General features: G+C 30.9%; 7 protein-coding genes and 9 non-coding genes across 20 annotated transcripts; 13 read left to right on the forward strand and 3 right to left on the reverse strand.

Annotated features, from left to right (window-relative positions):
• Window positions 1–1537: 1537 nt before the first annotated feature.
• Window positions 1538–6527, reverse strand: LOC130891364 (elongation factor Ts, mitochondrial). The gene is made up of 6 exons (XM_057796021.1): window positions 6405–6527; window positions 6001–6091; window positions 5631–5944; window positions 5425–5578; window positions 1900–2013; window positions 1538–1846 (listed from the first exon to the last, which is right to left on the reverse strand). Exons 1-6 carry the CDS (start codon window positions 6405–6407, stop codon window positions 1599–1601), a joined length of 924 nt encoding a protein of 307 aa, XP_057652004.1. The 5' UTR covers window positions 6408–6527; the 3' UTR covers window positions 1538–1598.
• LOC130891363 (dynein axonemal heavy chain 7) lies at window positions 6297–46962 on the forward strand. The gene is given in 61 exon segments (XM_057796020.1): window positions 6297–6390; window positions 6740–6973; window positions 7030–7253; window positions 7418–7719; window positions 7777–8080; window positions 9436–9624; window positions 9674–9880; window positions 10314–10477; window positions 11818–12039; window positions 12093–12299; window positions 12368–12662; window positions 12716–12958; window positions 13069–13238; window positions 14681–14834; window positions 14896–15559; window positions 16138–16253; window positions 16322–16463; window positions 18233–18369; window positions 18428–18530; window positions 18583–18721; window positions 18772–18926; window positions 19058–19203; window positions 19263–19511; window positions 20851–21011; window positions 21145–21316; window positions 21372–21554; window positions 22066–22419; window positions 22487–22684; window positions 23469–23589; window positions 23721–23896; window positions 23952–24103; window positions 26314–26461; window positions 27314–27523; window positions 27587–27759; window positions 27812–28041; window positions 29140–29465; window positions 29522–29751; window positions 30127–30535; window positions 30741–30966; window positions 31969–32174; window positions 32230–32365; window positions 32782–33010; window positions 34219–34372; window positions 34449–34582; window positions 34783–34974; window positions 35028–35254; window positions 36627–36805; window positions 37323–37435; window positions 37437–37475; window positions 38415–38599; window positions 38661–38807; window positions 39308–39459; window positions 39723–39874; window positions 39931–40150; window positions 41512–41668; window positions 41724–41890; window positions 44412–44646; window positions 44702–44853; window positions 46168–46305; window positions 46518–46661; window positions 46710–46962. Coding segments are annotated over 60 exon segments (11898 nt in total). The 5' UTR covers window positions 6297–6390; window positions 6740–6741; the 3' UTR covers window positions 46917–46962.
• A 10005-nt stretch (window positions 46963–56967) lies between these two features.
• Window positions 56968–67837, forward strand: LOC130891327 (uncharacterized). Its single transcript, XM_057795972.1, has 7 exons — window positions 56968–57159; window positions 57284–57523; window positions 59112–59374; window positions 64687–64856; window positions 64913–65166; window positions 65220–65904; window positions 67036–67837. The coding sequence occupies exons 2-7, from the start codon at window positions 57305–57307 to the stop codon at window positions 67137–67139; spliced, it is 1695 nt and encodes a 564-aa protein (XP_057651955.1). The 5' UTR covers window positions 56968–57159; window positions 57284–57304; the 3' UTR covers window positions 67140–67837.
• A 617-nt stretch (window positions 67838–68454) lies between these two features.
• Window positions 68455–76680, forward strand: LOC130891867 (uncharacterized). Its single transcript, XM_057796921.1, has 7 exons — window positions 68455–68990; window positions 69671–69902; window positions 70349–70611; window positions 72347–72516; window positions 72572–72831; window positions 75213–75504; window positions 75557–76680. Exons 2-7 carry the CDS (start codon window positions 69687–69689, stop codon window positions 76402–76404), a joined length of 2049 nt encoding a protein of 682 aa, XP_057652904.1. The 5' UTR covers window positions 68455–68990; window positions 69671–69686; the 3' UTR covers window positions 76405–76680.
• Window positions 76681–79804: 3124 nt separating this feature from the next.
• On the forward strand, window positions 79805–79876 carry Trnae-uuc (transfer RNA glutamic acid (anticodon UUC)). The gene has a single exon. It is a non-coding gene; the product is annotated as a tRNA-Glu (tRNA).
• Window positions 79877–84586: 4710 nt separating this feature from the next.
• On the reverse strand, window positions 84587–84707 carry LOC130892114 (U5 spliceosomal RNA). Its single transcript, XR_009058993.1, has one exon. It is a non-coding gene; the product is annotated as a U5 spliceosomal RNA (small nuclear RNA).
• A 1610-nt stretch (window positions 84708–86317) lies between these two features.
• On the forward strand, window positions 86318–86437 carry LOC130892113 (U5 spliceosomal RNA). The gene has a single exon (XR_009058992.1). It is a non-coding gene; the product is annotated as a U5 spliceosomal RNA (small nuclear RNA).
• Window positions 86438–86942: 505 nt separating this feature from the next.
• On the forward strand, window positions 86943–87014 carry Trnad-guc (transfer RNA aspartic acid (anticodon GUC)). Its single transcript has one exon. It is a non-coding gene; the product is annotated as a tRNA-Asp (tRNA).
• A 647-nt stretch (window positions 87015–87661) lies between these two features.
• Window positions 87662–87783, forward strand: LOC130892115 (U5 spliceosomal RNA). Its single transcript, XR_009058994.1, has one exon. It is a non-coding gene; the product is annotated as a U5 spliceosomal RNA (small nuclear RNA).
• A 2824-nt stretch (window positions 87784–90607) lies between these two features.
• Window positions 90608–90679, forward strand: Trnae-uuc (transfer RNA glutamic acid (anticodon UUC)). The gene has a single exon. It is a non-coding gene; the product is annotated as a tRNA-Glu (tRNA).
• A 1782-nt stretch (window positions 90680–92461) lies between these two features.
• On the forward strand, window positions 92462–92578 carry Trnal-caa (transfer RNA leucine (anticodon CAA)). Its single transcript has 2 exons — window positions 92462–92499; window positions 92534–92578. It is a non-coding gene; the product is annotated as a tRNA-Leu (tRNA).
• Window positions 92579–93896: 1318 nt separating this feature from the next.
• On the forward strand, window positions 93897–97579 carry LOC130891213 (class E basic helix-loop-helix protein 22). Of its 3 annotated transcripts, none has more exons than XM_057795817.1 (6): window positions 93897–94060; window positions 94678–94931; window positions 94991–95223; window positions 95278–95421; window positions 95479–95614; window positions 97111–97579. In XM_057795817.1, exons 2-6 carry the CDS (start codon window positions 94800–94802, stop codon window positions 97267–97269), a joined length of 804 nt encoding a protein of 267 aa, XP_057651800.1. In that variant the 5' UTR covers window positions 93897–94060; window positions 94678–94799; the 3' UTR covers window positions 97270–97579. The 3 variants fall into 3 exon arrangements, with proteins under 3 accessions (XP_057651800.1, XP_057651802.1, XP_057651801.1); XM_057795819.1 differs by having other exon boundaries at window positions 97121–97579; XM_057795818.1 differs by having other exon boundaries at window positions 94831–94931.
• A 1660-nt stretch (window positions 97580–99239) lies between these two features.
• On the forward strand, window positions 99240–114396 carry LOC130891581 (cysteine/serine-rich nuclear protein 1). 2 transcript variants are annotated; one of them, XM_057796410.1, is made up of 4 exons: window positions 99240–99392; window positions 110134–111312; window positions 112360–112656; window positions 113771–114396. In XM_057796410.1, exons 2-4 carry the CDS (start codon window positions 110183–110185, stop codon window positions 114297–114299), a joined length of 1956 nt encoding a protein of 651 aa, XP_057652393.1. In that variant the 5' UTR covers window positions 99240–99392; window positions 110134–110182; the 3' UTR covers window positions 114300–114396. The 2 variants fall into 2 exon arrangements, with proteins under 2 accessions (XP_057652393.1, XP_057652392.1); XM_057796409.1 differs by lacking the exon at window positions 99240–99392 and adding an exon at window positions 106996–107358.
• LOC130892111 (small nucleolar RNA U3) lies at window positions 103630–103846 on the reverse strand. The gene has a single exon (XR_009058990.1). It is a non-coding gene; the product is annotated as a small nucleolar RNA U3 (small nucleolar RNA).
• Window positions 105113–105275, forward strand: LOC130892119 (U1 spliceosomal RNA). The gene has a single exon (XR_009058998.1). It is a non-coding gene; the product is annotated as a U1 spliceosomal RNA (small nuclear RNA).
• An 818-nt stretch (window positions 114397–115214) lies between the features above and the next one.
• On the forward strand, window positions 115215–117558 carry LOC130891617 (dTTP/UTP pyrophosphatase). 2 transcript variants are annotated; one of them, XM_057796457.1, is made up of 5 exons: window positions 115241–115318; window positions 115380–115449; window positions 115506–115744; window positions 115799–115951; window positions 116103–117558. In XM_057796457.1, exons 2-5 carry the CDS (start codon window positions 115393–115395, stop codon window positions 116239–116241), a joined length of 588 nt encoding a protein of 195 aa, XP_057652440.1. In that variant the 5' UTR covers window positions 115241–115318; window positions 115380–115392; the 3' UTR covers window positions 116242–117558. The 2 variants fall into 2 exon arrangements, with proteins under 2 accessions (XP_057652438.1, XP_057652440.1); XM_057796455.1 differs by having other exon boundaries at window positions 115215–115449.
• The last annotated feature ends 6641 nt before the right edge of the window (window positions 117559–124199 follow it).

The raw sequence follows: 124199 nt of genomic DNA on the forward strand, positions 1-124199 counted from the left end.
CATCCTACCTCCCGACTTCATGAAAGAAGTCATTGTACTACTGGCTTTTCCCAAACCTAGCAAAGACTAACTCTTCCCAAAAAATTATCGTCCGAACAGCCTAAGTCTCAGCGAAATTTTTGAAACTATAATACATCGATATTTAGTTTCATTTTGAATTTGAATGTATGTATTATAAGCTAGTAATTCTATCTTTTCGTCATAAAAACTAGAAAGTGTTAATGGACAAAGAAAATCTGTTACAAAAAATATTCAATTTTATCTAAAATTTCATGTTAAAAATATTACTCACTTGTGGTAATACTTAAAAGTATTTATGGATAGAAAAAATCTGACACAAAGAATATTCAACATTATGTAAAAGTTCATGAGTGAGGGCCGCAGGTAAGAAACCCAGGTTGTATAATTTGAATAAAACAAATTCACATACCTTTCACCTTCTGTTCTCCTGATACTACTTTTACGGAGATTTTGACAAATACCTATGGATGATAAAACCGGACATATTATGAACCCTGCATGTTATATCGCAATTTTACGATTCCACATTGACAGATTATAAACTATCGAGAAATAATACGTAAAATTGTAAGTGGTTTGTTGCAGTTCACAATTTTTCGTCAGTTTATAATATCGCGAGATTGATTATAAACTAACGATGTTTACAATCATACGGTGACATATATAAAATAAGCTTTTTTTATGTTAATTTCACACTTCCTCAAGCAACAGGTTTTTTGAAGTAAAAATGGAAATAATTAGGTGTAAAAAGTAACAAATAACTTCACAAAGCAAATAAAGTTCCACCCAGAAGCTTACAGCAAAATCATTTGATTACTCCACGGAGGACATTTTTAAATCGACATCCGCTCATTTTGACAGTTTGTTAAAATTGATTTCTTCAATTTTTTATACCTTTTATATATGTTCATGTTTCTAGATCGTCTTGATTTTACGTCTCTTTTGTTATAAAAATAGTTTTTTTTTAAAGACAAAAATTTTGGCGTACTTTATTTATCGATTTTATTTCCGTTTATCGGTCACGTGATTCGTTTAGCAAATGATATTTCCGATCAGGATTATATACAGGTGTAATTAAAATTGACTTTACTTGAAGTATCGATTTTATTTCCGTTTATCGGTCACGTGATTCGATATGCAAATATTTCCGATCAGGATTGTATAGAGGTGTGATTAAAATTGACTTTACTTGACGTATCGATTTTATTTATTTATCGTTCACGTGATTGGTTTAACCAATGATATTTCAACCCAGAATTGTATTCAGATGATTTGTTTATCTGTCACGTGATTCGTTTAGCACGATTGACGTTTCTATACGTCAATGTTTTGTTTTATTTTCGTTTGAGTCACGTGATTGGTTTAACTAATATTTCGACGCGGAAAACTGTTTTACGTTACGTAATTATAGTTTATCGTTTTTTAAAGGAATTTTTTTATCGTTTTTGTGAATTTTATATTTTCGTTTTGAACAAACCTGTATATACACCGTACTGAAAATATGATAAATAAAACACAAATTTCAATATATTTTAATGAAAAAACAACAAAATAGAGTGAACTATATAAAAAATCATTTATTGACAAGTTTCAACGTATTCCAATGGTTGATCACCAACGGCTTTAGCGCTCTCTCCACATTCGAAACGTTTAAAATCAACAATTTCTATATTATGTAAATTGAGAACATCGTTAACTGTTAGAGTATCATCTAGAAGATATTCTTGATGAATAAGACACGTTTCATCTTCTTTATTAACGTTAGGTTTGTCGGTTATACAACCCAACTTTGTAGGACGCATACCGACGATATGTTGACAGATTCCTGTAATAAAAAAATTCTCCGTATAACCCAAAAACGTACCAAACTACCCTCACCTCTAGCAACTTCGATAGTAGTTTCATTTTTTTCCAACACTTTATAAGCTAATAAACCACCCAACCTCCCTAGTTGAATATTATCGATAGTTGTACCGGAAGGATGTGCATAACCTAAAAATAGTGATTAGACACTGAAATATCAATATTAAGTTCTACAAAACGTTTCATAACTGTCTATAAACGAACGAAAAGGCACTTATAAAAGAAGAATAATCTCAAATTTTGGTAAGACATTAAAATGTCTAAAATGGGGCCGTGCATAAAATACGTTCGCACTTAAGGAGGGGGGGGGGCTCTTGCTGAGAATGACAAAGTGTGGCAAGGGGGGACGGGGGGTATATGACAATGTGACGTTCGCTGTTCATTAAAATATTTTCAATAAGTATTTTTTTTTGACTGTTTTTATTTTTAAATTTTCATCATGACAAAAAGTCATTTATTTTCTATTTTATAGTAAATATATCGACTTTCAAACGTATCCAGTTTTATTACTATAAATTGTAACTTAATATATTTATTTTTGTTTATTTTTCAACATAAGCGCTGGCTCTGTGGCGCGGGTTTAGCCTTTTGACTTGGCTCTAGCGGCATTGCGATCGGTCACAATCGGTTTCTTTGTTTTACCGATACTTAAAAAAGTAACGTTTCCACGAACTCTGCGCTCTCACCGTAGTAACAAATGAAAATACTGTTTCTCATGGTTTTATTATTATATAATTTCTTCATTCGTCATTTAATACTTTTTATTACGTGAACTACTTCACCAAAATTTATAACTCTTGAATTCAATAGTCGAAATATTTATATATATATATATATATATATATATATATATATATATATATATATATATATATATATATATATATATATATGTATATATATTAGAAGAAAATGACATCGGTAAGAGGTGAACTTTATCAAAAATTATTTAACACTTATAAAAAGTGTTATCCGGATATAAAATCAATGATCGTTCAAGAAAATGTTAACAAGATTTGGAATGATCTGAAACAAGAATACAAAAGTGATGGCAAGCAATTTGAAGTGAATATTCAAAATATCATTGAATCTTTAAATCAAAAGATAACTTACAACAAAGCAAGAAATTTAACGTTTTTCACAAGTCTTACGGTAAGTCAAAAACTTTATTTTACCTAGTTTATATATTTACTGTTATCGGGGTTATATCAATATTATTCACGGTATATATTATTTCATTATCCTGAATAATTTCTATATATGTAGATTTATAGTGTAAACTGGCCTGTATAAGCCTCTATTTTATTGAATCAATTTTTTGTTTTTTTAGCCACAAAATACTCAAAGATGGGCCTCAAGCGTCAACGAGTAAAGATCTTCCATCACAAAAAACAGTCTCTACTGAAAATATTTTGTCTTGTCAAGAACAAATGTGCAGTTTAAAAACAGCTACACCTGCCCAAGATGAGAGCAAAAAAAATTTCAGTTATGGAATCAAGTTTAAATTCATTACTTTTGCAAAGAGATTCTGGTTTGTCTACAGCTGGACTTGATGAAGAAATAAAAAAACTAAGACAAAATAGAAACTGAAAAAAAATCTCTCAAGCGTAAACATTTAGCTCAACAAAGATCATCGAAATCCCGTGCAATAAAAAAGGAAGCTTTAGGATGTTTGTCTTGAGCATCCGGATGTAGCAGAAAAATTAAAAATAAGAAGCAATCTAGGTCGGCCGAGCTTAGAAGAGGATCAACCAGCTTTATTGCAAACGATCATGAAAATTGCCATCACTGAGTAGAAGTGCTACGTACTTACAACTTTTATCACGAAATTCAATTTCTCGTGAAGGAAATAGACATGTCTCTACGGTTCCAGTGAAATTAATTCGTGCTCAAAATGACTTGAAGAAAAAACATATTGACACCGAGTTTGCCACAGCTTCAATTAGGTATTTAGAGAGTCTTGCTTCTTTTCTTGGACCTAATGAAATATTTTTTTTCTCAGGATGATAAAGCTCGAGTTCCGATCGGACTTACAGCAGCTTCAAAACAAGCACCATTATTGATGCATATGCAATATGGGGTTTCTCTTCCAGACCATGACTGGGTAGTGGATGCTGGACATAAATTGATACCATCTATATACGCGGGTATTGTTATTGAACCGAATGGTTTTGGAAATCTTTCAAAAGTAAATTATTCAGGACCAACATTTATAGCTATTCGAAGTGGCAAACATTCAGTTCGAGAGCCAAGACACATGCTGATGATTTCAAAAAAATTTTTGAACTGGTGTCATTTAAAAGTTTGGCCTACAACAACATTGGATCGCCAAAACCTGTAGTGATTATTTCTGCTGATGGGGGCCCTGACGAAAATCCTCACTATGAAAAAGTAATTTAATTTAGATGCTTTATTTGTTGTTACAAATGCACCAGGCAGGAGTGCTTACAATCCTGTGGAAAGGAGAAAAAAGCTTTGAATATGCAGGGACAACTTCAGCTAGTGTTTGGAAGTCATTAAAAGCCGATGGTTATGATGTAGATGCAGAGAATATTGCACCAAAAGAAGATGATAGTGATGATGCACAAATATTAATATATATTGGTACTGTAAACATGTTCGTGAATCACAATACTTATTACAAATTTTGAAATGCTCAGACAAAGACTGCTGTGACCAAACTAGAAGTAGTTTGAGAAATTTACTTCCAAACGGATTTTTGCCACCTCCAATTAAATTACAACAAACTCTAAACGGATTAAAGGTATCGCAAGTGAATTCTGAAGATGGTAAATATCTTAATTTATTTGCTCATCTTGCAGTGAAACTTCAGCCTGAAGATTTTCCTTACGATTGGTTTTGTCCGTCAATTCACGATAAATTAGCAAGTAGAACATGCAAAGAATGTAGTCTATATCACACATCTAACGAAAACGAAAAAGAAAAGATGAAGTAGTTCGACGCATACAACCAACTCGCATCGCAGCTCAACGAGCTCAAGAACTATTATGCGCATTAGGAGATGAAAAAGATGGCATGGAAAATGCAGCATGTATAGATGATGATGAAGTGGAGGGTAGTTTTGAAATAAATGAAGAAGATGCTGCAATACTGATTATAGATATTTCGGCGCATTTACAGAATCCTTGGACTTCTAATTAATAAAAATATTATTTATTTATTTGTTATGAAAAAGCTTTATTATATTTTATTATAAAAACTAAATAAATATTTAAATTTTCAAAATTTATGTACTATCTATTGAATTTTACCATCTAAAGGGGGGTGGGTTAGTTTTTGTGACGATATTTATAAGGGGGGTGGGTTAGTTTTTGTGACGATATTTATAAGGTGGGGTCACAGAAAGCGTGACAATGGGAGGAGGGGGTAAGGAAAAACGGATTTTACCGTGACGTATTTTATGAACGGCCCCATTATAAGTTCTGCAAAAACATTCCATAGCTACCGATAGATGAACGAAAAGTCACTGGAAAAAGAAGAATAACCTCAAAATTGTAATAAGACATTAAAATACATTACCTGTCAAATAAACGCCATTACCGACTTTAAGACACATTGCTCTTTTCAAAATGGCGTTTTCTCCTACGGTACCAATCATTAGAGCCAGTCGATCAGCTAAAATTTTACCATCAGGTGTTTTTAACTGTTTTAACTGTTCGCTATCCAGAAATATCTATAAAATCAGTAGTAAAAACAAAAACGTAATCGAATATTGATGAAATTACTTTGGTATTAAGTTGATTCGGTGATTTTTGATGATTCTTAATGTAATTTAAACAACTGATAGTTGTTTCTTGCACCATATCGTGAAATTCTTTATTTCTAGATACGAAATCAGTTTCGCAGTTAACTTCTACGAGTACTCCCGAATTATCATCAACGGCGACTCCTACGAGTCCTTGAGTTGCTTGTCGGCCTTCTAGTTTAGTCGCTTTTGACCAACCTAGAGCCTGAGCTTGTTGTTTTAACCATACTTCGGCATCTGTTATATTATTGTTATGCATTTCTAAAGCTTTTTTACAATTTGCAAAAGTATAACCTAAATAAGAATAAATAAATATAATTAAACAATTTGTATCAATTATTATATTATACCTGTCTTTTTACGAAGGGTGGCTAACAAAGATTTTTCTGCTGCGAAATTGTGTTTGGTAAGGTAGAGATATCTCACGCTTTTAAAGAAAATCTGAAGGGTTAAATAGAAAGCGTAAATTAACGTTATGCCGATATTTATATAAACAAAAAACGTAGTCGTAATTTTGGATCTATTAACATCTAATCTAGATTTAATATTGAATATATTACCAAAATTTGTCGATAAACTCATGTCAGCCTAGTAGAATTATTGATTTTTAACGTAAAGATGTTCGTTTCCATGGAAAAATAAATATTTAGGGGTTACTTGTAATAGAAGTATGGAATTTAGCAAGAATTAAATATCATTTTTAAATAGAAAATGAACGATTAAAACATTCGTATAAACAGGTATGAAAGCTTACCATTTCGTTTTATTCTAATTGTGTTTCTAATTTTTCATATAAATCTCTTAAAGCCGGTATTTATTAAATAGACCTAAATTTTTACGTTAACTTAATATATGACATAATCAATTGACGTTTGACAAGTTTCACATAATGTCATATGATTTCATATGATTTTAAATCAATAGTTTATTTTCATTCCTAATAAATTATTAAGAAAATATATATTATTTATTTATACGATAATCGTATGATTAATAACAGTCGAAATTTAATGTATATAACTAATAATACAATGGTGTATAAGGAGTTGCAGGTCTCGTAGGAGTCATATGAAAAATTAATTTTTTTAGAAATGGGATCTAGAGACGTAGAAAGGGATCGTTTAATAAAAAAAATTACAGAAAAAAGAGCGAAATTAGAAGCTCGAGGTGATCTTAATATCAAAGTACCAAGATTAACCCTACCTTCCGATTTTAATATACACGACAGATCTTTATTTTCCTTACCACCTGAATTATTAAAACCTATTTTGGCTTCAGCGTATCCCAAATATAGGAAACAATTAACTTTAGACAAAAAGAGAGGTAAACAATGGCGTACATTAAATAAATTATTTATAACGTAAAATTATCGTTTTTAGCTGCTGAACAACAATCAACTTTAACATCTTATACTTTATTGAGAAAACAACGAGAAGAATACAGAAATCGATTAGTTAAATTGATTGTTGGCACAGAAGAAGATACAACTAGCGATGATATACCTAACGCGCAAGATAGAGAAATGCTTCGTTATTATTATTACGTAAAACACGGGGTTGATACTGTACATGTAGCACCCCTTGACGAACAAGTACTACTTAGAGTAAGTTGGCTTTAAATGTCAGAAAATGTGAGAAAATGATTACGAAATATTACATTCAAAGGTTATTGACATTATAGTTGATGTTTGACAGCGTTGCCAGATTTTCAAATACAACTTGATAAATAAAAATACAATTGGTTTTAATGATTAGTTTTTTCAATTAGGTGTTATCTTTGGTACCAAAAAAACTGAGAAAATGGGAAAAAACATTAGCGGCGTGTATTCAAGACGTGAAAGACGATTTTATGATGGCCGTTAAAAAGGCTATAGTAGATTTCGTTTTGCAAGATCCCGTTTTTGTGAAAGCCGTTGGAGACGATCTGTCACCGGTAAGAAGGGAATTGAAAGATATCGGAAATAACTTCCGGCCGGCATTCAATGCCGCCAAAATAAAAATTAAAAAGAATTTACATTGTATAAATCCTTGTTTGGCAGCTGTTTTGGATTTATGGGAAAAGGAATTTAAGTGAGCTCGAAATATTTTAATCAAAATTAAGTAATTTCATTCTTATCACGTTTTCAGAGATTTGCGTTTACTCGATATCGAAGCTTTCAAACATCATCAGGGAGCTTTCGAATTAAACGAATTCAAATTTACCACTAACAAACAGATCGAAACTTGTAAAGATAATTTGATGTCTAAATATTATTACGCGGTTACAGAAATATTCTTACAAGGTAATAAAAAAAACAGACTACCTGATCCTGGTAAAAAGAAGAAGATGGAATCTTTTTATAACGCCGTTGCTAGCATTATGACTTACCAATTGCAAGCTTTATGTTTCAATTCACTGGCTGATTACGTCAAATATATACTAGACGTCAAGGTCAGTTTTATACATATTGTTACAACCTCGTCCACGACACGGAACGCGAAGCAAGTCCTGTTCGGTTAAAATGGAAATCTAAAATTTGGCGAATAAGTCGTTTTTCGGCGTCTTTGAAATGTAATAATATAAACAAATTTCCGCTGTTTATAAAAAAAAACATATCAAAGCCATTTTTTTTGGAATCACGGAAAATTCATCATTGCTCGCTATATAGACTAGAAAGTTGATTCGGTTTTGGAATAATCGGTTTTAATATGAGCTCAGCAGCTTTTTAATGAACTTTATTTTTTATTTGAAACATTTTTTTCTAAAATTAATATTTTCGAAGATATTTGACACTTTGTTAAGATTAGGTGACGTTAGTTAATTTGATATCTACCGATATATTTTGGGTTATAACTTATAAAAATATAGGTTTACGTGAAAAATGACTAATATAAACAAACTTCCGTTGTTTATAAAAAAATATCAAATACGCTAAATTTGATACTTCTGCTATAACAGCTTCACGGTTTATGTCTTGGACGAGTTTGTAACATTAATAAAGTTAATTAATAATATCGACGTCGTAGTTAAATATGTTTTCAAGGTCTCGAACGTCGTTTGACTGTCTTTATAGCAGTGAAATGCTCTTGCTTTTTCTGTGAATCGAATTAGTGACTCCAAACTTTCAATGGTACGTGTAAAGTCGAAAGAAACTTCAAACTTGACTTTTACTGGTTGATTACGGTCATTTTGTTATGGAATCACGAAAAATTCATCATCGCTCCCTATATGGACTAGAAAGTTGATTCGGTTTTGAAATAATCGGGTTTAGTATGAGTTAAGCAGCTTGAAGTCGTTTAAACACGTCTTCTAGGCAAATGCGACCGATTTCGCTTGATTTTTTCTCTCACATCATAGTCGCCGTTGATAGTTTTTCCTTTTGCAAGATGGTCGATGGAAATTATCCCATAAAAATCGACGCCATAACCTTGCCTGCAAATGGAACGTTATTTGTCTTCTTTGGATCCAATTCTCTCTTTTTAGTTTTTTGATACCGACAAAAATTGTTGGACTCATTGAAACATCATCCAAAACTGGATAGAAAATATCTTCAAGGCGCTGTTTTCCGTTCCATTTTTGCACAGTTTTCTCATGGACCAATCTCATCGAGGTCCAAATCTATTTCAACTTTTATATTGGCCGGGATAAGACTATTGAAACTTGAAATATGGATTGTGGTTTTTTCAAGCAGCTACCGCCATCTCTAGGTCAGGATGGGTTTCCACTGGTAGCTATTTTGTTAAAAATGTCTTCCTTGATATCTATTCGACTTTGAGACGAGTTTTAAACGTCGATATCTGTTTCAGTACCTCAATAAAGGTTTCCAAATTAAATTACAACAAAGAGGTAACACCTTGGTATTCGAACCGTCTTTTAAAAGCTTCAGAGAAGCTCTGGTATATCTTATAGATATTATGATAGAAGCAGTTCGAGATATACCAAGATTAGAAACCAAACTCTATCTAGATTGGATCGAGGGGGAAAATTATTTAAAGGTTAGTTCAATCCATGTTTATTTTTTGAATTATATTTGGCGTTTTTCAGCCGATATTTCCCGAAGAATTGGCCATGGAGTATAAAACTCAAATTCGAAATATGTTGGAAGAGCAAAGGATCGGACCCGAATTGAGAATACAAGATTTCGACGAGTTTTTGCCGCTAATTAACGGCAAAGACGAATCGTATGTTAATAGTTTTTTATCTCGAGAACATAACTTTGAGGAATTGGCTAACGAAATTTTAAAATATAAGGTAAATAAATTTTTTTATGAATGGTGGAGCTTCACATCATTTTAGTGTCAATATTAGCTTGATATGCTGACTAACGCAGCCACCTGGTGCACGCAGACGGCTCCAGAAGAAAATCTGGTGATGGTTATAAGATTGGCTACAAGATCCAGCTGGTTTGGGTGCCCGTTGACAAAGACAACGACGAAGCTATTGCATCTCTTAATGATCTCTGCTTGCTGGGGCACGGAGGAGGTTGAAACTGCAGACCACGTCCCCCATCATTTATTTTTTCAAATTCTAGGCCCTACTTTGGAGCTCCTCAGTTTACTGTATAGATAAATCCTTGTATATCGAGCGGTTTCGATCTTTGTAGGTCTCATCAGTATAATATAGACGATTTTGGATGTAAAATATATTTAATTGATTCTTTTCAAATATTTTAATACGTTTTTAGGATATAGCTGATCGGATACCTTTGGCAAACGAACATTATGTTCGTATTGAATTGTACGATATGAATCGAAATGATTTGATTAAAGCTTTGGAAACGGCGGCCGAGAATTTCAAAGATATTTTGTTACAGAAATGTATTAAAAATTTGCAGGTTTTATGTAAAAGGTGAGATGATATCAATTTTATCGTCGTGCGAAATGGAAGTTTGCCAAAATTTGTTAAAAGAAAATTTTTTGTAAACGATGCACGCTGTTAAGTTCATCTATTTGGTCTTCTACAATGAAACGGCCTTTTTCGTATCGTTTTTTGACTTCTTCTTCTTGCTTATAGAAGAATGTTTTGTCACCAGTATTTTTACTGAGTAACTCAGAAAATATTGATATTAGAGAAAAAATTTTTGAACAAAAAATGGAGCTCATAAAAAATCTATGAAAGAGTTTTTATACTTTTTTTACACGAACCTGTTTTTTGGCTGTTATAATCAAAAATATATCGTCAATATCAAATTGATTATCATTTTCGTGGAGAGCGAAATATTTTTGGGCCATAACGGCCAAAAGAATAGGTTAATATGGAAATAGTAATTAACTTTTTTGTAGAACTTTATTAGCTTAATTTTTCATAAAAAAACTTTTTTCTCGAAAATTAATAATTTCGAAGATATTTGACATCGTATTTAGATTAGGTAAGGTTAGTTAATTCGACTTGAGTCATAACAGCCACAAAAATAGGTTTACGTGAAAAATGTATATAACTTTTTTCATAGAGTTTTTAAAATGAACTTCATTTTTTATTGAAAACTTTTTTTCTCTGAAATTGATATTTCCGAAGATATTTGACACTTTGTTTAGATTAGCTGTTAGTTAGTTAATTCCACATCTACGGATATATTTTGGGTTATAACTTACAAAAAAATAGGTTTACGTGAAAAATGTATATAACCTCTATTATAGAATTTTTGATGAACTTCATTTTTTGTTCAACACTTTTTTCTCTAAAATTGATAATTTCGAAGATATTTGACACTTTATTTAGATTAGGTGAAGTTAGTAAATTCGATATCTACCGATATATTTAGGGTCATAATTTACAAAAAAATAGATTTGCATGAAAAATGTATTTAACCTCTTTTATATAATTTTCAATGAGTTTAATTTGTTGTTTGAAACTTTTTTCTCTAAAATTGATAAGTTCGAAGATATTCGATACTTTGTTTAGACTAGATAAACTTGGTTAATTTGACTTTCATCAATATATTTTTGGTCATAACTTACAAAAAAATTGGTTTACGTAAAAAATGTCTATAACCCCTTTTATAGAGTTTTTAAAGAGCTTCATTTTTTATTTGTAACTTTTTTCTCTAAAATTATCATATTCTTATAAATTTGAAGTGGACTACAAGACAAATAAAGTTTTTTGACGGTAAAATATTTTTCGTAACTACACCTTTTAAATATTTCAATAATTTATCAAATTTTCTAATCCGTTAATGTTTTTTTATGAAGTATCAGCGAAGAATATCAAACTATATGTGATAAATCATTGGCAGTACCTGGGGATACCCACGAACTAATAGCAACTATCAATTATGTGAGAGATGCCGAAGCAATCACAATGTTGGAACTAGAGGATAAATTAAGGGATGTAATGACGTATATTTTATTTTTGACCGACCACATTATTTTCACTCCCGTCGAAATGAAACTCAACAACAACGCATTTCAATGGTGAGAATTAATATGCAAAAAAGTTGTTTTTTTTTTCTTAATATTTTTTATAGGTATTTATACATGCCTAAAGTTCTTGAGGAGCATCGTCAAATGGTGGATCAAAAAATGGAGGAATTCCAAGTGTTGCTGGCCCAAAAGATAGAGAAATTCAAAGAGGAATTAGAAATGTATGCGAAAATGGTGGACGAACTTGAAAACAACGGTAACATCGACGAATTACCGAAGTACCACAGAAAAGCTACAAAACTCGACGAAAGGTAAACTAAATAAATACGTTTAAATTCAATTCAATTAAATTCAATTCAATTCATTTTGATTATTTTAGATTAATACTCGCAATGGCTAAAATCGATAGTTTTAACGAAGAAGAAGCGGCTTTCGGTTTCGAATTATCTCAATATCCATTAAGGAAACAAGTCCACGATAAATTAGCTCCGTACAAAAAATTATACGACAATTCCGTGGAGTTTTTACAAAAATACGAAATGTGGATGAAATCTCGAGTGGGAAGTTACGATCCCGAAATAATCGAAAGCGATGTCGGTACTTACTATCGAAACGTTTATAAATTGGAAAAATTGTTTTCCGATCGACCGGCCACTCAAGAATTAGCCACGACGGTAAATACGCCACACAAATTGGCTTTTTTTTTGGAAAAATTCGTTTTTTTTAGGTTAGGGAACAAATAGAAGAATTCAAAGAGCACATGCCGATAATACAAACGTTGGGAAATCCGGGAATGAAGGAACGTCATTGGGAAAAGGTTTCCGAAATCGTAGGATTCCCCATCACGGTCGATGAAAATTTAACGTTGGAAAAAATAATCGATTACGGTCTGGACGATTATTTCGAGAAATTCGAAGCGATTTCGGAGGCGGCTACCAAGGAAAACAATTTAGAAAAGAATTTATCCAAGGTAAAATTACGAAATCGTACTTTATACGGGGGTTAATACTAAACAAATATGTCCTAAGCGCGTTTTTGTTCATATTGATATTTCCACGTATCGATTTTATGAAATTACAGATGTTGGGAGAATGGCAGGACGTAGAATTCAGCGTTTTGGTTTACAAAGATACAGGAACTTATATTATTTCCGCTGTCGACGATATACAAGTTTTATTAGATGATCATATAGTCAAAACGCAAACAATGAAAAATTCGCCTTATATCAAACCATTCGAAAAGGAAACTCTGTAAGTATCAACAAATCGATCGTTAATTTCATAGTTTTATAAACGTTAATGGTAGAAAGTTTGCGTTATAACCAACAAAGGCGTTGATCTGATCTGTTATCTCTGGACCCGCGAGACGTCGATCAGAGGTTAGTTAATTCGACTTCTACCGATATATTTAGGGTCATAGTAGCCAAAAAATAGGTTTACGTGAAAGTTGTATATAACTTCTTTTCAAGAAAGTTTGATGAACTTCATTTTTTGTTTGAAACTTTTTTCTCTATAATCAATATTTTCGAAGATATTTGACACTTTGTTAAGATTAGGTGAAGTTAGTTAATTCGATATCTACAGTTATATTTAGGATCATAAATTACAAAAAAATAGGTTTTTGTGAAAAATGTCTATGGCCTTTTTTATAGAATTTTCAATGAATTTCATTTTTTGCTGGAAAATTTTTTGTCTAAAATTGATATTTTCGAAGATATTTGACACTTTTTTTTTGATTAGGTGAGGTTAGTTAATTAGACTTCTATCGATATATTTTCGGCCATAGCAGCTAAAAAATTGGTTTACGTGGAAATTGTTCATAACTTTTTTTTTATAGAATTTCTAATGAACTTCAATTTTTGTTCTAAATATTTTTCTGTAAAATCAATATATTCGAAGATATTTGATACTTTGTTTAGATTAGGTGAAGTTAGTTGATTTGCTCCTACCGATATATTTTGAGTCTTAGCAGCCAAAAAATAGGTTTTCGTGAAAAATGTCTATAGCATTTTTTATAGAATTTTTATTGAACTTTTTCTTTGAAACATTTTTCTCTAAAATTTCAACCGATGGTTCTTTGGTTAACATTGCTCGATAACCTCCCTGATTATTTTTATCGAAAACGCAGTTCTGGAAGAAAAAGCTGCGCTCCCTAGAGAGTTGATCGATTCATAGTGACCACATCACTTAGTAATCGCTCCTAATTGGTGTTCAAGTCCAACAAAACCTCAAAGAAACGCGAGTTGTAGCTGTAAGGACATTCAGAAGAAAACCTTGAAGAAAAAACGTCCAGCCTCAAATTAGATCCAGTCCATTGAGTGATTGAATGCGCGAGTTTGATGATGGAGTCTGAGTCTACGGAAGACCTGGAGGAATTTTCGTGCTCCACAAAAGGAAACGTGTCTTTTGGAGGAGGGACATTCCAATTGAAGCAAAAAACCCAATTGGTTTTTATTAAAACTGACGATGCAGCTAAGGATTTAACAAAATTTTGATTCTTTAAGCTTTTTATACTTTCTTAATCTAATATTTGATGGAAAGGGATTTATACGAGCTTCCAGAAGGGTTTTTTCTACTGAAGATACATTAAAAACCAAATGGAGTTGCGTGGAAAATTGTGATGAATCAATAAAGCTGAAAGTGTTTACCAAACTAAACTGTGTATAACCAAACGATTCTATATTGTGTTTCAGAGCATGGGAAGCTAAATTACAGTTGCTACAAGAAATTCTAGACGAATGGTTAAAGGTACAATCTACTTGGATGTACTTAGAACCAATTTTTTCATCTCCGGATATCCAACAACAAATGCCAGAAGAAGGTAGACGTTTCAGCGCCGTCGATAAGGTAATTACACCTTTATAATTTGCGTTTTCATTTTTATTAGCTGTTTTAATATATATCGTAGATTTGGAGAGATTTGATGAAAACTGTATACGCGGATCCGAAAGTACTTTCCGTAGCGGAAATAGACAAAATGTCGGAACGTTTAAAAAAATGCAACAGTCTCCTTGATCTAATCCAAAAAGGTTTGAACGATTATTTGGAAAAGAAAAGATTGTTCTTCCCGAGATTCTTCTTCTTATCCAACGACGAGTTATTGGAAATTTTATCGGAAACCAAAGATCCTACTAGAGTCCAACCGCATCTCAAAAAATGCTTCGAAGGTATAGCCAAACTCACGTTTACCGAAGAATTGGACGTTACGCATATGAAATCTAGCGAAGGCGAGGTCGTACCTCTGGTAGACGTCATACAAACCGCTCTGGCTAGAGGACAAGTCGAAAAATGGCTGGTGGAATTGGAAACCGATATGAAGAAATCCGTACACAATATGGTTAGAGCTTCGATCGAAGATTACCCTTTAAGACCTCGAGAACAGTGGGTGTTGAAATGGCCGGGACAATGTATACAGAGCGTTGGTTGTACTTTTTGGACTACCGAAGTTACCGTAGCCATCGGGGGCGGTTTATCCGATCTCAAATCCTATTTGGATAAATGTAATAATCAGATAGCGAAAATTGTGGATTTAGTCAGGGGTAAATTGAACGCCCAAAACAGGATAACTTTGGGTAAGTTTGCACCTCAAACTAATCACAAAATCTTCTTTTCCTCTCATCTAATATCCACCCCACGGCTGTGCCTGTCTGCCCTACGACGATTTGTAATACCATCACTTTGATATCTCTTATCTAATCCAGTATGTGCCAATGATCTCTTCAGCGTTTTGTGCTGTGTTTGTTTAACGTACGACAATTTGTAATAACATCATTTTAAAATCTACTATAACAGATTTCATTTGAATCTCTTTCTTTTCTTAGTTTCTGTCTTTTATCAAACGCTTCTTTCCTCATATTTGAGCAATTTATTGAGGACCCCACGATGGGTCCTCGTTGATGGTATTTTCGACTTTTGTATCGATCTTAAGTCTAAACGAAAGTTTGCTCGGTCTAAAGTCTGATCTAATCCAGTCAGTGAGTCGACGTTTTCCTAGGAGTCGCTTCCATAAATTTCCATGCTTCTTTATTATTTATCATATTGTATCTAAATTTACACGTGTAGGACTTCGTCAAGTCTATCCCTGAACCCCAGGAGGTGTTAAATATCGGAAACTTTTATTATTTTATTCCGAACCTTATTTATATTCCAGGAGCTTTGGTTGTATTGGACGTCCATGCCAGGGATGTATTATCTGGATTGATAACTGAAGGGGTGAAAAATACGCATGATTTCAAATGGTTATGTCATTTGAGGTACTATTGGGAGGTAAATCGATTTATTGAACGTTTCGATTCGAACTAATCGATTTGAATCAAGATTAATTATCGTTTCAGGAAGGGCAAATGATCACGTCAATGATTAATAGTACTTTGAAGTACGGTTATGAATATTTGGGTAATACCCCGAGGCTTGTCGTCACTCCTCTCACCGATAGATGTTATAGGACTTTGTTTGGAGCCCTACATCTTCATTTAGGTATTTGAAATCAAATTTTTCATCGTTTCAGTAGTAAATTAATCGAAATTTGTGAAATATCAAGTTAAACTCAAGCTCAATAATTGTAGCTTAAAATTTAGAATTCATCGTACCCTCCGTATCAAGATCTACGTGGTTGCAAGTTGCGCAAATTGTTTTTAAGGGGTGAAAACCACCCTGTTATCGAAAAATATTAATTAAATAGTTTTTTCTACTTTTTTTCAATTCAAATGCTTTTCGTTTATGCAGCATAAATATTTTAGCATATTGTATAATAGAAAATTTATATATTTTGAAATGTCAACCCTTAAAAATCGTTATAAACTTCCCTTTTAATGAAAATAATATAAGAAAGTTTTTTAACGATTTAAAATGTTGCAATTTTATTTTTACCGTGAAAAATTCGTAGAATTTTAATAAAATTTATTGTTTTTTATTATTCAACCCTTAAAAACTACCCCTTTACAGAGAATAAAATGAAAATAAATCTAATAACTGCCAGCTTTTAGATTTTGCATTCTTTTTGTTAGTCTTGTGTCTACTTAAAGTAATTTTTAATTGTTTATACCCTGTCAAACCTTAAGAACCACCCCTTTGATAAAAAATGTTTTGATTTTGAATTTTTTCGGTATACAAGTGTATTTACCAAACACGAAGTGATTTTTCATTTTCTACACCCTGACACCCCTTTACCAAGATTATAAGTATATCATTTCTTGGTACTCTCAAATTTACTTACAGGCAAGTTAGAATGGATAGAAAAAATCCGTACAACAAAATTTGAAACTTTTTCATAACCTATAATCACACAAAAATTTTTTTATTTTTTATGTAACTCCATTAATTTTGAAACTATCACATCATACAAAAAACCATTTCAAAGGTAATTTTCAGGGCTACAAGTTTATGTATGTTAGAAGGGAGATTTTCCACATTTTATTAATAAAGGGTCAAAGGGCTGTGGATAAGCAATCCTCGTCTATAGTGACAGATTAATTTGGTCATAACTCATAAATGAGGAAAATTTTTTTAAAATCTAAAAAAAGTATTATTTAATGCTCATTTTTTTCAAAATTGTGCATTTCTAATGAGCTAAATTCTCAGATGTCATGAATAACATGAAAATAAAGTATTTTGTACAAGGAATAAGTTTAATTTTGATTTTTATTGAAATGTCGTTAGTTTTAGTGCATTTTTTTTAACTTTAACTATTTTACATCATATCACAGAAATTTTAGTCGAAACGACTCTTATTAGTAATCATTAGAAAGGTCTTTTTAAGCTCTTTAAAAAGTATCCTACGAGTTTTTGTTGAAAAATTCACCATTTTCCCGTTATTTGAGGTTAAATGGTCAATTACGTAAAACAAAAGCTATTCAAATACCTATAACTTTCTTTAGGTACATCATTAAGTCCTTAAAATATAATTTAATTTATTTGTTTTTTATAAGCTTCATTTTTGTTAATTACACTTTTTCGATAAAACGCATAATTACCGAGTTATTCGTAAAAAACTATTAAAAAATACGGTTTTTTTGACGAAAAATCGTATTTTTCAATTGAGAATAACTCGAAAACTATTGATGATATTTCGATTTCTGGGGATACTTTATGTGACATCCCCCCAGGGGTCAAAATTTCAAATAAATCGGTACTACATTAAAGAATTCGAAAGGAAAATAATTGAAAGCCTGTTTTAGAAATTTTTAGGTTTGAAATTTTAAAAAATAAAAAAATAAATTATACTAAAATACTGTTTATACTGTTAGGTGGAGCTCCTGAAGGTCCTGCAGGTACCGGGAAAACGGAAACCACGAAAGATTTAGCAAAAGCAGTAGCTAAACAATGTGTGGTATTCAATTGCTCGGATGGATTGGATTACATCGCTTTGGGGAAATTTTTCAAGGTTTCCATCACGTTTAGACGATTTTTCAGTATCGATTTTCATCTTTTTTCATTTTCAGGGTTTAGCATCTTGCGGCGCTTGGTCGTGTTTCGACGAATTCAATCGTATAGATCTGGAAGTACTTTCGGTTGTAGCACAACAAATTTTGACGATCCAGAGAGGTGAAAAAATTCAATTATGCATAAAAAAATGCTAAAAAATTTTTTTTACAAGGTATCAATTCCGGTAACGAGAAACTTTTATTCGAAGGTACCGAATTGAATTTAGATCCGACGTGCGCGGTTTTCATAACGATGAATCCTGGTTATGCCGGTAGATCCGAATTACCAGATAATTTGAAAGCTCTGTTTAGGTAATTTAAAATAATACCGATTTTATCTATGATAATATTGCTTTTTTCAGATCTGTAGCTATGATGGTACCCGATTATGCGCTTATATCTGAAATCGAATTGTACGCGTCCGGATTTTTGACAGCCAAACCGCTTTCCGTCAAAATTGTCGCAACTTATAGGTTATGTTCCGAACAATTATCCTCCCAACATCACTACGATTACGGTGAACCAAAATTCCATTCAATTTTTATTTGGTCCTTCGAGTCGGGTTCATATATCCGGCTCGAAGGACCAGACGATTTTGTTCTTATGGTGTAAAATTGTTATTTCATAATTTTTTTCCCCTATATTCAGGAATGAGAGCTGTTAAATCAGTTCTGAGAGCTGCGGGCGCTTTAAAATTGAGGTACCCCAAAGAAAAAGAAGATATTTTAGTACTGAGGTCTATAATAGATATCAATTTGGCCAAATTTTTAGAACAAGACGTTCCTTTATTCGAGGTTAGTACGAGTTTTATCAAATTGTATCATTGAAATTAAAATTGAAACATCGTTTTCAGGGCATAACTTCAGATTTATTTCCGGGGGTAGTACTACCCGAACCAGATTACGTTATTTTGAATAAAGCCGTTAGAGATACGTGTAAAATCAAAAATATACAATGCACGCAGTTTTTTTTACAAAAAGTTCAACAGCTTTACGAAATGATCATCGTCAGACACGGTTTGATGATAGTCGGTTTACCTTTTGCTGGAAAAACCACTTCTTATAGAATATTAGCCGACGCTCTTGGATTGGTCGAGGAACGCGTAAGTATTAAAATTATTTTCGCGAGAATGTACTCGTCTCGTTTCGATCTCGTCTCGGTTAACGATCTATTATGTCTCTGATGAACGCAGCGTTTATAGCTGAACTATCAATCTCACTTTTTATAGAAATTCCAAATTATCGGTTGGTTGCAGCTATCAGAAATCTTCGTTTTCTATTACAAACACTCCCAAATGTAGCGCTCTGAAGATCCACTTCGAGAAAATGTGGATAGAGGTCTCGACTTCTGCAAGCAGCGTCTTTAAGTGTCTATTGAAGCACGATTTACATTTTCCTGGTAAAACGATCTCTTGAATCGAAGATCTCGTAAGAAATAAGCTTTTATTTCCGAAATTATACTCGTCTCGATCTCGTCTCGATTTCGAATCGATCTCGTGTCGATCTCGTCTCGATCTCGTCTCGATCTCGTCTCGATCTCGTCTCGATCTCGTCTCGATCTCGTCTCGATCTCGTCTCGATCTCGTCTCGATCTCGTCTCGATCTCGTCTCGATCTCGTCTCGATCTCGTCTCGATCTCTTCTCGATCTCGTCTCGATCCCGTCTCGATCCCGTCTCGATCCCGTCTCGATCTCGTCTTGATCTCGTCTCGATCTCGTCTCGATCTCGTCTCGATCCCGTCTCGATCTCGTCTCGATCCCGTCTCGATCCCGTCTCGATCTCGTCTTGATCTCGTCTCGATCTCGTCTCCATCTCGTACGGTGAAACAAGAGAGTTACATTTTTCAGGATAAGACACAAAAGGTATAAAACTGATAGATTTTTATAAAAATATTTTCATCTAAATCTAATAGGAGATATACGAGGTGTATTAGAAATATGATAAGGTGTTATTTTGTATGTTTCTTCTTAGAACTTTTTTCTTCATAAATCTTTTTGATTTCGATAGTCAATCAAATCGATATCGACTTTTTTTTAGTGTTCATCTAAACATTAATGATTTTTTTAAGTAGACAGCTATATCGTCCAATTTGGTTGAAAAATTTTCCTTTATTCCAAAACGATACTTCAATAACGTTTAGTCGTCAAAAAGTCATTAATGCGTTTGGTCAGCTGGAGATTCTTCTTCAGAAAAGTTATTCCGACGATGCAAGGTCCGGAATAAATATTGGATGTAACTCAATATTACCAAGTTCTTCAATTTCATTCAAAGTAATTTTCGTCGTCGTCAAATCGATCAAACCATTTTTTTTGTATATATCCCATCGACTTTACTGAAATATTTAAACTACCTACAAAATTTTTAAATTTTCAAAAGTTGTATATAAATGATTTTTTCATGAAACCACTCAAGTACCTTATTTTTTTGAAATTTTCCCCCTAGGGTGGTATGGATGAACACAGAGCCATATATACCGTCATGAACCCCAAGAGTATTACTATGGGTCAGTTATACGGTCAATTTGATCCTGTATCTCACGAATGGTCGGACGGCGTTTTAGCTGTTAGTTTTAGACAGTTCGCTATGTCTACAACAGATGATAGGTAAATACGTGAGTTTTAGTTGTGGGATTGTGACAAAATTAAATAACAAAGTGTACTAATACTAACATATCAAAGTTAGTATACTTTGTCATTAAATTTAGCCACAATCCCACAAAGAGAATCAAACTTTTAGAAAATGGTTGATTTTCGACGGTCCCGTGGACGCCGTTTGGATAGAAAACATGAATACCGTATTGGACGATAATAAAAAATTATGTTTAATGTCCGGAGAAATTATTCAACTAGCGAACACGACGAATTTGATTTTTGAACCTATGGATTTGGACGTAGCTTCCCCGGCGACGGTTAACACCTTATATATTGTTTAAGGTCCTTGCGGTATACCTTATTTGGTTTTAGGTATCACGTTGCGGAATGATATACATGGAACCGATGACTTTGGGATGGGAACCGTTGTTGACGTCTTGGTTAAACACCCTACCACCGTTATTGAATAACGATTTTTATAAAACTATGATTTTCAATTTATTCATAAGATTTTCAAAACCGCTCGTTTGGTTGGTGAAAAAAGGCGGTCTCAAGGTAATTTTTGTACTCATATCTATCTTGGGTCAACAAGGGCAGAAGACATAAATGCAGTAGATCAAATTGGAGCTGGTTCTCAAAGAAAACCTTTCAAAGACATTACTTGGTAATTGTAAACGCAACAAGTTTGTTTTATCTACCGTTATTGTACAATATATCTCGTTGTTGTTGTGGCAGCCTAGATTCTAATCAAATATATCAATAATCCGAGGGGGTTAAATCTGGTTAATAGAGTGTTTCTTAGCCAAAAGCAAACCAAAAGGTAATGCCACTTAGTAAATATGAAACTGCAACCACCGTTGGAGGACTAGGTGCAACGAAGGTTCATTTTTACTGGATTTTTTAGCTCATATCTCACAAAATACTTTTATGATCATAATTTAGTTTCATTAAATTGTTATTTCCATTATACGAAGATTAATTTACGAAAAAGTATATGTTAAATGAATTGTTCGGATGAATAATTAATATTAGTATCGTTTGTTGGAGAGAAATGATTTTTTTTCAGGAAATAGCGCCTTGTCAAGAGCATAATCTGTTAAAGGCGACCATGAACTATTTCGATACGTTCATGGACGACTTTTACGACGAAAAATATAAAGATCAAGTTTCCGATTTGGACGTTCGAGCTCAAATAGAAGGATCGTTTTTTTTTTCTTGTATATGGGGCCTCGGCGGTACTCTCGATATACAGAGTAGACCGAAATTTAATTATCTATTCAGGGCGTTGTTGGAAAAGGATTTTAATCAAGCCGTCAAAGAGGCTATCAACTACCCTTTCGAAATCAACAAACCGGATAAACCTTATATTTTCATGTTGCCCGCCGGGGAGACGTGCTTCGATTACAAATTCATCAAAGAGGTGAGTGAGTGTTGATTTACCGTGCAGTTTTTTAAAAAAACCGAATTTATTTTTCCTTGTCGTCAAGGGTAAAGGTAAATGGAAAATGTGGTCGGACGATTTGATGTCAGCTCCTCCAATACCTCGAGATATTCCCGTTAATCAAATTATAGTAACGACTGTGGAAACTATTAGAAATATGGCGTTAATGCAACTTTTAGTTCAACATAACAAACCCATGATGGTTATAGGACCCACGGGGACAGGAAAATCAGTATACGTCACGGTGAGTTAAAAATTAAATAGGGTCTATCCCATTGGATTCTTCCATTTGATCCTGGATGCTTTTAATCTGATTTTGGTGTGCGCGCACAACTTTTGGTAGCCGAAAAATCCTAGATCCTAGATCCTAGAGCCTTGATCCTAGTAGCCTTCATGAAGCCTTGTGATATCGGTAATCCTTTTCCGCCTTGGATATAATCCGATTTAAGACTGAAGCTTCTTAATTCCCATGAAGGAGTTCACGTAGTTTAAAGTTTAGGTTAACAATACTCTTCGTTTTTGTTCAATTCAGGATTTAAAACAGGTGTGTCATGGATGTTGATTACCTGGGTTAAGTTATCTACGTTCAATTCGGAATCTGGAACGAAACATATTCCATCTTGCAATCCTGATCTACTACCCAGTGATTTTTGAGATGAAGATCGAGATGTGGAAGGTTCAAAACGCTGTGGGGATCAACTTGAGCTTATCGTAGACGTTTACAACAGTTTTTATCATTTGGTTTACAGTATCTAAAGTTTATGTACCAAAGAAATGGATCTAAAGCTAGAAAATTGAATGAATGTGAAGGGAATCGTTTATTTGCATGGTTTTTGTGACAAATCTCGCCCAAAACTGTCGGTTTCTCTTTAGTTGGAAGAAGATACATCAAAGGACAGTTTCAGTTAGGGATTGTTGAATTAAAAAAGAAATATCATTTATTTGGCACTCTTTAAATATTAATTGTTATAATCATTTTGAATTGGCATTTAGAACCAGATCCGTTCAAACTTCATTGTATTTTGTAGGATTTCCTTTTGAAAAGAAACAGTAAAACTTATATACCTTTGTTCATAAATTTTTCTGCTCAAACGACTGCTAATCAAACGCAAAATATAGTAATGGCGAAATTAGATAAAAGACGAAAAGGTAAATAACAATTTAGTTTCTACTTCGAAACTTTAAAGGCCTATAACTCAGAATCGAGGGGTCGTATTAGAAAATTTTTTTCACATCACCGGATTATTATGTTGTAATCTCGATCTTGAATCGATTTTTAGGGGTTTTCGGTCCTCCGGTATTAAAGAAATGCGTCATCTTTGTTGATGATGTTAATATGCCAACTAAAGAGGTCTACGGCGCTCAACCGCCAATTGAATTGTTGAGGCAATGGTTCGACCACGAAATGTGGTATGACCTTAAGGATATAATCCCTATGAAGTTAATTGATATACAGGTAACGATTCTTTTTCCAAATTTACCTCGGAAAAACAAAATTTTTGTTATTTTAGTTTATGTGCGCCATGTGTCCGCCGGGCGGTGGGGGAAATACCATAACCCCACGATTTTCTCGACATTTTGTTCATTTGTGTATCGACGAGTTTCAGGATTCCGTTTTGGTGAATATTTTCAGCAGGATAATGCTTTGGCACCTCGATACCAGGTGAGGAAACTAAAAATTAGTTTAAAATACTAAAATTACGTGGTTTTTCCAAGATTATGAATTTTTCGTTGCCGCGTATCGAATGGCGTAGAAATACATCGTTTTTTTACGTGTTGCACACTATATTTTTCTATGGATGCGTTTTTATGTCGTAGAAACCAAAGCAAATTCACTTTGAATTGCATGATAAATAATATTTAGAACCTTGTTGGAACTTGGGTTATCATAAAAATTTTGAAAAATAATTTTGAACGTATAGAATTGTTACGAAAAGCGAAATATTCTAGTATCCTTCATAAACGCCTTTTTTTCGTATAAAATAATCGCAGATTTTCCATAAAAGATCATTTTGATAAAAAATTCATCTAAATAAAAAATTGCGTATTTCGTATAGGAATATATAAAAAAATCTTTCCTTTTCTTGCTTATTCATATTTAAAAAGCATCCTCTTCAGGCTTGGGAACGGGAAAAAGTCGATGAGAATCAAATATGGTAATACGGTGGATTCAATTCATCCAAATTTGTTTTAATTGATTTGTAACTAAGTGCGTTGTTTTGACGGATATAATACCATGTACATAGAAAAATTTTGGACGTTTTCTACTCTTGAGAGTGTCATCTACAAGCACATCACCATTTCGCATCGATTAATCTTAGCAAAACACTTTTCAACCGTTGATTTTTCTTGGGTTTTCAGTTCGAGAATTGCTTCTTCATTTGAACTAAATTTCTTACGGGCGAACATTTTTTTAAAATCAGCGAATAGCCAGTTAGTCACTGAGGGCTAGATCTGGATTATACGGTGGATGATGAAGCAATTCGTTCAATTTAACAATCGTTGCGATCGATTTGTTAATCGAATACTGAAGATGATTTAACGCACTAAATTGTTTGTCAAATAACAAAAGTAGCTTCATTTAAATGGCTGTAACTTTTGTTTAACTAATCGAAATATCATGAAATTTGACACATAGTCTATCGCCTACTACATAAATGTCAAATGGATTTGACAGAAGCAACGCCATCTGTGTGTCAGTCCCACGATTTATTGAGTGATGCATATTAAGAATTGTATCGAAATCGAAATTATTTGATATTTTTCACCCCATGGTAAATATACGTCTCTGTTTTTCGTTGTAGACTACAACTCATGGATTTTCATTAAAATTCCGAGCGTCCTTGACGATATGTCAAAACACGAAGTTTATTTCGACATTATTACGTTTTTACTAAAAGTTATTTTTCATCTTATTAAGGTCAAACGAAGCGAGCGTCGATTTAATTCCATAGAAAAAAAACTTTTTCGCAGGATAGGACCAGATAAAATAATTTTTTTTTTCAAGTTTTACGTCTGTATCCGATGATTGATACCTTTTCGTTAGCTTTTAATATACGTCTTGTATATTAGAAAAAGTCAATTTAGTAATTCTGGAGGAATCTATAGTCAATATTGAGCAAAAATTGATTATCCAAAAAAATTTGGCTCTACTTTTAATAATTCCGTTGTAATTAAAGAAAAGTTCATAATGTTTAAATCGAATCACAAAATTAAGCATTTCCCAACCTTTTTATGATAAAAATCGTTAAGATCCTCTTCATTGCTGCAAAATATTTGACGAACAAGTCTGGTAACAGAAAATAACCTGAGGGAGCTAAATCTGGCGAATAGGTTGTATGAGGTATCAATTCAAACTTTGATTCATCAATTTTGGCAAATGCTTTAACGGATGTGGAACCTGCTGATGAAACAATACTTTTTTATTAGTCAAAAACGTTGCAATTATCCCGCGCGCTTTCTAAAAACCCGAAGCTATGCAGATGGGACTATCTTCGACTCGTTTAGAGCAGCTTTTCCCTTTCCAATTCATTGTTTTGATTCCTATTTTGTTTTTTGCGTGAAGTTTCATCCATGGTTATGAAACTGCTTTATTTCCGTGTGAAACACTCGATGGAAACATCTTCACAAAGGTGGTTGTGCTCCATTGTGAGCAAATGCTTCCTCGACGAGTCCAAATTTTCGGTTAATATGCACTTTTTGAAACGCCTACTATGTTTGCAAGCTCGCGATTTTCAATCGACGATCGTCCGGTGTATTTTCCTCAGTATTTCTAGAGTCGTGACTTTATTTGGTCGACCGCTCCGATGATGATCTAGGGAGTTGGTAGGACCTCGTTGAAACCCAATATTTTACTGTTTCATTTCGTTCCAGAGGATTTTCCAAAGATTTCGATCCGTGCATAGAACAGATAGTTTATGCAACTTTGGAGGTTTACAAGCAGGCCCGTTTGAATTTGCTTCCGACTCCAGCTAAATCCCACTACCTATTCAATTTGAGAGACTTCTCAAGGGTAATACAGGTGAGGAGATTTTTTTTTACAAAACTTTATAATTGTAATTTCATCTTTAAGTTTTTATTATAAAAAGTGTGCCAGAGAAATCAATCTACCAGCATTGTTTGACAGGAATTATTTTATGTCATTTAATGACCTGGCGTTATTATTCCTAGCTGCATGAACCAGTTTCTTCATGAACTCCTGTCATAGTTTCCTGGTGCGTCACTGCTGGTAGCAGCTGTCATTTAATGACTTGGAGTTGACGCAATCAGTTAACGCTGAAGGATTTATCGATGACTTCTTAGGCATTTTTCGCTAACAGCGATGCTAGAAAATGTGAAAAATTAAAAATATGGAGATCGAAACCACGGAGAAACCACGTCGATAGATGGAAACCAACTTCGAAGAGATCTCCCGGCAGAATCGAGACGTTTCTTCATGTCACAGTTTCCTGGTGAGTCATGACTGCTGGTAGAGGCTGTTTGAACGATAGATTGTTCAAGCAAAGTTGAATTCTGGTCAATTTTATCTGGAAGTACTAAACTAGACATATAGATATCAATTCTCGTTGTACTACTTGAACGTTTTCTCTAAGACGCCTATGGAAAGCTCCAGGATTCATCTGCTTGTGGACACTCTTAGGATCATACGGCGTCGAACGTCTTCTCAAAATCTATGAAGACCAATACTAATCATAGCTTGTATGCACTAAGTTTATAAACGTAGTGATGATAATGGTTGGGGAATCATTTATCTTAACGTGGACAGCTTCTACAAATGGAAAATACTTTATTTCATACTTATTTCGAACCTTATATTGAGTATGTAGATTGTGTTGGAAAAAAAATCTGCTACAGGACGAAATATGATTTACAGGGTGTTTTACTTTCCGTTCCCGAAGCCATGGAAGATCTCATGGCTATAAAAAGGTTATGGGTGCACGAAGTACTAAGAGTTTATTATGATAGACTCGTTGATGATGCCGATAGAACTTGGATAGTACAAGAATTAAGAGTGGTGTGTAAACAACAACTGGAAGAAGACATGGACGAACTTTTCGCTAGATTGAAGAGACCGAATTATCCGGTTAGAAGATGATGATGAAATAAAATTAATTGTTGTTGATATATTTATTTTTTTTGATGATAGATTGATGAAATGGATTTACGGAGATTATTGTACTGCGATTTCGCTAATCCAAAAGCAGATCAAAGACATTACATCGAAGTACTAGATTTGGAACAACTTACCGCCATAGTCGAAGGTTATTTAGCTGAATTCAATAATATGTCGAAGAAACCCATGAATTTGGTATTATTCAGGTGAAATTTGAGTTTATGCTTCGATTTTGATTATAAAGTAAGTTGGTTTTAGGTTTGCGATTGAACATTTATCGAAAATATGTAGGATATTGAAATCACCGAGGAGTCACGGGTTGTGCGTCGGTGTAGGAGGATCGGGAAGACAATCGTTGACGAGATTGGCTGCACATATTGCGGAATACGATCTGTTCCAAGTGGAAATTACCAGACAATACGGAATTAACGAATGGAGGGAAGATGTCAAAGCTATATTGAGAAAAGCCAGCGCGTCAGATTTACATGGTCAGTATTTTTTTTTTATTAAATTATCTCGAGCAGTGACTTCAGTACATCGCTTTCTTTGCTTCATCTATCTACCAGAAGAATTCTACAGAGAAGATCCCCGGGAGAACATACCTAAAGTGCCAGAAGGATTATACGGAGGAGATCCCCGGGAGAACTTATAATTGAAGAAAATATTGCAAATTGCAATCTCAATAGTCAATACTTTAAACCTGGCTGAAGAAAATATGTCTCGAAGTCGATAACTACTGATAGAAAAGAAGAATGTACAAATTTTAACCAAAAAAACACTATAGACATAGACAAAGAGCTCATTAGATGATATCACTTTGAAAAACTAGACTTGGCAACGCTGCAAAGTCCTCAAGAGACTAGAAGGGGTATTAGTCGTTAAGAATAAGACACCACTCGATTGAAATCGCTGGAGAATCTCCGGGGGTTAATTTTACGACCAAAAATGATTTGGATCGAAGAGTTTACGAGTTAGCAAAATCCCAGAACTGAATTTTTTATGGAAAAGAGCCCCAGGAAAACATTCAAGTCGACAACTACAACAGGAAACACAATAGACGTGGACAACGAGGATGAAGAACTAAATAGATGAAATCACTTTGAAAAACTTGGTTTGGCAACGCTGCAAAATTCTCAAGAGTTTACGAAGGGTATTAGTCATTAAAAATAGGACACTATTTGACTAAAATGGCTGGAGAACCTCCGGGGGTTGATTCTACGACGAAAAACGATTTGGATTGAAGAGTTTACAAACTTAGCGAAATCCCAGCACTGTATTTAACGATCGTAGTCACTAAGTATTGAATTTTGTATGGGAAAACCTTGAAGGAAGATATGGAGCTACTACATTTTTAGTAAATAAAAATGCTGAAAGAACGGGATGATTTTTAAAGAACACACGCCCTATATATATCCTGTTCGGAAGAGTTTTTATCAAGATATCACGTATATCGAACGCCGTTTGGGATTTAGTTAGACATAAACATTAAATAAAATATGATAGGGTTAAATTTTGTGGTTTTATTTAATATAATTATACCTGCATGAATTAGATATTGATCAATCAATCTTCTGGTTACCTTTTAGGCGTTTTCTTGTTTTCTGATACCCAAATAAAAGAAGAAGCTTTTTTGGAAGACGTTAGTAACTTGATGAATTCCGGCGAGGTGCCAAATATTTTCACCACCGAAGAAAAATTGGAACTTTGCGAAAAAATGAGACAATTGGATAGACAAAGAGATAAATCTTTACAAACGGACGGAAGTCCTCCGGCTCTATTTAATTTTTTCGTACAAATCACTCGAGAACAATTGCATTTGATTTTAACAATGAGTCCTATAGGTGAAGGATTCAGGACTAGAGTTAGAAAATTCCCTGCTTTGGTAAACTGTTGTACTATCGATTGGTTTCAGGTAAATACATGGCGCAATCGATGGGATAATTTTTTTTTATACGAAATTATTTATAGGCTTGGCCCGAAGATGCTTTATTAGCCGTAGCTACCAGATTTTTAAGCGAAATCGAACTCACAGATACAGAACGGGAAGTTTGCATCGATATGTGTCAAATATTTCACGTGTCCACTCAAAAATTATCAGACGAATTTTTTATGAGATTGAATAGACATAATTACGTAACCCCCACGTCGTATTTAGAAATGATAAATACTTTTAAAACATTTTTATATAAAAAAAGAAAGTAAGTTGTTTATTACGTGCATCCGTGAGCAATAAAAATCGACTCGAATCGCAATATTCCGCAAATGTCTCGTCGAAACTATCCAATAACTTGAGTTGGGGTTACTTTGAGACCTTTTTGACTCAAGATTTTTATTTTATTTTGATAAGTTTCCAAATTTCATTCCGAAAAATGAAATTTCGTGCTTAGTTTTTTTTGACGGTGACTCGCGATTGCAAATCGATTTTGTCGCTCACGAAAAAACAATTAACGAATAGTATAATTTCGTTGAACAGGGATTAAATAAAATGTGATAGGGTTAACTTTTGTAGTTTGATTTAATATAATTATACCTGCATGAATTTGATATTGATCAATCAATCTTCTGGTTAACAGGGAAGTTCTTCAAGGTAAACAAAGATACGAAATCGGTTTGGAAAAATTGGAGAGCGCCGGCGCCGAAGTGGCAGTTATGCAGGCGGCTTTAGAAGCGCTACAACCCCAATTGGTCGTAGCCGCTGCTAAAGTCGAAGAAACTATGAAAATCGTCGAAGCCGAATCTCAAGAAGCCGATATAGTCGCCAGACATATACAAGAAGACGAAGCGGTAGCTAACGAACAAGCTAGAGAAGCGCAAGCTATTAAAGACGATTGCGATGCTAATTTAGCCGAAGCTATGCCTATTTTGAACGCCGCTTTGGCCGCTTTGAACACTCTAACTCCTGCTGATATTAGCGTTGTTAAAACTATGAAGAATCCACCGAAAGGAGTGAAGCTGGTGATGGAAGCAGTTTGTATATTGAAGGTAATCATCATATGGTTCCAAAAGTACCTGGTCTGATCTACAGATAGCGGTAGTTGAGCTTGTTTAGTAGAAATCTTCGTTGTATTTTTACTAATCGTTAAATTCGTTATTTTCGTCATTTATCTTTTCAAGGGAAGATCGTTTTTTTCGTTACTCGCAATCTCTTATTAATGACAATTAATTATAACGTAAAATATTTCAACAGGACGTGAAACCACAGAGGGTTCCAGCTCCTAGTGGTATCGGTCAAGTGGACGATTATTGGGGTCCTTCTCTGAAAGTTCTCAGCGATATTAAATTTTTGGAAAGTCTCATTCTTTTCGATAAGGACAACATCCCTCCGAGGATAATGGATAAATTGAGGCATCAAATTTTGAACGACGAAAATTTTGATCCCGATAAAATTAAATCTGCTTCGACAGCGGCAGAAGGTAAAAAAAATATTTCTATGCTCTCTATTTTACTTTCTATGAAGCTGAGATGTTGAGAATAAATTATCTACATATCAACATCTTTAAAGAGTCATGTCCAGGTGCTTCTGAAATGGCTACCACGGGTCAAAGCTTGATGAAAATCCACGATTTCCTATTGGCAGACTTCTTTATCACGATGCTTGACATTTTAACTATTTCAAAAGACCTGAAGAGCAAGTTACTGTTGAAGTTTCAGTCGGATCAAGTTTTGACGGATCAAGTTAACCGTCAAAAATGATCTTCATATCATCATCTTCAAAGAGTCATGTCCAGGTGATTCGGGAATGGCTACCACGGGTGAAAACTTGATGAAAATCCACGATTTCCTATTGACAGACATCTATTTCAAGATGCACTACATTTTAACCATTTCAAAATACCTGAAGAGCAAGTTATTGTTGAAGTTTCTGCCGGATCGGACTTGTAGTTTTGTTTTTCGGAAAGGAAACCACCAATTTCGTATTCAAGACGCGCCAAATAGCTAAAACTGTAGGCATTTCGAAAAATCTCGTTGGTCATAGCTAGGAACATAGAATTTTTGTCGTAAAAACATTACCGACTCTAGAAATCGAGCTCAATCGTAGAACCATTACTGCGAAGTTGTTTGAGCGTATTTCGTCGATAGTCTACAGAGCATGGATCCACCGGTGGACACGATATATCAAAAAACAATCAAAACATTGGGATTTAATCGGGAAACTAGCTCCCAAGATGACGCAAGATGACAGGAGAGGTTACGGCAACCAGGATTCATAAATTATGATCCGTATAACCGTCGAAGAAGTCGACTTGACTCTTGGTGCTCAAAATGTTGAATATATGACGTTTTTTTTTTAAATTTGTTAAACAACCATCATCAAACATTTGTGTTTCTTAATATCGTTAAATGTCGGTATGTTGGGTATGACGTCATTGTATAGGTAAAATTGATTTGAGGTGCATTATATTGACGTTTTTTAGGTTTATGTAAATGGGTAATCGCTATTTCGAAATACGATAAAGTCGCCAAAGTCGTGGCACCGAAAAAAGCGGCGCTAGCTATTGCCGAAGGTCAATTAGCCGCGGCTATGGCCGATTTGGAAATAAAGAGGGGACAATTGCGCGAAGCTTTAGAAAAAGTCGCCAAACTCGAAGCTAAATTAGAACAAGAAAAGAAAAAATTCCAGGTGAAACTATATTCAAATTTTATTAGTATACATTTAAACGTTTTCGTTATTTCAGACTTTGACAGATGAAGTGAATCTCTGTCAATTGAAATTACAAAGGGCGGAAGAGTTAATTGGTGGATTGGGTGGAGAAAAATCTAGATGGAGACAGATAGCTAAAGATCTCGGGGAAAAATATTTCATACTAACAGGTAACAAGTCTGTTTCTCAAATTTTGAGCTTGTTTCTTCGATTTTGGTGTTCGTAATCATGAAATTTGACTGTGTATCAAATAAAAGAGCAGCTCAAACGTTTTTATCATGGGGCTATTCTCGTGGAAAACACTTTTACACTTAGATAAAAGCAAAAACATCAGTTTGGAGAAGACCTGAACTTTTCGCAGTTGTTAGATAGAAGCTTTGCGCGACATTTCGCATCATAGGATACGATTTGGAAAGTCCTCAAGAGATGGAGCATGGGTATTGGGACTCACATAGTCCTTTCTTCTTTGGTAAAAGAAGAATTTGATGAGTGCTTCATGGTGAATGATTCTTGGTGAATCCGTTTAATCTGCTCTTTCTTTTGACGTACTAATAAGTTTTTTTACTTGAGAAAAAAATTTTTTTAGGTGATATTTTGATTGCGGCTGGAGTCGTCGCTTATTTGGGTCCGTTTACTTTGCAATATAGACAAAGGCAGATAGAGAAATGGGTATCGGCTCTAATCGATTTCGGAATAGTTTGCTCGAGAGATTTTCAATTGACTGCTGTATTGGGAGATCCCGTAGTTATAAGGGCGTGGAATATTTTCGGTTTACCGACTGATAATTTCAGTATCGATAACGGCATTATCATTTCGTAAGTTAAATCTGATATTTATAGCCTTTCATAGCCCAACGCAATGATTATTTATCGATTCATATTAATTTTGAATACATATGGTTTATATGTCGAATGTTATTCAAGAAAAACTCTTCAATGTTTGTGATTTTAAGAAGTTATGATGAAAAGAAAGTGTAGAGAAGCTCCTCAGGCTTCTAAGCTGAATGGTTGAGAAGCCTGAAGTGAAGATCTGTATCTAGTGCTATTAGAATTCCCATAGTATCTTGGACGTGTAATAGCCTTCAAGGACCCTAGAAGAAAATGAAACAATTGCTTTATTGATATTGGTGCAAAAATTGTTGATCTAACTTTTTGGGCTAACTTTGAACCATCTGTATACCAGATCGATGCTTGCTATGCATTTGGTAGATTGGTTTATCATACTGGCCTCAATTTTTTTGTCTGTTAGCCTTTGGACGTGTCTGAAACCTTTTTTTTTACTGCTAGATTAAGGCTTCTAAGGCTGTACATTAAATCAACTAAAATTTTGTGGATAGGTTCATCACTGTTTTCTAAATTTGACGATTCTAGAATCCGTACGTCAACTGGCTTCAATTTTTTTGTCTGTTAGCCTCTGGACGTGGCTAAAACCTTTTTTTTCACTGCTAGATTAAGAAGAAGCGGGTTTTAAAATGCTTCTAATGCTATAGATTAAATCAACTAGCATTTTGTAGATTGGTTTATGACTGTTTTATAGATTCGACGATCCTAGAATCCGAACGTTAACTTTGATGTTTCCTAGCTTAAATTTTTTGTTTGTTAGCCTTTCAACGTGGCTAAAACCTTTTTTATCCCTACGAGATTAATAGGAGACGGGTTTTGAAAGGCTGTACATTAAATCAACTAGCATTTTGTGGATAGGTCCATCACTGTTTTCTAAATTTGACGATTCTAGAATCCGTACGTCAACTGGCTTAATTTTTTTTGTCTGTTAGCCTTTGGACGTGGCTAAAACCTTTTTTTTTCACTGCTAGATTAAAAAGAAGCGGGTTTTAAAATGCTTCTAATGCTATAGATTAAATCAACTAGCATTTTGTAGATTGGTTTATGACTGTTCTATAAATTAGACAATTCTAGAATCCTTACGTCAACTTTGATATTTCTTGGCTAGTTTTAAGAGGCTTCTGAGTGTTTTATGTATATTGAGACTTTGGAATTGGAGTTTTCCAATTTTTATATTCCAGAAATGCTAGAAGATACGCTTTGATGATCGATCCACAAGGGCAGGCTAATAAATGGATAAAAAATATGGAGAAATCGAAAAATTTAGCTATAATCAGATTGAATCAAGCCGATTACGTACGAATTTTGGAAAATGCTATACAGTTCGGGCAACCGGTAATAAAATACAATATATTCCAAACTCACCCCCCTCCCCAATCAATATATCAGAATTTAATTTTTTGATTTTCAGGTGCTACTTGAAAATATTGGTGAAGAAATGGACCCAGTATTGGAACCGGTTTTGGCCCAACAAGTTTTCAAACAAAGCGGCGCTCTATGTCTCAAATTGGGTGATTCCGTTGTAGAATACAGTCCAGATTTCAAGTAAGATCCTTTCAGATCTAATTTTTCTTCCATATATATACCGGGTGGTGAACTAAACCAGTATATGTATAATTCGTTCCTGATATATGCTGGACGAACTTTTCGTTTTCACCTGGTACAAAATATTTTTGCTATATATGTATATATGCCAAAATTTGAAATCTAATACAAAATTTTCGATCACAAACAAATAATTTCAGGCTATATATAACGACGAAATTGAGGAATCCTCATTACTTACCCGAAGTAGCTGTCAAAGTGACATTAGTCAATTTTATGATAACTAGCGTTGGCTTAGAAGATCAATTACTTGGTATAACAGTCGCCAAAGAACGTCCGGACTTGGAAGCCGAAAAGAATTCTCTTATTATACAGGGAGCGGAAAATAAAAGGTTAATTTTAATTTGACAGTAAAGTAATAAATTTTTGAATCGGATGTTTTAAGGGCGTTGAAAGAAATCGAAGACAAAATCTTAATGGTATTGAGTACTTCGCAAGGTAATATTTTGGAAGACGAAACCGCCGTTCAAATTTTGAGTTCTTCGAAAGTTTTATCCAACGATATAGCCGCTAAACAAGCTGTAGCCGAAGTTACTGAAAAACAAATCGATAAAGCTCGATTGGAATACACCCCCATAGCTGTACACGCCGCCATTTTATTTTTCTCAATCGGTAAATCGGTAAATTCATTGTTAAGTGGAGCTACATAGTTTTTTCTTTCGTATTTTTGAGACCTGTGGTTTCTAATTCTAATCAAAATTCGTAACTATTCATAAATGTTTAACAAGAAAAGTTCGTTACATAAATTTACTTACCTTTCATTTGTCTTCGGTATTTCGATGTGAACAAATGTGTTAACATAACCTCAAAAAAAATAATCCAATGGGGTTAAATCGGCTATTCTTCGGGGCTCTGGTATATATCCAAGCTCTAAGCCGCTCTAGCAAATGAAAATCAAACGTGAAATGATTTCTGCTTATTACCCTTTGTCTATTTCCCATAAAAAACATCAAACGGTGCTTCGACAAATCCTTGTAGATTAACCTCACTACAAATAATACAATTCACGTATCCATTCAGCCAAAAATTTCGAATCGAATTTCGATATTTTACGTTTTATGTACTATAATCACATTCTAGAATATACGATTCCTGGAAATGTTTAATTTACCGTACAGTACCTGCATCACGGTCTATATGGGTGAATGAATTCGTAATAATATCGATATAATTGTGTGTTTTAAGCTATTTGTCCAATCTGCGGTTACAGGATTACACACGAGTTTAATCCGGAGAGCTTTTAAACAAAAATCCTTTCAAGATCCGTGATTTATTTGGATCTTCTTCGATGTTTATAAGTTCTTTGTCTCACATGAAAATTTTGACGAACTGAATCATTATTTTGAGAAAAAAATGAACAATTTGCAAGCACTGCTTTAATTTAAGGCTATCCATGACGAAACTAAACAAAAGAGAGATGGGGGGGAGGGGGATTTTCACTAGTTCAAACCCCCAGCCAGTAAGCAGCTCGAATGCACTAAGACTCTTTCCATGTTTCCTTTTGGTGTGTATCTCGTCGAAAAGAGATTGTTTCACCTAATGTCAGGCCGTCGCTAGCAACCGATTGGGGAAATTAAGTTTCCTCTTGAGGTTTGAGGAAAGGGAAAAGATGTTTTTGGCATGGTAATTGTTTGATTAAATCACGTATAGGGTTTGTAGATCATTTAGAAGACTCCGAATGGGGTTTATGTGAATCTAAAGGTTTTGAGTTTGCGTTTGTATCTATAGAACCTGAAAATGAGCTGCTCGCGAGATAACAACCTTCTAAAACGATAATTGGGAGAAGTACTGACAGCTTATATGCCAAATGAAACAGCGCTACCAACTCAAAATTTTTACACAGCGAGAAAGATCTAATTGAAATAGAGAATTAAGAGGTAGTGACTCGCAAGTTATTAGAGAAAGAGATTCTAAGTAGCACCATTTTACGTTGAACTCTAATTTTGTTTTTTTTTTAATTGATTATAATGTTGATTAATTTCAGCTGATTTAGCAAATATCGATCCTATGTATCAATATTCGTTGGTTTGGTTTATGAATTTATTTAAAGCTGGTATAGATAATACGGAAAGAGTCGAAGACGTCGCTCAAAGATTGAAAGATTTAGAAAAATATTTCACCTATTCGTTATACGTCAACATTTGTAGAAGTTTGTTTGAAAAGGTAAGTACATATTATATACGAGGATTGTCCTAGAAGTATCTGGTCCAACAGAAATTTTTTTATTCGCCGTTGCTGAAACGGTCTTTGTCTTTTTTGGAACCGATTCTTCCTTTCCAACCCATCGTTCCGATTGATTTTGTTGCTTGGGATGCGAAGAGATGGATCCACGTTTCATCTGTGGTCACAAAACTGTGAAACATTGTCAAACGCTGGAAATGCCTAGTACGTTGCGCTTTCAGTCGACGATCATCCAGTGGATTTTGAACATTTCTGGTGTCGTTGGGGCTTCGATGCTGGTCTTCGCTGGTCTTAGGCTTTGTTTAAACTCTGCTACCACGTTTTCCATGGATACTAAACGACGAGACGTCTTAAAACTTGAAACATATATCGTGTACTTTCGTATTGTGTTTTTTTTTCAAATAACTACCGCCATCTCATGGTAAGGAAAGGTACCTCTTGGACTATTCTCGTATGATTGGATTTTCTATATAGATTTTAATGAAATGTCTGTTTTTAGGATAAATTACTTTTTTCTTTGCTTCTTTGTATCAATTTAATGAAAAGTCGTAACGAAATTAACATGGCGGAATGGATGTTCTTATTAACCGGTGGTGTCGGTTTAGAAAATCCGGGACGAACTTTGTAGATTGAACGATTTAGACGCATTCAAGTAAGTTAATGAAAGTTTCCACTACACAAGTGATTTGTGACACAAAAAACAATGAATAAAATGAGATTATCTCACCGATCCATGGAGAAGTCCACGTCGAAACGAAAAAATGCATAAAAGGATGCATACAGACTCGAGGAACGGATGATTTGATATGTTTCAACTGGATCCAAGATTCCTAAGACCGAGCAAAACATCTAGGTTGAAAAAAGCTTCTAAAGGCGTCTAAAAGTCCAGTAAACTGACTAAAGATAAACCTCATGTCCGGTAAACGCCTCCCGAATACTATCGGTACTAGTTTTGGCAAGTAGAGGCGAAAAGATCCACACTCTCGATTATTTATTTGCTCGCTACGTCTACTACAGAGTAGGGAAGGGAAAAAACTATAAAAACTGGTCAATTAACTGGGTGATATGAAATCGAGCCGACTAGGAGATTCTAGGAGTTGCAGAATCTCTAGGGGGATCTAAAACTGATGTAGAGCCCGACTAAGAGATTCTAGGAGTAGCGGAGTATCAAAGATGAGACAGAGTCGAACTAGGAGATTCTAGGAGTTGCGGAGTCTCAAGGAGGAGACATAGAGTCGGACTAGGAGATTCTAGGAGTTGGGGAATCTCTAGGAGGAGGATCTAAAATGGACATAGAGCCAGACTAAGAGGTTTTAGGAGTTGAGGGATCTCTAGGAGGAGACATAGAGCCGGACTAGTAGATTCTTGAAGTTGTGGAGTCTCTAGGAGGATCTAAAACTGACGTAGAGCCGGACTAGGAGATTCTAGGAGTTGCGAAGTCTCTAGGAGAATCTAAAACTGACGTAGAGCCGGACTAGGAGATTCTAGGAGTTGCGGAATCTTGAGGATGATCTGAAACGGACATAAGACGATAGAAAAAAAGTTTTATTTTGTAATTATAAAATTGTAAAACCGAATATTCGTTTTTTAGTGGTATTATGCAACATTTCGTGAACCATACAGATCAATGGAAAAAGATATTCGATTCGGGAGAACCTCATAAATTGCCGTTACCTTCTCCATGGAATACGAAATTGAACGATCTACAAACACTATTAGTTTTACGATGTATCAGATACGATAAAATAGTACCGAGTGTACAAAATTTCGTAACAGGTAAACGAATAATTATAAAAACAAAACGTTTTGCTAGTTCGAATCGATTTTTTTTCCACAGGACATTTGGGTAAACGATTCATCGAACCGCCTCCGTTCGATTTACCGTCTTCGTTCGGCGATTCCCATTGTTGTATACCTTTGATATTCATTCTAACCCCCGGCGCTGATCCCACGGCTGTTTTATTAAAATTCGCAGACGATCAAGGTACTTTTAAATATATGCACTCTTAATTACGAATCGTATTTTGTTTGTACTACATAAAAACCAAATTCTCGAATATCATCAACTTGAAGTGATTTTTGTTTGTCGGGTTTTAAATTTGATAATGACAGTGAATATTTGTATTGACAACTTAACTGACAGCGTTTTCAACAGTCGGTTATAAGGAGAAAGATTTTATGGACTATTTTTTGTAAAAATTTCTTTTATTTCCAGTTTTTTCTCGTTTCCATCTGCTGTAATGATGATTTTTACTTCTTTTTCGTTTACCTATTCCTTCTAATTTATTATCGTTTTTTTTTCTAGATCTAATCGTAACGATTCTATTATACATTCTGCTTTATTCCCGTTTGTTATTTCGTTCTTTCCATCTGCGTTTTATCTTTCTTTAACATATCTATACCTCGAAACGATATAATGTTTTTTTTACTTATTCTTTATTATCCTTTTCTTTTTTTTTTTTAATTTCTTGATTCTGTTAACAGGATTTGGAGCTGCGCGTCTGTTTGCTTTATCTTTAGGTCAAGGTCAAGGTCCTATAGCTGTCAAATTAATCGACGAAGGTGTCAAAAACGGTACTTGGGTCGTACTACAAAACTGTCATTTAGCAAAAAGTTTCATGCCAACTTTAGAAAGAGTAAGATATGATATTTATTATTATAATGCGTAGTTTTAAGAAAATGGTTTCAATAGTACCAAACCTGATCTAGAGATGGCGTTGTAAAGCGATCGGCGTTGCGCAACGCCAAGAACTAAAAACGTTATACAAATATAGATTAAAAACAACTTTATAAATTTCTATTTTTTATATAATAAACTCATAATTATTCATATATATATATATATATATATATATATATATATATATATATATATATATATATATATATATATATTTAGATATGTGAAAATTTAACACCGGATTCGACCCATCCGGATTTTCGTTTATGGTTAACTTCATACCCAGCCGAACATTTTCCTGTATTGGTATTACAAAATGGAGTAAAAATGACGAACGAACCTCCTAAAGGTCTCAAAAATAATATTATAAGGTAAAAATCGTATCGAATTGTCAATTCGTCTACATACTAATCAAATTCGTTTATAGATCGTATTATAGTGATCCCATATCGGATTTGGAATGGTTCGAAAGTTGTAAACAACCTCAAGTATTTAAAAAACTTTTGTACGCTTTGTGTTTTTTCCATGCAACCGTACAAGAAAGAAGAAAATTCGGTCCGCTCGGTTGGAACATCCAGTACGAATTCAACGAAACCGATCTAAGGATAAGCGTGATGCAACTTCAAATGTTTCTTAATCAATATGAGGTGAGATTCCGACTGAAACATAACCTCAAAATTATCGGGAGAAAATTATTAAACACATTTTGTGTTTATCAATATAAATTGATATTTATATTTATTATATATTATATTATATATACGTCTTACGACGAATTCAAACTATCTGTAAATGAAAAAATACTTATAGGAAAATTATGAAAATTTTTACGATTGGGTTTTTGAGATACGTTCTTTTAACCAAAATATGTTAAGGTTCTACCGGAAATCGACTGTAACTTTGTTATTTTAAATAAAACACCCTATGTATTAGACATTTTTGGAATCTACTTAAAATTTTAGTATATTTTTGTTAAGAAACTTTCTAAAAAATGCATACTTTTTGAGTTATTAATTATTTTGTAAAAAATTTTACTGTTGCAGGCCCTTATAAATTATTTTTTTACGAAAATTCCCTTAAAGATATGAAATTGGTTTCTGTTCGGTTGCTTTTAGCAATGTCAGAAGTATTTGAATCTATATTGCAAAATTTTTCATCGTATACAGGGCGTGTATAAAAATTGTTCAAAATTTAACTTCATAAATATGAGATTTCTTTATTTTTTTGAACCACGGTATTTGGTATTTATGAAGTTTAACTTGGAACACCGTGTATAAAATAAAAAATGTTTTAACATAGATTCAAATACTTCTGACATAGCTTAAAGCGATCGAATAGAAATTGATGATTCTACTATAAGTATTTTACCATATACAGATAGTTTTAACTCATTGAAAAATAAATTATATTATATATTTATATATGTATATATATATTTCTCGAAGTTTTAGATTATTTAACTAATTTGTCAAAGTTGTTTAAATAATAACACGTAAAGAATTAATATATGAGATCGGATTATATATAGTCCCAACGTTTTTGTCTGTGTCAGTTCATTTCGATCCAGTATTTCATTTCTACCAAACTGTTTTTAGTACAGCGAGGTTACAAAAAATTTCGTTGAAAGAAATTTGAGCATTAACGAGCAATCCTGAAAGTACAGTTTGGAAAATTCTACGAATTTCTTTAAAAAAAATCCATTTCGCGACCATGGAAACTGTTCCAAGGCACTGATTGCGGTATTTTAATAAAAATAAATACCCAATAAACCTAGAGGAGACTTGGTACGACACCCGAAACTCCAAGTGCGAACGTGATATATATTTTTACGAAATTTATTTAAAAGTTAAGAATGTAACCGATGAAAACTGGAGAAACAGTATATAATAAGTGAAAAAAGTTTATATTTCATATATTTTAGAACTAATCGAAGCAAAAAAGTCGTAAATACATAAAGATGAGAAGTTAATAAAAGCATGTCGAATAAATTTTTTTTTATATTTCTCAGGATATACAGTATGACGCATTATTATATTTGACGGGAGAATGCAATTACGGCGGTAGGGTGACAGACGATTGGGATAGGAGAACTTTGGGTACGATATTAAGAAAATTTTATTCTAAAGAAGTAGTTGAAAATGCTAATTACCCATTAGATCCAACAGGTACATTATTTTTAATAATACGATGTGAATTATAACGTCCATTTTTATCATTAAGGTTTATACTACGTCCCAGAAAAAAGCGAATACGACGAATTTCTCGCTTACACAAAAGACCTTCCGCTTATCACGCACCCAGAAGTGTTTGGCATGCACGAAAACGCCGATATTATGAAAGATCAACACGAAACTGAATTACTATTCAAAAATACACTCTTAACACAGGTTGGTAGCTATTTAATTATCAAAATTTCAATTATTGTTATTCAATAAATATGTATCTTCATATTTTTGACTCCCCTAAGCGCCTATCCCTCGCGTTGGTTCTATATATTAAAAATAAGACAGACACAGCGTTTGATTGCTACATTTCCATAACTAAAACGTTTATAAATGCAATATAGCAGTCAAACGTTCATTAAATCTCTTTGTTAGGCCAAATACTCGTATCGATCAGTAAGTAGAGATCTGCCTACTTAAGAGAAGATGCCCTTTTTGGAAAGGTGGGGGTGAGGAAACTTCTTGTAAGACGTCAAAATTAAATCAAGAGGTTGCAGTGGGGTAAAGAACACAAAAACTGGACCCATGAAGAGTGGGAGAAAGTTTTATGTAGTGAAAAGTAAAAATTGAAGGTTTTTGGATGTAAGAGTGCACTACACTACACTACACTACACCAGCACTCACAATTACAGTGTAAACTCAATGTGGTGGTGTATGTAAAATAAATATCACCAAGATTGTTTGTACAAAGGCCAAAGGAAGAATCTGATTCTGATGTGATATCCTGACCGTAAATCACGGCAAAGGTTCGTGGAATGAACACGTTGTAAAAATTGAAGAGTTGTTTAAGAAGAAATGCTGTAAAGAAGTTTGAAGGAGATTTTACCACATTTTGGCCAGCGCTTGGTCAATCTATCGGTGACAACGATCCCAAGCTTACTTCGAAAGAATATTATAAAATATTGGGAGAAATAATTAATTATTTGGCCATCACAGTCGCCCGATTTCAACCCTATTGAGTTGTTTTGGAACAAAAATGACAAAGAATTCATTTCAATTGTTGTGTATGACGTAAGCTATAAGGTGGACAAAAACTTGGTAATGCAAGATTCAAAACATTTTTTAATATCTATGTACTGAAATTTAAGTTTTTGTTTGTTGTGCTGCTGTTTAACAGGACCGAACGGTAAGGGACTTCATTTAAGTGTTAATATGTTTAATTTGAAGTAATTGCGTTAAGATACTTTGGTATAGTTTAGTATAATCTTGTTTCTAAAGGTACGCGTTTGTTAATCGACTCGAATTACACGTTTTCGATATACAGTTGGCCTATAATTAGCCTTGAGTTATTTTTTTTGGTATACCCGGTACAGTAGGAATATGAATTGATGAAGGACCGGAATTTAGACAAAAACCTTCCTTAATCTTTGCAACTGTGCACATCGTTAAACTAGTCGGTGGTCGTTTTAATTTTCATTAATTTGGAGCAATTACGTGAAGATACTTTGTTATAATTTAGTATAATCTTATTTCTAAAGGTACGCGTTTGTTAATCGACTCGAATTACACGTTTTTAATTTATAGTTTGCCTACGATTAGACTTAAACTATTTTTTTCTGGTATAACCGGAACAGTAGGACTATGAATTGATGAAGTACTGGAATTTAGACAAAAACGTTCATCATAAAATCTTCCTTAATCTTTGCAGCTGTGAACATCGTTAAACTAGCATGTCGGTGGGAGTTTTAATTTCCATTGTTGCTGTTAGTGATGAACATGATTTGAGTTTCCATCCAGTACAGAAATATTAATAATAAGTTCATGGTTGTTGAAGATACGAATAATTTTGTTTTAAACGAAAACATCATTCAAAGCATTCCCTATCGTTGATTGGCTCACCAGGTTTGAAGAAAACCGCAAAAATACTGATGATTTCCACTTTTAAGGGACTTAAAAATTCATTCAAGTGTTACTGTGTTTAATTTGTCTTGTTTCTAACAATACGCGATTGTTAATCGACTCGAATTACACGTTTTTGAAATACAGTTGGCCTACAATTAAACTTAAACTATATGATATGTAAAAAAGTTTATCTCCTTTCCAATTTCCACTTCACAACTTTTAATTTTTTATCGCTGCTTAGGATTTATACGAATCGTATGTAAGTAGTTTTTCGAAAAAAAAACATTAGATAAATAATTTTTTAATATTTTGATTCGAAAGCTTCTGCGGAACAAATTGGTAAGTTTTTGACAATTTTTTTAAGCAATTAAATTTTCATTTTTGTCTTTATTTCTTTCATTTTAAGAGAGAAATGATTAATAGTCGCGTTAAGCTAAGTAGGTGTTTAACAGTGTCATTTGCTTACCTCAATTTGTTGATCTGTCACATAAAAAGTCACTTCTCACTGTCAATTCGTTAATTGTCATTTTTCCGTCGAATTTTGAGAGTTGACAAGCGTTCACGACGCTTTTGTTTGTATACGGCCCTGATATAGAAATATTTCCCTCTGCACAACTATAGATTAAGACTGACAAGAAAGGTTTACGTCAAATTTGACATTGCCATCGTAAAAATTGACGTTTTTAATGGCGAATGTACTGAAAACTGTTTGGGATTTAGGGAAGATAGAGAAATTCCTTTTTGGATTTCGTGATGGGTTTAGTACTGAAAGGGGATGACTTCCAAATAGATTGATTTATCGGTGTGAACGGTGTTCATTAAATAGTTGTTTTAACTTTTATAGGACGCTATGTCTTCAAGTGGATCACGCAAATCTCCTGACGAAGTAGTTATGGAAGTGGCTATCGATATATTAGATAAACTACCCCCTAATTTTAATAGAGACGAAGCAATGACGAAATATCCGACATCTTATTCCCAAAGTATGAACACTGTTTTGGTACAAGAAATGACGAGATTCAATATTCTATTGACTCAAATACGAGAAAGTTTAAAAAATGTACAGAAAGCCATAAAAGGTAAAGGAATTTATTAAACTCCGTGTTATTTATCGGTAAAAAAAAATTATTTCAGGTTTAATTGTTATGTCGGTAAGTTTGGAAGAAGTGGTAACTAGTATAATGACAGGTAGAATACCCCAAATGTGGGCTTCGGTGTCTTATCCCTCATTGAAACCTTTGGGGAGTTATATCGGTGATTTTTTGGCAAGGTTACAATTTTTGAAGGTAAATTGTTTTTATATGTTTGTCACGTGATACATCGATTTTTATCGTTAAATTTTGATATTATGAGAAAAAATAGCGTTTAAAACTAAATAAAAGGGATGATAATTACTCCTTATTGTCGAAATGTAATAAACTGAAAGTATTTCGAATGTTAAAAAAACATTTTTAGTATTAAAATGAAGATCGTAAGATATTTTTGGATACTATTTATGTTTTATTTTGGTCACTTTAATAACGCAAGTCGTTTTTTTTATTTTTATTTAGACGATGAATAGTTTTCCAAATGTAAATTGGTTGAAATAGGGATTTTTGGAGTTCAATAATGTGAAAAATTGTCTTTTCTATTTAGGTTTTGTTGGAAAAAAAGGTTTTTATGTTGAATTTGGTCCAAAATGGGTTATTCAGTTCAGTTTTGTCCAAAAAGTAGCTTTTTGAATTTATATATATAGAAATTTGCCTAAAAACAGTTGAATTCGGCTTTTTGATCTAAGATTGGTCCAGAAAACGACCTTTGGTGGTATAATGTTTGCAAAAAGTGATTTTTTTAAGTTTTATTTAGTGAAAAAATGGTATATCAAATATAATTTGGTGGAAAATGGCATTTTTGAGTTCAATGATGTACAAATTGGGTTGAATTTATATAATTTTTGAGAAAAATTTGGTTTTTGAGTTCATTATTGTCAAAAATTGGGCTTTCAAAGTTGAATTTGATCTAAAAATGGGTTTTTAGTTCAGTTTGACCCCAAAAATCGCTTCTTTAGGTATAATTTTTAAAAAAAATATGCTTTTTGAGTTCAATGTTATCAAAAATTGGCAGAAAATGGGTTTTGGAAGTTAAATTTGATCGAAAATTGGATTTTTCAGTTCAATTTGACTCAAGAAATCGCTTCTTATTCGTTGAAAGAATATATTCCATGTTCAATTTGGTCAAAAAAATACGTTTTCAAGTATAATTTGCCTATTTTAAATGCAATAATATTAAAAATTGGCTTTCAACACCTACAAATTCAATCTAAAACATTCGAGAGCATTTCACAACATTCCAAAACAATATGGAAAGTTTCCTTACATTCCAGATCATTGGACATTGTGGACAATTCGAGACCTCCTTGATGTTGTTATACGCTATTTAAAAAACATCGAACATCGAACGAGGTGAATTCTGGTTTTCCATATTCATACTCAGATATTCATGTTAGATCGTCCAAAATCACATTTTCATTGCGGTTTTCTAGATTTTGTCTATATGTCGATAAGTGCCATCTGTTTTTTCATAGAAAAAAATCACTTTTATACAGAACGTTTTTGTTTTAGGATTGGTACGAGAATGGAGCGCCATCTACTTTCTGGATATCCGGATTTTTCTTTACTCAAGCTTTTTTGACAGGTGCCCAACAAAATTATGCGAGAAAATACACAATACCAATAGATTTACTCGCTTTCGATTATGAGGTAATTTTTATTTATTTCAATGTTACATTTTACAAAATTTCAATATTTTTCATCCATTCATTCCATAAGTATGTGTATTAAACCTTGTTCGAAACAATCTACTTGTTTGTCCGATGTACGCTTTAAAACTAGAGTTGAATATATTGGACAAACTAATAGATGATTTCGATTAAGATTAAATGTACATAAATTTAATGTGGTTGCTTCTTTAGGTTCTGAAAGGCGCCTACTTTAATAAGCCTCCTTCAGATGGCGTTTATATATACGGACTTTTTTTGGACGGGGCTAGATGGAACGAAAAAATAATGGAATTGGACGAATCGCTGCCTAAAGTTTTATACGAAAATGTACCTTATGTAAGTATATATAAGTAATGATATTGGTGACTTTGAATAAATTTTTAGATGTGGTTGAAACCTATAAAAAGAGACGATTTAAAAGAGAAGAAAACCTACACTTGTCCTGTATACAAAACTGCCGAAAGAAGAGGTGTTTTATCGACGACCGGGCATTCTACTAATTTCGTTATCGCAATGTTCCTGCCTTCATCGAAACCACCTTCGCATTGGATAATGCGCGGCGTTGCCATGCTGTGTCAGTTATCACAGTAATTTTACATTTTTTTCTCTTTGTTTGCGTAATAAACCATTTCGATTATTTGCTTTTCTATTTATTGGAACCAGTATTTCATTGCCAAATTGCTTTAAGGCAATAATTATACCTTTCCATATAAGTGGAGATGGAGATCAAACATCGAACTGTCGCCCAATTGCACTCCGTTCCACGTTATTCAAGATCATTGGAATATTGGTCAAAAAAAGGCTTTTGTCTTACTTATTATCCATCAATTTGGATTTTTAAGTAACAAATGATGCTATATCCTCCACCCCAAATAATGTTCACTCAAGCTTAAACCACCATGCAACAACTTTCTGTGCTTTTTCCAAGGCTTTCGATTGTGTCTTTGAGATTCTAATCAATACGCTTAAAAGGACAATTTAGCTTATGAGCGTTAAGAATCAAGTTATTCACGACTCGGGGATGTAACGCTGATACAAAGAAGTATTATAAACCTCATAATGTAGACCCCCCTATGGGTTTTCAATCCCCCGGGAACGTGTGCTTCCTTTTATAACAATAAGACCTAAAGATACCTTCGGCAAAGAATCTTATGATATCCTCGCCATCGGTTTTCAATACCCCGGCATAGTGAGACCTAAAGATACCTTCGGAAAGCGATGTTATGAGATCCCCGCTGTTGTTTTTCAATCTCCCGGCCCAGTGAGACCTAAAGATACCTTCGGGAAGCGATCTTATGAGATCCCCACCATCGGTTTTCAGTCCCCCGGCATTCTATGCTTCATTTTGTAACAGTGAAACCTAAAAATTACGTTTTGGAAGCCACATTATGAGATCCTCAACATGGTTTTTCAACTCCTTGGCAACATGCACTTCCTTCAATGCGTGAAGTCCATAGATACGTGCATTTCAATGAAGTTTCGCTATTTCCCATTTATCCATGGACTTTGATGGATTCTTCACAAGACTTTGTCATCTGCACACGTATGAGTGTGATACTAAATCGTATCTAATTATCTTGAACTTCATGCTTTCAAACTATTGAAAATTCGATCTGATTACGATTATGACGTCTAGAAACAAATGTAGCGGAAGAGTTGATAGCTTAGGTGTTATCCGAATAGCTTCAACTTGACACCACGTTAATAAATCACAGGAATTAATTACTGAAGATAGCATTAATAGATTGCTAATAAAGGAACAGTTGATTAATGATAGGCATCTATTTCTGAGAAAAGATGCTGCGTAATAAATTAACGACACGAGGAGAACGGTGAAATAACCGAAACAACGATCCGGCGTTATAAATAACTTCGATATTATATTATTTATAAATTAAACAAACAATTATCTAATAAGAAAGTTATTAAATTGTAAAAAAAAATCCCATTCCCATCTCTAATATCTGCGGTACATTCAGGAACTCGACATTATGTAACTAACGTCTTAAGCTAATACTTCCATGCGGTTACCATGACGACGCCATCAAGATCGATGCCGGCCCCTGCCCTGGCATCCCAACGGGGCTGGAAGTTGTAGAAGAGGGAATTCGAACGGGATGATGTTATGTACCAGCCAGTGGCGTCAATATTAAATATAAACTAGAATAGAAATAATTTGGTTTGTTTTGACATCCAAAGGATTGTGATACTAGGAAAGTAATTGATTTTTCTACTTTAATTTCCACACATTTTCACTCAAAACGACTGAAAAGAGTTTCTATGCGACTACAAAAATATTATGCATTTTAGAGTCGATATAACTGTTAAATATAGTCGGATAGAATCAGATCTGAGTTATATGGTGGATGTGCAATCTTTGCGTAGCTAGATTTGTCTTGGAAATCGAATCAATGTGGACTGGAGAATAGTCGTGAAGTAAAAACATCTCGACTGATTTTACATCGAAAACTATTAAAATATTGTATTTTTGATGCTTTTCGTGACGTTTGGCAATAACTATCGTTTCCATTACAGTTTCATCACCCTAAAATTGTGGAAAATGAAAATTTATTGTCATCGATGATAAGCGAATGAAAAAATCCAGCGTCTTAACCATCTTAAAACAACTTTTAATAAATTCTATTTGTTAACAAAGATTGATGCAACTTTTTACAAAAATTTACGTTTTCAAATCGTATATATATATATATATATATATATATATATATATATATATATACGATTATTATATAAAAATGTCCAATCCTTGAACTGTAGATTCTGGACCTCAAAATATGATGATTCTGCTCAACATGCCTTGTTTCCGAGTTCCGTTCAAAGTTTAAATTTAAATTTTGATTTTCGCAATAATTTTGTATGTTTTCACAATTTCTCTTTAAAAATTGGCAATTTCACCTTTTTTGGCACGAGGAATCATAATTTGCACTCTAATTAAAAAGCATTAAATTCTACAAAAAAAATTTACTCTTCTTTGTATCGTGTAACTCAATCGGTTATCGAGTTATTTACTTCTAAAAAGTTCAATAAATTTTAATTTTCTCATAAAAAAATTTTATTATTCCTTAAATATGTAACAACAAAAATAAAAAACTTCAAAGCAAATGCCCATTTTTTGCAAGTTACACAAAATGTTAACCCAGATTCTTTTTACTGATGAGTCAACATTTACCAGACGAGGAATATTTAAATATAAAAATAATCATTTGTGGGATTCTGAAAATCCACATGCTATGAGGCAAACAAATTTTCAGCACGAGTTTAAGGTTAGGTAACATTTGGATTGGTGTAATATGTGGGTATTTAATAGATCCTTTTGAACTGTCAACCAATTTAAATGGACCTCTTTATTTAGATTTTCTTCAAGAACGTTTACACGAATTACTAGAAGATATACCTCTTGCTTTAAGACTAAATATGTGGTTTTTGTATTAGGTCCTTGTCGTATTATCCTGACCAATACCTTACCAGGTTGCAATATTACCTGATAAGGATCCTCGTAGAAAATTCTAGTCGGGAAAAAATCTTTAAATAGTGGCTGTAGAATCATCTTGTGTATATTCCTCAAGCTAACCGCCACCATTTTGTGAAACTACACTTGCAGCAAGAGATAATTTATTTTAAAAATTTGTAACGATGTTTAGACTGGATTTTTCCCCAGTTAGTTGGTTGTCTTAGCCCTTTCTTTAAACAGGTAGGCGCAAACTTCGTTATGTCCTCTATGTAATTAATTTCTGAACATCTCTCGAAAAGCGATTAAACGCAAAACTAGAACGCAACGGGATGTTGAGCGGGAACGGGGGAGGGAGAAGCGCGTTAGCCGGTAGAGGCGGGACGAACCCAGGCGTGGGCGGCCCGCTGTCTCGCAGCAGCTGGTCGTCATGGCAACAACTTTGACTGCCCGTCCAGATATTGATCTTTCTCTTTCGTACACGGTATATAGATGCTAGGACTCATATGGAAAATTCAATGTGAAAAGCGCCCGCTTCATCCGAAAGTTTTCGTACGGGAAAAATTACGGAAGCATCGCTTGGGCGCAGCGGCGCACTTCAAAGGGATTTTCAACATACTTTTTTAAAGTTAAATATCGAAAATCTTTTTCTTATTCAACATTTTCCAACTTAATTGAACGACTCGACCAGAGACATCTCGGGGCAGTAAATTCCATGCCCTCAAATTATTACGAATCGCAGGAAAAGATTATATCGATTTGATTTCAATTGGCAAATGATTGTGCATTTTTTGTAAAATATCCAGCCCTTAACTAATTATGAACGTGGTTTATTAGTAACTTCATGCACAATTTTTCAAGTATTTCCCTAGTACAAAAAACGTTTTTTATAGATATAGATCATTGACATCGCAAACTCCTTCTGATCTTTCCTCCTTTAGACAGGGTGATTGATTAGTGCGATAAAGTTCATGAATCCTGCAATATTTCAGGATATTCGAGAGCACTGCGCCATGTCAAAGTTTGCATTACAATAATATAATATTGTGATGTTTAATACGGGGTATTTAAAAAGTTTTTTATGGTCGTTGAAGAGGTATTGATGAATTTGATATTTAAGTGCTAAAATCTATTTAGATTTTCTATCAAAACAATTACCTTTTTATACGATGAAGGAACTGTCTTCTATGGACGAACTACATCATTATATGGACAAATCTTTTAATTAGCGACCGTAATCGTATGGGGCTAACGATCTTTTACAAACCAAGCAGTTTTGGCGGGAATTTTAGACTATTTCTAACTGAGGAATACAGAAGATATAAAACTCGAGATTAAAAGCATATCCCCTTTGGCAGAGGCATATTTTAACACCGATTATGATAGAGGATGGGTCCAGAAATACCTGGCCTGACCTAGAGATGGCGGTAGTTGCTTGAAATACAATCTATACAGCATGTTTCAAGTTTGAAGAAGCTGAACTAGATTCTTCTCTAAATGAGACTGTTACTTCTTTATTAACAGTAAAAAATTGAGTTAAAACTAGGCCCTACAACCTGCGAAGGTATTGGTCGACCAAATGGAGGTGATGACTCCAGAAATACTGAAGGAAATCCACTGGATGATCGTCGACGGAAATTTCGCGGGCTAGTGCACCCTATTCGACATATTTAGCCCCTTCAAATTATTTTCTGTGTCCAAACAAAAGATTTCACGAAGTGGCCGTCATCAAAACGTTTAGAATACAACTTCTTAATGGAGCTGTTAGTTTTAATATTGCGATATTGAATTTACATCTTCTACGAATATTTGTATGGAATAACCCCATGAATATCATATTAAATGTGAATTAGAAGGAAATAATTAATTATTTATTTGAAAATAAGTACAAATGGAATGTTTGCTTGGCCCGGGACGCATACGAACTAGGAGGCGCATGAACCGAAAAATATCGAAACTCGTCCGGAGTTTGGAACAGGGTAAAGTCTGGGAAACGAGAGCTAATTCCCTGGGCAGGACTTTCGCGGCAGCATCACTGCCGAATGTATCGATCTCGTTGCTATAGCGACGCGACCAGAGGTCGTCCTTTTCTCGTAGCAGGAACGGCTCCGTGCAGAGGGATAATCTAAACTTTGAAATACAGAACAATTGGTTTGATTTATAAATGGAAAATATATAACATAGGGGTGCAGCTTTTACTCATATTCGTAGATAAATAAATCAAGAGGGGTGTAAAACAGATATGAGACAATTTTATAGAAAGAAAAAACTTCAAATCACTACCCCAAAATCTAAAAACAAAAGATATAAAAGTTAATAATCGTATTATAAAATATTGAACTTGAAATAATGAAAAACTGCGTACTGGAAAACACCGCGAAGAAGATGGAATAGAAACTGTATGAAAAAACGATTTCATCAACTCATAGAGACAATTTAGAAGCAAAAGAAATTCCAAGATTAGTGGGATATTACCAAGAGGTACACCAAGAAATACCTGGAGAAACAATATTGAAAAAGATACCAAAATCCTAGAGTTAATAGGGTGGACAGCAGAATGCAATAACAGAATGAAGAAAACTGACAAACGAAGCAAAGATAAACGGAAAACTGTAACAAAATGTACAAGGGGATTAATCCACGTCGATCAACTAAAACGTGAAATGACTTCTGTCAAAGATAAACATACTCTTGATGTTTTTAAATACATTTTGGTTCGATTTAGGATCTTTGATATATGTTAACGATTGCGTTTTGATTTTGTGAGTCTTAGAAATTTATTAAAATGGAAAATTCAAAATTTCTATAACAAACAAAATTCTAAATGAATCTCCTGGATAAATCTGGTCACTGTCAGTACATCCATTTTTTCCCCTTTAGAAACAATTAGATAAGATGTTGCACCGCCCAACAGGACTAAAGGGTTTAAAACAAATTGAATTTCAAACTGGGAATACAAATACATTTACTTGAATCTAACTCCCGCCAAAACTCTAGATTTTTCAAAGTTTCTTTGGTTTCTTTCTTTGATAATTACGAATCAGTGCTTTGAAATCCTCAAATATTAGAAAAATCGACATTAAAATACAAGGAATAATCTTGATTTAACATCAAAGATAAAAATTTAACGTAAATCGTTTCCTGGACATTCCGTCCGATACAAAAACTATGTTCAAACACCTTTCACCATGGAATGGGTTCCTTTACGTAATTAATCACATAAAATAAACATTTTTACTGATCAGTTCATTTAAAAACCATCATTTTGCTCATTCAGCTCAGCAAACGCTTAATCTATTGAGCTGAAATGCGCTTTCTAGCAAGATTTTTTTTGCAAGTTTTGATTCGGCCACAACGATTCTATGGACATCCCAGTACGGTTTTTGGTGTGAATGAACACGTTCGGATATTGCGCAGTCACAGCGCAGTCAAAAACGAAAGAAATATTTAAAAAAATAATTTTATAATTTGTATCAACTGTTTTTATAATTAAACATTTGAAAAAAATATCGGATTTACGTTATTCATTATAGAATTCATTCACAAAATTATATTGTCTAACTTTAATCAACCACCCTATTTAAAGCTGGAGGGTGAATGTTTTATGCACATCCACCCTCGTAGACGGTCAACCCCAATGTTTTAAGGGTATAGAAAACACCCTCGGACAGGTCAGGATCATGCAATATATCACGGATTCTGAAATTTTAGTATGTAGTAAGAGTAATTTAGTTAAAAATGAATAGTCCTATCCTGATATATTCGCGAATTTAATCACTTTACCGTTCGTACCGTAACTTTTTGTTTGCTTATTTTAGATCGAATCCGTTTTAAAACCAGACACGGGAATTTATTTCGATAACTACATGCTGTTTTATTTCCACGATCCCACAATAATTACATCAATAAACTAGTTGGTGAAGACTCTATTCTTATTTTTTTTGAAAATATTAATAATAAGACTGATAAAAGTACAAAGAAACGAAAACAACCAAAAACCATTATTATTAAATCTTTTGTAGTAACTTTTTCTATCGTAAACAAATCGTTTTATCCGTTGTGAGATCCAAAATATAAAAAGATATTTAAAAAACTTACCAGCGTGTACAAACTACTAAATTTGATTATATTCAATGCAGAAATAGACAAATAGAGGACGATTTAGAATACATCCAAGATTTTATTTCGATAACACTTTTATAGCGCTGCCAGTGATTAATGATTTGTTCATCATTAATCACTACGTAGAAAACAACGCGAACAATCAGAAACCGTTACTACTAAATCTTTTGTAGGGAATTTAGTAACATTTTCTATCGTAAACAAATCGGTATATCCGTTGGGAGCTCTAAAATATCAAAAGATATTTAAAAAACTTACTAGCGAATACAAACCACTAAATTTGGTTATATTTTTTGTAGAAATAGATAAATAGAGGACGATTTAGAATACATCCGAGGTTTTATTTTGATACATGTTTATATTTACCACGCTGGCAGTGATTAAGAATTTGCTCCTTATTAATCACTACGTACAAAAAAACGAAAACAACCAAAAATCGTTACTATTAAATCTTTTGTGGAGAATTCAGGTACTTTTTCTATCGTAAACAAATCGTTTTAGCCTTTGTGAGCAATCACATATAAAAGATATTTAAAAAACTTACCAGCGAATACGAACTACTAAAATTGATTATATTTAATGTAGAAATAGATAAATAGAGGACGATTTAGAATACATACCAGGTTTTATTTTTTTGGTAAATTCAAAATTTGCCTTGGATTTTTGACACCTTGGCGTAAAGAATTACAAATAACAAATCATGGTCGTTTTGAGGTTAGGTTTGATTAGAAAAATATACGTACAGCAATTACCGCGAATGTTTTCTTAACAGACAGTCCAAGAGTATATTGCATCTGATGATGTAGACAACGAAGTTGATATTCTTTGTACCATCAGGTAAATGTTTTTTAACAGAAAGTCTGTCTTTAACATAACACTTAGCTACATTCTGAATAAATTTGATCTAATTGTTAAATATATTCGAATTTTTCGTATCCATAATCTCAGCTTCTGTATAAGTAGCCGCCATTTTGTATAAGTAGCAATTAGTTTCCGCCATTTTACCTTGTGCAACATCACCTCCAGCGGTTGCACACGCAGAACGTGTGTTCGGTATCATCTGAATCGTGATTTTTCCAAGGAACTTTTTTATTTTTTACAGTATACACCACGATGATGAATAATAACTAAGTCAAGGTGTTTTAGGTTTGTTTCAACTCGTTCCAATTCAAAATCGAAATCCCATGTCAAATTACCATTTATTAATTAGGAAATCTAAGAAAACAGCTGATCTAAGTCAAAATGGCGGACATATTGGATAAAATTATAAATGAAACTAAAGTTTAAGCTACGGTTTGAACTCTAACTAATCAGACATTTTTCTACAATTTGTCACAAATTCGAAGGTTTCTACTTAAATAAGAACAAACATTTTAGATATTGGCCCTATATCCACCAAATGTTGATAATTTCTTCATCATCATCGTCGACTTCATAAAGTAAAAATCTTCAATTATTCTATAAAAACCCTTTATAATATTATAGTAATATATAAGATTCAAAAAGTTAGGGTTAAAGTGAAGTTATACCACCAGATCACCGGTAACGTCGAAACCGTAGTTGATCGGTAAACGCCATCTATAAAACGTGAAAAAAAGTTAGTTGTAGTTTGAGGTTTACATTGCATCTACGTTCTTAGACTTATTGAAGAAAATTGTCTGAAAACTCCTACAAAAAACAATCTTTTGGTGGTAGAAAGTTATTTATAAGTCAAAATTAATCAATGTACAAATTGATTTTTTACCTTACAATTCAAAATACGTCAAAATATTGATTTTCAGTCAATCCAGATGAAGTTTTTTCACAAAATATACTTACTGGTAAAAATAAAAGGTTATTGCTTGAAATTATGTTGAAAAATGTCTGCTCTTGGCATTCACCGCGTGCCTTATGACAGAAAATCGAACATAAAGGCTCACAGTGAACACTAGGAGAACGACAAACGCCGACGATTCCTTCCTTTTAGATAACGGATATCACAAGTCACTGAAAGCAGAAAAATCGTTGTCGAACTCGTCCGATATGTACCATGAAACCTGTCCTGTTCTGTTATAATGGAAATCTAAAATTTGGTGAATACGACGATTCGTTTGATGTCGATGTTTTGATAAGTTGTTTATTTCCAGGAAGTTATTTTTATTTATTTATTTATTCTCTAGAAATTTTTAGGAATTTGCTTTGGGTATATAAACTAGCTTGTTTAGCAGCGTTTTTTTGGTTTGAAATTATCGAAATGTACTAACAAATCATCAAAACTTTGATTTTTAATTTAATTATTTTCTCTATCTAATACGGTCCTGGTGATCTAAAAATATGTTTGCGTGTTTACAATATTACTAAATTTAACCTTTGGAATAATATAAACAAAAATCAATTGATACAATTAATTTGAAAATAGAAGATTATAGTATACGAGGTCTGTTAAAAAAATATTATTCATTTATACATTTTCGAGCGATGATTTTTCACGTGGATTAAACAGTTGCTTGTGTGTTTCGACAACACTGAAGACTGTTTACACCACCACTACACCAACACTCTCAATTACACACTGCGCGTTTCGATGAGACTGAAGACTGTTTACACTACCACTTCACTAACACTCACAATATCACTGTTTAACGCGCGTTTCGACGAGACTGAAGACATGATAGCCTTAATATTCGGCACTGTGATTAGACAAAAATACGATTATTACGAGTAGTTTATAAAATTGAATATAATAAAGAATTTGGAAACAGAAAGGTTTCTCTAGGTGTTGAAGGGTTGTTTTTTTGTTTATTGTATTAATGTCGAATGGTTTGTTTTGTTTATAATAGTTGGTGGAATTTTAATATTATAATCGTCTACTTTTTTTACATAAAGTTCTTAACTACAAAAACCTCAAAGTAAAAACCAAAATAAAAAATTGTCGATAGTTTCGAAAAAAAACTGATTTTAAAAATAAATTCGCTCCAAAAAAGACGGAGTAAACAAAGCACACCTCAAATTCATTGATACGTGTTCAATAAATCGTATATTAAGTCACGTGATGGAAAATCTCCACGGTTTTTACGAATACATTAGACAAAAACCATTTTAAGGAATGTTTATTTTTCATTCTTTTTGGGAATATTGTCCCTGTTTCATAGATACTGGACTATTTGGAAAAAAAAATTTATAAAAACCAAATAGAAATACTTCTAATTGAATCCAACGTTTTAGTTTGTTGGTGTTATTTTTGAAGCGATGTTAAAGAACTGGGTAATTATATTTTGATTGTTTTTATTTTATACACTATATTGTTAATACTATCCAAATTCGAAAATTTGGAAATGAATTTAATAGTATGAGTTTTTGTCTGTACGAGTGATATCAAAAATTTCAGTTGTAAAGGGGTTATCAAAAAATGGCAAATCAACAGGATTCGGATATTTTAATAGAACTCGAAGGTAACGAATTACAAAAAATGGCGGATTGTTTCACGAAAACAGAAGATCACAAATTCGTAAGAACTTTATTGTTAAATATAATGCGAAATAGAAAGGGCCGTAAACAATATTTAGTAAATGTTTATACACCGACGTCTAAACCGGAAGGAAATGAATTTGTATTTTGTTTTACAAGGGTACGTAACGAGAAAAAATCTAATCCACATTCAACATTTCAATTTTTTTCTTATGTAAATAAGACAATTTTCGACAATTAGAAATAATTGATTGTATTTAAATACCTTCTGTAACTATTTTCAATAAATAATTACAATTTATATTGAAATTTGTTAAATTGAAAATAAAAAATTCATTTTTACTATCTTTAGATTGTACAGGTTGTCCATGTAAAAATTACGAATTGTTATCCTTGGGGCTTGAGCCGCCCCTGACCTTCAGATAATATTATAGAATTATTTATTCCGTCAAACACATTTCATGGAGGTACGTAATCATCTATTCAAAAAAAAAGGCTTATAACTCAAAAACGAGAGGTCGTATGAGAATTTTTTTAAGTCATATCATTATTGAGATTTATTACTTTTAGTGTTTTCTGCGAATTCAATTGCGTTCGTTATTCGAGCGAACTAACGCGTCAATAATCGAAATTGCCGGTCGAGGGTTCAGCGGTGCAAACTCCGTTATCGCTATAAATAAATTTTTTTTTCAACAAATTTTTCAAAAAAATTATTTTTACAATTTTTTTTTTCAAATTTTTTCTTACACAAATAACACGATTTTCGACAATTACAAACAATTGATTGTGTTTTAATACCTTATGTAACTATTTTCAATAAATAATTACAATTTATGTAAAAATTTGTTAAAAAATTGATTGAAAATTTCATTTCTACTATCTTTAGATTGTACAGATTGTCCATGTAAAAATTACGGATTATTAACTATTGGGCTTGAGCCGCCCCTGACCTTCGGATAATATTATAGAATTATTTATACAGTCTAATACATTTCAAGGACATATATAACCATCTTGTGAAAAAAAAAGGTTGAAACTCAAAAACGAGAAGTTGTACGAGGATTTTTTTAAGTCATAGCATTATTGAGATTTATTATTTTTAGTGTATTCTGCGAATTGAATTGCGTTCGTTAGTCAAGCGGACTAACGCGTCAACAATCAGCGGTGCAAACCCTGATCTCGCTATAAATAAAATGCTTTTTTGTACAATTTTTTCAAAAAATTATTATTACAAATTTTTTTTACATCGAATCAAGGTATCTAATCTTCTAATCCATATTGGACTAAAACATGAAAAATATTTTTTTAAACATTTAAAACAATATTAAATGAAAAATAACGTCATTTTCACCATTAATCTCATAAAAACAGCGGTTTCTTTTTTTTCATATAAATAAAACGTCAATTTATATTTCTTAATGTTCTTTATTTTCTTTTTTTTTTAATAATTTTTGGAATAAAAATAAAAGTTGACGTTTCGACTTTTATCTATTATATAATAATTTTTATCTTTCTTTCAAGAACTATTAAAAAAATATAATTTTAAAACAGAAGAGACCTAAATAGAAGCATATCATATCATAAAAAATTAAAAACTGATTTTCTATCACTCTCGCCATCTTCAGTTTTAACTGCGAATCTAGAAGTTTAACGGTAACTGTTTACGAGATATTAATATAGATGTGGGAACTTTCATTTCGACTTTCGTCAAGTTAAATTGTAACCCTAATTTAAAAATTAATTTTTAGTTTGGACCAACGTTAGAAATAAGAATTCATGTCTTATATCCAGCCGGACCGAACGCAGATACACGAGTATCGGACGCTTTATTCAATACAGGAAGAATCCAATTTGAAGAATTGAAAGAAATCGTATTTCGAGACATAGATTTCCATATAAAATCAGCAGTTGAAAATTTCATGGAATTCAAAAAACAATACGAATTAAGAATATCCGAAATTAATAACGTTTATACTTTAAAAGAAGATGTCGCTTTAGGACTCGAGGAAAAGTAATTATAATATTGATTGAAATATTTCACACGCAAATTCTAACCTAAATTAAAAACTGTCGAATGAACGAATTATATTATTATATTAAACATCCACCATACAGCTCTGATCTGACACCAGCTGATTACTATTTATTTCGAAGTTTGCAGAATTCTTTGAATGGTAACTAACTCGACGATGACCTTGAAGACATCTTGTTTAGTTTATTACTAATAAGTAATATCATTGTATAAAGAATAGGATAGATGACAGTGGAGAGTTGGCGTCCACAGCACGTCTTTTCTTACTGTGCGTCGTAGCCTGAATTACGTGTTTTCTTAGCTTTGGTTGCCGAATTACCCCAATAAGAGATGGCGCCAAAATTATTTAAAATATTATATTCAACCATTAAGCTGTGTTGTACAGTCTTATTTTGGGTGTCTATAGCAAAGTTGCAATTTGATTTCATTATTGTATTGTGTTCGTTGTGTTATTGTTGGGTTTCGTTGGTTGTGCATTTCGATTATTTTTTTATTTGAGAATCTTTGAACTTGGATATATATTTCATTTTTAAGGTAAGTGGATATTATTACAATGAATATACATCACTACTCTCTTAGTTAATATATTCAAATTATAAGAGGCGCTAGATGTATAAATGCTACAGCTTACAATTTCGAAAAAAAAACTGTATATTTAGCGAACTACTTACTAAAATGTATTTATATAACAAATAATCACTTCTTCTTTTCAATTTTTTAGAAATGCCTTGAAATTAGTGTGTTTATTTCAAGTGTGGACTAAGTAAGAGATTAAATCCTACATTTAAAATGTACCGATTTCCTGTGGATGACCCTACCAGATGTCAAAAATGGATCATACACTCGGGTGAGTTATTCTTAAGACAATTATTTTTCATAAAGGAATAAAAAATAGTGAATGTGAATAAGTGACTGTTCACAAATGTTCAATACTAAACATTAGTAGGTATTTAATTATCCTCAAATAAAAGATAATTCGTCCAATAGTTTTCTCTGATAATGAGTTTATTTGTATTATGGTCGCATTGCATATTATACGAGTACAATGATTTACTACAAATTCCAAATTCATTCAATCTTATAAACTTATCAAAAGTACTCGAATCATACCTAAATTTAAACTTAGAAGCCACCTTTATAGTAAAGACAAACAGAATAGAATAAAACATTTTTGAAAATATTTCAAACTTATACATAAACACAATAATACCCGAATACAAAGGACTGAACTTTTATTTTACAAAAATTGAAATAGTATTTTTTGTTATTTTTTTATGTTTATGAACTAAGCACATAATAATAAAGTAGTGTGTCTGTGTGTTTATATTTGGAAATTATCCTGTCAATAAGGCAATAATTTCACCTGTTTAAATGTATATAGACTGTTTTTTATCACATACACACATATGGTTATAATACTATATTCTATGACATAACAGATTGACAAAATAGTAACAATTAGGGAGAAAATCATAATTTCCTCCATTCTCAAGTTATACATGAAAATTATGCTTTTGTTTTATCCAGCATAGAATGTTTGAATGAAATAATATCAAATACTAGTTTTATTTGAATACAAACTTACTCTAGACATGTACCAACAAATCTTCGATACGACGTTTCGTGTCTTCACGAGGCAAACATATAGGTTTTTAATGAGGATATGCTTATTTATTATAATTATTAGTCAATTTTAGCAATATAGCACACTTTTATCTCGAATAACTAACATCACTAATGATTATTCTTAAATAAGTTTCTGTCGTAGATACTCGTTTTAATTTTGTCAAAAAATGTACTTATGGTAATGTTAAACATTACCTGGTGTTTTCGACATAAAAAAGAACTTTTTTAACCAATGTAATGTCCCTCCATAATATCACCATTTTTGTCCATTGTTCATTTTTGTCCTCATATCTATTAAGGGAAAGAATATAGTAATGCCATATACTATCTTATGATTGTTGAATACTTTCAATAAAAATGAATTTTAGTTTCATTTTTATTATATATATATTGCAAAAAACACATTTAACCCGCTTTTATTACCATACATGCTTGGTTCAGATAAGTAGACCTTTTGCCTGCTTTTATTATACCATTAAACAAACAGATGGGTTTGTAAACATTTATGGTCTCATTGTAAAATATAATTTCTGAAAGTTGAAGGTAGCAACAAGCTCCTCAAGTACATTTTTCCAGTCACACATTATCAATGAACTTATCATCCCAACAAATATTGATGTTAGTTATTTCATTATTTACCTATCTATAAATTCTCACAGTGATAATAGAAACAGCCTATTTAAAACTATAGAACAAATTAATTATTTTTAAAAAATGTTACGTATAAAATATCCTGGAGAAGAGCAATTTATATTTTCAACTGTAGCAGTTGATGTCTTTTTTGTAACGTTATAACTATATTGAATATGACGCCATGGATATATTTTTCAATGGTATATATTTTTTGTATTGCACTTTAATAGATTATAATTTCAAAAATATATGACTCATGCTTGATTTACCTATAACAGATTTGTGAATAAAATCCTTTTGTTAAATTAGTACCAGCCAGTAGCAATATAAATATATTTAACTCAACAATGAGCTCAGTTTTAACATTTCTGTATTATTTTGTGGTCAATCCAAAAAGTATAAATAGATAATACAATAAATAATATTTTCGATTATTATAACTTTTGGCTCTCCAATGTGAAACCAAAACCGGTCCTGGGTTAGTTGGTACACTTATCGGTAAGGGTGAGGCCATTGTATAAATTGTATATTATACAATGATAAAACTGACAAAATGATTATAAGTAGGTATTTATATATATAATATTTATATTAAAATCAGATTATTTAAATATCTTTAGGGAAATTCCAAATAAGGGTACTACTAGTCTTTATTCCATTTATGCCCGTTATTGAAATGAAATAAATTCAAGTTTTTAAACATAAAAAAATACTTTACCACAACCATTACAATAAATATGTATGTTTCTTATTTCAGGTAATGCTGTTTTGACAAACCTAAGCCAGAAATCACTAAGAAATTCGAAAACTAGAACATCAGTAATATTATATATAATAAGATGGTTTATGACTGATGCAAAAAATTGTCGTACATTTTTCAAGGTCCATTCACAGTAGATTATATTTTCGATAAAAGGTGAATATTGAAATATTTGTATGGATTGTGGTTTGATTTCCAATGTTCAACAACAAAAACAATAAGAAATAACCAATAATAATCAAAGTTGTTATTTATAGTATGTGTTTCAATAGTAAATGTGACCTAAGAATATCTAGAGGTCATCGCGAGTAGATGCTACATGTTGTACTATATTTTTGGGGTTACAGTCTTCCTAACGGAGATTCAGGTTGTTTCGTGGATTTTGTCCATTTCTTTCTGTGGTCAAAATTAAGAGCTACTTTGTATATATTTTCTTGATAACACATACTCCAAATGGATTGAGTATTGGTTATAAAAAAAATAATTTCCAGAAAACAAAAATATTAGAATGTGAATAATGTTCCCGAGCAACATTATCATACTTTTTTACAAACATTTTGAGAATTTGAAAAAGTTTTAAAATTATAATAAATTTACTCAATTTGTTGGCCATTCGAATTTCCCACTAACAATGTTGTAGTTGTAAAATGCACAAGGAATATATACAGGACCGTACTACTTGTAGTTTCTGATAATTTTTTCAAACGCTCAGTCTATAATTATTATAATTTTATATCAACAATGTCATAAAAAGTGTAGTTATTATTGTTACTTTATTTAATATTTTTGTTCGATATTTTCAAATAAATTCATTTACTAAAACTTTGAGTGTTTTATTTAGTTATCTAATATGAAGGATGCAATTACTTCAGAGCAAAAATCCGTGATCCTGACGTTTATGCCAAAATCTAACATTTTTTTTATTTACATTCATTTATTTCAATTTATTCATAATGTACTTCATAACTTCACATTGTATTGAAAATACAAAATTTTAACTTATCCTACTATATTTATATTGAAATCCGTCTGTTTACAATTTAACTGAAAGTCCAAGCATTAGGTAATAATGCCATAAAATGTTTATTGCTCGACCGACCTCTGACCTGTTAAAACCTTCATGCTAAAAAATTATCATCTAGGTATCTTTAGAATTATAAGCAACAAATAGATTTAGTAAGTTCCGAATATCGACGACGGCATTTCTTCAAGAAAGGACATATTGCACAATTGAAGAATTCTACAACGTCTTTAATAGTATGATATTGTATTATGATACATTTAGTATATTTCATCTCGTTGCGTTTAAAATATTAGTATAGTTAGAACTTTTCACAAGTTATTGTTTTTGATTTTATCAAATATTTTAATACAGTACGAGAGCGGAACAAAATAAAAAATATTTTTCCCAGGAAGAAAGGGGAAAATGGATAAATCACATGAAAGTTGATAAAAAAACATACAAAATAGCCAGGATTATTTTTTCGCCTCTTCAAAATATGAATTTCTCAAAAATACATTCATGACCGAAGTTCTGAAATCGCAAATTCATATTGTTTCAGTCACCAAATGGCAGTATATATATTTTATATACCTTTGTGCAAGGATCCTTCTTTCTATCCCAAATTTAAGTGATTAACAGATTAATGAAAAATTATTTCTTTCATTTGCTAGTGCTACACGAACCCATTACAAAAAAATTTTTTTTATACATTGAAATTGGTGACAAATAAATAGTACTGAGATTAAGTTTATTTTCGGTTCGAGATGAATACATGCTATAACGTAATTAGAAACATGATATTTCAAAATACGCCCTATCTATCTATTGTAAAGATTCCCATCGGATAGGTAATTTGTGTCCCTGCGTCGTAATAAAAAGTAAAATCGGCAACAATGTACTGTCGGTTCGAATTTCGAAGATAAAGAAAACTTCATATTTAGTTGGGATCTTTCTAAAAAAACTTAGTTGTTGAAAATAATGCTGTTTATTTCAAATGGCACTAAGCTACGGGTCATTTTTATAAAGAACGAGCGTAAAAGTAACTAGATGGCGTGCGAAATTGCCTCAAATGGTTTTAACATTGTAATTGTTCTACTATCCTATTCTTTATACAATAGTAAAATGAATGAAATTTTATTAGCGCAGAATCATGAAAGAGAAAGAAATATGCCAAAATGTCATTGAGCAAAATTGAAAATTATTTTATACCACAAAACCGAATTTAGTTTGTCCCAACTTTAATATATCCGATAATTCTTTTTCTTTCAGGATTCCCGAAGATGCGTATATAACACGTCTTGAAGAAAAACATGCCAATCTAATGTTTAAAGTTAGGGAACATCCAAATTTATTATCGAGCGAGTATTTTCGAAAAACTATAAGAATCAACGGGGGGTACGTGATCAATTCAAAAACTAACAACGAACCAATAGGCTGGGGTGAGTTTAATCGAAAAAAAAACGATATTTTCATCGATTTATAAATATTTTTATAGGTTTGAAGACGTTAGCAGGAGGTATAGATTACGTTGATACAATCGATAGTGTTAGTAGTGACGTTTACGCTGAATCCTTGGTAAGGATTCTATCTAAAGATTTAGCGACTTCGAATCCAGGTAGACCGGTCCTTGCTTTGACGTTTTTCAGTGGAAAATGTGATAATGTACTAAAACGAGTTGGATTCAAACAGAGAAATACAAATCCACAATCATTCATATCATTATATTATAGAATCCCCGAATACGAATATGTAAGTAAAATCATATTTTTTCCGATTTATATGTATATATATTAAAATTGTAGGAACTCGAACAAAAGAAGAAAAAGAAGAAGAAGAAAAAGAAAAGTTCCGCGTCAGAAGAAGAAAGATCGCTTAATACATCAGATATAAAAATATCCCCTGTTAGCAACAAAGGACGTGAGGGTGCAGTAAACATCATTAATCCTGTGATGACTCGTCATATACCCAAAGACGAACCACAACCTAGACCTTCCAGGGAAAATTCACCGAGAAGTAGCGAAGAAAGCGAATATGAAATTGTTGATATATCGTTACCAGCATCACCCAGTGGTTCAACGAAAATTATATACGAAAAAAAAGTTGATAAATGCCAAAAAAAAAATAAAAGACGGAGACAGAAATTATTAAAACCCGGACCTAGTACAATTAAAACCTCATCTGATGAAGAAGGTAACGATTTCAAACTACTTAATGTACCTAAAATCGTAGTAGAACCACCACCTACTACATCCAAAGTTAGGATACCGCCACCGCGTTTACCGGAAATTCCACGTCAAACAAGACCTAGTACCAGAAGTCGAAACGTACCATCAGATATATTCGAACCAAGACCTATTAGTCCTATAAGAACAAGAAGTAGTAAAACTCGTACAAAAGCCCTAGATATACCCAAAGTGGAATATCCTACAAGAGCAGATCCACCAGAACTAAGTCCTACAGATACTTGTGGACAACCTACTATAAAAGGTAGTAAGGGGTAAAAAATTGAAGTTTGGTTATAATAAATTCGTTTAGAAACAATTTTAACTTACTAAAAGCAATAAAAATAAGGTTAAACTTCGTTATTTAAGGGTAGTTCAAATATAAATCATCTCTCCGTACATAACCTCTTCATTGCTATCGAATCGCAGTCCTACAAGTGTCTCTTTTAATAGACCAAATAAATAGTAATCGTCAGACTTCTAAAATTAGTTTTTCTACAGCGTTGACGTCCTCTTCGGTAAATTTTACATGGAAATACTAAAAAGCGATCAACCTGTAACTATACATGATTCAATCTGGTGTTTTATTATCAAAAATCGAAGCGAGTTTATAAGCACACTGCTTCATGTCAAAAGTCATAGAACACGAAATGGTTTAATCAAATAGTACACGTTCTAAGTACGTTCGCTGTTAGAAATGTCAAATTTTATTATTAGTCCGCTGAAATTAGACCAAAAAATAAAAGTGAAGCTACGTAAGTTCCGATCGAGGTGAAAATCGGTAAACTTGTTTAAAATACAATTGAACATAGAATTTGAAAGTTTCCCATCAATTCCGTGTATGGAAAAAATATTATTCAAGGTCAAAGGTTAAAAAAATGAGTTTTTCGGCGATTATCAGCAAAATGGTGAGTTTTATCATGAAAATACCTCAGACAAAAATTGTAGACCATAAAATTATCTACAAAAAACGTGTGAATACTTTTTTCCTACTAGCCACCGTTTCTGAGATATAATAATTCAAAACTTTTACAACATTTTGAATTATATCTCTTGTGGGAAAAAAAGTATTAATACGTTTTTTGTAGATAATTTTATGATCTACAAAAAAACTCACCGTTTTGCTGATAATCGCGAAAAACTCATTTTAATGACCATTGACCTGCAATATTTTTTTTCATATACAGAAATAATGGGAAACATTCAAATTTTATTTTCAATTGTATTTTAAACTATTTCCGTGATATTCAGTTTGATGGGAATTTCAAATGTCTAAATTGACCGGATTATATTGCGCTGTGAGATTTCCGTCAGTGTTGCCATATCTCACATACTTGGAGATTATGTTGAGAAAATAGCTGTCGAAAATGAAATTATACTTATAATTATGTTTCAGAAGTACAAGCAGATGCTGAGGGTGTTAGACCACCTAGTAAGAGTTCGAGGAAAAGGCGGGGAAGGAGGAAGGATTACGGCTCAGGTTATTCAAGAAAACAATAATTTTGTCGCTTTTTAACAAATCTGTTGGTTCAAATTTGGATTTTCCATTCGAATCCTGTCAATTTTCAATATCTCAAAAATCAAATTTGATACTAGTTTTTCCGTTATTCAACATCAAAATTTTTCTTTAACGAGCTACACCTCGATAGGTATCGCTATAAACATAAAATAAAAAATAAATTGATTCCTATATCGATTATTTTCCACAACGAATTTTATATTAATTGGTATAAATTACCAGCCTAAAACCGATATTGACTGAATTATATTCCATAGATCTACAACTTATTAGGTGTACAATACAACATCGTAAATCTAAAATATGAATGAATTTATGGTGGCGCCATCTATAGCACTAACGAGAAATCATATCGCATTATATAATACTGTAAACAAAGGGATAGGTATGCGTAAAATATAACAAAATACTGCATATTTAAAGAATAATAATAAAAAAAAGATTAAATACTTTATAAACATTATTCTTCACGTCACCGTCATGTATGGTGTCTCCATCTAGTGTCGAATACAGAAGTTGAAAATTACGATTTCAACTGTTTTATAATAAATTATATTTTAACAAAGTTTGTTTTAAATGTATGATTGTAGACGAAAATTTTGTCGTTTCCTATAAATTTTGAATATTGATTTGTTGTTGCACAATATTTTTTCATCAATTACATTTCTTTATAAAATAATCTACATTCGTTTTAATCTACCCTATATTCCTAACCTAAATTTAGATAATCTACTCGACATTGGATAAATAATACATAGTTTGTCCTTATAAGGATTCTCTAAGCTGTAGAATTGATCAAAACGTGTAAACAATAATCGATTGAAAAGTGACTCACTTCCAGATAATCAATTTATAATAAATCATTCACTTTAACCAATTTTTTATCGCATCTCCACTATTCATCAGCCTTATTACGAAAAATTTGTATATTAGCACTAAAATATGAAGCAATCTTTATAAAATACATTATAAAAGTAATTACCAAACAACTACAATTGTTATTTCCGTAAATATCAGCTGTTCAATCACGTGAACGTAGCGTGTGAAGTATCCTGACGTCAATAGGGCATATAGATGTTGTACAATTAAAGCGGAGACGGCGCTGATGGTGGTTATTTAAACTGTTTTTAATCGATAATTAATTTAATAGTAATGGCAGTAAATTTTTTTCACTACTTATATTCATTAGGAGTAGAGGTTATTACGTTCTAAATAAAATTATAAATAGAAATATTTTATAGAGTTAACTTCAAAATGTCTTCTATCAAGTTATGCGGGACTGACCTAAAGATGTTCAGTTTCAGAGTTTATAAACACGTTTCCGAATTACGTGCATGAGTTTCTTGCTTTTTCAAATCTCCAGTCTTAACCTAACCAGTTTTATTGATTTCTGGTGTTAATTTACAAACGAATTTCGTATTTTTAATGTTTATATCGATTTCCATAACACGACTGTATATACCAGCAATGTCCAGGAGCTTTTGGAGGGCTTCTAGATATATATATTTCTGATTAAAGGTTAAACAAGAATTGAGCTTAAGATTTCTAATAATTTGTGGGCTTTTAAAAGTTCGTTGTCGACTCTATCTCCAGGTATTTACCAAGATGAAATTTTGGTACCAAAGGCGATGAATAGAAGGTGGTTTTTTTTGGTATAACAGTGTAATTAATGAAGAATTTGGTGTCGAGTATAATTCTGATTCACTGGTCTATACCTAGATACATACTCGCGACAAGTTTTTAAATTGTTTACTCAAAAAACAATTAAGTATAAAGAAATTTCGACTGAAATCTGTCCTGTAGTAATTTGTTGTTCACAGACAAAATTCTAGGTAAGGTTTAATCGCTTTGTTTTAAACAAAAATTATCAAAAATATATGTTCATAAAGAAACGTAAATCTAACTTGCTACTACCAAAGGATTTATATTTGGGGTCATTCAATATCCATCTACAAGGTTTCAATATTAAGATATTGACTAAAAATTATAAAAAGGAGGATATAATAAAAATGGAAGAAAAAATTGTTTACGAGCGATCTGAGATCGGTATAGGGAAGGGGTGAGCTTTTAAGGGTAAAAATCGATTGCCGGCAAAACTACGATTCTTATGAAAAAAGTCAAATAGCAAAATTGTAGGTAATAAAAAGATCTACAACTTTTGTGTTAAAACGAAAAACTTGGTTATTTCAATTTTTCACATAAATTTTTGAGGTTATGTGAAAAAAGTATTAATACAAAAGTTGTAGATCTTTTTATTACATACAACTTTGCTATTTGACTTTTTTTCCAATCGAGATAAACTGTTTTGTACCCTTAAACCCTCCCTATTGCCCGTAAATAATTTTTCCTGAATTTTTGATCATATTCTCTTCTTTTTTAAAAATATTCATTTCTATTATTACTTTTTTTAGTTTCAAAAATTATCGAGTTTGGTTTATAAGATGTTTTGTGAAACACACGTCTATGTCAATTATAATATTTAATTTTTTCCTATCTATATAATCTATTTCAGAATAAAAATTATAAAAATGGGTGATACAGAACTTCTGAGGACCCTTACTCTCAATTACGTGGAAAACGTGGTTGAGTTTTATAAAAATAGTAATAATGTAAGAAGAGGATTTGCTTATAACTGTATAGCCAATGTAATTAGAGCTAAAAAAAGGAATCCTACTTTACCAATCGATTTTTATACTACACTCGGTGGAATGACCAGAGACAAGATAATATTTATTTTCACAACGGTAAGAATAATAAATAATTTTATAGTAATTCTTAATTGAAGAAACCTTATTTGAATACATCGTATATATCAAAGAAATCAATATAAAAAGTCGTGCTACTGACATACAGATAGCGCTGTCATTGTCGACATGACGTTTATGTATTTATGTACTAAACTATGTGGAAAATTTATAACATTTCGATTAGTCAGAAAAAAGTTTTTTAAATGTTTTTTGGTAGAAAATCCCCGTTTCCTAAAGTTTTAAACATTAAACTTTGTGGAACAATAATTATTATCTAATGTAATAATTAAATTGATTTAAAAAAATGTGTTTTTACATGTTATACACCATATAGAAGAATTAGAATTATGATAGTAAGAAATTAAAAATTCAATACAATTCCACCAAAAAATACAAGTAACTAAATAAATTTACCTTATGTAATTTTTTTTATTTATTTTCAGTTCAAGTATTGCTTAGAAATAAAAGTTTTCGCCATGGATCCTCGCCGAATATCGGCTAAAAGGGCTATTTATAAAGCTATTTATACCACGAACAGAATTACTAGAGTACTGTTAAGTACTGATGTGGTTTTTAGAGATGTCGATGAACATCTGTGCTCTACAGTGAGAGAAGCCGTAGATAATCGACGTCTACTTATTTTGGCCATAGAAATAAGTGACGTTCATTCTATGCATCCTAGTGTCATTAAAAACATGGATATTCAGTAAGTATGTCAAATTGGGGTGAGTGAATTGTGCATTAATGAATGAATTTTCTCCAAAAATGAGTTTGTCCATATGAATTTGGAAAAAAATTGATATTCTATATTAATTTGGATAGAAAATGGTTCCTTCAATAAGAATTTAGGCAAAAAAAAATTTCCAATTTCAATTTGAAAAAACATTGCTCTTTCTCTATGAGTTTGGATATAAAATAGCTCCATTGGTTTGAATTTGGACCGAAAATGGATTCTTTTGTATGAATGTATACAAATAACGGCTCCTTCCTCATTAATTTGTACAAAAATTCTTAATTTGGATGAAAAACAGCTCTTTCTATATATAAATTTTGTCAAAAACTGGATTTCTCCATATGATTTTGCATAAAAATTGATCTTTCTTCATATATATATATATATATATATATATATATATATATATATATATATATATATATATATATATATATATATATATATATATATGTATATATGTATATATTTGTACAAAAAATGGCTTCATTCATATAAATGCTAGACAAAATTTACGTTTACTTTAATGTGGATGACAACTGGCCCCTTCTATATCAATTTGGATACAAAATGAATTTGGACAAAAAATTGATCTTTCTATATGAATTTGGGAAGAAAGTGGTTCCTTCAATATAAATTTGACCAAAAATACATTCCCCATACTACTTGGATAAAAATAGCTATTACTATATGAATTGTGACAAAAAATGGCTCCTTCCTTATTAATTTGTACAAATCCATATTCAATTTTAATTTGGATAATAAATGGCTGTTTCGATATGAATTTTGTGAAGAAAATTGATTTCTCCATATGAAGTTAAATAAAAATTGATCTTTCTATTTGGATTTGGATAGAAAACGGTTCTTTCCATACAAATTTAGACAGAAAATGGTTTTTTTCACATACATTTTGGACAAGAATTATGTTTCCTGCTTTAATTTGGATAAAAAATGGCCCCTACTAGATGAATTTGGTTGAAAAATTGATCTTTTTATATCAATTTGGACATAAAAGTTTTGAATAAAAATTACGTTTCCAGCTTTAATTTGGACAAAAAATGGCTCCATATCAATTCGGTTGTAGAATTGATCTTTCTATATGAATTTGGGCAGAAAACGGTTCCTTTTATATTAATTTGGACAGAAAAAGGCTTTTTTATATGAATTTTTGACCAAAGTAACGTTTTCTGCTTTGAACAAAAAATGGACAAACTCCTTCCATATGAATTTGATTAAAAATCTGATCTCAATATATGAATTTGGAAAGAAAATGGCTTCTATCATATGAATTCTGGACAAAAAATGGCTTCTATCATATGAAAAAAGCCATTTTCTGTCCAAATTCATAGAGAAAGATCAGTTTTTTAATCAAATTCATATGGAAGGAGCCATTTTTTGTCCAAATTAAAGCTAAAAACGTAATGTTTGTCCAAAAGTCATAAGAAAAAAAACCATTTTCCGTGTAAGTTCATGAGTAATAAGTAATTTTTTGTCCAAATTCATGTCCTAAATGAGTTTGAACAGAAAATGGTTCATTTTATATGAATTTGGACAGAAAATGGCTTTTTTCATATCAATTTGGACAGAAAATGGCTCTATTCATATGGATTCTGGACAAAAATTACATTTCCTGCATTAATATGAACAAAAAAAGGTTATTTCTATAAGAATTTGGTTAAAAATATTCAAAAATTTTGTACATATTCAGAATCCCCGAGGAAGTCTACGTAAAACAAGTAGAAGAAGACGACGCCGAACTGATCATATCAACTCACGACTATCTCTTTCCACCGAGCACCGATTTTTTTCGAAAACTGATCAGATTTTACGGCGGCTACGGCCTTTGTTCCAAAGAAAATAACGAATTATTATCTTGGGGTGAGTCGAATTCAACTTTCGAACGTCAATTCCCAACCGTAACCTTTTGATACAGGACTGATAACCACGGGAGGAACCATCGATTTCGTAGGGACAGTCGATAAAGCAAAAAGAAAAAATTACGCGAGAACCATCATCAAATTATTAGCCAAAGAATTAATCTTCTGGGAAGACCAAAAAGTAATAGGTATTTTCAAAGAACTCCTAGCAGAAGATGAAATTTTTCTTTCGGTATGCGGGTTCATGAAACTGTCAATTCCAGATCACTACATGACGTTATATTGTACTCCATCGCGAGTACTCCACATATGGGAGGTTAGTATTTTGCTATTTAAGTTTTGAGATAAATAAAAATGAATAATTCGATGTTTCGACCGTTCAAAAACGTTTTTTTTTTATTGATGTGGTTGTCGAATTATTTAAACCATTTTTTCAGTATATTCAGAAACAAAACATAAAATGAGTAATCAGACATTTGTAGTACATGTTTTCACCTATAGATGGCGGTATTATTTAACATGTATACCAATTGGATATTTGAACAGATATAGAATAAAATACGTATTTACATAGAAAATATTCATAATAAAAAAGTTTTCTAATTAGAACAATACACTTTATTAACGAAAATAAAAACAAAACAAATAATGGTTTTTAGAATCACGATTTGTGTACGTTATTAATATACGTCACCTGTCATTGAATACTGCGTTCGATGTATTTATACAGGTTGATTCATAAGAATGTCCAATCTGCTCTGAACTGTAGATTCTAGACCTCAAAATATGATGATTCTACTCAACATGCCTCATGCAAATATTGTTAGTTTCCGAGATACGGGGTGTTCAAAGTTTAAATTTTGATTTTCGCAATAATTTTTTATGTTTTCACAATTTCTCTTTAAAAATTGGCAATTTCATGTTTTTTGGCACGAGGAATATAATTTACACTCTAATTTAACATTTCTAATAGAGGGCGTTAGTTACACTTGTTTGTGTTAATTAAATCAAAGTAAACTTTTTTTGGGCTAAACTTACAACTAAAATAATAACAAAATATTAAAAAGCGTTAAATTCTACAAAAAAAGTTACTCTTCTTTGATTTGTGTAACTCAATCGGTTATCGAGTTATTTGCTTCTAAAAAGCTGAATAAATTTCAATTTTCTCATAAAAAAGTTTTATTATTCCTTAAATATGTAACAATAACAAATTTGTAAACAAAGATAAAAAACTTCAAAGCAAATGCCCACCATCCATATCATTACACTCCTGTTCAGAATTTATTTATTAAAATGTTAACCCAGATTTTTTGGATACAAATCTTTTTACTGATGAGGCAACATTTACCAGACGAGGAATATTTAATTATAAAAATAATCATTTGTGGGATTCTAAAAATCCACATGCTATGAAGGAAACACATTTTCAGCACGAGTTTAAAGTTAACATTTGGTGTGGTGTATTATGTGGGTATTTAATAGACCCTTTTGAACTGCCAACCAATTTAAATGAACCTCTTTATTAAGATTTTCTTCAAGAACATTTACACGAATTACTAGAGGATATAATATACCCCTACCTTTAAGACAAAATATGTGGTTTTTGCACGACGGAGCACCACCACATTATTCTTTATAAGTTCGTCAAACGAAACGAACGAACAGTTTCCGCATCGATGGATTGGTCGTGAAAATGAGTTTGCTTGGCCACCAAGAGGCCCTGATTTAAACCCTTTGGATTTTTCAATTTGGTCGCAAATGAAGGCATTAGTTTACAAAGAAAAAAATACTTCTCTTCCACAACTGCGACGGAAAATATTAGAAGAAGCCGCGGATGTGATTAAAAATAATAGACAAGGATTATTTGATATTAAGAGATCTTTACGAAAGCGGATCATAAAGTGTATTGAAGTAAATGATGGACATTTTGAGCATTTGCTTTGAAGTTTTTTATTTTTGTTAACATATTTGTTATTTTACATATTTAAGGAATAATAGAATTTTTTATGAAAAGATTAAAATTTATTTTAATATAGCTTTTAATATAACTTTTTAGAAGCAAATAACTCGATAACCGATTGAGTTACACGAATCAAAGGAAAGTAACTTTTTTTGTAGAATTTAACGCTTTTTAATATATTTTTATTATTTTAGTTGTAATTTTAGCTCCAAAAAAGTGTAACTACCGCCCTCTATTAACAATGTTAAATTAGAGTGCAAATTATGATTCCCCATGCCAAAAAACGTAAAATTTTCAAAGAGAAATTGTGAAAAAAAATTATTGCAAAAATCAAAATTTAAATCTATACTTTGAACATCTCGGAAACTAACAATATTTGCATAATGCATGTTGAACAGAATCATCATATTTTGAGGTCTAGAATCTACAGTTCAGAGATTGGATATTCTTAATGAATCACCCTGTATATGGGTAACCACATCTCAACCGACCGGGTAGGCAACCAATAATACCCACGTATTACATTTTCCTGAAGAAAATAAAAAAAATAATTCTTTTGTTTCGACCGTTCAAAAACATTTTACTTTAAACCGAATGTGGTTGTCTTGGTGGAAAATAATTCAAAATTGACGTTACTCTAAAGAACTATCTATCAAGCTTAATGTCATATGTCAAAACTTAAATAGCAACTAGAAAATTAAATAAAACTTCGAAATAAATAATTTTCTTTTACCCAGATACCGATTCGTAGTAAACCACTCCCGTACCCCTTGATAGATCTAGAACCGCCCGTTTTCGAAGAAGCATCTTCGAGTTATTACGAAACGTCAAAAAAATCTCATATTCCAGTATCGAGAACAATTTCCGACGGTAACGAATCACCTGTAACAAATTTACAAGAAATACCTGATACCTGTATACCCAGACCTAATTATGACGATGATGATCCTTCTATAGCTAGACCAAGACCTCTTAATTGGAAACCGAGAAAATGTTATATGATGTCCGATGAAGACGAATTATCTGATGGTACTAAATTGTTTATTTTATTAAAAACTATCTTAAATATATTAAATTCCAGCTTACAACGAAGAAGATTTACCGGAAGAAAAACCTACTGAAGGTAAAACGAATCCTCTTAAGGCCAAATTTGAAAAATTGAAAAAATTCGGTAAAAGTATATTAATAGCGGTTGCCACTAAATTACGTAAACCTGATAATGAAGATTCAAGCGAATCTGAAGATATTTCGATCGAATATTATTTCACAGACGAAATCGTACAAGCTAGTAACGATCTAATGGAAATACGACCAATTTCCCCTAGTACTTGTACTAGACCTTCTACTTTAACCGAATGGTTACTTACTAGAAAAACTATCAAGGAAAACGAACGAAAAGAAGCTTTAAAAAGGCAATCGATCGTTGAATTTACCGTTGAACCAATTCCTTCTACACCAGGACCTTCTAATATTCCAATTGGTACACAATCTAGTACTAAATCGAAATCTTCCACTAAGCTAACAAGTGCTATTAAAAAAATGATTATTAGTCCTTCTACAGCAACTACGTCCAGTAAATCAATTCCTGGTTCATCAACTGCGAGTAAATCGACTGGTGCAATTAGCAGGGTTACTAGAAGTAGTAAATTAACCGGAGGGGATACTTGTAAACTGATAGGAACTAAACCGACGATTTCTAAAGTAACTATAAGCGCGATTACTAAAACTACCGGTCCGATTAGAAAACCGGCTAGAAAATCCGTAGAACCGGGAATTTGCGAAATGCCCGATTTAGTTACAACGCGAAATTACGACGAAACGACTCGTAGATTGGTAACTAGAAAAAAAACGCTCGAAAAAACTACTACAGTTGATAAAAAAGGAAAAAAAGATAAAAAGAAAACCAAACAAAAAGATAAAGATAAATAAGAAATTGTGTTATATTCAAATTGTTATTATTTCTTTATATTTAATACCAAATTTATCATTACATATCGAAAATAATGATTTTCTATAAAAATTTCATACTTCATATATTATATGTGTTTTCTGTCTTTATACTTTTCTCAGTGTAAACATATATTATATTTTTTATTCGTAAATTTTATTTTAAACAATGTAAAAAATTCAATTGTACTTAATTTTAATTAATAAAATATTATGTAATTGTAATACCTTTTAAGAATTAAAATCCAATTATTAAAATCATTTTATTTTCCTAATATATTTAAATCACATGTAAACGAATTATTAAACCATTTTCTCAGTGTATTTGGAAACAAAATTAGTAATCTGACATTTGTGTAGTACCCGTTTTCACTAATAGACGGCGGTATTATCTAACATGCATACCAATTGGATATCAGAACAGATATAGAATAAACTATGTATTTACATTGAAAATTGTTATAATAATCTTTGTATTCTTTATTTTATAAATTCTATAAATAAAATCAAATAGCTACGCTTCTAAATGATTGCAAGACGTTATACAATTTACATATTTTATAAATAATAGATTTTGTACGTGAAAACAAATAATTCGTATATATTATTGTATTTTCTATTAAAAAAAAATGAGTGTGGATTTTAATAAAAAAAATACACATTATTAATAAAAATTTAAACAAAACAAATAATTGTTTTTAGAATGATTATTTGAGTACCTACGTCACCTGTAATCGAATCGTATCTACTGTGTTCGATGTGTTGTATAAGAGAAATGATATCCCAACCGACCGGGTAGGCAACACACGATACTGCACGTATTACATTAAAATATTCGTAGATTCTTAAAAATAAAAGTTTTGCTTTTAATACTTTCTAAATTCTAAAATATACAAGCTGTTGTTATTTAATTAAATAAAATATAGAATTTTATACACGTTACTAACGTACATTGAGTAAAATAATTTTGAATTAAATCAGATACAGTATGTCCACGAAAAGTAGTATTTTTCTCTATGTGGATATTTAAGAAATAAATTAACTGGTTTGTAACTTTTTGTTAATTGTTATATTAGAAAATTAAATTAGTTTGAAACTTGAACGAAAAAAAATTTCTTAACGTATTTATGCTTTTAATATGTTGGTATTTAGTTCTATGTTGAAAGTTCTGTAATAAAATTAGTCTCAGTATATGTGGAAGCTGATCACATCTAAACTTTTTATTGTAAAGAATTTTTATATGATTTCGACGGCAGTTTTTGTTGTATACTTTATTTGATTATTTTACATTTATTTCAAATAAAATAATAAAATTTTGCTACTTCCCCACATATAAATAGAAAATATTTTTCCATACAAATCAACCTTTTTATCAGTGTAAGTATGATTACGAAACAAAAGCTCTCTATTTCATTTTAAAAACCTACAGGACAATCTGTATAACAATCTCGATCACCGTCTAGGATTGCCATGTAATATCAGCTGTTCAGTCGCATGGCCACGGCATGCAATAAGTTGTGACGTCATAGTGCCATCGAAACGTATTCTGATTAAGAAGTAATTGATTATTTATATCAATGAAAATTCATAGATATAAGTAAAATACGGGTTTAGATGACAATAAATTTAAGAAATCTAACATCAAACTTAAAATCAAATGCAAATTTTGTTCACTTCTACTCAATGCGATTCTAATTCGCGTTAATGACGTTTTTATAATTTATTCTATTCGTCTATCAATCAAACATTGTAGATTTCTTTAAATACTTAAAAAAAGGGCGCTGCTTTTGACGTATAGTGTCAGCTGGTGGCACGTGGCGATTAAAATAATAAAAGTAAAAGGGATTTTATCGGGAGGGATGGGGTATGCCTCGTCGGCGTTCGTGGGATTTGAATTAAATGTAAATCGAGGGTTTTATTCCCACCCTTTGTCGTATTCAGTAGCGTACAGATTTATTAGTTCGTCTCTCAATATTAATATTTCTAATAAAACAGTGAAATTTGTGTCAAAATTTCTTCTATAAATTATAAAATTTGATTTGTTGTTCTCGATAACCTTATATAGTCAATAACAATTGAATTGAAAAATTACTTACGCCCTCTACAATCAATAGAAGTAATTAACACGATTATTAATGAAATAAAGTTTGAATAGAAAATGGTCGACAAAAATTTAAAATTGTAAACCGACATTGTTTTATTTTAAATATTATAAATGAACTCAACATTTTCTCAATATTAATGTTTAAATAATATTTGAACGATAACATCCAATTCTCCTTTACTTATTTTTATTTGTTATATATTATTGTGAATTGTTTCATATTAAGATTTAAGTGCTTTACCAATAAGATTTATTTCATTATATTAATGAATATTAAAAGAAATATTTGTAATTTAAATACCTACGCCATCTAGCAATATTTTTTGTATCTTTACAAAAATGAAATTAGCACTGCACTGTCCTTATTATGCAATTGGGGTTCGTAGACTAGAAACGCGTTTCATAAGTCTGTCAACATTGATTTTATTCTAATATTTTTTCTATAGTAGATTAAATAACATCTACAGATTAAAACAAACGTTAAGAACGTTATGTTTTTAATAATAAATTAATTTAAATAAAAAAAGGAAGAAGATATTATCATTAAATAGTAAATAACACAAATCGTGTTCTATAATGATTGTTATAGGCAAGTAGAGACATCCATTATATTATCGATTGACTCGGTCGTTGACAAAAGGGAAAGGGTAAACTTTGATCATAAGAGAGAATCAAAACATTAAACATGTAAATCGATTTTTGTGTGATAGGTACGGCGAGAATTTTAGAATTAGAGAATTTAAATTACGATTCAGTTGAAATTTTTCTGTTTGTTTTTTTGCAAAAAATATATTATTACTTTGGTTCTCGTTAAAAAAATTAATTTGTTAGTTCGAATTCGCTGTGTAAATTAATTTGTAAATTATTTTATTAATCCGGTATAGTCTGGAAGCCTGGATACTGGCTTTCACCCAGGAGGCTCAGGTTCGGTCCCGGTACTGCTTTTAATTAATCCAAGTAAGAATTCAATTTTTTATTTAATTTTTGTCGATATTATCACAATTGTGATAAGAATATATTTTTTCTCGATATTTTCGTTCAATGTACAATTTTATAAATTTAATGACGTTTATTAAAATTAAATCGAGAAATATCTATTTCACATATCGTTTCAAGCATTTGGCGACATGATTATATTATTTAATTTCAATAATCCAATCTATATGGGGTGTTATTTATGAGAAATAAATTATTTTTTTGAAATTATATCAAAAAATGACAATTTTAAAAATAAATTTTTAATTTTATCAATTGAACAAAATAATGCAATAAGTGTGATCCGATATGGTCTAGTGGCTAGGATACCTGGCTTTCACCCAGGAGGCTCGGGTTCGATTCCCGGTATCGGAATAATTTTTATGACCAGTTTTTTATGTTTTCATTTCATATCTTTTTGAAAATTCTTTTATTGAAAAAATGATAAATTCTTTATTTGTATGATAATGAAGATTATGTAAAATATGCAAATAATCGTTATCTAATCAGAAAAAAAATATTTTGCGTGTATATATCGATATCGACCACCTGCATTAACATTAGATAACCAAAAAAAAATTTTTTCAAGTGTGGATTTTCCTAGGGCTCAAAGTAAGTGTTCTAACCCATAAAAATTGAAGAAGTAACTAAGATATGTGACCCAAAGTAAGGCAGACAAAAAAAAATTTTTTTTGAGGTAATACTTACCTATTCCGACAAACAATTAATTAATTATTGATATAATATTCAAACGTATCATTCACGTCTATTAAATCCTGTTCAAAAAAAGGTTTCAACCTTTTTCAAATAAAACCCATTTATGAAAATGAAAATTGTACACTGTGTATCCTCAACTTTTACACCCGAACACTACATTAACACTAATAAGCAGTAAAACTTACCAAAATCGGTAGTGCCAGACTTGCAGACGCCACACTGTCTGTTCACTATGTGAACGTCGCGACGTTAACGGCGCCCGTTGCCACCCCTTGCGCACAATACACCTCCCGCACCCTCGAGTTTCAACCCCGCGTGTTCCCCGCCATCGAGATCTATCCCCACTTCTCGATTACCGGACGACGCTATTCGTCACTGGATTTTTTTTACTAGATATATGTTACAGGGATTTTTTTGCATTTTTTTGGAAATTAATGAAGGTTTTGGGCGTTGGTTAATACAGTATTGTAAATCATGAATAAATATTGATAATATCTAAATATAATTCCACACTAAATCTAGATACACACTTCCTAACCTCACTTTACATTATAAAAAATATTTGTTTAATAAAATACAAGATCAGTTTCATATAAAAATACGAAATAATTAGTAAAAACATATAGTGAACGATAAATAATTATATATTCCTGGAAACTATTTCATTGATAGTGTCTAGTATCACCCTAAATGTTTAATTTTTAAAAATATTTTCAATTTGTTATACCACGACTATGGAAAGGAGTTCAAGAATTCCAAACATCCACTTGTTACACAAATTTTGTTGTAAAAAACTAAGCAAACGAAATACAAAAAAATGTTATATTCTCTTAATAGAATTAATTTTTGCATTATTATATCCCCACTGTTTCTAATAATTCTTCATAATAACTTACCTGTGATATCTGTAGAGCACATAACCTCAAATAAAAAAAAATCATGAAAATCACGTTTTTCTTTTCACGCACTTTCCTGATGAAAATCAGGTATCTCAGTTGCAACTGTCGAAAACTGATAGTAAGGACTCAGTAGGGTGGATGAATGTAGAGCAAAAACCAAGTAAGCATCGATTTTTGATAAAGCGCTTGCGTAATGATGGAGCGGGAATTCGAAAAATGGAAAACCGCAACGTACGGGGTAGGTCTTCGTTACTTTTATAATATATTTAATCAATATAATTAAATAATTTTTCATACTAAATCTTGTATCTTGTATATCTTTTGATTTCGATTTATAAGAAAATTGTTAATAATACTAAAACTATTGTATCGAAACGGAACACTCCGGAACATCGTTCCGGTATGTACTTCCTTTTTGGACAGGAACGAGTTCCGGAACTAATAATGATTTCTTATAACGAGAATTGGCTGACGTATTGAAAAAAAAATAAAAAGAATTGCTGAATTTTTTTTTCTAATTTTTGACGAATTTTTATATGTATTATTATAAACAAGGGTTTGAACCGAACCGGAAAGAACCGGCTTATTTTTCTGAGCCGTGAGCCGGAGTCCGTAACGTTTTTGAACCGGTTCAACGGGAATTAAACTTTATTTATAATAAACATTAGAAGAAAAAAATATAAAATTTTGAAAAAGTAAATATTTCATACATAAATTTTAATGCAACCGGCCCACGGACCGTACGTTACTCTTCCCTGTTATAGTTTATTGCCACACCCAAATGGGCCTGCGGCTAATGCTAAGAATTTTTATTATACATTTGTTGTAAGCTAGAATTTCCAGTATTGGTAGATGTTTTGAACTTTAATGCCACACAAAACTATTGTATGCACAAAAACCTTTATTACATACAATGTAATAATAAGATTAATAAGTACTACTGTTAGCAAAATATTCTATGCACGCTATCTACGCTACCTAAGTCAAAGAGTCGATTAAAAAGTGTTAGTGTCAATTTCACATATTTCTAAGAACCACTCGCTACAAGATTACGTGCGCTCTACATATATGTAGCATCAGAAGCTGTTTAAGTGTTGAAATCAGGAACATTAACTTTAACAGATAATAAAAAACTACTATTATTAAGAAAAATCAATTCCTTTTAAGTCTCATTAATAATATGACTAGAAGACCACATACAGAAAATGATTTAATAAGTGAATTTCGAGTACTAGATCCAACGGAGTGGCCAGCAGATATTGAAATTAGCTATAGAGAAAATGAAATATAGTCTTTATGCACCAGATTTAATTTAACATCACCGATGCAATGTATCAATGCGTTTATCAATTATATTGATACTGGAGGCAAAGTAATTCCTGAAGATGTAGAAATCTTAATTCGATTCAGAAATATTGTACCTTGCAGTTCGTCAGAGAGTGAGCGCGGATTCAGTAATACAAATATTATTTTAAATGAACAAAGAAATAGAATATTAATTAGAAATCTAGCAAATCTTTTATTTATAAAAATAAATGGCCCACCACAACAATTATTTAAACCAGATGATTATGTGAAAACTTGGTTAAGGTTTCATCGTTCAGCGGATGACAACAAAACAAGGAAAATTCAACTACAAGATCCTGAACATAATGCTAGTTGGAATATTTTATAAACACCATTGGTGTTTTCATATATTGTTAAAAATATTTATGCAATATTGTTTGAGTATCTACTATGCGTATTTTATATTTTTATAATTTGTTAACTAAATTTTATTAAACGTTCCTATTATTTTATGATTGTAATAAACGTATATATTGGGGAAAACTCTCCCCGCCGTCGTCATCAAATTTGGGACATGAGACTTAAAAAAAATGTTGCCACTAGGATATCATGGGAACCCCCCCTCGTCGTTAAATTAGGCGCAAGATCGGCCCTGTCTATATAATTATACATACGCGTTCCGGTAAAAAAAAATTAGCACAACACCACTGATATTACTACATATATCATTCATACTAGATACGAATAAATATTCATGTTATAATTAACTGGAGATAATATTGTATGATAATATTGATAAAACATTGATAAGTAATTAGTTTGATAAGCCAAAGGTTATTGATAATATATATATGCAGTGGAAAATATATGGAGCATAATTATAGAATACTAAAGACAATCCTCTGTAGTATAATGGTTAGTATCCCAGCCTGTCACGTGTGAGTCAAGGGTTCGATTCCCGCTGGGGAGGGATTTTTTTGAATTTTAAAACAATATATTTTTTAAATATAGTCCTTTTTTCTAAAAAACCTAAATCCCAATTAAAATTGGTCAGTTTTACAGACAAAAAATAAACGTAAACAAAAAATAGTGATATCGTTTATTATTTATTTGAAACTAAAAAAAAATATATCTTCACTTTCTGATCAAATTTCTTTTAAGTCAAATTTATGTTCTTTATTTGCATTTTTACTTATATATTTAAATAAATCAAAATCCCTTGTATAACAAATATAGTTTGTCTTCTCGTACATAGGTGGCGGTAGGCCCGTCTTCATACATATTTCTTAATATTTTGTGATAAGTGAAAGAAGAGAAGAATTTACATTTTTTTCAAAAAATTTAAAGACTGGTGAGACATGATATTTTACAATTATTGCAAGTAATATTGCGATATGTTCGATATGCGAATGAGACAGCTGATCAAAAATAATATAATTTCAAAACTACATTTGCACCAAAACATATTCATAACTTACAGGAAATTTACAAAAAAGTTCGAAGCTATGAAGCGAGGATTGAGAAGTTATCAAAGATGCATAATTGCAGTATTCGAAAAAACGTGACCTGAAAAGGTAAATTAAAGGTAAAAGAGCATTCTATGGGAAAACTTGAAATGTATTACAACAGATGGAGACCAAAACATGAGTGGGAAATATAAAGGAGTGGTCGCTCTTGTGTCAACGGCTGTAGAAAATGACGGTGGTCCAAAACCAGCACATTGTATCATTCATCGACAGTCTTTGTGCGGAAAATGTTTGGATATGTCTGAAGTTCTGAAACCAGTCGTATCAACTGTTAATTTTATCAGATCTTTTGGGCTTAATCACCGACAATTTATTAAATTAAATTAAAATCCGATTTTCGTCGACTATTGGCTCTAAACTTTTAAATTATTATATATTATAAATTTACATGTCATAAAAACATTTCAATTTAAAAACATGCTGTATATGAATTATGATAAAAAGTTCTATTTTACATACATACGTATATTGTAAAAAATTATCAATACCCACATTATTTCAAAAACCCGAACCTCCACAAAACATACAATTCTCACATTCCACAGAATTTTGGGTAAAGGAAATGTTTCCTAAGTGAAGTTTGAAATCTCATATTTATAAAAATTCACAATTACTTACGATTTCTCTATATAATTTATGTTTTAATTATTTAACATGCCCAACTTATAAGTTGGGCTTTAGAAAAATTTGTTATAGACTCATTTAATTTGCTCCTTCCCACGGAAATCTTTAGTAAAAGGCGAAAGATTTATTCGCTCTGAGAAGAAACCAGAGTAAGTTAGACAGACATCTATGCTGTACTTTATATATATTCCAACTTGAACACGAGAGCGGCGTAAGGTACGCCACCTATCAGCGATAGTCCCAACGAGTTAATGTAATGAAAACTGTAAATGTAACTAGTTATCAACATTTCACTTAGTTCACACTCAGTTCTCACATTTCACATAGTTTGTAAATGCTACATAACGTCGATAAAGAAGATTATATATTATTTTTGATGAATGACTTACTATATTTATGATTATATACTTATATTGTCAATGAAATGTTTGTCAACAATAATACAAATTATTGTTATATTATATATTCAACGTTAGAATACGATTTTATAACTAAAAATATGAATTTTATTTATATTGGTTAGTAATTAATATTACAATTAGTATATGCGTCAAGAGACATCATATCGATTAAGATTATACGTCCGGTGAACGAATATGTCTAGACTCACTTCATGTATATATAGGTACAATATAAAATGGAATTTTTTTACACCCTCGCTCAAACAGCACATATTAATTCCAAAAAAATGATATTTTTAATCGATGAAAGGGTTGCGCTCCGATGGATTCGAGATATGTACATAAAAACGTAATTCGGATTTTAATGTCCATGGAAATTGATTGGAATAGGGTTAGTTATTATTTTAAAAATTTTAAACTGTATTACATCGTTCGGGTATATTTTCCATCTCTATAATTTGAGTTTGTTACGTAAATATATAAAAATTATTCAATTAGGTTTTAAAACCGGTCGAAATACATATAGAATCCTAAATATATCAAAATTTTATTATTTTCACCTGTTTTAATAACTAATTTTTGATGATAAAAGGCGACTTATTAATGAATATTACCATCTGTTAGTTTAGTGATACGTCATAAATCCAAAGCTTGTAGATTTAAATATTTAGCTTTAACATCATTTTAGTCTCACAAATATATATTATCATTTTATTCCACAAATATGCTTCATTCTTTTTTACAGTGATACTTATCATCAATCTGCTCATTTAGGAGTTTATATCCATGTTTTCAACTGATAAGTAATAAAAAACAATTGTCGATATTTCAAAGCCGGCAACGGTGTGGGTTGTCTCGGTAACCTTGATCGGTGCTCCAGGCAGGAACGAAATCCAGTGCGGTCGTCCTGGCAACCCATTCCAGTATTTCTAGTTTCCATTTTCCACACCCTTTCGCGCCAATATAAATACAGGGTACTGGTTAAAGATAAATTTCACAATGCTGATTGTGTTTATATTGTATATTAATAGATAATACCAACAAGAATTAAACAATAATTTCAAGATATTAGAGTTGTGTGTAGATTGTAGTCGACGCAAATATAACAAATTGTGTAGTTAACTAATATCAAAATATAATAACATACAAAAATTTATAAAACTAAGCTTCTAAAACTATACATCATTAAACGGAACTGTCTTAATCATCTACATCCTAGTCCGAGATGAAGATTAATAAACCCCTACAGTTACCATTATTGCAGATGGGTTGTTACAAATGTCGATAGATGGCGACCGTTACGCACGTTATTCAGCTTCGTTACAAAGTTTCTTGATACGAGATTATTGCGTGTTGTTTTAATTACTCTGAGATCTCCTCAAATCGTTTAAATCTTTCGCCTTTTACTAAAGATTTCCGTGGGGAGGTTTAACTAAAATGAGTCTAATAACAATTTTTGTCAGCCTGATTTACAATCGGGCGTTTCAATCAATCCAAACACAAATAAGAAAGTAATATTTTAAATAAACATTAATTACGTATAATATAATTGGAAATGAAAATTTGAGTCAGTATTATAACTTGGAAATTATTGTCAACATACTGATTAACAGTATCATTCCTCACAATAAGTTCAAAAAAACTGAGTATGGATACTAACTTTTGCTGGAACCTGTAGGTCATATCCATTAATTCTCATTTTAAAGTGCGAATAAAAAGCGTGGTGCATTCATTTCAATAACTCAATAAAATACGTTTTTGCTCACCAATTAGATGATTGGTGTTTGACTTTAATGTACGCAATTTCAATATTATATTTTATACGTTTTAGGGAAAATAATTACTGGAAAAATTTGAATAATTGAAGGTTAGAATATATGGGTATTTATTTTTACACTTTTATTGGTACTAAAATGAATTTAAAAATAATAGAATAAGAATTTTACTAAATACAAAAGTATTTTACGAAAGTATTTAGACAAATCAATCCTCGGTAGTATAGTGGTCAGTATCCCCGCCTGTCACGCGGGAGACCGGGGTTCGATTCCCCGCCGGGGAGGTTTTTTTCTAACAAACACTTTTTATATCTATATTTTACAAAATTTCATTCCGAATTTATCGAATTCATTAATTTATTAATAGAAAATATTTCACAACTTTGATAACATCAATTGATTGTATACGGTAACTATAGATGGCGTTTGTATCATACACCTAATAGTTATGTGACAGAACGTTTGTAGTACTACTTAGGTAGATGATGTTCGCACTCTGGGCAGTGTTGCCAGAGTTAGTACAATTCTAGTACAACTAAGTGTAATTTATACGTTAGTACATATATATTTTATTCTAATATATTTTCTTTGCGTTCCCAAGCGTTCCCCGTTATTTTATATTTTCGTTTAATAAAATAAACTAGAAAATTCTACTAGATTGTAACAATAATTAGAAAATAGAGCAAAGTTGATTTATATTTAGATCGTGAGATTTTTTTACTGTATTGCTAATTTTATCGGTAAACTATATAAATTTTTCATCATTAAAATAATAATTAACACAGTCTGTAACATTTTTGGAAAAAAAAATTTAATTAAAACTTACGTTTATACATGTTTCTATAATTTTATTAAATTTGTTTGAAGTTGGTACAATCTAGTACATTTTCTGGTTCAATTTTTACATTTAGCTTTTAAATTGTGGCAACACTGACTCTGGGTTCTCCTCAGAACGAATAAATTTTTCGCTTTTTACTAAAGATTTCCGTGGGAAGGAACAATTCCAATGAATCTATAAATATTTTTTATGAAGTCTGACGAAAGTTGTTGGGCATCCAACAAAATTGACAAATATCATTATTAAGCGGTAAGTGATCAATATTAAATATGATTTGTTAATATTTGGATTTTATTACATGAAAAGAAATCATAATTATTCTTTTCAAAAAATGGAATTAATAAAGGGATAAACTTGATTTTATTAATAAAATATGGAATATATTATTTGAAACGATTTAATTAAATATTAGTTCATCATCCTTATATACATTTCAAATATTTTACATGCTCTTCTCGCAAAATCCCTTTTCAAAGTCCTTATGGATTCGTAAACACTTTTAATTTCCGCATTCTATTCCTGTTTCCGATGTTTATCGACTGAGCGCTATCCTCCTATTTTACAAACGCCGTTAATCCGGTTGCTGGGTCTCGACTTATTTCGAAATTTCACATCCGTTGTCTTTAATGCTCCCTATCTCACTAAGGAATTTGGCTTAGAAAGGCATTTAACTACTGTCTAATTAAAAACAGTAGTTAAACGACACTAAACGATGTTCTTAACAGCCAGTTAAGGGGCCATCCATAAAGTACGTCACACGAAATTTAGGACTTTTGAACCCCTCCCCCCGTCCTAGTCACAGGTTGTCACATTTTTATAACCCCCCCTCCTGATGTGACGTCACACATTTTTTAAATTTATGTATGTATTTAAAAATAATCGAGAGAAAACAGCTATTTCCATTTTTTACTTATTTTTATTAAATAATAATCTAATAAAATCAACATAAAGTCCAACATTTCATAAAATTTTTTAAATTTTCAATTCACATCCAAACTTTGCGTTTTTGTATTTTAAATTTCAACATGTGACGTACAAAACTATTGACCCCCCCATGCCCCTTGTCACATGATGTCACACTTCGGTGATACCCTCCCTCCCCATTAACGTGTGACGTACTTTATGGATGGCCCCTAAGGTGACTTTTTGAGATTGAGTAAATAAAATTAGGTAGTAGGGAAACCTTTATTTCACCTAGAAAATGATTTTTAATTAATTATATTATGAGGAAAATTGTAACCACGTGGTACATTTTAGTAATAATTTTTAAAGTTAGATATTAAATTTGAAATTAGTGGCGGCGTCGATCACGCAGTGAAGGCATGCCCAACAACTAGACAGGGTCGGATTCAGGATCAAATATTTAAAAGTTATAATAATTAATGTTTGTTTTTTGGTTCTATGGGGGTATAATTAGAGATTTTTAATTTAATTTTAAAATATTGGACTTTAAATAAACCTTTTAATTTCATAATTAAAGCATTTATTCAAATTTCATTTTCTTCTAGTCATATTAGCTTTATAAAATTTGAGATTTTCATGATTTTTTTATTGTTTGACGAAATCTAGTTAGTGAATTTTCCAAGTTAGTTTATATGAGTAAAAAGAACTAAAATCTTCATCACGTATATAATTTTGATGCTAAAAAAGTGGTCTATGTATTCTATCTACGGAATAAAGTCCATTCAAGACAGCTTTTCACTAGATCAATGATAAAATTTGTATTTTAAATCCATTTCATTGTTTTTATTATTAAAATACTACTACCCACCACTGAGTTGCACCTTATGGCAAAATTCACAGTCTGACGTCACAATCCTGGAGCGTAACCATGGAAACCATCTAGGGATTTTATGTTGCAATCCATCTTGTTCCTTTCATGTCTGTTGCTTGAATTTCATTGTCTTTCTCATTCTACTTTCGAATCACTAATTGATAAACAGCATATTGAATGAAAATTAGCACGAAATATGGATAACAAAACGTATTTTAAGTAATGATTTTCATTTTATCGTGAAATAATTTGATTTCTATTCACAAGTGACGTACATTGACAACCGCCATCTTATGAATATTACTTACAGTTGCATATGATACAAATACTCATAATTTTATTCATATTTTCATTTAGATTCTTATTCCGTAGACCTTTTTAAATGTTTATGTTGCTTAATTTAAAATTACTTCTCATTAAAATTTTGCTTTCAAGGCGTGTAAAAAATTGACGTATTTACCTATTTTGTTATATATAACACTAAACAATAATTATATTTTACAAATCCCTGTAAAAATAAACGAAATTTTCATTTTAACTTTAGTATACCTAATGCCATCTATTAAACGTAGACAGCACTAGTAAGAAATACGAAACATTCCAAGGTCATTGTGATTATAATTTGTAAAATATCTCATTTATATGTTTTCACATTAAATCAGGTCATTTATTTTTGGATCATAAATATTGTGGTTAATTTATGTACCACCAAATCAAAATTGAATCAAGAATTATCTTGTATTAAGCCCTTAGTAGGTATACGACATAATAATAGAGGTAAGAAATTTCGAAAATAAAGGGTTCAGTAAAAAAATTACGACTTTTCAATACTTTTGAGTATTATAAATCGATTTCAAAAGGAAATGTTGTGTTGAAAATATTTAATGTGATCGAAAAAAATTTCTATATAAATTTGAAATCAGAAAATGAAAACTTATTGAACAAATATAAATTTTGTTCAGTGGAAAGGTAGAAATTACGTTAGAAAAGCGAAGAAAACTTGGAAAAGTTCGAGAAGCTTTTACCACAATATAAATTTTCGTTTCTCTTGTTTCTAAACACTCAAAAAGTAAAAAAAAAATTTTTTTATAATTTTAGTCATTAACCATTACTGTTTATAACTATAACTAGAATTGAGGATGTATTCTAAAACAACAAAAGCTGTTAATTGATGGTTTTTTATAAAATTTAATTATTTTTTAATCGTTTTGAACAAAAAAATTACAATGACACTTCCAATGTATATAATTTGTACTAAGTTATTATCCGGTATGGTCTAGTGGCTAGGATACCTGGCTTTCACCCAGGAGGCTCAGGTTCGATTCCCGGTACCGGAAACTTTAGGTATTAACTCATTCACAATCTTAGTAAATCACTTTTATTTTACCTTCGAATTCATTAATTATATAATTTTTTCTTCTTACAACAAGATATAAGTATATGAAACAGATTCAAAAGAAACTTAATAACTGCTAGAGCGAGGGTCTATTTGGGGTAGTCGACGTGCTAAGTCAGCTTGAAAATCAGTGGTGATGCTGAACGTCACGTGATGCATTCGCTCGGTCACTCGCTATAGCAATCCTAGATCAATATAATAATGAAAATGCCTCCAAAACATTTCTACTCCCGCAGTTGCCACATCTTCTTCAGAAATACAATTGTTTTTATAAATATTGAAAATAGTAATTTTGAAATGAAAAACTGAATATAAATGTTTAATTTACTTAAAATATTCTATAATTAAGTAACCATACATTATATATTTGTATAATTAATAAACTTCAACGATCAGAACAAGTTGATGTATTGTGACCTATTAGTAAAGCAAACGTATGTATTTGTATTGCCGATATTTAGGAGTTTTCTTGTGTCCAGATAAATATCAATTGACGAATAAATTTCTTTGTACATAATAGAGCTTTATATAACGCACTCTATATGACTCACAATTCTAATATTTTCGATAAGTAATGTAATTTATATATCAATTGCTGTATAATTGGTTGCATGCCACTGAATTATATTATTATATTATCTTATTTACAATCGTTAAAGTATTTTATTTTAAGCGTGGCAACGTTGCTATAAAGACTACGCCCTGGTTCTTAAGCGATGCTGATGAGGATGTTCTCTTCTGCGACCTAATATCCCGATCTCAATTAATAAATAAATTAAGTCACTTAAGGGATTCTTTGTGTGTATTTATCCAGCGCTGAATATGATTATAAAGACATAAAAATACTTTTCCGCGAGGGTACATTATAAGAATAATTTATAAGCATCAAAATGCATGATTTCTGAATGGAATATAATGAAATTGATATTCTAATCAACAGTGAAAAATCCATATAAATATTCGTATATAGAATGAAATTATTTATTGTAATATTACAATAATTTACTTATAAGTATAATACAGCATGTCTTAAAAATGAGAAGTAAAGTATTTTTTCAATTAAATTTCAATACTAAAAGTGTGTAATTCTTCAAATTACTTATTAAATGATATAGCAAATTTGAAGTAGTAAGCGCCCTCTATATAATAGTAGCGAAAGCATGAAATATTTCTCATTTTTCTCAAAATTATGTCACGCCATTTTTATTCCAAATACTTTAACATAATCAAAAGTTAAGATGCTATATGTGTGAAAAGAAATTACGAAATAGGTTTATTTATAGTATAAATTAAATATTATAATACTTGAGTTTTTTTATATTTGTTATTACTTGAAATGAAACTAATTAAAGCGACGCTTGGTTATTTAGAGTCTAAGCTAATGGTTCGTTCATGAAGAATTCTATCAAGCTTACATTAAATATTTTATACTTAAAAAAACTTTTGCTAAAATAAAATTGCTAGAAAAAGAAATGATTATTTGAGGCTCAATCAATAAGAAATGTAGCTCTCCACAACCAGATGGCAATACGTATTTTTGTATACATAGAAAATAAAATATATTAAAAACGTGAGGGGGAAAATAATTAATACTTTAGGCAAATCAAATTATTAAATCCTTTATTTACATTATCTATGGTATTGATTTTTATATATTTTTGCTGAATTTAGTTGAAATAAATTTAACGTTATGTATATTTGTTGTCATATAATGCCATCAGTTGTCAGGATGGCCGAGCGGTCTAAGGCGCCAGACTCAAGGTAAACCCTTGCCTGTTGTTCGCAGGTATGAGCGTTCTGGTCCACTCTGTGGGCGTGGGTTCGAATCCCACTTCTGACACATATAATTTTCTTTTTTTCTACATTTAAAATAATAATAAGAATAACACTTTCTAAAACGAAACTTTCATCAATATAATATACATGTTTTTTTCCGAACTATAAAAAAATGTTGACATTTTTGTACTATTTATAGGTGCAAAAGCCATCAATTCCCTTACCATACAAAAATTTGCTCGCTGGTTAGCAACAATTTTAATCCTAGAATTAAAAACGCTACTTTTAATCCTAGGACTAAAAGTAATTGCATTTGAGCTCTCTAATTGAAATTTGAAGAAAAAAATATTGTCTCTTACAAATTTAGTAAAACAAACTAACTAGGGAACTTTATATTTTCATCGTGTTCGGGATTCAGTTTGAAAGCAGCGTAAAAACTACTACAAAAATTATATGATTAGTACGTCTGCTGACGTCTACTTAACAATCGATATTTACTAACAATACCAGATATCCATGACTACCGACTTGCTATCGCTGTTATAATTAATAGGTGTCCAAATTTATTACCAAATTATTAACGATTTTTGAATAAATCTAACTTTATTTTAATTTTGACATGGTTGGAGAAAAAATAGTATATATCATACGGACTAAAAGTGCCTATTTTTACTCGCAATTTTGCATTCACTCGGCTGCGTTGCGCTCCGCCTCGCAACTGCAAATATTGCTCGTAAGAAAATATGCACTTTTAATCCTTATAATATAATATACTATTATTATATCATCACGTGAGTATATTGAAAAGTATCACAAGATGGCAGCAGCAATAACTGTGCATCTTCCACACTGGTTGTTATAGCAACGGCTTACTCTTTTGTCCTCTAGTATCCCTGATAGGGGTGTTCTGTATACTAAATCTGACGTATAAATTACAATAGCGGGTATACTGTTTTAAATAAGGAATTAAGAGAAATGAAAAACGTTTTTATAAGAGCGACTGTAATGAAATTTTTGTAGGTTAAGTTTAAATATAAAAACGTTTTTTTATTTGGATAATTTCATAAACAATTTAATGTTACAAATTAATTTTTCCTCTGATATAATAAGAAAGTTGTGTGTTCTGTTTCCTAGATTCAATAGAATCGCACTTGGAATTAGAATCATCAAACAACAAAAAAAATTAACACACTAATAGTAAGATACACATTTTATTTTATGTATATTTTATAATCGTTTTCTCGATATAATGGAAACACATTTCCAAAAACCAATAAAAATAATTTTAATGTTAACTTTTATTTCCTTTTTATCCCCATTTTCTACCGCACTGTCCTGTAACCCCTGCTATTCTCTTTTCATAGGGTCGCATCTGTCAATTTTTCAACGCGAGTTCCAGTTTAGTGTCCATTGCGGCCTTAGTTTAAGTATTAGTTTATATATATTTCTATATATATTCTAATAACAACTTTTTACAACCGGCGTGAAAGTTTGTGGTAGTGAAATTATTCAGTGCAATTCAGAAATGTTTTTCGAGAAATGAAAGGTACCCAATCAAATATTTCATTGATAACAAAACAAATACTTTTATAGTTTGTTTTAATTGTTAAATTAAACATATTGAATAGTTATTGTCATACAAATTATCGAATTATTCAACATAGAGTTTGAAAAGTGAGGTTATTATTGGAAAATCAGCTACTTTATTTTATTCAACCCAAACAAATTGATTAATATACATGAATATGTATAGTTTTTTGTTAAAAATTAATTACTGATTTATCATTTAAACATATCATTTAAGCAAGTTTTTGTTAGAAATCACACTTTTTGTGCTATAATTTGTTTTTTTCATTGGTACTGCATCATATACGTGCTACATGATGTAGATGAGATATTAAGGATGAGAAAATAATAAATAAAATATCTTACAACAGTTTTTTGGTTGAATTTTTGAATACTAATACAAAAATACAGTGTTACTTGACAGTAAGAAACATAAATTTTTAATCGTTTTTTATTTTTTACGAGTATTTTAACATAATATTAAGACACTTATTTATATCTATATATCTATATGTCATAATCATAATTTTCATTAATTTTTTGATATTCAAATGTTTTTTTTTCTAATTATGAAGTAGTATTTGTGGGTATTTTCAGTGATAGTATTACTACAGCCTACCAAAATGTCAGGAATGACTTACAAAATTCATTAGAAGAACGAAAATATAAAATATTAATTTTTTTATTAATATTATTTGATTTTCAACGAAATTCATACAATGAAATCATTTGATTGCGAATCATCTTCAGAAGGTGATGAATCGACTATGCACGCCATCTCGCGCGACGTAGTTGAACATCCTCAATGGTTGAGAAGCAGTAATCCTCCTAGTTGGGCTTGGCAGGCAGCTGTAAGTGAAAAAATACGTCGTCGTATGCTACAAAGTTTATTATTTATTATTATTTATAGAGTAGCTCAGTGGCTGGTTCTAGTACAACTACTTTAGATCAAGTAAATTTTTCACAATTTCCTCCTAATACTGAAGAAAATCAACAAATTCCCGGTAGGCGTACACCTTTAAGTACAGTCGGATTGGGAGGTTTCTATTTTCAAGGTTGCCAAACCAATCCGAATATAGTTAGCCATGGACCGCCTTCGGATGAAAATAATCCCGATCCCGGATGTTCGAATCAAGTACAAAGGTTAATATAATACGTTTATATTAACCACTTTATCATTTTTTTTAAAAATTGTAGATATCAAGAATCTCGGCTACAAAATTCCCAACAAGCTTCGTCTTCAAAAGGGAAAAATAGACAAGGAAAAGCGGTTCGTTTGAATATAAATGCGAGAGAGAGAAGGAGGATGCATGATTTAAATGATGCTTTGGATGAATTGAGGTGATTTGATCGAATCGTTGTCGAAATTATCATGAAAGGATGAGTTTTTTTTTTCAGATCTGTTATTCCGTACGCTCATTCGCCTTCGGTGAGGAAACTGTCGAAAATTGCGACATTGTTATTAGCGAAAAATTATATATTGATGCAAGCCAATGCTCTAGAAGAAATGAAAAGGATAATTTCATATTTACAGGTAAAATAAATTTCATTTTCATTTAAAAAAATCATTTATATATTTATTTTTTAATATAATTTAATTATTAACCCTGAAAATGAACATTCAACTCGAAAAAAAAACAAAACATTCCATGCATATTTCTATGAAATTTATATGTAAATTGTAATGAGTGGGAGAGAGAAAGAACAAGACTCTAAACAGCAACGGTCATAATTTGTTTGAAGTTGATTCGAAATAAAGGCTTGTGTGGTATTTTTATATTTATTTATCTAAAAAAAAACTTTGTAATTCATTTTTTTAGTAAAATTTGCAGTATATTCGGTCAACTTACTACAAACTCTGTAAACGAGAAATTTATTCTATAAAAATCCGCGCATTTGGCAACATGGACATTATATCCTAATCTTACTTAACCCAATACAGATTAAAATAAATAATTATGAAAATTCATAAATAATCGTAAGTGAACTAAACTGATTAATCGAAAAGGCTAGAACGGAACAGAACTTCACGATTCCTATAATTGTAATTTATATTAAGCAACGTAGCAGCTGATTTATATTTTGTGGTCGTGATTATTTAATGTCATGAGTAATAATCCGATTGGGGTGCGTATGGAATTTGAAATATAACAGCATTGCCAGATGTTTAGAAAATTACGTGAAAATAGGTATATATTTGATAATATATGATAATAGAAAAGAGTAATCGAGATTAAATTATCTATTTTTGCATACATCACGCGCATATACTTTTTTTAAATATTTTTCATAAAATTCGATAGAAATAATATTTAATGGAAGGAACAAATTTCACTTTAACGACCCGTATGATTGATTGTAATTTATATTTGGAAACGTAGCTTCGGATTTATATTTTGTGGCCATGGTTATTTAATATTGCGGTAGGCGTGGAATATAGAACTTGCCATAACATTGCCAAATGTTTGGAATAATGAAAATAGGTATATACTTCAAATATAAAAGATGAAAATATTAATTGAGATTGAAATTTTCTATTTTTAAACAAACCACGTGCATTTAATTTTATTGTTTATATTTTTCTTTTAATTTGAAAAAAAAATAATATTTTATGAAAGGAACAAAACTTCACGACTCACTCTAATAACCCGTATGATTAATTGTAACTTATATTTGACAACGTAGCAGCTGATTTATATTTTATGGTTATGGTTATGGTTATTTAATGTTGTGGGTACTAATCCGATTGTGGTAGGCGTGGAATTTGAAACTCAACAGCATTGCCAGATGTTAACAAATATACATAAAAAAGGTGGATTAAAATTTAACGTTTTAACTTTTTTTATATAATTTCGATTATGAATAATATTTCCAATTTGATGGAAAACATGTTTTTTATATATGAAATTTCATTATTTCAAATCAATTCTCACCAACGATTAGTATAAACAGGTAGAACTGGCAATGATGTAATAATAATAGTGGGCGTTGTGACATATTCAATTGAAAGCGAATTTTATTTCAAAAAAGGGAACTGCAGGTGCGGCAGTCGGAGCGGCTATAGTAACGCCACCTACATTCGATTTACAAGGTTTCCCAGCTGCTGCTAAATTCCTTCAACAGCAATCTCTTCAGACTGAAAATAGTAGAGCGGACGATCGAGCAGGTGGCGCTGGTTCGTCTATTTAGATAAATCGATCCATTTCGACATATTAATATACGAGGTATAATGATTATATTACTTTTATACAAGTAAAAGTTATAACCAAAAAACCTATCCGAATATTTGATTTCTAGTCATTTTTTTTAAATTTTTTTTGAGTGATTTAAGCTCGACGTGTGATTTGTATAGTAAATAAAAGCAATATTATAAACAATTAGCAATACATTGTTTGATCATTAATTGAAGCTAGTCAATTAGATTATAATTAATATTTTAATCCTATAATTCATTTGAAATATGTAAAAAAACATTTAGTAATAAATTGTGTTAAATAATCATTTGTTTTTGATCTTTTTATCATTCCAACTCTTCCTATTTTAGTATAAAATCGATTAATCGATTGCAATCGTTTTCGATGTCGTAGAATCCATTTATCGACGTCACGGGTATCGAAAATTAATACATCCGGTTTATCCAATAATTGATTTACTATATCGTAAATTCCATCTTGAAATTACAAAAGTTATTTACTCAACTTATCACTTATCAATCTAAATTCAATCATAACGACGTTTCGGTATCATCTAATTTATTATCCCGAATAATCTTATAAAGAATATACTTTGATAGTGGAATTATCATCTCCCCTTTTGAGATAAATCAAACCCCGTAAACAGAATTGCCGAATGCGCTGTGATTAATCACCGTAACGTCTCCATTCATTCGTCAACCCCCCTAAAAATCACTTAAAATATTGCGTCTGAATTTCAAATCTTCTTTTCGTCCCGGGTTATCACAACACAAATATTCGGCTGTTGTGTTCGGGATTTTCCGGTTCTACGTATCGATGTTGTTAAATTGATATACTCCGATAGAAATATATATCACAATAAGAAATAAATATACAAAATTATAACTATGATATTCTATGGTTACTTGTTTATTAATATACACGAATGCATTAATTAATTATATCAATTAATGAATTATTGAACATAGTTCGATAATTGGGAACGAAATAAAAATTTTTATATAATTTTTTATCTAAACATAAAATTCCAATAGACTATTCGTTTTATTTCGAATACCGATCTGGGCGCCAAATCAAAACGTTGGATCAGATTGCGCAATACTGTCAACGATTAACACTGAAGAGAGGGAATTCTACAGGCCAGCGGGCTTGCTGACAAGGTTGCATTGAATAAGACAGTAGTGGCTAAGATTACGAAGGACGCAAATTATTTAAAAAACATTTTTGATAACAATAAAAGAAAATTGATAATAGTAATAATAAATTGATAAAAATTGTTGCTAAACAAATTTTATATAGAAAATACACTAATGACAATAAATAAATCGAAAAGTATGACTCGTTTGACAACCTAAAAATAGTTTTTTTATTATAATTTCGACACGACTTATCTTATTTACGTGAGATACTAACACCAGAAACGGTTAAAAACTGAATTTTCGTTTTTTGCATTTAACTTGAAAAAAAATAGAAATAAAAAAAATAAAAGAAACATAATCTGGTTGTTTTCGAATACTTCATAAAATAAAGCATATTTCGTGTCTCTATTAGAGAAAGTAAAAAAATTATATTAATTTCTATATAGTTTTATTTATAATATCACAGAAAATGATAGATTACTTAACATACTAATACAGTTAAAGGTTTTTTGAGTTATTTTTAATTCAAATTTCGTCCTCTAAAAATCCCGAGTCCCTATGAGCATATTATTGTTATTACAAAGAAAAAAAGGACGCGTATACTTAGCCACTGCCAATTACAATATGTTTTGTGAGTTCATAGAATAGGATATAGCCGCCTGTTTAGTCCTGCAGGACGAAACGAGCCCATCAAGTGGAAGCCAAGAAAGAGCGACCAGCAGGTATGCAGTGCTTGTGCGCGGAGGCGGATATAATTTTAACTAAGATCTGTAAATCGGTGGTATGCCGCTTCTATCGTCTGCCGCCTTCAGTCAGTCGTCTTTTTGCCGCCTACGAACCTTGGTTACCATCGACGCCAAGAATCGCAAAAAGATAATATTATTTATGAATTTTTACGTTGTGGTTTTTTCCAGTGAAACAAAATAAATTAATTTGTGATTATTTATTTTTTTTGATAAAAGAAGACATGTACAAAAAGGTTAGTGTATAATTTTTATGGATGTTTTAAGTAATTCTTAATGAATAAGGTTTTACAAAACTTTCGACAATAATTTGTCGTAACCTCGTATATCACGTATTTTATACAACCCCTGGCACAAATTCTCCAAAATTTTTTTTGAACTTCAAACATTATATAAATTAGGTATTATTATTGAAAAATTCCATATCTTAAAATTTATTTTCATGAACGTTGACAGTTATCCCAGTGGAGTACTCTTTTATATAAAAAATTTTAATTTGGAAAATTACTACTTGTAAAATGTATCATACGACATAACTAACCTCAAAAAAATACCATAAAGTATAAGGTTCAATAAAAAATACAATGAATTATATTAATTTTTTACAACAGACAGTTTAAACTTAAACGCATGATTTTGGAAATTACTTCGAACCAAATCCAATACAATGCAAATTAATGTTTATGGTTATTGGGTCAGCAATTGATGTATTCTTAATTACAACAGTGAAACTTCAATATGGCGTCGACAATGTCTTTCAACACCAGTCGATTTCTAATTAAACTAAGTGTCAACGTTAATTAAAATCTCACTTTTTATAATTTACTGCAGATATAAGTGTAATTAAACACATACATACATGTAATTTGTTGACGTAATTTTCCACAATATAACACACTTGAATATACAATTTTTAATATCCGTATTATCATTAAAAATAAAAAAACTGTCATAGATTAAAACAAAGAAATAAAAGTGAGGTTAGTAACCACTGCAAGTTATTAATTCTACTTGGCGTTCAATAACTAATATATTTTGAAACGATGTACTATACCTATTAGTTAGGCAATACACAATACCGCCGCGTGTAGTATTTTTCATATTAACCTATATATCTTATAAAGAATCTAAATTACGCGTGCAATTCTAAGAATAATCTGCAAACACGATCCATTTTATAATAAGATTTTGTACACAAACATTTTTTGTGCGTGTATAACGCATTCATAAATATTTCAATTTTCAGTTGAATTAATACTAGAGTGGATTTCGATAAGAAAAACGCGCGCAAGCGCATCGTTTGATTTAAACTCGTGAAAAGAACGCTGCTGATTATGGAGTAGTATTAACGTTGTAAATTCATACACGAATGGAAATATAGATGGCATCTTATATTCTATTCAGTAGTATTTATAGAAAACAGAATTAATATAACACCACTATTAATAAATATTAATAGGAAGTCTGACTTAAGATTAGTAAGATATTGAGTATTTAATAAAAATGATAAAATTAGATTTATGAGAGACATTAGTGGTTATATTCTTTAAAAATGATGAAACTAATACAGTTTGGCAACACAGCAACGGTAAAATAAGGTTACTGTATCTTAGATTGAATATAGCAACGCTACGTCCGTCAGTGTTCAGATACACACACTTGTAAATTAATTATTATTTGACAAATACTTTACGATGATTCTAGTCAAGAAAAGTAGTAAATAATGATTTTACAGTATGTAAATACAATCGATTTGTTAAAACTGTTGCTAAGCTGTTTTAATCAATACATAGCCTAATTTGACATGTAACTAGTCTTTCAATGTGGGTTTAGAAAAAAAACGATGATAGCGCTTAGAGTCGTTCCGCTCCTGTCACGGATAGATCAAAGAAAAGAGTAGAAGCTGATTAATAATTTTCAGTATTAATAAAATTGTAACAAAATATCAGTTCAATATTCCCGCGTTTCACGAAGATACCCGACTTTATACGAACGAAATTTTTATAGTAATGAATTTTAAATAATCAAAGGTTCCATGTTAACATCGATTTTAAAGTTTTATTATTTAAATTCCAGTTGAAACTATCAAACAAATTATATTTAATCATTATTTAGACTAATTAAATAGGTTTTAAATTCAAATGTCATAATTTCACAGGAATTCGATTATATCTTAATTATTTGACATGTTGCCAAATTTCATAAAATATAGTTTGTTGTAATTACGTTTTATTGACTAAAAATTCCAAATTAATAAAACAATCGGTCATACTGTCAATAATAATATGTCACTATAATAATCAAGCAGTTGATATTTATTATATTATCATATTTAGTGAATAATAATTATTGACAAAATTACTAAAACGGATTTAACATCAAAATTTTTCAATTTCAATATATTAAATACTGGTAAAATAAGTGAAATTTCATTATTTTTAACGATAATAATTATGATTCAGGTTTAAGTGACTTTTACGATTTCTGACAACACCGCCCATAAGTTATGGCGTCTGTGCATCGCCGTTGTTGTCGTAGCAACGCTTGTCGTCCCTGGCAACGGCTCCACACATTGATTTCACGTATAGACGAAATATATTGCATTGCAGTCATGGAGGGGCAAAAACAAATTGTAGAGGGGAGATATTCATTTCATCCCCCCACTATTTAACCAGACTTCTTTGTGCACTACTTTTATGAATCTGTTCCTTTTTGGTTTTGTTTTTTGTTTTGTTAACGCTTCGGAAACCGCGTACACAACGGATCGGCCGAGAGGATTTGAATTGTTTCTCTTTGATTTCTTCAAAAAAGTTTATTTCCATAAAGTTATAAGGGTGTATAAATAAATATGAAGGGAAGGGGACGTTTTTGGTCCTAACCATATAGTAATTAGTATTTTTTAGAATAATATTGTTATTTAGTAATTTGGTAATCTCGAATTGTTGCTTTTCTTAATTAAAAAAGCAAATTTTGAAAATTAACTCACAATTTTTCGAAAACAAGTTTCTAGTTTAACAGTTTTGACCTTGTATATTTTTTAAGTTACTTTTCCAGGCAGATAAATTTCGTATATTCACAAAATAAAACTGTCGATATTTGTGAAGAAGTAATGTCAAGATGACGTCATGAAACAAACACTACTTTTCATATCCGCCCTTGTATACAGCCGACTGTGTAATTAAACCATAACGGATATCTAGCATCACACCCCGTTTTATTATTAATGAAATTTGTGGGTTTAATAACATCCACGTATTGTGAGATTTGTTTATTTTTAAAACTCTATCATAATTATTCACAAAACCTAACCTCCCTTTGTAGATTTTTTACACCAATTCTGTGCTGATGATTCGATAGAATTCGTAGTGGGTTCGTTTTTATACCTGTTTTATTGATTATCTCTTAACCCCTTCAAAATGGAAATTTTGAATGTGTATCCCCTATCGAGGTGGAAATAATGAATGGTAAATGTAATAAGAGACAGTATTTTGTGATTATTTTGAATAATATTCAGGAAAGTTCATTCAGCTAAACGATTTGGAAAGTGTGCTTTTGTACACTTGGATAACAGGGAATGTTACTTCTTAAACTGGAAAATGAAAAATTGTTCATTATAACATGCTTGAACGTTCTCTCCATAATTATATTTTTGTTTTAGAAATGATTTTGTTGTATTAATAATTTGACTTAACTTTTATAACTTTTAGTATATACCTTGGTAGTAGTGATCAGTATCCCCACCTGTCACGCGGGAGACCGGGATTCGATTCTCCGCCGGGGAGGAAATTTTCCTATTTTCATCTGAATTTTTTTTAAATTATGTATTATATTATACATACAAGATAGTAGAGAAAAATCTCTTTAATTTTACACATAATTACGTGGTTCGGTAACTTCTTTGGTAACTTTGGTACATCTCAGAATCGCTTTGGAAAAATTTACACTGTGGAAATCTGCGAAGAAATTGGATCTTTCACTAATCCATTAATTAATTGAAACGAATACATTTCAAACAATTGCAAATAATCGATTATTCTTTACTTGTAAACTCGATTTTTATTCACATAATAATCAATTATTTTTAAAGCTTTGTAATAAAGTGACTCCCATCTTTTGATATAATTAGAGGTAGGAATTAATTACACACCAATTTATTAGTAACGAAAGAAGTATTTTGAATAATAAATTAATCCAAATTCTGTTCTATTTTTTCTAAAAAGCAGCCATACAATTTTTTGTTTTTGGTAATTAAAAATTTAACGTTTTCTTAAAAATTGTTGACTGTATCTCCATATTTTAATGTAAATCACATATTACAAATTTCGAAATTTGATTTTCGCCTAATTTTGTAACAATAATATTAATATTATTGATCTATTTGTCATGAAAAAGAATTATCCATTGAATAAAATTATAGTGAGGATTATTATAGTCTATTTTCATCTATATTATTTTTAATTTATTATAAATGCAGCCACTCAGACTGTTTCGGACCCATAGCTTGAATGCTCAACACTCAAGTGAACGATCATCGTTTAACAATGAAGCAAATATAAAATATATTGCAAAATGCCTGCCTCACGCTCAGAGTCCGAAACTATGTCTCGTCATCATGGTTGCGATAACTCTACATTTGAGTAGAGAGTATGCGAAGATCTACTACAGAAATGATCCTGTGAAGTATGATCTTAATCACATCGACAAAAAACTCAATATTTAAAATCATTTGAAGAAATTAGGAGTAGACGACGTAAGCCGCGACATCTACTTACGGGTAGATTAACTTAACTCTAGATTTATATTCTTACGTTTTGTACAAGTTTCTAGAATTATAAATATAAAATTCGTTATTATTACTCTTTCTAGAATATCACTTGATTAGATTTTATATTTTACTTCATGTTTATATAAAAATATTTCTTTTTACACAAGTAACATATTTCTCTGTAGTTAATACCGTTTTTACTCTATTTATGTTTGGAAATAGCATTTTTCGTAACAATTTTAATTCAACTACTTAAAAGTAACAAGTTATTTTAAAGTTGAGAAACAGATTATTATGATGACGTGATTCTCAAAATGATTTCTGTTTTTTTTTTGAAAAGTTCTAGTCTTTTCATATCGTTTTCATACATATTTGTGAATAAGATTATAGATTTATAACTGTAAGTCGAATATGATTCTTATCGTAATGCAGTTTATAATTCATAACCTTGAATTTATTAGCAATTTCGTCATATGTTGTCTTTGTTTATACAGATTTTATTTTAGTTTATTTAGAATTTCATTTTCGAGATTCTTTAGTAATCTAATGTTTATGTAGGTATATAAATAGGCAAAAAGTATTGCCAAAGATGAATTATAAATTTTAAAATTAAAATAGTATAACTATTTATAAAAAATAGCTAGAATTGATCATATACATGGCGCTTTTGGCTATAAATTCAAATAAAGGGATGTGTATCTGTCTTGTTTTTATGTATGTCTCTTACGGGGGAAATTCGAAAATAATTTTGCGTATGTTATGTTACGTACTTGAATTTAATTACACAATAACATACGTTGAATTTTCTTCCTTTGTTTTAATTATTTTTTTTACTCAGTCTTTCTGGTTTTTTTAACCCATTTTTTTCTATTCATTAATAGTTTGAATTTGATTTAAAAAATGAATTAATTCGAGGATTTTGTTTACTTATAATTCCAAGATTTGTTAGTGATTTATTTTTATTTATACGGGTTGATATTTTTTCATTATCATTCACAATAATAGAAAATTTACATAAAATCGTCATCGATAGAATGTCGAAATCTTTTCCTTGGCAGTGAAAATTTCTAACCTCAAAATGTATTTTTGACATTTACAAATAAAAAAATGTTGGTAATTTGAATACAATTTTAATAATAATTTATTATTATATTTGAAACGTTTTTATGTATATCAGGGAAAAGTTAAAGAAATCATACATGGCGTATGGGTAGATCGTGATCAACAATGCGATTATCTGGGTCGAGGCTTTTTCATTTAACTTTAGTTTTGGCTGACACATGTGATTGCTCCTAATGTGGACAGCTCTGACGTATAATTTTTTCAGTTCGGACAGCGTACGCGATGTTCCGGTGTACATCAAGATAACATAATTAATTATTCTTCCTCAAATATATAGTTTGATACGAAATTTCAATGTCTATTGAATTATTTCATAAAAATTTTGTTTTCTCGCTAAATACTTCTATTGTAACAAATTTTATTGACCGTATCTGGAACAGAGTACGTTATTGTTGATTAACGGCAGTTATCTCTCGACCAAGCGTTTTATCACTGATTTTGTAGGCTATAAAAAACATTCTTACTTTAACCTCACTCTATTCCTGCTCGCCTGATACAAACTATTGCTATTAAATATTTATATATATTATATATATATATATATAATATATAATATATATATATAATATATATATATATATATATATATATATATATATATATATATATATATATATATATTTATACATATATGTATATAGATATTTGATAAATTGTTTATAATATAAACAAATTGACATCGCTAACAACTTAATATAAATTTGTTTTCATATGAAAATTTATGAACACTCTATTAGCAATTTTATTTATTATTTAAAATGTGTACATATAAATAATCAAGTGTAATATTAAAATTTTATTTTTGCTTATAAATACGTAAAAATGGTTACCAAAGTACTCATTGTGAGTAAATTTATAGAATAATTTTACTCAAATTGTTGGTCGAAATCATATATTCCAAATATATTAAAAAGATTCGATCCAAAAAATCTAAACTTATAAAAAATTAGATTTTATATTTTTAAAAAATATATATATGAGACTTGGCAAAAATGGTATGATCTCACCCATAGAGATATTACAGATAGAGTAGACGTTCGGTCTAAAAGGAGTTATGCTGAAAAAAAAAACGAAAGAATGGTTTACATATTGCTGTCTTTGTTGGGCGAATTATAATCACGTATGTGGAGTATGTAACGAAAGAGAGAGATACAAATATATAAACGATTCTATTTATAATCACAACCCGTCTTTACCTTTATGCGTACCTACATATTTCTATTGTCTCACATAAAACATGTAGTATAGTTCCTAGATTGTCATATTTGTACTAATTTTATATTATATTGATTATTAATGCAGATTCTACTCTGTTTACTTTTTTGTACCACGTGTATCCTTATTTTTGGATTCCACATCTCGTCAAAAATCTGGTGAAATATAGCTTTAAAAGACTATATATATATATATATATATATATATATATATATATATATATATATATATATATATATATAACAGTTATTTATTTCGCAAAATATATTCTTAATTTAATCTAATCTAAATTTACTAGCTCATCTCTACCTGACGTAGCGTACCCTACCATCTCTAAATTTATACACAACAAAATTCCACTTCGAGCAAGCCGTTCAGTGAACGAACGTCATCATCCAACGTTGCCGGTTGTAAAAAGTTAATTCTCTATTTCAAAAACTTATTTTCTATACAAACTAAACTGAACCAAATGAACATTTTTTTTTTGAAATAAAAAATTATGCGCTTTTTATATTTATATTTAATAATTCGAGATTATAATGAGTAATAATATAATATTAAGAATTTTTAAGAAAGTTTTTTGTCTATATTTTGAATATTTAAAATATTGAAATATAGTGAGTGTAGTATATTTGAAGCATGAAAGGAAAAATTTTTCAATATCTTATCGTAGTTTATTAGATTCGAATTCAACATCGGCAACGTGCTTACCAACTGAATACTACATCGAGTAAGGACGCTTGCGCGACCAAGAGGTTTCTCAACGTACTCTGGATGTTTAGTCCACAAGTTAAAAGTGCCGCTTTCAGTATTCAGACATTTGGTACAATGAACTTATTTATTTTAAATACCGTCAAATGTACCAAAAAAGGTAAAATAATAACATATCAATACGGAGTTGTAAAATAAACATCGGCATAGTAACAACAAAACAGCTTTTAAATTGTTTGTGACGTATCTAAATTGTGCTTCTATAAATATAAGTTGTACAAAGTGACTCAAAAACAACTTGTATACAACTTATTTATATTGTTTTTTGTTGTGGAACAGTGTGTTGTACGAGAGACTTGACAGTGGTGGGACGTGAACGGTTTTTTAAGGTGAATATCTAGATATTTTTTTATTTGAACGTAAAAGTAGTACTGAAAATATCGGTAGAAAGTAGGATAAAACATTCACTTTGAGTGGTGAAAATCGACTTTTTTCTTTTATTTAGAACGCTCACATTAATTTTATTTAATAAAATTCGATTATAAATTGCTCCAATTGCGGAAATAATCTACAGTATGTCTTTAAAATATTCTAAAGTAGATTAGATAGTGGATATTTCTAGTTGGTTATAGGACTTATATATGAATGTGTTTGAATTAAATCATTAATATATTTGAAAAAAATTATTTTGTACATTATTTAATGACGAAAAACTTAGAGTTTTGTACAAAATAAATTGTTGATTAATAATTTTGTACAAAAGTTATTCTTCATCTAATAAGATAAAAAATACAGCAAATCAATTCATAACGTTAATTTTCTCCATAAACGAGAGTAAGGTAAATTAAATATTCAAATGTTGTTAAATAAAAATCTAGAAAACACTCTGTACTAATAAGTTCACAACATGCGCTCATTTAGACAGAACTAAAATTTATATGCGCATAACTTCAGATTCGACAATTAAAATGTTTTAGGTTATGTTTTAATGAGATGTTCTAAATTTTCATATTCTTATGATTTTGAATACTGAATATAATTATTCCCTGCTTAGAAGCCCATTTTATACATTATTCAAATTCATTTCTTAAATTTTGACCAAATATATCTGCTAATATATAATTTAATGACTTTCGATCTAGGTTAGTATACATCCCAAGGTCATAATAGGTTTTGTTTCGTATTTTACTACACACTAAAGTTATCTTCAATTAGTTTGTAAAATTCATACCAACCAACTGCAATTTCAATATTAAAAATTTATAATTTGAAGAAAAAATTCGTATACATAATGGAAAATTTTTAAGGTCTTTTCAATATATAAAATAATGTGGACATATTTACTCACAGTACGTAATAAGTGAATGGAGTCAATAAAAACTTTATAATAATTCGGTTTTTCGTTCAAGGTTAAGCGTTTTATGTCGTCATTGCCAAAAAGTTTCACATACACTCGTAAACAAAAATAGGATCGTAGGTGTGATTTTGATCTCGATCTAAGCGAATAATTTATAATAAGAACCTATTGTTTGAATGTATCTAATTATTCTACGTCCATCTCTATATATCAACGTGGTTAGGTTTGTTTAATAAAAATAATATTATTTAGGAAAAATTTTGTTCATTAAGTTGACTAATTTTTCTACGTATTGGTGGTATATAATCATATTTTGAAGTAAACGTTAGCTCTATACATATAAATATGTTTAAATGAGTTATTAGTTTTAATTTTCATATTTACTAAAACTTTCGATAATTTCTTAACTGAACCTTGTATCTATTCTATTGCCTCGTATTTTAGTGATCACAACTATTCACCTCGTATAACAAAATACCAAAAAACTATATTATAAATGCTTATGAATAATATAATATTTGTAAAAGATAACTCCACTGTCTATGAAAACATTCAATTTACTCTCGTATATTTCATGAGTTTATTTTGAGGCTCAATTAACCTGTACTATTTAGAAAACGAAAGAACGTCACGTTTTCGACGTCACATCTATGTTTGAGTCATCTGGAAAACTTGATAAGACCCATTGGAATAATTATGTCATTGTTATTAAAATAAAATTGTAAACGTTGTTCAATATGAAATTACTCGTCAAAAGTAAAATATTTTTTCAAACGTTAGGAAACGGAAATACTAATAATACCATGGAACACAAAAATGATTAATAACATCTTGAAAATGGTAAAAGATTTTATATAGACGTAGGATTTACATTGTGTGTCATATCTCTCGTTTTTATTGAATTATACAAATTTACTATTTCAAATTGATTTTTATTATGTATTGTCAAGAACACTTCAATTTATAATTTCTTTGATAGACGTTTTCGAACGCTACAATATTGGAAACATACTGTATATACTAAAAAATCCTAACGAGAACAAATTTCATAGTAAATTTTATGGTGGGTAGATATGTCGTAACCATCTTTTGTTTTAAAATTTAGTTTTACTCACCAAGATGGCTTCTGTTCAACCTATCTTTGTAGAGACTAACAACTGATGGCATTTCGAAACATATTTAAATTTTTGATTATTTTCATTAAAAACCTTCTCTACATCGAATTGTATTGAAAACGCTTTAATTCCTAACCTTATTAATAACAAAAATATTATGATTGTATCAGAATTACCGTTATAAAAAGGAGGGTTGACTGACATACTTATTTTTAACTTAAAAAAAATATTTAGAATTAAACATAGTTTGTAAGGTTTACATTTTGAGCATGGTTAAGACTTTTTTAATAGTTTTTTATGTAAATAAAATGCATTTATAACAAAATTTATTGTTTATAATGTGTTTTAATGATTATTAACATAAATATATTCCAAATTTGTTGGAAAATCAGCTGATTTACTTTAATTGATACAGATTTTTAAAGATTTTCAGTTAAATTATTAGCGCAACTTTGAGATACAAAGTATAATTAATAATAGTGAGGTAACGATAGTTTATTAAAAATTGCGAAATATCTAATTTTAACTAATGCGCTGTAAATAGGTCCCGGTGATTTGTCTTTTTTTTTCAGTATAGTACAAGGTCATAGTATCAGCTTTTATTATGAATACACTTTCTATATTTTACGCCAGCTAGTGTACACATCCCGTACAGATTGTCACAAAATAAGTATTATTAAAATCAATTTCAGAAAACTATGGAGTTGAAGGACCTTCACAAAAAAATTTCGAAAGTATCAAATGGGATCTAATAGTTCGACGACCATGGCTTCATCATTATCACCAATTTCATCAGACATGTCGTACCAAATCGGTACGAACGAATCATCGAAATCAACCATCGACCAACTACTCATCGCAACCGACCAAAATTTAGAAGGCATCGAACAGCCTTCGAGTACAAATATTGAAGAGCCGAAATCAAACAATAATCAAGAAATAGATTATAAAAATGATGACGAGGAAGATTCTGCGACGGAAAGTCTCCCACCAACAGAAGAACCGCATGACAGATCGGACGGATCAGATTCCGGACTCGGTTCGGAGCTGAACGAAGAACGGCCCTTAGAAACGACCGCGAATATAGAAAATTTCCACGAAACTTCATTTTTGTGCAATGCGCAGTTCGAGGAATTCGCTAGACAAGTGACTTCATCGGGCGTGAGCGTTTTAAGCGAACCGCAATCACAAAAGAAAGAAATAAAAAGCAATCTCAAACGTAAATTATGCACCGAAGAACAAATCGAAGAACCGGAAGCGAAAAAAAGAAAAGGCATCACCTTCGACAGCGTCACTGTCTTTTATTTCCCCCGCGCTCAAGGTTTCACTTGCGTACCTTCCCAAGGCGGATCCACTTTAGGCATGGGCGCTTCCCATACCTACGTCAAGAAATTCTCCATAGCAGAACACGCGGTAGAACAAAGAAGAATCCACAGACAGCTCCTCCAGCAGCTCAGAGCGGAACGGAACCTTTCCGCCGGTGCGGCCACCTCTAGCGAGGAATCCGACAGCGAAGACGAAGCGAGCGAAACCTCCGACACCGAAATGGATCCGGATAATTATTATTTCCTTCAACCAGTGCCTACTAGACAGAGGAGAGCCTTGTTGAGAGCCGCTGGTGTGCGCAAAATTGATTCCGTGGAAAAAGACGAATGTAAAAATATTAGAACGTCTCGGGAATTTTGCGGATGCGGATGTAAAGGTTTCTGCGATCCGGATACTTGTTCTTGCAGCCAAGCGGGGATTAAATGTCAAGTTGACAGACTTAATTTTCCTTGTGGGTGTTCCAGAGATAATTGTGGCAATTCCAGCGGCAGGATTGAATTTAATCCGGTAAGAGTGAGGACGCATTTCATTCATACGCTTATGAGGTGAGTAGTCTACTATTAACATTGTTTATTTTATCATATTTGAAGGAAATTATTTTTTTTTTCACTTAATTGTCGTTATTCGTTGTCTCTCATCTCTATGCTTTTAACTGCGATAGACATAAAATTCCTGTTTTCATATTAGAATCAGATACAAACAAAGTTACAGTAAAGCTAGAATGAAATACAAAAAAAGTTATGCTATCTAGACTATGGATACATTAAAAGTATCAACCTCCAAGCCTATCATAACGCGTTTGGCGGAGCCTAATTGGCACCAAGTTTAAATTGTTACCGGCCTAATTTGAATTGAATTTTTATATTTATTAACACACAACTTAATTTTGGATGTTGTAGAACTGTAAAAAGATTTCAATTATATTTCTTCAGTACAGATTGCGAACTTTTTGACGTAGAAAATATTCTACAAAAATTTCGGAAACTTTATCTATGACCAATTATATATCAATTTATTTTTTTATTTTGATAGCAATTTCTTTGTGAACTTAGTGACTTAACCTAACTTAAACATGAAATATAAAACAAATTTATTTGTTCAGTTTGTCCAAATCTAACAAAATATGTATAAAAGGACATTAAGAAAGTTTTCGAAATTTTTGGCGATCATTTTCTTCATATAAAAAATCACTGCACTGTAGAAATAAGACTGAAATAGAATTTTTCTTTATACAGTTTAATAATATCCAAAAACATGTTAATAAATACACGATTTAAATTAGGCGGGTAACAATTTAATCTTGGCGCCAATTAGGCCCCGCCCAACTAGTTATGATAGGCTAGTGGTTAATATTTTTTATGGATCCTCTTTTTAAGAGGGGTCATATATAATAATTAAAGGAAAAATGCGGGAGAATCAGTTGCCTAGAAGATCTGAGAATTTATTCTTAAAGATAACTTTATATCGTTAACGTCTATCTGTGATATAAAATTTTTCATCTAATCTACGTGGACTGTTTCATTCTGAATAATACCCTAGACAAGACAAATTAAGTTAGAACTCTACGTATTTGTGTGTTATTTTGATTAAAGGTTAGAATTAGAAAAGGAAAAAGAAGGTAAAACTGAAAATAAAATGGTTCGGGTTCAACAAAATTGGATGGATAACGAAAGATTATCCACGCCTGCACAAGACCAAACTTCTTCTAAAAACCCCGTTAGCAAATATAACAGTAGTTTATTAAGGGATGTTACTTTATCTGCAAACGTGGAAGCTGAAAATTGTGTCCATACAGGGAGATTCACGAATTTACACTACGGAGCACCGGGGGAAGGACCCGGGAATCATCTACCAGATCGAGGTGATTCTTTGGACCTTTATACTTTCAGGTAATTTGATGAAAAATTATGTTTTTAAAATATTTTCAAACTTAAAAAATTTAAGTTTTCCTCAATTTTGTTAAATTAGTATTTTTTTAAACCTTGTATATTATCATTGGTTTATTTCTAGGCGATTTATAACTTTTTCAAAAAAAATTATCAAAAATGTATCAGGACCGGATTATATTACGGATTCAGTGAAAAAAAAATTATAACAAAAATGGCATCAAAAAACACGTGGAAATTTTAAGAATTCTAGATCTATTATTACACAAGATGACGTATTATGCAATTGAGTAGTTCTTTTTATACGATATTCGAAGTCTTTGATTAATTTTGAACATTTTTCATTTTTAGTCTATATCTTCAAATAAGATGTGGGGGAGAGTAGAAATCATGTTACGAAAAAATGCCTGTAAGTCCGGTTCTGTACAGTCGATTTTTAGAAAATGATGTTGTTAGAAAGATCTTTTATCAAGAAACACAAAATGTATTAATTCCAAGCAATTTAATTAGCAATATGAATGCTAGAGGGCGTCGTTTCGTCTATTTTCGTTTTTCTGATTTTTCTTGACAAATTTCAATATAAGCATAAAATATTGAGGATGACTTTTGAAAGTAAACTAAATTAACTTCAAAGTAGCGAAAACCGCTTGTCGATATCTTTTTTTTGTTCCGAGATATCTTGAAATATGTGTAAACGGCAAGAATTTTTGAAAAAAGAAATAAAAAAAAACTTGAAATGCTCTTATTTATTTTAATGTTACTTTAGATTATTTTTGAAGACATACTTGATATTTTATGATTATATTTGAGTTTGTGAAGAAAAATCACGATATTTAAAATATATGGAACAACGCCCTCAAGAATTAAGATTGCAAATTAAATTCGTAGAATTTACATACTTTGTATTATTGGACAGAAGCTGTTTCAAACAACATCAAGTTTATAAAAATCGGATAAGCAGAACCAAACTGCGCAGAATTTGTTAAAGATTTCGATTTTTGTATGAAAAGTGCCACTTAATTGGATAAATTTTCAAAAAATTGTGAAAATAATTCCCCGTGATTATCGGAGAAATATTTTCACTGTCTCAATTCTCGAAATATTATTTTTATTACAGAGAAAATTGTTACGGCGAAGAATCCAACCAAGAAGATCGAAAACACTCTTTTCATAATCAATCTTTCCATTTTTCTAACGTCGGTTTCGGCAACTACGTCCCTGGCCATCAGAATCAATACCCCCAACCATATCAACAGAGCTTTAGCGATTTCCCGCCGATATTCAGCGCCCCCTACTCAGGTATGTACGTGCCGGAATTCAACCAGAAACCCGTAGATGTCGCCTTTCAACAAAATTACGAAAATTTCAAAGCCGATAATTTTCCGGAAAGCAAAGAAAATCAATACACCAATTTGAATGCGGTCAGCGAGGGAAATACCAAAATTGAGTCTTTTTCCTATTTGTTGAACGGGAAATATAATAATTATCCGAGCTACGAGGGGGAGTTCAATGGTAATTTGAATTTGGAAAGTCCCATAGTGGAGAAAAACGGTGAAAATTCGTCCAACGGCAGCGCTACCGAGGAATGCGATGAAAATTTCGGGGAAATTATTAAAAAATCTATGGTAGAAACTGTTTCAGCATAATATTAATGGTTAAAATACTATAAATACATTATTATTAATTATTTTATTCCATATTAAATATTATTACTATTGAATTGTAAATGATTTATATATAAAATGTAGAAAATTATTAGAGAAAAAGTGTTTTAATAAATGTTGTGAAAAAAATTTGGTTTTTTATTTATCTCAATAAAAAAAATTCGGTATAAAATTCTTTGTTTCCGATAAAAAATAAAAACAGTGGCAACACCGCGAAACTACATCAGTGATGAATGCTTTGGGTAAATGATTGTATGTTTCCATTAAAAAAAAAGAAAAAGCATTCAAATTAGAAATTCAAATTACTTCGAGGAAAAAAATAATTTCATGTATATTCTTTTTCACATATTTGTTACACTACAGAAGAAAAATCCCTGCCAAAAAAATGCTTGTTAATACTATTTTAATAAATTTGATAACACTCTATGAGGGACTAAAAGACAGTTGTCAGTTTGAAAAAAGAAGAAGAATCATAGATGCCCGGGATAAATAGAAATAATGTAAATAATTCATTCAACGAAATTACCTAAATGTAATATATTTTGTTTGTTGTAAATAAAAGTCAATTATTTATTATTCAAATCCAAAAAGAGTATTTTGAAACATAGTACGTACATGGTATCAAAACAACGGAAGAGGTAATAAACGCATAGAATATTTTCCGCTATAGAATTTATTTTTATATAACCAAATAATACAAGTAAGAAACAAACAAGTGAAAAATAATATATTATGTCAATAAAAATTTATAAAATGTTACAAATATTAAACACAACAAATTAAATTACTAATTGTAGCGACATCTAGTAATGAAAAGTAAAAACACGTCACCAATACCTAATGCGATATAAAGTTTTCTAGCTACAATTCCTAAAGTAATATTAAGATAGCAGCACAACTTTCAACCTCTTTGACCTTGTTCTATTCGTTCATTCGATTAGATAAATACGGTTATAGTGATTTTCAACATATTAATTCTTGTTATGATAAAATTAAAATCGGTGAGTTTATTGTAAATTATCGTTTATGAATTAGTGACAATATGTTGGAACCTTTTTTAAGTCAATTAAACGAAATGAGAATCATTTTAGCTAGCAGTTCCAAGCAACGTGTTTCGTTATTAAGTAGTACGGTAAGAGATGGCGTTGGAAACACTAATTTCAATTTATTTAATAATGATAATTACAGAAATTAAAATACGAAATAATACCATCGAGTTACGAGGAAAATTTAGATCCGAAAAAATATACTTTTTCGGAATTCGTAGAAAAAACAGCGATAGGAAAATTATCAGACGTATTAGAAAAAATAAAAAATGATAAGATCAAACCGGATGTTATTATAGGTGTAGATACGATGGTTGCCTATAACGGAAGAATGTACGGGAAACCAAAATCTAGAGAAGATGCTATTAAAACTATAACTGAGTAAGTATGAAATTTTTAATTTATTTTTATTATTTTTCTTTTATATTTTTTTAGTTTAACGCAATCTGGTATACCAAATTCGGTGTATACAGGCGTAGCGATATGGTACAAAAATAAAATTCATAAATTCACAGAAGTCACTACTGTTTATATGCATAAGTTAGATCATCAGGAAATTTTATCTTACGTGGATACTGGAGAACCAATGTAATTAAAAATATTGAATTACATTTAGTTTATAATTATATCAGTCTTATATAATTATATCAAATAAACACGAATTTGACTAAAATTTTGACGAATTAAATTTCTTACGAAAATCACAATTTTTTTACGATTAAAGATTTTTGTTTTCAAGGGGAAAAGCTGGTGGTTATGGAATCCAAGGAATCGCAAGCACTTTTGTATCAAGAATAGAAGGTGACTGTAACAACGTCATCGGGCTACCTCTTTGTAGATTAACAATTGAATTGAAAAATATTTTGAAAAATGAATAATTTCCAATCGATAATTTTGTATGTCTTACACCTTCATTTACATACTTTGTATTAATGGACAAAAGTTCTTTCAAATAGCATCAAATTTATAAAAATCGGATAAGCAGAACCAGACTTACAAGCATTGTTTCATAACATGATTCCCACTCTCCCCCACATCTTATTTGAAGAGATAGACTAAACTTTTGAAAAAAAAACGCGTAGAATTTGTTGACAATTTAGATTATTGTATAAAAAGTGCTACTTAATTCGGTGAATTTTGAAGAAATTTCAATTTGGACCCATAATTGTGAAAATAATTTATTGGAGAAATATTTTCACTGTGTGGATTCCCGAAATATTATTTTTATTACAGAGAAAATTGTTACGGCGAAGTATCTAGCCAAGAAGAACGAAAACAGTCTTTTCATAATCAATATTTCCATTTTTCTAACGTTGGTTTCAGCAACTACGTCCCTGGCCATCAGAATCAATACTCCCAATATTATCAATAGAGCTTTAGCGATTTCCCGCCGATATACACCTTTCATTACCAGATATTCCCATCCATATGATTTCAAATGCAATGGAAAACGAATTTATTTTCCGAGTCACATAATTACAGTTTGTTTACGTTCAATTTAATAAATTATTTCTCATTACTTTCGAATTTGTGTTCTTAATTAATCGATTTTATCTTTATCTATTCAATGTGGTTTGTTCACAACATTCTAATAGAATGAAACTGAAATTAATACTTTATAATAAAAGTCTTACGCTTTTACATTTGTTGTATTTTATACAACATAAAAAACAATTTTTTTAATCCAATCATATCAAAAATTATGAAAAATGTCTATAAACAATTGTGAATCTAAATAAAGTTGCAACAACCCGTTATACAGATACATATAAATGTTGCCTAAGCTACAGTAATTTTATATATTTTATAAGAAATTTCAATTTAATTCAAATTACGTCACAAAGATAGTAGATTAGTTACATTGCGTCTTTTCTAAATATAGTAACAGATAAAAAATATAAATATGTTTGTAGGCATTGTTATGCAAAGCAAAAAATCATATTTCGAAATTGTCTGTAGTCATCAACTGCAAACGATCTCCCCTTTTATCGTTGTGATACATGATATTTTATGACAGAAGATATGTTACGTAAGGAATTTGATGACATATTGCTTGCACATTTTGAAAAGTCGTTTACAAATTTGTTTTCTAATTGTATCACACACGTAAATAATGATGATGTTAAAAGTAATTTTATATAATAGAACATTTTTTTTAATTGAAATTTTTGTTGCATAAAATCTTTACACTTGAACTCGTTTTTTCTTTTTTTATATAAACCTATTCACTTCATGCGTTAAGATCTGAGGTTATTATTGAAATATATATAGTAAACGGTTTGCCAACAATTTTTTACTAACTTCACATGTAATAATTATATTGATGGAAAATAGTATATTATATTTTTAGGATTAAAAGTGCATATTTTTTTACGAGCAATATTTGCAGTTGCGAGGCGGAGCGCAGAGCAGCCGAGGCAAATAGGCAATTTTAGTCCGTATGATATATATTTTTCTCCAACCAAGTCAAAATTAAGATAAAGTTAGATTTATTCAAAAATCGTTAATAATTTGGTAATAAATTTGAACACCTATTAATTATAACAGAGATAGCAAGTTGGTAGTCATGGATATCTGGTATTGTTGGTAAATATCGATTGTCAAGTAGACGTCAGTAGACTAGACGTACTAATAATATAATTTTTGTAGTAGTTTTAATGCTGCTTTAAAAATGAATCCCGAACACGATGAAAATATATAGTTGCCTAATTAGTTTGTTTTACTAAGTTAGTAAGAGACAATGTTTTTTTCTTCAAATTTCAATTAGAGAGCTAAATGGATTACTTTTAGTCCTAGGATTAAAAGTGTTGCTAAGCAACGAGCAAATTTTTGTACAGTAAGGGAATTGATAGCTTTTGCACCTGAAAATAATACAAAAATGTCAACATTTTTTGATGGTTGGAGAAAAAGTGATTTTATCTACTAAATCATCCATTTCTTCAATTTTTTTTGTGTAAAATATATTTATTAAAGTAATTTTTATACCTTAACTCGTTTTCTTTTATATAAATCTATTTACTTAATTCGTTAAGATGTGAAGTTATAAAATGTATTGTGAACAATTTGTTTACATTTTATTTTCTGCTAAATTAAACTTAATAATTATATCAATGTGACAACGCATTTTATTTATTGAATCATATATTTTCTATAAAAATCTTTATACCTAAACTAGTTTTCTTCTTCTTTTTTTTTTGAAATGCGTTAAAATGTGAGTTGTTGCAGATGAAATATAGCGAACGGCTTGTCAGATTGTATCAGGAGATTATGAACGAATGCGTGAATAGTGAAAAATAAACTAATGACGGTTTCCTCTCTCTGTAATCAGATGAATAAAAATAAGGAAATTCTTTTTAATACTTTAACGTAAACGTTGTAAAGTTGATCGTAAAATGGATGGATAACTTTAAAGAAACGTTGCTATTTAGTTATAAGTAATTGCATTTTTAAAATGATGTTTTCAATTAGTGCCACCAAACATGTAGCCATAAAACATTTTTTTTTAAATTAAATCTACTATTGATTTGCTTTTATAATAATAGTTCTTAAAACTGGAAGTCACCTTGACGATATCAATTATACTATAACAAAACTACTGTTGTTTTTAAATCCGCTTCCTGAATTTTATACAAGGTTATTTGATATAAAAATAATTAGATACATTTATTTGGTTATTTATGAAAAACAATTAATCTTGGCAACATCGATATAAATTATAGGAAACTGACACTGTCACTGACATTTACGGTGATCCCACTTATCAGAATAGGAATTGAATTATAACTAACTAATAAATTTTCAGGTGCGATCTGTTGCAAATTTTAATTAGAATCAATATAATTTATTCTTTATATCTTCTTCCCACGGATTCCGAACAAGAAATAAAATTGAGTTGCTTAAAAATAACTTTGTATATAAATTACTGACTTGAGAAATAATACGCGAATGAGGAAATTTCACTTCTTATCTCTCTTTTTATTTAAAAAACACATATCGAATCTCTCTTTTAATATCTCGTTCTGTCATCATCTGATTAAAAATGAAATCAACATTTGTATTAATTGAATTTATTTAAACATATTTTTGAACTATAACATTTATATAATTATCTTGTTGGCTTTATTGATGGTTTCCACGATTCTAAATTCCGTCACAGTGGTCGAACTTCCTGTTTTTGCAGTTACACTAACAAAGCGGTAGAATCTCCGGCTGGTCAGATACAGATAAAAGCTCACCCTCGTGGGAGAGTCTACTAATCCGTATATATGTGCGTATAGGTGTTGCTCTTCCTGGTGATGGGTTTCCCGCAATTTTAAAAGAGGAAATAAAACGTCATTACCTCTAATACACGGAATGAATTATTATTGAATAATTATAGACTTATTATGATGTTAGAGACGTTTGACAGATGCCGCTATCGTTGAAACTAGTATTTCTAAAGTTTGTTTTGTGGTTTGAGATGAATTTAAACATAAAATAAACCTCAAGTTCTTTTATTTTATTTAGTTATGGTTATTATATAGATATTCATATATACAGATATTCTGTTTATACAAAGGATTATATATGTACTTTTAGTTGTATTAGTAGACAGCTCCTCGTAATATCATATTCTTTCTTAACATTATTTTTTTCTTATTTTTCTTCGTTTTTAGTATCACTATGCCTTCTAACTGGAATTTATTTCTGTATTCGAAAAGGTTTTACTATTTTTTTACCCAAAAGAAACTTCCTGTAGAAATTTAGTGTATCAAGTCCATGCGAGTGAAAAAACAAGCAATATTTATAGTTTTCATACTGTTCCGGATGTTTTTACGAGCTTCAATTAACATTAAATCACACAAAAGAAACAAAACAACAATTTTCATGTAGGTGGCAACATGTGAATGCGTTTCCGCTGTTGCCATGAATAATTAAATTTTAATTTTGAAAAGATAGTCGACTTTCATATCATCGTTCAAAAATATACAACAAAAGATATTATACACTGACTTATCAATATTTTATACAATCAGCTGAACTATTTTTATAAAAAAATCATCTTCTGGTTTTCGATTATTTGTATTAATTGGCAACATCGCTGTTAGTCTGCTTCTGAAATACAGCATAATATTTAGGTATTTACATATAATATAAAATTTTGATTATCCTGAAAATATTAATATAAAAACTATTCCTAATTAATTAATTGATTTTTAGTACAAAAATAATTCCAGTATCTTTATGTTTTTATTTCAAAATAAATTGATATAATTTTATGTTAGCTTCCATATTGTAGACGAAACCACCACGGCGTTGCCAATTTTTTTTATTATACGAAGATCAGTGTTTGTTTGATTGAAAATACAATTTTATTTATTTAAAAATCTTATAAATACATTAGTAAACAAGATTTTTCATAAAGGATAATTGGAAGATTCATTCATTGGGTAATTCATGTTAAATAATTCATAACTTAAATAGTTTTAAACATAAAGGCACTTACTAACTGAGTGTACTAAACAGTTTATGCAACTGTGACAGACATGTTAATTGAAAAAACAAATTTTATGAAATATACATTAAAAAAAATATAAAATAGATAAATACGTATTCTTGTTTGTAACTAGATAGAACGACATTTTCTACAACGTTGCAAAATGTAACTGTTATCTCGAGATACAATTAACAGGATGTGTGGCTGGATACTACATTGACAATAACACTTATAAGTAATTAAAATTAGAAGAATAGAAGCAAGTTGATGATTAAAAAAATATTAAATCGTTTTACTTTCGACGTACATTACAGTTAATTTACACAAGCTTCGGTAATCGAACCGAACTTTCGGTAGTCGTTTTCCTTGGCCTCGGGCAAGGTAGCAAGATTTCGTTCTACTCGTGTACAAGCAATCAGCGACCAATGACCGACGGAAACGCTACATACTGCAATAAATAACATCGATGTAATGATTAACTGGAAAAAGCACTGTTTTTTTCGTTTCTGTCGCGTCAACTTTAGTTTCTATCATTTTCGTACCGTTAACATTTAATTGGCATGGCAGTACGTTGTTTTATCGATTCAATTTTGTTTTACCCTCGTAAAATTTGATACGATACATTTTATCAATAGTCAACGAAATGTTGAGTAACTTCCGAGTGTTATATTAAAGGTAGTATAAATCTGGGTTTTTATGTAACACGTTAATATATATATATATATATATATATATATATATATATATATATATATATATATATATATATATATATAACTATATATATTAAAATTCTCAGTATAAGAAATGTCAGTTTAAATGTGTTAAATAAAGATGGCGCCACAAAGTAAATTTCAAAAAAAGTCTCAAATATCATTTGAGCTTACTACATAACCTTTATTTATATTAATACCATTCTGGAAGTTTTTTTTTAACTTTTATTTATAGTATACAAATAGACATTTTTCCCATATGAAATACTCCTCTTTATATCTACTTTCCATATTAATCAAACACGAATTTTGAAAAAATATTCAAGTCACGTGATATATTCGTGCATATAATAGCGTAATAATTACGAAAGTTACGACAAAATAAAATTTAAACAGCTTCTAGTAATCAATTAAGAAGTGATGTTTTTTTCAAGTTCTTGGAATAAAAACTTGACCCATCGACGAAATTACCAGATTGGAATATTAATTATTTGTTTGCATTTTAAATATTTGCATAAGTGATAGTCGGAAATGACCGACACCTAAATTTTTATTGAAAATATTCATAACATGAATCATTGATACAAGAATTTTTTATTCTAAAGACGAATTTTATCACTTATCAAAAATATATTATATATAGAAGAAATATATTAAAGAAATAATTATATTGGTTATTATAACCAGCATAATTATATTATCTCTTCCATTAAGTATACAAATAATATAATTACCAGAAATTATCGTATAGATATGATTAAATTAATTAAATATTATTTAAAATAAAAAACATCTCATCTATTTAACTGCTTACTACATAATCATGTCTTAGAATTAAAGTAGTGATGCTTTAAGCACTTTGAACAAATTAATTATTCCTAAAAATCAAAATAAACACGAATTTTTAACTATATGCATTAGGCAGTATAAAATCTAATTTAATTTATCACCGAGATGAAACAGTTCAAAACTCGACCTCCGCTCTTTTTTTGATTTAGTTTCTTTACCGTTAATATTATCTCTCGACTTTTAATTTATTATTTATTTAACTAATATTTATCGACTTGCATTTCGAGTATAATAAATAAAGATATTCATATAACGATCTTTCATGTTATGTAGATTAAATAGATTAGAATTTTGTTTCAAATAAATTGATTTTTAGTAGTTTAGAGTTATTTCGAATAAACTTCTTGACGATTTCTCATCTAGTTGAGTCACTGTTGTGAATGTATACGTGTATATACCTTAAGGCAAGGTTGTAATTTTTTCTGTGCCGTTCGATTCTACGAAACGGTAGCAAATGTAAAATTTCCAATTATAGTGTTGTTTTCTTACGATTTACTCGTTTCGTTTGCGAAATACTTATAAGGACTTCGTTAGCAATATTTTCAGTAGAAAACTGGAAATAATTAAGTTTCACAATTAATAAATTAGAAAATATTATACAGGTTTTCAAATTAAATATAAAAACACCCTGTATATTTTGATATCGTTGCTTTTAGGACCGTTGATAAATACATATGTGTAATAAGTAAATATAGCAACAATGTAACTGATTTATAGGTTATAGTGTATAAACCGGTGTCGTGTTGAGAGGGGTTCGATGATTTTTATTATAATGAAATACTCGGTATTAGGAATTAATGATATTTACTTATAATTAGGTGGGTTTAAATTATTTATCGAGTAGGTGGCTTCAAATAGAAAGTATATAATAATTTATGTACGTAGTAGGCAGTTTACGTTCGTTCATTCAAGGAAATTTCATTCATAATACGTTAAAATTAGGTTAGAATTGTAGTAAAAATATTAGACAACATATGTTAAAGTAAATTACGAAATGGAAATATCTGTCATTCAATTTAATCTTATTTAAAATAAAATGTTTTTATAATACTATTTTAACAAAATTAATAAATTAATATCTCAATTTTGTGATGTTTTACATTTCCCCAATATTCAGAATAACTTCCAAAGTTTGGCAACATTTTTAAAATGTTCGTTTTACTTTTCTGTTTGTATTTTCACATTATCAGGGAGATTTTTTTATGTTTTTATTTTCCCAATCTTTATATTATTTCCAAAGTCTGGCAACGTTGTTAAAATGTTCGTTTCATTTGTGTGTATTTATTTTTTTTTTAAATTTTGAATCAAATTACCGAAGTAAATATTAAATTTAACCTCGTATTTATTTTCCAAACCATTGAAAAGTCGTTGTCACTCATTCCAACACCCACAATTCTCAGAATACCACTTTGAAATCTACCAAGAACAACAAAAAATTCGATCTCAATGTTTCACATCTGTTGTATTTGAAAAATAAATGTGTTAGGTCCAGTTTCTTCTTCTCTTTTATACAAGAAACTGTCGTGAATCCATTAACTTCTTTTTTTAATGGGTTTATTTGAATGAACTGCTAGTCATTGTTTGATAAATGCCATATTGTCAAAAATTATTTTAAACGTTATGTCGTGTATTTTCGATTATATCCTAATAGGGGCTTTCGTATACGTCGTAGCTGTATTACAAGTTTTTTATTTTAGAAAAACTATTATTGAAAAAGTATTTTGTACTTTTTCCGAAACAAGAATTCATGTTAAATATTCCGAAAGATATAAAAGTGATTTGTGCTTTCATTGTGGTA

This window comes from Diorhabda carinulata, chromosome 3 (assembly GCF_026250575.1).
Source record: "Diorhabda carinulata isolate Delta chromosome 3, icDioCari1.1, whole genome shotgun sequence".
Taxonomy (NCBI): Eukaryota; Metazoa; Arthropoda; class Insecta; order Coleoptera; family Chrysomelidae; genus Diorhabda; species Diorhabda carinulata.

What these genes read in the sequence shown, in the direction of transcription:
- LOC130891617 (XM_057796455.1), top strand. Translation starts at nt 115,360, where the DNA reads ATGTTGGAACCTTTTTTAAGTCAATTAAACGAAATGAGAATCATTTTA. An exon ending in TTTCGTTATTAAGTAGTACG is followed by an intron (nt 115,450 to 115,505) that starts GTAAGAGATGGC and finishes TGATAATTACAG; the next exon opens with AAATTAAAATACGAAATAAT. An exon ending in GCTATTAAAACTATAACTGA is followed by an intron (nt 115,745 to 115,798) that starts GTAAGTATGAAA and finishes ATATTTTTTTAG; the next exon opens with TTTAACGCAATCTGGTATAC.
- LOC130891867 (XM_057796921.1), top strand. Translation starts at nt 69,687, where the DNA reads ATGGGTGATACAGAACTTCTGAGGACCCTTACTCTCAATTACGTGGAA. An exon ending in TAATATTTATTTTCACAACG is followed by an intron (nt 69,903 to 70,348) that starts GTAAGAATAATA and finishes ATTTATTTTCAG; the next exon opens with TTCAAGTATTGCTTAGAAAT. An exon ending in ATTAAAAACATGGATATTCA is followed by an intron (nt 70,612 to 72,346) that starts GTAAGTATGTCA and finishes GTACATATTCAG; the next exon opens with AATCCCCGAGGAAGTCTACG.
- LOC130891327 (XM_057795972.1), top strand. Translation starts at nt 57,305, where the DNA reads ATGGCAAATCAACAGGATTCGGATATTTTAATAGAACTCGAAGGTAAC. An exon ending in TTGTATTTTGTTTTACAAGG is followed by an intron (nt 57,524 to 59,111) that starts GTACGTAACGAG and finishes ATTAATTTTTAG; the next exon opens with TTTGGACCAACGTTAGAAAT. An exon ending in GCTTTAGGACTCGAGGAAAA is followed by an intron (nt 59,375 to 64,686) that starts GTAATTATAATA and finishes TTTTTCTTTCAG; the next exon opens with GATTCCCGAAGATGCGTATA.
- LOC130891581 (XM_057796410.1), top strand. Translation starts at nt 110,183, where the DNA reads ATGGGATCTAATAGTTCGACGACCATGGCTTCATCATTATCACCAATT. An exon ending in TTCATTCATACGCTTATGAG is followed by an intron (nt 111,313 to 112,359) that starts GTGAGTAGTCTA and finishes TTTTGATTAAAG; the next exon opens with GTTAGAATTAGAAAAGGAAA. An exon ending in TTGGACCTTTATACTTTCAG is followed by an intron (nt 112,657 to 113,770) that starts GTAATTTGATGA and finishes TTTTTATTACAG; the next exon opens with AGAAAATTGTTACGGCGAAG.
- LOC130891213 (XM_057795817.1), top strand. Translation starts at nt 94,800, where the DNA reads ATGAAATCATTTGATTGCGAATCATCTTCAGAAGGTGATGAATCGACT. An exon ending in GTTGGGCTTGGCAGGCAGCT is followed by an intron (nt 94,932 to 94,990) that starts GTAAGTGAAAAA and finishes TATTATTTATAG; the next exon opens with AGTAGCTCAGTGGCTGGTTC. An exon ending in GGATAATTTCATATTTACAG is followed by an intron (nt 95,615 to 97,110) that starts GTAAAATAAATT and finishes ATTTCAAAAAAG; the next exon opens with GGAACTGCAGGTGCGGCAGT.
- LOC130891364 (XM_057796021.1), bottom strand. An exon ending in CACCCTTCGTAAAAAGACAG is followed by an intron (nt 5,945 to 6,000) that starts GTATAATATAAT and finishes ATTCTTATTTAG; the next exon opens with GTTATACTTTTGCAAATTGT. An exon ending in CGAATCAACTTAATACCAAA is followed by an intron (nt 5,579 to 5,630) that starts GTAATTTCATCA and finishes CTGATTTTATAG; the next exon opens with ATATTTCTGGATAGCGAACA.